Source organism: Lampetra fluviatilis, chromosome 37 (genome assembly GCF_964198595.1).
Source record: "Lampetra fluviatilis chromosome 37, kcLamFluv1.1, whole genome shotgun sequence".
NCBI classification, from domain to species: domain Eukaryota; kingdom Metazoa; phylum Chordata; class Hyperoartia; order Petromyzontiformes; family Petromyzontidae; genus Lampetra; species Lampetra fluviatilis.
The window spans coordinates 5,066,389-5,210,567 of record NC_136311.1 but is presented as its reverse complement, the minus strand read 5'-3'; the positions used below and the strand labels follow the sequence as shown (position 1 = coordinate 5,210,567).

The window sequence follows — 144,179 nt, the reverse complement described above, 5'->3', positions numbered from 1 at the left end:
CCCTGACAGCCATGCGAGAAGCGTCTGGGAACACGAGGACGACAGCTGTCTGCTGATGATGCTGCTGAAGATGATGATGCCGCTGCTGAGTGCTCTACTCCAGAGTTCTTCACTCAATTTTTAGAGGGGGGTAGGGGGAGGGGGGCACTTTTGCCAAGAAGACATCGTCGGTGTGAGGGCCGCCACACATTTGAAACCTCGATTTAAAGCTTCAGTGACTGCAGGGATTCATCTTCTTGGTTCTTTCGATAAAGTCTCGTAGAAGGGAAGTAATAAAATAATAAAAATTAAACATAATAAAATAATTCTCACGACGTTTCGGCCACAATGCAAGCAGCCGTCCTCAGGTGAAAACCAGGTCTGTCGAGGCGACAGCGTCTCTCATTCACGTGACTTTACCGAAAGAACCAAGAAGACATTTGAAACCATTGCTGGGTTTGACAGCAGCACGACGGCGACGATGATGATGGTGGTGGTGGTGGTGGGGCGGTGTTTTCACCATTCGTGGCCCGCGGGCCCTTGCGACGAAGAGACACTTCTCTACACACAACCCACGTGTGCGCACAGGTGCGAATGAGTTCTCTGCCCAGGTGCGTCGCGCCTAACGGCTCCGCTGGAGGTGCGTGCCACGTGCTGCCGCGATGCTCCGTGCCAGCGGAACATTGAAACAAAAACAAACAAACACAAAAAGAGAAAACAGACAATTTTGATTGCTCGCGAACCGAATTGGCTGTCCGAGTTTGAATACCCAGGCGCGTGAGTGATATCCGAGCCGGTCCTCTGTCACACTACCTTCACGGACCTGCAATAACCCTCGTGGGGAAGTATGGCCACACAACCCCCCACATTTAAAATTACGCTTGAAGGAGATGTGCGGGGGGAGGGCGGGGGTGGTACAGGGGAGCGGTGGCGCAGTGATTAACGCGCTGTACTACGCACCAAGTCGCACCTGTGACATGTCTACGTGGAGAGGCTATGGGTATCTAATGCTTGAATGCAATCGGCACGAACTTTCAAAGAGTCCACGTTAGTGACGTACCCAGAGTGCAAATCGTCGCTTTCTCTGTCTGTGTCTGTCTGTGTGCGCGTGCGGTCACCTGCGGCTGGGTTTGCCAGCCGTCGACTCGCACGAGGTCCGTTTGTGAAACGTTCAAGGTCGCGACACTCGCCTGCATCGACGACTCTTCACCTGTGACCGCGCGGCGCGTGTTGGCAGAGTGAGTGTCTGTTGCAGGTAATTGCTCATCGCTGGCTTTCATGCAGTGTAACCCTCCATGCAATGCAATCGTTCATGCAATGCAACACAGCATGCAATGCAACCCTTCATACAGTGAAACCCTTAATGCAGTGTGACCCTTGATGCAATGCAATCGGTCATGCAATGCAACACAGCATGCAATGCAACCCTTCATACAGTGAAACCCTCAATGCAATGCAACACAGCATGCAATGCAACCCTTCATACAGTGCAATCCTTCGTGTAGCGCAACCCTTTAAGCAATTTAACCCTACATGCAATGCAACATTTAATGCCATACAATCCTTAATGCAATGCAACCCCCATGCAACCCCCATGCAATGCAACCCTTCTTCCAATGCAACCCATCATGCAATCCAGCCCATCATGCAATGCCACCCTTCATGCAATGCAACTCCCATGCAACCCCCATGCAATGCAACCCTTCTTCCAATGCAAACCATCATGCAATGGAACCCCTCATGCAATTAAACCCTTCATGCAATGCAACCCCCATGCAATGCAACCCTTCATGCAATGCAACTCATCATGCAGTGCAATCCTTCGTGTAGCGCAACCCTTTAAGCAATTTAACCCTACATGTAATGCAACATTTAATGCCATACAACCCTTCATGCAATGCAACCCTCATGCAATTAAACACCCATGCAATGCAACCCCCATGCAATTAAACACCCATGCAATGCAACCCCCATGCAATTAAACCCCCATGAAATGCAACCCCTCATGCAATTAAACCCCCATGCAATGCAACCCCCATGCAATGCAACCCTTCTTCCAATGCAACCCTTCATGCAATGCAACCCCCATGCAATTAAACCCCCATGCAATGCAACCCCCATGCAATGCAACCCCCATGCAATGCAACCCTTCTTCCAATGCAACCCTTCATGCAATGCAACCCCTCATGCAATTAAACCCCCATGTAATGCAACCCCCATGCAATGCAACCCCCATGCAATGCAACCCTTCTTCCAATGCAACCCTTCATGCAAAGCAAACCCCATGCAATTAAACCCCTCATGCAATGCAACCTTTCTTCCAATGCAACCCTTCATGCAAAGCAAACCCCATGCAATTAAACCCCTCATGCAATGCAACCTTTCTTCCAATGCAACCCTTCATGCAATGCATCCCTTCATGCAACGCAACTCTTCATGCAGTGCAAACTTCAATTCCATGCAAACTCCACCGCGTGCATAGTCGCCGTTGTGTATACGCCTGGCGCCGACACCGCCTCCTCCACCTCCTCCTCCTCCTCCTCCACTTTCTCCTCCACCTCCTCCTGTGCCTCCTGCCAGAGGTGCAAATGGAGTGAGTGCCAGCAAGACGGAGGCGGCTGTGTGAGTGAGTGCGGTCACCGCGACTCGCTGCCAACACCACGAGTTCGGTTCCCGCTCACGGCTTAACACCACCGGTGACGATTATCCGAACCGATCCTGGGCAGCCTCCCCTAGGTCGACTCAGCCTCAAATGAGTACCCGGTGCGGTGGGTATAGATCGCCTCTGGGGAGACAAAGGCGGCCGGGCGTGGTGCCGACCACCCACCCCCTCGTGTGCCGCGCCGGCCTTCAAAGGTGCTCGCGAACAGCACTTGCCCCAACAGTCTGTTACGGGCTATACGGGGGATCTTTGTCTTTGCGTGCTCGCGAGCAGCACTTGCCTCAAAAGTATGTTAAGGCTATCGAGGGGATCTTTGTCTTTGGCTTTGTGTTCATCTCAACCCGGGAGATGGCGGTGAAGCACGCTGGCCCAACTGCACAGCGATCGGAGACGATGCAATTAACAAGGGAAACAACAACAACAACAACATGGGGCACAACAACAACAACAAGGACACAACAACAACACGTGACACAACAACAACAACAACACGGGACACAACAACAAGGACACAACAACAACACAGGACACAACACCAACAACAAGGACACAACAACAACAAGGACACAACAACAACACGTGACACAACAACAACAACACGGGACACAACAACAAGGACACAACAACAACAACACGGGACACAACCACAACAACAAGGGACACAACAACAAGGACACAACAACACGGGACACAACAACAACACGTGACACAACAACACTGGGCACAACAACAACACGTGACACAACAACAACACTGGGCACAACAACAACACTGGACACAACAACAACAACACGGGACACAACAACAACAACACTGGGCACAACAACAACACTGGACACAACAACAACAACACGGGACACAACAACAACAACAACAAGGGACACAACAACAATAACAACATCAACACGGGACACAACAACAACACGGGACACAACGACAACAAGGACACAACAACAACAACAACACGGGACACAACAACAACACTGGACACAACAACAACAACACAACAACAACACTGGACACAACAACAACAACACTGGACACAACAACAACAACACAACAACAACACTGGACACAACAACAACAACACTGGACACAACAACAACAACACAACAACAACACTGGACACAACAACAACAACAACACGAGACACAGCGCACAATCCTCGCATCGGCAGTGGAACTCAACTTCGTCCCCGCTGCGGTCGACCGTGGCGGGTGTTGCGTGTCGACTTGTGGACCTCATCGCTCTCGGATCAAGCCACCAAGACCGCCCCCCCCCCCCCAATTCGAGGGGCTTCACCGACAGGGGGACAAGAGGCGAGGATCACACAGAGAGGGGGTCCGATCCCCTTGACCCACCACTCCCCTCCCGAACCGGATTCTCATCACAATGGAGGGTGCAGCGGAACAGGTGGTACGCGGAGGATTAAAGGAAGCTGACCCCCACCCCCTGCACCCCCCCCATGCACCCCCCCCCTGCACCCCCCCCTGCACCCCCCCCTGCAATCCCCCCCCTGCACCCCCACCCCCTGCACCCCCACCCCCTGCACCCCCACCCCCTGCACCCCCACCCCCTGCACCCCCACCCCCTGCACCCCCCCCCCCTGCACCCCCTTCTGCACCCCCCCCCTGCACCCCCCTCCTGCACCCCCCCCCCGGAGACCCCCCCCGCACCTCCCATTTCCAGCCCCCCCCCCCCCCGCGACCCCACCGCGACCCCACGTCATCTGGGCCATAATAGCGTCAGTGACCCCAATACATCACAAAGTGGATTATGTAAAAAAAAACGAAAATGTGTAAATCAGGGCAAACAGAATTACGATTTGAGCAGCCGCCACCGCGGTTTATATATGGAGTGTTGTCTTAAACTCTTATCCGCTCGATATTCTCGGGTTTCTCTGCGTGCTGCGAAGGGGTCATTTGCCCGAAACGTCGCCAATTCTTTATCAGGCCTCCCATGGTCGCACAGTGCACGTGGATAGTGCGCTGTCTCGAACTCTCATCCACTCGTGCCATCTCTGGGCGCACTACGTGGTGCTCTGAAGAAGGAGCATTGCCCGAAACGTCGCCTTTTTGTTCTTCTCAAGGTCACACACAGTGTTGTTATTGACGATTTCTATTGGGCTGTTTGTGTACCCCCCCCCCGCCCGCCGCCCCTCCAACCTCCGGGTCTCGCGCGGCACACGTCCGAGTTACGGGCACGGGACATTTGTCCCTATCTTATTGGGGAGGAGGTGGGGGGGGGGGGTGTTGTTTAACGTGGCGATCGTAACAGCTACAAGTAGTAACACTCGCACGCCGCCGCCGCCGCCTCCGCCGTATAGAGCTCCCTCGCTCTCGTAGACAGAGAGAGATTCCAGGAGGAGGAATCACAGACGAGGGGAGAGAGAGGCAGCAGCAGCAGCAGCAACCACGCGCTGACAACAATTGCCCAAGCTCTGCCATCCTCTACATATGCTGAAGCGTCCTCGACTAATTCGTGAAGCGTTTACACGTGTCGGAGGAAACCGGAGCGCCAGGAGTAAACCCCACGCGTGCGAGGGGGAAACGCTCTATCCCATATAGGTGGAGTCCGCGTGTTTGCTGTACTGCGTTCTCCTGGCGAGCCAGGGAAGGGCTCCTTCTCGAATGCCCACCTGCGAGAAGGGAGTTTCACAGCCCATCTGTGTGGTGATCCACCAACCCTGGCTGCGGTCCTCCATAATGCTTGATGACAGCCCACGACCATAGCCGCTACCACCACCACCATTAACATCGTCTTCATCGACCGTGATCATTCCGCGGCTGGAGGAAGATCTCCCCAAGTCCTGTCTCACGCCTCGAGGCGGGGCGATGCACTCAGCAGCAGCACCTGGACGCGAGATGATTGGAAGCGAGCGCGTTCAATGAAAACTCCCACCCAATCGTCCTTGACGTCCCCACGTGTTATGCACGTGCTCGGGTGGAGCGGTGGCGGAGTGGTTAGCGCACCGCGCTACAAAGAACCCGGCAGCAGAAAACAAAAACGAACGAATTCGATTCTCGACCATGGCAAACGAACATCAGTGGCGAACGATGTATCAGAACCGGTACTGTGCCTCATCCCCCCCCCCCGTAATTCGACTTGGCCTTAAGTAGATTAGGGGCCGTCCATAAATGACGTCAGGCGATTTTGGACGATTTTTGACCCCCCCCCCCCTCGTCACATGGCGTCACAAAAAGTCAGAACCCCCCTCAAATATGACGTCACAAAGCTCTGCCCCCCCCCAACCATATTTACATTTTCAAAATAAAACATGCTTCAAATCGCTTTAAACTATTGTCATTGTAGTGCGTATTTAATGTGGCGCTGCACTCTGATGTTGTAGGAGAAAAACATTTATTAGAAAGTCTCTTTAATTAAGTAGAACGTGCTGTCTATATTTACTTAAAGTTGCGCATTTTGATGTGACGTCACATTTCTCAAACTCCCCCCCCCTCGTCACACATCGTCACAAATGCCTGACCCCCCCCGCCCCCTAGGTGCGTGACGTCATTTATGGACGGCCCCTTAGTGCACAGTCATGTACCTGGTGCGGAGTGTCGACATTGTTCGCTGGCGAGACGCACGGTGGCGGACGGACGCGCCGTACAGAGCCGTGCCGGCCTTCATAGGCGCTATACTCTTAGTTCTTTCGGTAAAGTCACGTAGGTAAAAAATGAAATTAAAATTAATAAAAAATAAAAACAATAAAATCACGACGTTTCGGAGGCAACACAAGCTTCCGTCTTCAGGTGAAACTGTCACAGGAAAAAATCTGTATCAAGTGGGTGACAGTTTCACCTGAAGACGGAAGCTTGTGTTGCCTCCGAAACGTCGTAATTTTATTGTTTTTATTTTTTCATTAATTTTAATTACATTTTTTACCTACGTGACTTTACCGAAAGAACTAAGAGTATGAATCCTTGCAGTCACGAAAGCTTCAAATCTAGAATTCATAGGCGCTCGCACACACAGCGCTTGCCGCAAGCAATGTGAAGAGTCTACACAGGAGTGGAGGGGGGGGCATATTTGGTCTTTGGCTTGATCTCCTGGTGTGGGGTAACGGGGAGTGTTGCTACGGTGTGTGTGCGGGCGATGACAGCCCCCATGGAAATCTTCTCTGTCCCCCTCCCACACACACTCGAGTCCGCCCCCCCCCCACTCCTCACCCTGCACCCCTCCCTTCACCACAAACAAATCCCTCGTTCCAGCATTTACACTTTAACTTCTGCAGCTACTGTTCGTCGTAACCGTCCGGGGAAATCCTCCCGCTCGCCACGCACGCGAACGGCTCCGGGGTTCCGCGAGCTTCTTCCTTGCGGAACAGATGAGATGCACCGGTAGCATCCCACGGCTGCAGCGGAGCGAAACGTTGCAATTAATTCGCAATGTGGTCGTCTCCCCCCCCCCCTCCCTCATCATCTATTCAATCCCTTGTTACAAGCAGCTCTTTTGCCTACTTCGGCAATTGTTTCTTGCTGTGGTTGTCCCCAACTGATGACGGACGCTTGTGTTGCTCCCGAAACGTCGTGATTTAATTTACTATTTTTTTTAACCTACGTGACTTTACCGAAATAACCAAAGCGTGTGGGCGTATTCGGGTTAAATCGCGTAAATGTGAATGCGTCGTTAAAAACCCGCCACCGACCGACACAGCCGATTGGCAAGGTTTGTCGCGCACACAGAATGTGCAAATTCGTTACCAGTACAGCAACACCGGTGTGTTGGAGGGCGAAAGCCAACGTGTTCAATTGCAATTCATCATTCCTGATGCTGCTGCCGCTGCAACCACAGCAGCAGCAGGAGTGGCATCAGCAGCAGCGTTAGCAGCGGCTGCGTTAACGCCAGGAGTAGCAGCAGCAGCAGCTGTAGCAGAAGCAGCAGCAGCAGCGGCCAAATAAATTGAGTTACTTCTCAAATGAGCGTTGATGCGTTGCTCATGTCCTGTTCATAAGCCCGAGCCGGTAGCGGAAATTCCACGTTCCTGTGATACGGGTGCGTCTCTCCACAGCACAACCACCGGTGATTGATGCATAATAAAGATGTTACGGGCTAGATCGTGTAAATATAAATGTGTCGTTAACCTGCCACTACCAGACACAGCCAATTAGTAAGGGTTGTCACGTAAACACAAAAACGCGTCCAATAGTTACTACTTCAGCACACCGGTGTGTCGGAGAGTAAACCCACAACATTTACAATTTGAGCACGACATTTCGCCGGTGATTACAATCAGCTTCACTGCTCGCTCGACTGCTAAAGCAGCAGCAGCTGTAGCAGCTGTAGCAGCAGCAGCTGTAGCAGTAGCAGCAGCTGTAGCAGCTGTAGCAGCAGCTGTAGCAGTAGCAGCAGCTGTAGCAGTAGCAGCAGCTGTAGCAGCTGTAGCAGCTGTAGCAGCAGCAGCTGTAGCAGTAGCAGCAGCTGTAGCAGTAGCAGCAGCTGTAGCAGCTGTAGCAGCAGCAGCTGTAGCAGTAGCAGCAGCTGTAGCAGTAGCAGCAGATGTAGCAGCAGCAGCTGTAGCAGTAGCAGCAGCTGTAGCAGTAGCAGCAGCTGTAGCAGCTGTAGCAGCTGTAGCAGCAGCAGCTGTAGCAGTAGCAGCAGCTGTAGCAGCAGCAGCAGCTGTAGCAGCAGCAGCAGCTGTAGCAGCAGCAGCTGTAGCAGCAGTAGCAGCAGCTGTAGCAGCAGCAGCAGCAGCTGTAGCAGCAGCTGTAGCATCAGTAGCAGCAGCTGAAGCAACAGCAGCAGCAGCTGTAGCAGCAGCAGCAGCTGTAGCAGCAGCAGCAGCAACAGCAGCAATATCAACAACGCATTGTGGTTTTAAAGGAACGTTGCAGAAGCATATGCCGTTTTACACGTCCCATATAACTTAACAAAATCTCAATCTTCAGGGTTCATAAATTTGCTGGGGCGTCTTTGCCCACTGACTTGTTTACTGCGCCCGTCTGCTGCCATTTCAGCCGGCTGATAAATTATGAATGAGTGGATTCCACTGATGGAACGTGGGGGCAAGGGAGGGGGGGTCGAGGGAGGAGGGGGGCTAAGGGGAGGGGGGAGAGGGGGAATCTCCCCACGGAGTCACAACTCGATGCGGCCCGAGGGCCAAAGATAATCAAACTTATTTTTTTTACATTTGTTACCCCTCCCCCCACCTCCACTAGCCCCTTAGCCCACCCCCCCTCCATTGGGTAAAGTGCACTTAACAATGCCGCCCCGCCCTCCTTTCACCCCTTAATGCACGATCTGAGCTTGCGAGGTGCAAAGTCTGATGTGACAGATTCAAAGAGGATATTCATCACTGTGATTCACATCCGACGGGATTGGTATTGCTACTTCCGAACGCCGTTACCGCGAGCAGTGGTTTCGTTGTTGTTGCTGCTGCTGCTTCGTTCTGGGAACAATCTCACGTTGAGTGACGCGTGCCCCGGCGCCGCTTGGTTATTCGAGAGGTTCGCGGTTCGAACTCGGCACGCCGACCTGGTTATAATCATGAAAACAAATCCTAAACAAATTCGTCAATAACACAGTAATCTGTAAGAAGAAAAAAATATATATATATAATCGGTGACGCTTTTGGCAAAGACCCTTCTACAAAGCTATGGCTTTCGATGTAAAGCTTTCGTGACTGCAGGGATTCATCTTTCTGGTTCTTTGGGTAAAGTCACGTAGAAGGGAAGTAATAAAATACGCATTTCACAAGTAGCACTAGTCGCATTCCTGCATTTCCCATAAATATGCTAAATTCCTCTTGATATGCAGATTCTTTTGTCAAGGCGCATTCCCCCCCCCCCCCCTTCCAAACCAGCTTAAATAGACGCTCCAAGCGTGGTGGTGTTTCATTTAGACGCTGTCGCCTCGACAGACCTGGTCTTCACCTGAGGACGGCTGCTTGTGTTGTGGCCGAAACGTCGTGAGAATTATTTTATTATGTTTTATTTTTATTATTTTATTACTTCCCTCCTACGTGACTTTACCGAAAGAACCAAGAAGAAAAAGGCTATGGCTCTTTGTGAGTGTATGGGCCTCTTTCTCTCTATGGTTCTTTCTGTGGAACTTTCTATGAGTCTATGGACCTCTCTGTATGTTGATCTCTGAGTGAGTATCTGGATCTCCGACTGAGACTATGGGTCTATGAGTGTGTCTTTGGGACTCTGAGTGAGTATCTGGATCTCTGAGTGAGTCTTTGGGTCTCTGACTCTCTGGGTCTGAATGAGTATTTGGATATCTGAGTGAGTCTCCGGGTCTCTGAGTGAGTCTCTGGATCTCTGAGTGAGTTTCTGGGTCTCTGGATTTCTGAGTGAGTTTCTGGGTCTCTGAGTGAGTCTCTGGGTCTCTGCGTGAGTCTTTGGGTCTCTGCGTGAGTCGTTGGGTCTCTGAGTGAGTCCCTGGGTCTCCGAGTGAGTATCTGGGTCTCTGCGTGAGTCTTTGGATCTCTGAGTGAGTCTCTGGATCTCTGAGTGAGTCTCTGGATCTCTGAGTGAGTATTCGGTTCTCTTGAGTCTCTGGGTTTCTGAGTGAGTCTTTGGATCTCTGAGTGAGTCCCTGGGTCTCCGAGTGAGTATCTGGGTCTCCAAGTGAGTCGAAGGCGAGCTGGTGGTGGAGACTGTCAGATCGCCACTTGCCTCCATGTGCAGCACCGCTTTTGTTGGCCAGATGTTCGGAATTTTCAATTAGATTTTCCAATATCGGGAGCATCTGTAATAATATGCATGTGGTTTTCATGTTGCATCGCGAGATTGTGAGATATGGAGACAGCTCAGGGAGGCCTCTATCATCCCACAGCGGATTGATCGTGGCTGTTGATGATGATAACGCAGCTTGAAAATGTGAAATTGCCAATTATCATGAAACTCATTATGGACCAAAAAAAAAAGGCCTCACCGAGTCTCGGGAGGATGCTGCTACTTTGGGATGTTAGGCCAATTACCTTAACGAGAGTTTGGCTGTGTACGAGGGGAGGAGACACCCACCACCACTGGCAAACATTCCCCGCGGCCACCACAACCTACAACATCTGGCATTGCCCCTGGTGGCGGCGGTGTTCTTCTTACTATCCAAGTGCTTACCAGGCTCACGCCTGATTAGCTGCTGATTGGCTAGTCCCCCGTCATCCAGCAGTGGATTGACAGAGAGGGCCGCACACGTCAAGCGCTTTACTCATCCTTGCTAACCCATCACTAATGCTGGTTACAAGCTGAACATGAAACCGCGATCGCTAATTTTCGCAGCATTATATTATCCATAAGAGGGTTTTTTGTTGTTGTTGTTGATGTTTTGGGTTAGAGCACGTAAATATAAATGCGTCGTTTAACCCGCCACCACTCGACCCAGATAATTAGTCGCATTTTGTCACGTAAACAAAACATGCCAATAAGTTTACTATTTCAGCACACCGGTGTGTTGGAAAGTAAACCCACAACGTTTACAATTCGAGTACGGACGTTTCTCCAGTAGTTACTCCAGCCTCACGAGGCACGTTTTGTTTGCGTCTCGAGCCTTTCTAATAGGCTGTGTCGGGTGGTGGCGGGTTTAACGACATATTTATATAGACGCGATCTAACCCCCAAAGAAACCCCTTTGTTATGGATGATATTGGTCGCGAAAGCCCACGTGTTAAACAGCATTATAATAATAACAATAATCATCATCATCACGTCAACTTGCAAGGCGTCGCCACCGCACTGGATCCGCTCACTCTTCAAAGAAAGAGCGAGAGAAAGGGGGAGGTGAAGACTCAGAGCAGCAGCCACGCATTGAACCAGCGGCCAAATCGAGCCCCCCCTCCCGCAAGCTCTGCGGTCCTCTATATATCAAGGGTGTTATCGGCCGATGAATGAGTGTCAACGTGTGGTCGGAAGCCGGAGCATCACTCGGTTAACCCACGCGTGCGGAGGGGCAACGGGTTTGTCCCGTACACACGGAGCACGTTGAGTCCACATGTTTTTGTTGTTGTTGTTGTTGCGCCGTTATCCACCAAGCCTCTCTGTTGCGTTGCGCAGTGCTGGCCTACGGGCAGCCGCGTGCAACATCGCCATGCACCACCGCGCGGCGTTAGCGTGGCCGTGACCTCCGCTGGCGACGATCATGATGATGATGATGTCGTATATATATGTCCCAAGTTAACACACGAATGCTAAAAATATAATTTTCATTTTTTTTTTAAAGCGACGAAAAAAAAAACCCTATCACAGCAGCATGTTCACACTCCGCCTACAAGGCGAGTTATTTCATTCAATTCGCACGCACGTGGTGGTGATGGTGGTTGTACAACGCAGCCTCGGCAGCTAGCGAGGTGCTAATTGCCAGCGCATCCTCGCACTGGCAGTCCGCGCGACCTCTCGGTGTGCGTAGAGGGGGTTGGGTGGGAGGGGGGACGATGGGACCGAGTAGTAGGGGGGGGGCAGCTCTGGCAGATGGGGAAATCCCTCCTCCTCTTTCACCTCCCCCTCTCTCACCCCACCCCCCACCCACCCCCCTATACCTTCCTCCATGCCTTGGGCAGCGCGTTAATTGGACGCAGCTCCTGCAGAGGCAGACGTCCCTGCAGGGACCGAGGTCCTCCACCAGCTGGGGCTGCGTTCCGGGGAGCTATACGCACACGGGCCTTGGCATTGCACCGTCACCACGAGTGGTTGGAGCAGGGAAACGGGCCCGTGAGCCGAACTCTCAGCTGGGATACGGCCCGCGACTTCATTTCGCATGGCCCGTGACTTCCATTTCACGCGCGCGCTCAAACCTTTCTTTAAATCCTTTATATTAAGTTCACTTGCTTGCTTGCTTGCGCGCTTACGACCGTGCAAATCTTTCGGTCGTGTTTAACCCACTTCCCGTGATCCAATCGAGCTGACATTTTGCACACAGACTCGTTGTGCGTGACAATTAATTTTCGTGAAAACCTTTTTCCAAAATTTTCCACTTTTTAGGAAAAAAAAAATTCATATTTAATTTAAAATACCAATGTGATAAAAATGAAACTCTTACTCAAGAAAAACAGAAATGAATAATAAAATAAAACCGATGCCACGCATATAAAGGATTAATAGTGAAAAACTTTGTTTTTGCGGGTTAATTTTTTTCTTCTGGCGCCACGGTGGCACAGACGAAATGCGCCTTCTTGCTTGTCACATCGGTTCGATTCCAGACTCCTCCCCCCCCCCTGTTCTCCACGTGTTCTCTGTGGGTTCTTTGGTGTGTCTTTTCCACGGATAAAACTCAAACCAAGTGACGTACAGTGAAATTTTTTTTTTTGCCCAAAACATCCCAATTGCAGGACCCTTGTGAAAATGAGTCGGACTCGGTGTGGCTTTCATTTCTCGCGGCCCACGACTTCGTTCCACACGAACCGTGCTCGCACGAGGCTCCATCCGCTTCATAATGGGCCGCAGTACGATACGGCATCCGCCGCTGCCAGCATCTTAGCCGCACTAATCGGGTCCTAGAGGGGGGAGGAGAGGAGGAGGATATTTCATGACCCCGACTAAGCTCCGATGCGTTCGTCCGCTGCCTTCGGCATGCACCTATGCTAAACTTCTTTCGCACCGTACGTAGCTTAGCGTGGTTGGCGACCTGCGCGGCGTGGAGAGGGCCTCATCCAACAGTGGATTAAACACACGGGTTGTATGCCTGTTATAGTTTGAATGAACACAGCAGCAACAACAAAATCAGTGCATTAGCAAACAATTAATTAGGGATATTTAGTCCCGGTGGGGATTGGGGGGGGGGGAGTGGGGGTAGGGGGCTAGAGGTGCAAAGGTTCAAAACAGGGTCCCACAACGCAACTGTTGATGTTCGTCGCTAATTAATGAGGTGATGATAAAAATAATAACGATGATATTCAAGGCGGTACACGTCAACATTGGCCGGAAAAGGACCGAGAGTGTCCTGCAACATCTCACACCTGGAGGTAGCAAGGGTGGCTTCTCTCTAGGGGAGCGAGTGAGGCGGGGGTGGAGGGATAACATCTCACCATGGTGGCGAGATGTTAACTACCTCGCCTGGTATACAGGAGGTCGTTGGTTCGATCCCGACCCTGACGCCTGCTGTATATTTGGAGAGTTGCATGTCTCACAATCTCGTTCCCCATGGTGGTGTGGATTTTTTTCTGGGCCCTCTGGTTTTCCCCTCCACATTTAGAAACATACGCTTCGAGTATTTGACCGCGATTAATTTGCACGCGTGATAAGCCACTTCGCTGAGCTATCACTTGTGGCCAGGTCGCCTCTGAAAAAGCGTTATACTGAATAGCTCAGTGGGCCTTACCTGCCAAAATAAAAACATAGTTTAGTTATAGTTGAGTACGAAAGTAGCATACTCTACACGGCAGTAATTCCCAGCACTACCACCATCGCTTCCCGCGTCTCCCTCGAGTGGATCCCATTCTTCCGTGACATTTAACCGACGACAGCTCAGTCGCACCAATACCAACTTTGACGTGTCTTTTATTTTTTTATAAACAGTCATCGGTAACCAGGCTGGGACCATCAGCTCATTACTGCACTTGAGAACCCTGGTTTAACCACTCTGGTGGAGCTGCTAACAACACTCGGATTCGAAACCAGGCCCTCGGTGGCCGCTGGCTCAGTCGCTGTGACCTCTGAGCCACCCTGCCACGTCGATCTCATTTCAGACAATTTCTCTAATTCCCATCATTTGTGAGAATATCATCCGGCCAACAATTCGACTTAAGCTCGGTTTATACGTTGAGAGATTTCGAGGCGTGCTTGGTACATCTGGCCTCGGACATCCGCGACAGCACGGATCAGCTGACTGTGCAATAAACCCGGCGACCCGAGTTTGATTATAATCAATATAATCAATATAATCAATATAATCGATAATTATCGGCCAAAGTTGCCGTCAGTGGTGAGCGATTTCTGAGCCGCGGTGGCGAAGATGTAAACTGCCTCGCCTGGTATGTAGGAGGTTTTCGGTCAGACTACGACACTGACACCAGCTGTATATTTGAAGCGTGCGCGTTCTCTCCGTGGTCGCGTGGATTATTTTTTTCTGGGTCCTCCGGGTTTTTCCTCCTACACAGTTAGAATCAACATCGCGCGTTTAGAGTATTTGGCTGCTATACATTTCCACGTGATAAGCCGCTTTCTTTGAGCTATCATTTGTGGCCAGGTCGCTTCTGAAACAGAGGTTTATAGCTCAGTGGGCCTTAACTGGTAAAGTAAAAAATATAGTTTTTGATCTCGTCCTGGGTCCATTTCTCCATTTCTTTCACCATTCTGCACTGACCAGAGTGGTGAAGTATGGTCAAATAAACCGGAAAGAAGGCCTACATTCAGCAGTGGTAAAGGGGGCACATGACTGGTTCAGATCTCACTCGCCACTGATGTTAACAGTGGCGAGGAATCGAACCCGAAACTTGCCGGGTTCATCGTGCAGTGCGTTAACCACTGCGCCACGGCTCCAACCCCACAGTCACAGAACGGTTAGTCGGGTGTAGGGTGGGGTAAAGTGTGTGTGCTCAAACCTTTTTCAAGACGTGCGCGACCCGCGTGGAAGGGTAGGCCAAAAACACCCTCGAGAGCTTCCTCCTCTCGTGTCGGCCCTTCCGCCAGCAGTGGTCCGAGCAGGCAATTGCAGGGCTGCGCTTTGTGAAATTCCGGGGACGAAGACAGGGCTGGATATCCCGGACGATTTCTTGGATTCAGAGAGGAAAAAAATCCAGATCGGTGAACCCCCATGAATTATTACGGCACTCCACTAAATCCATCTCGCCTTATTTTGTCCTCATATTCTCAAATATATATAATAGTATTGTAGTAGTATACAGTGGTGTATACTATAGCATTATTATTATTCTAAACGGATAGGAGGTACATTGTCCGACGTTTCGCTGGAGATCACCATCAGCATCGCCAGGTTACGAATAGGAGCTCAGCTTTTCTTATGCAGGTCCTTAATAAGGTGCCGTGACATAATCGCGACAAGACGTGCATGCGATGCCGGTTTAACAATGATAGCTAATTGCTGATCGATGGGTCGTGATTGTCAAGGTCTGATTAGTGTAGCAACAACAACAACACAAACGTGCATCTACTGCCGTGCCTGGAGAGGGAATCGAACCTGCGATAGATATGGATTCTATTTCCTGTGCGCTTACCATGACACCGCCACTGTGGCAGCAGTTGTTGTTGTTGTTGTATCGTGTAGTCATGATACATCTTCATTTCGCTTTTGGTACACTCCCACTGGCCATCAATCCAATTCCAGAGCTTTCAGGTTTCAACTCCGTATCCATCCTGAGCTCATAAATTACCACCTGGTAAAATATAGATAAGGCGAAACAAAAATTCGAACTCCGGATGGGAGATTTGTTTTGGTTTGGGGTACAGCGCACGAGGTTATCTCTGCCTTGGTGATTTGTTCAAATGTTTGACACTTCCCAGTCTGGTTTGGAAATGTTTTGAAACACACACACATATTTAATTTTACACGTATAGGGCATTGCAAGACCAATATTTACGATTCATAATTCGTTTTCTCTGGGTTAGATCACTGTGTAGGCAAAATGTAATCAAACAAACAAATCATTTCCCTCCACCACCCGATCGAGCCAATCAATTTGAGTTGCCACTCATTTCTCTCGAGCCGCTTTTTGTGTTTAGTTTGTTGTCCTTTACCCACACCTCCGATGAGCGAGGTTGGCTTCGTACGTTGCGAAATACGTCCAATATATACACATACATACATACGTGGGCAAATGTGGCCCAATTGATTTAGATTTTAAGCAACATTGTAGAAGGAGGAGTGTGGAAAAGGCCACGTAAAACTTTGGGCAATTTTCTGGGACGTTCCGCTGGACGTTACACTCGGCCCAATCAGGAGTTAACAAATGAAGTAATATTACGTTGGTGATGCTGCTGCTACTGCCTTGGCAGCTGTGCACGAGCACAAATAGCAAGAACAATAACCCTCAACATATTCGTCAATAACACAACCGTCTTAAAAGGGGGATAAATATTTACGAGGCAACGTTTCAGGCAATGGTCCCTCTTCAAATAACGTCAATGGAGAAGCCACAAGAGAAACAGAGTGGACGATACGAGTTGGAGACTGCACTTGCCCACATCATGGATAATTACATTTAGTAAAGAATGACATTTTATAGATAGTTACATTTTATTACATTTTCTAATATTCTTTAATGATGGCCAGTTTCTTTTTGTAATAAGCATGCGAATAGTTATACTCATGGCGATTTCGTCAATCAAAAACGTATTTAATTCAGTGCTCGCGACAAAAAGGCACGTGCTAATTGGTGATTTTACAAAGCTATTCATTTGTTTTTGTAGTTCTTCTTCTGAATGTATACACTCATGGCAATATTTAGAGAACAGCATAAACCCAGTGAGAATATTTGCCGTCCATAGCCCTCTCGTCATTAAACGGGCAGAGATTCATTTATCTCCAAAGCACAGCGTTGTTTTTTTTTACGTCTGCTCCGGACATTTTTACATGAAAAGCTGAAATAAAAAGAAAACCCGATCAATACATCGGGAGAAAAAACTCCACCGTTTGATCTGAAAAAAAATGCAAACCACGTATAGCTTAAAACAGGATATATTTCTGTTCATGATGTACATTTCTCTATTTTATGTGTGTGTGTGTATATCTGTGTGTGTTCAATTGTCAACAAAGGCAACTCAATCAGCTCTTCGCCTGCGGATGTTTGGAGTGTTGCCGCCTGCTGTTGTGGTTGTTGTTGTTTGGCACCATGTCCGACGTTTCGCTACACGTGCTAGGAGCTTCTTCGGGAACTGCTCGTTATTTTTTAAAGCGCCGTGGAAACGAGGCGCTATTTAAGATAACATTTAAGATTACGTGGAAATATGTATATATATTTATTTATTTCCAGGAGAGACACGCCGAGCCGCAGGAATGATTTTCAGTCGGGTCTTGCCGCTGCTACATTGAGTTTTGTGCTTGTTCATTTGTAGGATGCTTTCAGCCAATCAATGATGAGTTGTGTGTATGTTGAACTTCTTTTGCACCGCTCGAAACCGGAGCATCCGGAGAAAACCCATGCGCTCTGTGCCCGTACAGATGGAAACGGATGGCGATTGGTCCGTCCTTTCCCGCACCGCTGGCGAGCCAGGGGTATGGCATCTCCTCGGAAAGCTCCGCGGTGGGGAGGGGAGTATCCCAACACCCGTGCAGTGATTCACCAACACTCGCCGCTGCCTCCACAACGCTGGATTATGTGCAGACACGGGCAGCAGCAGTAAGCAACGTAGCCACCACCACCACCAGCGACAGCGAGAGAGGAGAGAGAGAGGAAGAGGGAACGTTTGCAAATGTGTTCCTTAACGTGGCGAATTTAAAACCACAAACAACGCAGACGCACAGCCGCTGTGCCCCTGAGTTGCACAAATCATTCCTTTTCACACGGCAAGAAAAAATCCCTACCCCCCTTCTCTCTCTTGTGCAGTAACAATACAGAGGGGCTGTGAAAAATACATTAAATATACATTAGCCGAGCTGCGCGGTAGGATGTTTTGTGTTGAATTATTTATCAGTTTCGGCCAAGCACGATCCAAGTTCACACACGCGCACACGTGCCCGTTTGAGCTGGCCGTGTGTGTTTTTGAGGAGCGGTGGTGTAACGGTTAGCGCGCTGCGCTCCGAACCCGGCGACACGAGTTCGATTCCCGCTCACGGCCAACACCAATACCAGCGACGATTATCTGAGCCTGTCCTGTGCCTCCTCTAGGTCGATTCAGCCTCAAATGAGTTCCTTGCACGGTGTGTAAACATCGCCACCGGGGACACGAAGGCGGTCGGGCGTGGTGCTGCCAGCTTTTATAGGTGCTCGCAAACAGCGCTTGCGCACAAAAATACGTTAAGGCTATACGGGGGATATTTGTCTTTGGAGAGACGGGAGGGGTTGGGGTTGGGGTGGAGGGGTGAGGAGCGCGGGGGACGAGAGGGGTGGAGCGGATGGATCGGTTGTTGGGACAACGAACAACTGTGCTACCCATGGCCACACCACCGCGGCAAGGCGAGTCGAGGCAAGGATGTAAACTGCGCCGCAGTGGCGAGATGTTAACTACCTCGCTCGGCATACAGGAGCGCGTGGGTTCGATCCCGACCCCGAAGCCTGCTGTATATTTGGTCGCGTGTGTTTATCTCTGGGTCCTCCTGTTTGTCCCTGCATGTTTTGGAAAATTGTCAGCAATACATTTGCACGTGAGAAGCCACTCCGTTGAGATATTATTTGTGGGCAGGTGCGTCTTCTGAAAAAAATAGCTACGTAGCTTAGTGGGCCTTACCTGGTAAAATAAAATAACAATAAAAAAATAGTTTCGTTCATTAATGCACGGGGAAAGCGAAAGGAACTGGAGAGGGACGAGAGAAGAAGACGATTGGGAAATGAGAGAAAAAAGATGGAAAAGCAGAGGGTCAGGAGCAGAGGTCGCAAACGGGTTTTGATTCCTTACCCGTACCCGTACCCAGGCGCACCAGGGTTGCAAACGGGTACGGGTATCGGGTACCTGATTGCGACCTCTGGGATGAAGCCATGTTGCAGGCGCGGGTGGGTTGATTCTAGGAACTTGAATTGTGAGAAGAGACAAGACGTTGGGAAATGAGTGACAAACGGTGACTCACCAGTGACTCACGGCCTACCCGTACCCGTACCCGGCCGCACCAGGGTCGCAAACGGGTACCCCTACCCGATACCCGGCTACTCGTACCCGGCCGGGTACGGGTAGGGTAGGGGTATCGGGTACCCGGTTGCGACCTCTGGTCAGGAGGGATGGAGATAGGGCTGAAGGGGCAACACGTGGGCCTCGACGCTGCTCCTCGGAGGAGGAGGAGCGGCGTCTGTTTCCACAGAGGGCGGGGAAAGGGCGGGGAAGGGGCGGAGCCAACGGATGATTCATATTGGGCGTGGCCTCGCGCAGAAGCCACGCGATTCGCTGGGACGCTTGAGCTGAGTTAAGAACGGCATGGAGAGCTGCGAGACAGCTGAATGGGACTCTGCACGGGGGAGGCTGAAGATCGCGATAGGTGGAAGACATGGACCGCACGAGGAGCATCGACCGACTGCCTCGAGCAGTGGTTCTTCACCCGGGGTGCACGCTGCACCCCCTGGGAGCGCGAGATGCCCCTTCTGGGGGTGCGAGACATGGTCAGATTTTTTCCAAACGTAAATAATCGAAAACACATATTAAGCACGGGCACTTAAGCGCAGCTACTTTGTTTCTTCAAAGCTACGTTTTTTTACGATAGAGACCCAAATGGGTGCAAGGCTGCAGTCAATGTTAATAACAACTGACCTAGAGTCTTAGACAGATCGAGTGAATGGGGTGGGGTGAAGGGGGGCTGGGGGAGATGACGGGTTTGCGGATCGAGTGACCGCTCAGGTTTTGCGATCGTCTATCCGCTTGTGAAGTGAAACAATGCAGCCCCTGCAGAGTACACGGTCTGCTTCGCCGAGCGGGTCACGGGGATGAGGCTTTACTGGGAGAGGCGTAACAACACAGCAAACACAACACATACACAACATACATACACACACCGAATACATAACATACACACAATATACACATTTACATAGCATACACACAACGCACATAAACCACACACAGCACATACAACACACAGCATACACACGTACACAAAACACACACATACAACACACGCACAACAAACACACGCACAACACGGACACGCACAACACATACACGCACACCATACACACAACACAACACATACATACACACAACACACACACAACACACACACAGCACAGACAAAACACAAATACAACACACGCACAACACGCACACGCACAACATACACACAACATACACACACACAACACACACAAATGGAATAGCACCTTGACGCATGCCGTGCTGTGAGATGTGACGGTGGTGGCTGCTTGGCACTGCGCGTGTGCGATGCGGTAGTGGAGTGGTTAGCGCACCGCGTTACGAACTCCCCGACTCGAGTTCGATTCGCGATCACGGCCACCAACACCACCGACGATTATCTGAACCGGTCCTGGGACCTCCCCGAGGTCTAAATGTTACTGTCTAATAACAAAAAATGCCCGATGGCAAAAGCGGCGGTTTCAAACAAGACACAAAGGCAAAGATTCCCCTATAGCATTAATATATTGTAGGGGCAAGTGCTGTTAGCGAGCACCTATGAAGGCCGGAACGGTACACGAGGGGGAGGGTGGCCAGCACCACGCCCGGCCGCCTTTGTCTCCCCAGTGGCGATGTTTACACACCGCACCAGGTACTCATTTGAGGCTGAGTCGACCTAGGGGGGGGGGCAGAACCGGTTCAGATAATCGTCACTGGTATTGGCCGTGAGCGGAAATCGAACCCGGGGTCGCCAGGGTCGTAGCGTAGCGCTAACTGCTACACTACCGCTCCCCTAGACACAACAACAACAACAACAACAACCGCCATTCGCCACTAAGTGGCGGTGACGTCACCACGACGCTTGTGCCAGGCCAAGTGCACCTTGAGGCCACGTGAAGTGTCGAACGCCCGCTGGCAGGTCACGGGGCAGACCCAGCAGGTGCCACGGGTCGACTGACCGAGATGACCGAGATGACTGGCTGATGCACCACCTGTGCCCCCTACTGTACCAACTTGCTGTGCTTTAGCCACCCGGCTCTCCGCTCGTTGTTGTGAGCGTCGCTCCTTCGCCCTCCGTTGTTGTTGGAGGGCGACTACCTCCAACTGCCCAGTAGCGTCCTTCACGAGCCTCAAGACACACTCACTCACACACGTGCAAAAAACCACCAGCAACTCCTGCAGAATTGCATTGCGCTCCTCCTTGTTTTCAATCGCCATCAAAATAAATGTTGACCACATGTGACCAATGGCTGACAGCGGCGGTGATGGACAAACTGGTGTCGTCGTGAGCAGGACTCATCGGCACGACGTCGATCACCGCTGCCAGTCTCCCTCGTGGCTAAGTCTTCCTGCACCGTGAGCTCGGCGATTGCAGATTTGATCGTGGGTCCCCGACAAGCAGAATAAGCCGCGAGACGGACGCACCATCGTCAAAAAAAAAAGAAACAACCCCACAGCATATACAAGGACGGTTTTCTTGGAATTTCTCTTACTTGATAGAGCAATCGTGCTGTGACGGGTCCACCTGAAGACGGAAGCTTGTGTTGCCTCCGAAACGTCGTGATTTTTATTTTATTTTTATTTTACTTTTAATAATTTTAATTTTTTACCTACGTGACTTTACCGAAAACACCTAAGAATATGAATCCTTGCAGTCACGAAAGCTTCAAATCTAGAAAGAATAATGAGCCAAGAATGTCTGTGTGTAACGCATGTGACGTCACTCCACATGCCACACCCTCCCCCTCCCCCATCATTAATATTCATGAGCCGGTTCATTTTTACACTCACGGAGAAAATTAAGAGCGGAAATAATTTTATTTTCGCAAATTCGCTTTAAGTTTGACCTTTCTTTATTGAAAGGGAATCTAATAAATACGTTTATTTAGTTATTTAATTCTTCAGCACTTGAGACAAAAGGAAAGTCTAATTTATGCTTCTACATTATGGTAAAATAAACATTTCTCGGTGATTTTCCAGATATTGTATAGAATTCCAATTTATTTAAACCCCAGCGACCGAAAGCAGAAGAGAATAAAGTATCAAAGCAGTGAATTTGAACAAGTTGAAGGTCAGTTATATACAGTGCTACAGTGACATGAAGTTACGTGTTTTATGACTTCGTTTTATGCCAGATGCACTGCCATTAATACAGTGCTACAGTGAAATGCAGTGAAGTGTTTGATGACATACTTTCGTGCAAGATTCACTGCCATTAAATTTCCACAAGGTACAATTATACTCTGCTCAATTTCTTTCGTAAATATTACGGCTTCCGTCCTCGGGCGGGCAAACAAACGAGTGAAAGAGACCGTGAGTTTGCAGTTGATGATCACAGCGACTAGCGCCAAGTCGGTAACCATCAGTACCACGCCAGGATAAATAACGCGAGCCCCCCCCCCAACCCCCCTTGTTAGGGCTGTGTCGGTCCAGCAATTGAGAGCTCGTCTCTGTAACACACGAGATAAAAGATTCGCCCGGATAGCCTCAATAAACTTTTGGACGAGTTCTGGAAGCGAGTAGCAGCTACGAAGGCCGGCGCGGCGCGCGAGAGGGGGGTGGGTGCCCAGCACCACGCCCGGCCGCCTTTGTCTCCCGAGTGGCAACGTTTACACGTCGCACAAGGTTACGCATTTGTGGCCGAGTCGACGTAGGGGGTGGCCCGGGAGAGGTTCAAATAAACGCCACTGCTGTTGATCGTGAGCGGGAATCGAACTCGGGCCGCCGGGTTCGTTTCGCAGCGTGGCTAACCACTGCGCCACCGCTCCCCACACGTGCTTCCAAACAAACAACACACAAAGACAATGATCCCCCGTATAGCCTGTAACAGACTGTAGGGGCAAGTGCTGTTAGCGAGCACCTTTGAAGGCCTGCACGGCACACGAGGGGGTTGGTGGCCAACACCACGCACGGCCGCCTCTGTCTCCCTAATGGCGATGTTTACACATCGCACCAGGTACCCATTTGAGGCTGAGCGACCTAGGGGAGGCCCAGGACCGGTTCAGATTATCGTCACCGGTGTTGGCCGTGAGCGGCAATGGAACTCGGGTCGCCAGGTTCGTAGCGCAGCGCAGCGTTAACCACTGCGCCACCGCTCCCCACACGTGCTTCCAAACAACACACACAGGCGCACACGCACACACGCTCGCATTACGCGATGCCTGCGACAACTGCACGGGTGCTATAATGAGGCGTGCACGCCGAGTGACTGAGCACTCCACTGTTGTGGTTCGGCTGTTCGTCTCGCTCCAATTTCATGGAGCCGTTTAGGAACATCCCTCTAACGTTCTGTCGACGTCGCGAGGCGACGCCGCGGTGTACACACACACACAAAATGGTTCGTTAGCAGACTGCGCTTGCGGTCCAGAGATCGCCGGCATCGTATTCGATCTTCAGGCGCGGCAGTTGCACCCGAACCACCGCCGCCGCCTCTACCCACACAGCAGTATAAATGGGTCACACCACATTTTAAACGATTAAACTTTTAAAACGTTTAAAATGTTTACAAGGTCAGGCCCACTGAGCTATACAGCTCTTTTTTCAGGAGCGAAATGGCCACAAATGGTCGCCCGACGAAGTGGCTTATCACGTGGAAATGGCATTAGCGGCCAAAAATGCTCGAAGCGCACGTTTCTAAATGCGGAAGGAAAACTCCGAGGATCCGGATAAAAATCCACGCGATCACCACGGGGGCGAGAGACACGCACACAACTCATCGAATCCCTGGCCTCCTGTATACCAGGCGAGGTAGTTCACATCTCGCCACCACCGCCTTTGCCTCCCCAGTGGCACGGTGGGGTCAAGTGTGGGTAACTTTCGCCTCTTCCACGTGGCCCTGCTCGTGGTGACCGTGTGCTCCCTCGTCGTTTGACATCGATCGTCCAAATCAATGACGTTCAATGGCACGGGCTTTCCCATGATCGCAATGAATGCGACGACGACGACGATGATGATGATGCCGAATGAATGATCTTTTAAAGATATTTTCTTTTTTCTCTAACCACTCTGCAAAGAATTCTGAATGGCGAGCTCGGCATTGCATGACGTCATTGCAATATAAGTTTGGAAGAAGCAAACAACGCATTTTTGCGCGTGTGAGCTGTGCGGTCGCACCTTAGCAGGGAGCTGTTATTTATTCTCATCCCTCTTACAATGCACACGTAGATTTATTTTATTTTCCCTTGCAAGCCTGAATTCTTAACATCGCAAGCATTGCTTTGAATATGTAATCAGCGTCTCTCGTGGAGATGCGACGACGAGAGGACGACGACCCACCATCACCCGGGCGCTTGACATCAGTGCTGAAGTGGGTTGCGTGGGTCTGTTGCTGCAGCAGCAGCAGCGCGTCTCACGGCTGTCTGAAGAATGTCTTTGCCACGTCTCAGTGCTGGCTCAGGAATGTCTTTGTAACGTTTCAGGAATGTCTTTGTCAACGTCTCAGGAATGTCCCATTAATGTCTCAAACATCTGAAAATCCACGTCCCCCTCTTTAAAAAAATTATAATTAATCGCGTTTCATTTGTCCGCTCCTGTGTGACTGCACGGACCTCGCGTGACGTGTCAAGAGTCTTTGCCACGTGTGTTCATTTGCGCAGTGGACAGTTTCTCTCCTCGCAAATCCCCGCCGGCTGAACTTCTTGAGCTGCCCGCAAACAAACGCGGCCTCGGCGCGATGCGGAGCTTTGAACGGGGGGGACCCACGCGTGCGTTGAAATCGCGCAGTCACTGCCCGCGCGATTTCCCTGTCGTGCAGTGACACCTTGGGGTCATGGTTGAACATTGCACGTTGTACTGCCGCGCTCGCATCGTCCGTTGCGGAATAAAGGTTTGCGTCGCCGTGGGAATGATACCTCACGGGATAATTTCAGATTGAGAATCTTTGTTTATACCGGAGGATTCCGATGAGCTATGAAGCTTTTTTTTTTCTACGGATGTCCAGTAGGGGCACGGGGTCAGAACGTTACAACAATACAGAAAAAAAGACCACGATAGGAGTGCAATGTATATGAAAAGTAAACAAATCACTTAAGAAATGTAGAGATTAAACAATTTTTGGTTTCAATCTTACCAGGTAAAGTCCACTGAGCTATTAACTTATTTTGCAGGAGCGACCAGGCCACAAATGATGGCTCAACGAAGTGTCTTATCACCGTGTGGACATTTGTAGCAGCAAAATAATCCCAATATTCTAGATTTGAAGTTTTTGTAACTGCAGGGATCCATACTCTTTGGTTCTTTCGGTAAAGTCACGTAGGTGTAATAACAGCCATAGAGGGTTCACGTGGGGATTGGCTTGCCGGTCCTGAGATAGGGACCATGGCCCAGGCGTGATCACGACAGGTCATCAGGGGTGATTGGCCTAGCCATTCGGGGCCCCAGCTAATGGGGAGCCGGATGAGGGGCGTGGTCCCGGGATTGACAGGGAACCATCGAGAATGGTCGAAGCTGTCCATGAACGATTGGCTGGGGGAACCACGTGACGAAGGTATTAAGAGCGAGTGAGAGAGAACGATCGAGAGCAGACTGAAACTGACAAGAGCAGGGTCACGCGCGGACGAGGGCTCTGGGTGCCACGTGCGCGGTGGGGACTGAGTGCGAAGTCTGTCCTCTCTCCGTTGTCTGCCAGTAACGGAGAGTGAGTGAGCAAAGTGTATTGTGGAGTGGAAATAAAAGGACTGATTCCGAAGCCGTCTCCCGAAGGATTATTACACTGGTGTCAGAAGTAATTCTGCGACTGTTTGGACGATCATCAAGATGTCTAAGCACCCCAGAAAAAAGAACCTGCCCGTGCCTCTATCGGAGGAAGAGGTCGAGACGGATGAAGATGAGCTGTTGGGAGCTACAGCCCTTGTGCCGCCGGCTGATGACACTCGCCTCGACGCCTCTCAGCGTCGACCGAGGGAGGATGCGACCACCGCAGGACCGAGAGACGAATGGCGGCTGATGGCGGAGCAGATTGAGTCGTTGCGCGCCATTCTGCTAAGCCTGGTGACCGCGGTGGCGTCCTCACCAGCCGTGGGTCGCCAGATCGCCGATCAGCTGGACGCCGCGGGAAGGGGTCCTGCTATGGAAGCGGGACCCGCCATTGCTCCTGCCACGCGGGAGGACGCCGTCGTCTTGGGTGGGGCGGCTGCGCCGGAGTCGTCGGCCGCCATTTTGGGCGCGCCTACCACCACGCGGCCGCCGGACGCCATTTTGTCTGCACCGAGCGGAGAGCGGGAACGGCAGCCGGAGATGCCCGCGGCACGCGCCTGCCACCGCGGACATCGCCTTCCACAAATAAAAGAATTTATCGCCGGCGGCGATTGGAGTGCTTTTACGTGGCGCTTCGAGTCAGCTTTTAGATCTGTCAACTGGACGGAGGAAGAAGCGCTGGGAGCGCTACCTATGCTGCTCGATGATGTGTCTCTGGGAGTCTTCCGCTCCATCCCGGCGTCCAAGAAGAAGACACTGCGGGATGCGTTCACAGAGATGGCGGAATTTTACGACCCGCCGACATCGGCCACCAGAAAATTTATGTCGCGTCGCCGAGCACCGGAGGAATCGCCGTTGGCCTATCGGGGGGCGTTGATGGCGATGGCCATGGCCGCCTACCCCGACGCAACGGCCGAGCATTTGGATCCGCTCATCCTTTCCCGCATGCTGGAGTTGTCTCAGGAGCTCAACATCTCTCTACCAGTGTGCGGCCACGAACCGCTTTCATCGCGGTGGGTGGCACGCTGCCTGAACGCTAAGTTTAATATCAAGCGTTGGGACCAGATGGCGGCGTGGACAGGGAAACCCGAGATCGACGGGCCGCCTCTGGGGTGGTCTCCGCGACTGGTTGTCCACTGCTCCGACGACTTGGGCGACGACGACATGCTGGCTGCTGCTGTCCCGCATAGGATTCCGGGACGGCGGCTGCGCGACCAGCGGAGCGACTACACGGGCCGTCCGCGGGCGAGGGCCGGGTCGTCCGACCACCGGCCGACGTCGGCCGTGTGTTTCAAGTGCGGCAGACGGGGCCACTTCGCCCGTGACTGCCGCTGCCGACCTCTGCTGTCGCCTCCTCTGCCAAGGGGACCTCCATCTCCTCTACCTGCTGCGGAGCTGCAACAACCTCGGGCGAGTCGGCACAAATCGGACACCCGGCAGGTCGTGTCACATCACTCATCCACTCGCACTCATTCTTACACTCCTAAGGATAATTTTACTTCTCCTGCTCCATTGACACGCTCTGCTACACAGTGGAAGAAATTGGCTCGCAGGATTGTGGCTGCGGCGTCGGGCTCGTCGACGGTACGAGGTACCATCGACGGCGTTGACGTCCGTATCTTGGTGGACACTGGCGCATCGGCCACCATCATTTCGGATGTTATTTTTCATTTGTTGTCCATTCCTGCGTCGCGGATACGCAAGGTTAATGATGCGTGTGTTGCCGCCAATGGGGGGAGCATGGGTATCTGCGGACAGGTGGATGTGAGCATCGCTATCGGAAATATTACCGCCGCAGGACCTGTGTTAATTTCTCGCTCGCTAGCTGTTCCATGCTTGTTGGGTACGGAATTCCTGCGCCGGATGCCGTTGAGAATACGGGTCGACCAGGACTGTTTGGAAATGCCGGGGGGTCGTAGGATGGCGTTCCTGCCTTCCCTGCTGGCCAAGGCGCCTACAGGTAACGCAGTTACTGCTGTAGTTGCGGCTACGGTGGAAGTTCCATCGGGAGCGCAAATGTTTATCCCGCTGCGTTACCGAAAACCACTTCAAATGGGAAGGGGTGCGAAAGGCGTGCTATTATCCCCATCGAATTCCGTATCAAAATCTTTTTCTTTGGCGGCGGCACAAACGATCGTGCGCCCAGGTCAGGCACCTTTCATACAGGTCTTGAATGGGGGACCTGACCGCGTTGTTGTTCCGGAGGGATCGGTGCTGGCTCACGCCACTACCGATTTCGCCTCTTGTGACAAACCGCCGCGCGCTCGGATGCCCGCGGATGGGCCTCCGCATGATCGTTCACAAGAACGTTGGATCGCAGATTTATGCGGAGAGAATTCTTCCTTGTCAAATGAACATAGGAACGCCTTGCGTTCGCTGTTGCTGCAGTACGCTGATGTGTTCAGCAGAAATGATTTGGACCTCGGCCGCACGTCGCTTTTGTCGCACCATATTGAAACCGGTGCGGTGCCTCCTGTCTGTATGCACCCTCACCGCATGAGCCCGGTGGAAAGGGAACACGTGCGTGAGGCAGTAGATGAATTGCTGGCGGCGGATATTATTTCGCCATCCAACAGCCCTTTGGGCGCGCCCGTCGTTCTGGTTAAGAAGAAAGATGGTGGTACGAGGTTTTGCGTTGATTTCCGCCGGTTGAACAAAATTTCGGTAGCGGACGCGTACCCCTTACCGAGGATGGATGACTCATTGGATGCTTTATCGGGTGCTAAATTCTTTTCCACCCTTGACCTGTCCTCGGGCTTCTGGCAGCTTCCCCTCGATGACGAGTCAAAAGCCAAAACGGCATTCCACACGCCACAAGGCCTCTTTGAATTTAATCGGTTGCCGATGGGCCTGAACGCGGCTCCGGCCACGTTTCAGCGGCTCATGGAATTGGTGTTGGCGGGACTGCAGTGGAAAACGTGCCTCATATATCTAGACGATATAATTGTCTTTAGCCGCACGTTCGAGGAACATCTCCAGCGCCTTGAGACAGTTTTTCAAAGAATGCGTGCGGCTGACCTTGAGTTTAAACCGAGGAAATGCCACCTTCTGCAACATTCCGTCCGTTACCTGGGTCATATTGTCAGTTCGGACGGTGTATCCACTGACCCTCTGAAAACGAAGTGTGTACGTGAGTGGCCCACACCCACCTCAGTGGGTGATGTTCGGCAGTTTATTGGATTCGCTTCCTATTATCGCCGCTTCTTTAAGAACTTTGCGACGTTGGCAAAACCATTACACGTTCTGACTGGCAAAAATCAAAGGTTTAAATGGGGGGCGGAGGAAGAAAGTTCCTTTATGGCACTTCGGGACCACCTCGCCACGGCGCCTACGTTAGATTACCCAGATTTTTCGCAGCCGTTCATCCTTGATACAGATGCTAGTGATATCGGCATTGGGGCCGTTTTGTCGCAATGTAAGGACTGGGTTGAGAGGGTGGTGGCGTACGGCAGCAGGGTTCTGTCCCCTGCGGAAACGCGATATTGCGTGACAAGGCGGGAACTTTTGGCAATTGTCCATTTTGTTCGATTGTACCGGCCGTACCTGTATGGACGGAAATTCCTGGTCCGCACTGATCATGCGGCTTTGCAATATTCCCTCAAATTGGATCAGCCGTCAGGCCAATTGGCCCAGTGGTTGGAATCGTTACAGGAATTTTCCTTCGATATAACATACCGAAAGGGGGCCCGTCACGCGAACGCTGATGCGCTCTCAAGGCTGCCGCCCGTTCCTCCGTGCACTTGCCTGACGGGCACGCACCGCTGCGCCGCACCGCCCACGTCGCCCTGCCTGGTTATGGGGGCGATAGCGAATGAGGACGACGCAGGGGCGAAAGCGAAGGAGGAGGACCAGCAGGTGTCGGTGGACACCGATGATACCTTACGGCTGCCGCACGCGGCCTGGTTGCGCGAGCAGGGGGCCGATGCCTCGCTGTCTCCGCTACGTAAATTGGTTGGGAAACAGAAATCGCAATTGGCGGGCTGGAAGTGGCAGATGTTCCGGGGTAAGTCGGGATTGTTAATGTGTACCGACGGGGTGTCTGACCGACCACGCTTGGTGGTGCCTACTTCGCTTCGCTACGACCTGCTCCGTGCTCTGCACGCTGATAAGTGTATGCACCTCGGCGTCCAAAAGACTGTGGCCGCGATGCAAAAGGATTTTTTCTGGGCCGGTATGATGGCAGACATCAATGATTTTGTCCGCTCGTGCCATGATTGTGCGAAGAGGAAGCCGCCTCGGAACCACCGTTGCGTTCCATTGAAGTGTCCCGTATCAACGAATTAGTGGCTCTCGACATTCTGGGGCTGTTTCCCCCGTCGGCTAGGGGCAATAAATACCTTCTGGTCGGGGTGGAATATTTTTCTCGATGGCCAATGGCCTGGCCTCTGCCCGACCAAACGGCAGCGTCCATCACTGACGCTTTCTTGAACGGGTATGTCATGGACAAGGGGGCACCTGAAAGGCTGCTCACAGATCAAGGCCGGAATTTCTCCTCTAAATTGCTTAGGGAAGTTTGTGACGCGCTAGGTACAAAGAAAGTTCGCACCTCCCCATACCATCCACAAACAGATGGTATGGTGGAACGATTCAACCGTACCCTTTCGGCTATGCTTTGTCACACGGTCAGTGAAAAGCAAACCGATTGGGACCTGCACATACCAGGCGTCTTAGCGGCATACCGCATGGTTCCGCACACGTCCATGGGATACTCACCATTTTTTTTTATGTATGGTCGTGAAAATGTTCCACCCATCGATGTGTAACTGGGTACGCCGAGCCGTCCCGCTCCCTGCCTGACCACGTGCGTGACTCGCTTGAACGAGTAACGGAGGCGCGAGAGGCTGCCCGGTGTACGACGGCCCGTGCTCAGGCAAGGAACAAACGGTACGCGCGTCGATCGCATACTCGCATGCCTTGGTCAGTTGGAGACCTGGCGTGGCTCCACTGCCCCCAGGTACCGGAGGGCACATCCCCTAAACTGCACAGGCCATGGCGGGGGCCTGTGACGCTCGTAGATGTTCGGAACTCGCAAAGTATCCGCGTTCAATACGGAAAACATCGGTGGTATGTTCATTCCTCGCGACTTAAACCCTATGTTGACGCGCGTGTCGGTCCTTCATCCCCAATAGCTGACCTGCCGGGTTCTGCTGGGCCGACTACGCCGCTTGACACGCCCGTTGATCCCAGGGGGGACTGTGTTGTGCCTCCTGCAGATGAACAGGTTCTGAGGGCTGAGGAAGCCCCCGCTGCCCCCCCTCCAACGGGGACCGCCCTGGACGTGACCAAGCACCAACAACCGACTTCTTCTTCGAGCCTGCCACCTCCTGTCCATCCGGAAGCAAAGCGACCTTGCGCTGGGAGCGGAGAGGGTCCCGCGTCGCGTACGCTGTCGAAATCTCTTCTGTTTCGTTAACGTTTGATCGTTTCGCTGATTTCCCTGTCGTTACTGCGCTGCAGGGGCGCCCTAATGTATGTTGTGATTTTTTTTATTATGGGTGACTGTTTTAAATGTTGTTAGGCGCGGGAACGCCGGTTCACCCTCGATTTGTTAAACGCACCTTGGTGCCCTAATAAGATGTTGCGGAATTGGTTCTTCACCCTTTTCCCAGCCGAGACGGCTAAATTTTTTCACCGGGGGGGGGGGGTGATGTAATAACAGCCATAGAGGGTTCACGTGGGGATTGGCTTGCCGGTCCTGCTTGTAGCCAATAAGGGTTGAGATAGGGACCATGGCCCAGGCGTGATCACGACAGGTCATCAGGAGTGATTGGCCTAGCCATTCGGGGCCCCAGCTAATGGGGAGCCGGATGAGGGGCGTGGTCCCGGGATTGACAGGGAACCATCGAGAATGGTCGAAGCTGTCCATGAACGATTGGCTGGGGGAACCACGTGACGAAGGTATTAAGAGCGAGTGAGAGAGAACGATCGAGAGCAGACTGAAACTGACAAGAGCAGGGTCACGCGCGGACGGGGGCTCTGGGTGCCACGTGCGCTGTGGGGACTGAGTGTGAAGTCTGTCCTCTCTCCGTTGTCTGCCAGCAACGGAGAGTGAGTGAGCAAAGTGTATTGTGGAGTGGAAATAAAAGGACTGATTCCGAAGCCGTCTCCCGAAGGATTATTACATAGGTATAAAATATGAATTAAATCACGACGTTTCGATTGCAACACAACCAATCATCATCAGGTATGAAAACTACAGCAAGAACATTTTTTGACAAAAATTACAGCAATAATTTTTTTTAGCTCAAAAAATGTAGCTATAGTTTTCACACCTGATGATGATTGCTTGTGTTGCAATCGAAATGTCGTGATTTAATTTAATTTATATTTTATACCTACGTGACTTTACCGAAAGAATCAAAGAGTATCAATCCCAATATTCTCAATGCAATTTCTCGGTAAATGCCTCTCGCCCAAACCTTGGCTGTGACTCTTCTTGACCATCGGTGACGTCAGCCCTTCCCGCCAGTGACGTGTTCTGCCCGGGCCCACCTCGCAGTTGGAATCGTGTGTGTCACGTGTGAGTTCTTCCAGCCACGTGTTTCCTTCTCCCACTTTGTTGTATGCATGCATGTATGTATGTTGAACTTATTTCGCACCGTGTTATGTAGCCAAAAACCGTGCAAATAAGAAAATCCCAATGCCATTAAACTATCCAGCAGGAAAGCCTTTCTGAGTCTCAAAAATATGTTTCAGGAAGGGTCCTGCGACATTGGGATGTTTGACCAATTTCCAGTTATTAAATTTAGTTTAATTTCTTAATCAGGGCACGGTTATTTTGCCAAAACATGTATTCATTCTGATTTAAGCTTCCGTGACTGCAGGGATTCATATTCTTGGTTCTTTCGGTAAAGTCACGTAGAAGGGAAACAATAAAATAATTAAGAATATAAAACAATACAATTCTCACGACGTTTCGATTGCAACACAAGTAATCATCATCATGTGTGAAAACCACAGCAAGAAAATTTGAAAAAAGTGGCGTTTTTTTTTAAATTAGCGTTTTTTTATTTTCTTGCTGTGGGTTTCATTGATTGTTTGTGTTGCAATCGAAACGTCGTGATAATTTTATTGTTTTATATTTTTATTATTTTATTGTTTCCCTTCTACGTGACTTTAACGAAAAAACCAAGAATATGTATTAATTCATTCATCCAGTGCGTAAAATATATATTTGTTGGCCACGTGTAGCTCTTGTAGCTCTCCGCCGAACTTAATGGACAGTCTTGAAAAATATTCAACATGTAATTACGAAGACACTTTACGAGTTGAAAGGGAACGCAATATGTCCCATGCAGTAATATCTTTGTAAAAGAGCCGGGACAGATATAATTCGCCACTGGTGTAGCCGTGGCTGAGATACCAAACTCATTATTCCGTCTGATTCGTAGTGCAGGGCGATAACCACTGAAAATAACTGCAGCATCCATCCCATACCACTCAAATTCACATTGCTCCCTATTTCGTACACTTAGTAATTGTTCAATTTATGCCGCTTGCAGTTTCTGCGCCCGTGCCAAAAACTAGCTGTTAAAACCGTATAACAAGTGAATAAATAATTTATTCAAATCCTCGGCCAAAAACTTTTTTGCAAACATATTTTGGTAAGACATTTTTTTTCGTGACCCACATTTCCATCAACGTGACGCGTCGCTTTCGGCTTCAGTCTGGAGGCATCTGCCCTTTGCTTTATTCACAAAACGAATGCAGCGGTGCAAAGCCAAAGTGCTGTGTCCATTAAGCCAATTAGAGAGTCGATGAAGAAGTCTTCTCATTAGCAGTAGGTTGACAGTGTCGCGAAATTACCAGCAATGCGCGGAGCGAAGCAGTAATTCGTCAATTTAAGTCAATTCCCATGCGTCCATGATGCTTGCATCGGGTTGTGTGTGTGTGTGGTGGGGGTTTATCGTGGAGCGATTTGCGCGTTGCATTACGAACCCGGCTATCCGAGTCCGGTTCCCGCTCACAACTAACATCAGTGACGATGTATCTGAACCGGTCCTGGGCCTCCTTTAGGTCGACTCAGCCTCAAATGAGTACCTGGTGTGGTGTGTAAATTTCACCACTGGGGAGACAAAGGCGACCAGGCGTGGTGCTGGCCACCCACCCCCTCGTGTGCCGTTCCGGCCTTCACAGGTGCTCGCTAACAGCAATTGCCCCAACGGTCTGTTCAGGCTATAGGGGGGATATTTGTGTTTGTATGATAATCGTTTTTTTATAAATATCAGCATCATAATTATCATCAACTGTGCCATTTAGCTCGTGAACATATCGCCATACGCAAGAATAGAATTCGCCATGTTCAATCCACTGCTGGATGAAGGCACGTGGGGCATACAAACTGGTGTGAACTCCCACAATTATGCGCCACAGTTAATCTTATTTTTTTACTAATGTTACATTTAGGTAATTCCGGTGAACAAAAGTGTACAAATGAGATAATGTTAGTGTTAACTATGCACATGGAAATTTTAATACTGGTCGTTTGGATGTTTTGTTTTAGTATCATTCTCATCAGACCCATGGCGTTAAGTGCAGTCTCCAACTCGTATCACTCACTCTCTCCTGGCCTGTGTATGTGCTACGAAGAAGGCAAGGGGCATTGCCCGAAACGTCGCCAATTATTGTTTTTCCTTTTAAGGCCACGCACAGTGCTATTGATGAACGTGATGATTTTGTGTTGCGCTTTAGTTGTGATTGTGCGCCGCTGTATGTATGTATGTATGCTGAACTTCTTTCGCAGCGTACGTAGCCAACCGTGTTAATCGGAGGTGCTGTGGGGGACGGACAACCAAACCAAACACATAAAAGCAGTTCTAAATAAATTCGTTTGCACTGTCTATGCAAGCAGCATCACCACCACTGCAAAATCTGTACAAATGAGAGGGAGTGGGGGCGGGGGGTTGGGGCAAAAACGAGACTCAGAAAATGTCAATTCCCTAATTCTTGAATCGTATTCTTCTGTCGTATGGCAGGAGGGGAAAGGGACAGTTTTTTTTTCTCTACCAATTCAAGTCGGCCAGTCGCGGCCTACTTGGACCTGTCACACAAAAAACAATGAAACTCTCTTTTCCCGCGCTATCAGATTTTTAATCCGTAAATGAATACCATATTATTATGTTCTTTGGGTCTTTCGGAAAAGCCACGTAGATACAAAAATTAAAAAATTAATAAAACAATAACAACATCACGACGTTTCGATCGCAACACAAGCAATCGTCATCAGGTGAAAAATACAGCGGGAGAGCTGCTGAGGCAGGATAAATATATGGCGGGAGCGCTGCTAAGGCAGGGTGTTATTAAGGTTTGAGAGGTTCGTATAAAGGTTCGTATTATTATGCTTTTCATGTTCATAGGCCCAACAGTGTGGTCCGCGGGAGGTGCATTTGAGTCTAAACGGGCACCACTGTCCGATTGAGTTTGACGACCTCTGAAGCAAGTGGTGGCAGCAGCAGAATCATCAGCAGCAGGATCATCATCAGCAGGATCATCAGCAGCAGAATCATCAGCAGCAGGATCATCATCAGCAGGATCATCAGCAGCAGGATCATCATCAGCAGGATCATCAGCAGCAGAATCATCAGCAGCAGGATCGTCAGCAGCAGGATCATCAGCAGCAGAATCAGCAGCAGGATCATCATCAGCAAGATCATCATCAGCAGCCTCTGTGTGGATCACGCCGCGACACGGCCAGGACGTTACACGGATGACGCGTCCGTTGGCGGCGGCTGCGGTGGTGGCGGCGATGGCGTTTTGATGATGGCTTGGAATTCACAACCGCAGTCGCATCTCGCGCGATTCTTTGATATTCCATTCGTGCAAAGTGTGCGCACGCGTCCTCCCACGCAGCGTTGGAGTAGCGAGGATGTCCGTTGGTGGTCGTGGTCAGAGAGAAGCCCCGTGCCTCCATCAGTCGGGTGCCCAATGAGATGTTTCTTTGCCTCGTCCGTAGCCGCCTACGGACGTCTGTTGTGCTTTATTTAAATTTGTTTTGCTTTTTTAATCCTTTATATTAAGTTCGCTTGCTTGCTTGCGTGCTTGCTTGCTTACGACCGTGCAAATCTTTCGGTCGTTTTTTAACCCACTTCCCGTGATCCAATCGAGCTGACATTTTGCACACAGACTCGTTGTGCGAGACAATAAATGTTCGTGAAAATTTTTTTCAAAAATTTTACACTGTTTAGGGAAAACAAATTAAATCTTTAATTACCAATTGCTTAATACTCGCAGACAATCATCTGACCCATAGGTGGCAGCCATCTCAAGCCAGAGGACGAGAAGACTCTAGCCGCCACGCATATAAAGGATTTATAGTGAAAAACTTTGTTTTTACGGGTTATACTTATTGTAAATTTGGTGACCCAGGTCACTGACGCAAATGAGATGTATCACGGCATCTTGGCTTCTAACCTGGTTAAACAAAAATGAATTTGACTCAACGTCTCAACCATGACGTTTTTACTTGGGTAGGCGCAACGGCGCAGCGGTTAGCGCATTGTACTACGGTGACCTGAGTTCAATTCCCAGCCACGATCAACGTCGAAGGCGAGTGATATCCGAAACAACCCGTGCAACAGACACGGCATGGGGGAAGGCTTCATCCAGCAGTGGCTTAACAATGGACTGTAAATGTCTCTTATTATTATGACCGTTTAATACATTCACTGTGCATTAAAAATCCCATTCTAATCTCCATTTGTAGTCAGTTTGGCTGAAGCCAGGGCACACGCACAAAGATAAGCCGTCTCTAATCTTTCCCGTTGGCTGCAGAGACATTGGCACGTGTGCGTGGGCGCACCACCACATCGTTAGATATGATGTCAAACAGGGACATCATAGCGATCTGAGGTATTTCGCACCCGACGATGGCACTAGCCACCAGCGAGGAGATAATGAGGGACGTGTTCTTGTGTGTTCCTCTCCGCCTTTATACGACACACACACACCACGTTGGACTCTGTACAATGAATGCTGATACAAGTTCAACTAAACGCGTACGCGTGGAATGTGCGCAGCGCTTTCCAACATGCGTCTTGTCTCCCAAAGTATTTAATTAGCTGCTCGTAGCTGTCGTGGGGGGTTAGAGGGACGTTTTTTTTATTTGCAAGCGTTAAAAAAAATCTTCCCTCTCTCGGTTATTTTTTTGGTCTCCAGGTTTTTTCGGGAAAGAACCCTTTGATTAATTCAGCCGGTGTGTCTGGTAAGTCCCTAATACCAAGTGCAACTTTTGACTAAAGTTTCGCTCGTATTAGAACATCGTTATTTATCGTGATCCAGAGCTGATGCACCAACCCGTTTCTAACCTTATGGGTTGAAACCGTTAGAAAAGGGACGAAATATGGCATAATTTATTCGCCATTTCTGTAAAACGTATTAACAGCGGCGATCGCTCGAGCGTAAACAAATATATGGCTCACAAAAAATGCTGAGATGAAAATTCACCACCAATGACATGCAGGCTAGGTGGATTCTTCAAGTGCGTTGCTCATGATAACTTGCTGATCTCATCAAGGAGCATAAACCATCATGCGCACTCCGGTCATTCTTACAGCAGCAGGCTTTTGGCTAGCCATCGAACAAAGATGGTCACCTCATCGCGAGCACTTTCAGATGCGCTTCTGCGGCCGTCTGGAATGCTCTTCCGTTCGAAATAAGGAAGCCGCTGGAACTATGCAATTTTGAATCTAGATTGAAAACGAATTTCCTCAGAACAGTTTCTTGTGCTTAATTTGTTGTCATTCACTCACGCCTCCAATTGGCACGGTTGTCTACGTATGGTGCGAAAGAAGTTCAACATACATGAGATCTGCCCAAAGGGATGACTTAGACAAGGGGTGATGGAGGTGGCGGGGTGAGGGGTGGGAGAGTAATAATTGAGTTGGCTCTCTTGTCCATCCTTTCAGTCCAACCCAGAGGCCCAGCAACGTTACAAGCCATATTATGATGCATGTCATCATCACCAACGGGCCATGGTCAATCCACTGCTGGACGAAGCAATCTCCAAGCCTCGCAATCATTACACATATTCTTGGTTCTTTCGGTAAAGTCACGTAGAAGGGAAATAATAAAATAAAATAAATATAAAACAATGAAATTCTCACGACGTTTCGACTGTAACACAAGCAATCATCATCAGGTGTGAAATCCACCGCAATAATTTTTTCTACGTGACTTTACCGAAATAACCAAGAATATGAATCCCTGCAGTCACGAAAGCTTTAAATCAAAACATTACACAGTTGTTATATGTGGAACGTAATGACTTCAGACACGGACTGTAGAGGGCTTCTCATTTATTTCTCGTCGGCATACAGCTACGACTTTAATGCCGCAGTCACTGTTACTCATCCCTGACTGACTATACAGCTGGCTGACTATACAGCTGGCTGACTATACAGCTGGTTGACTATATAACGATGACGATGTTAACTATGTAGTGAGATGGCTACATAGCGACGACGATGATGAGGACCTCGAACTCCTCGTGCGCCCTGAACCCCGTTCCACTCCCCCTTTATATGCCCCGAGCGCGGCCATGCTCCTCTTCACGAAGTCTCTCCATGGGGTCTGGGAGCTTCCAGATAGACCCCCCCCCCCCCTTTGACCCTTGGATTCGTTTTCACCCTGTTCTATGGTTATTTCGGTAAAGTTACGTAGATAGAAAAAAATATATATAAAAAATAAAACCTCACGACGTTTTGATCGCAACACAAGCGGTCGTCATCAGGCGGAGAGACGACCGCTTGTGTTGCGATCGAAACGTCATGCTTTTGTTGGGTTTTTTTTGTCATCTATGTGACTTTAGCGAAAGAACCAATGAATATGTATTCCTGCAGTCACGAAATTTTTAAGTCAAAATTTAGTTTCCTCCGTCTAGTGGTCGCTCACATATAACTTGGCTCAAAAGAAAGCTGTCTCTGGTGTGGACCAATCAGTTTCAAAGACAATGCATAGATTATCAGAGTATGTTTTTTTTGTTTGCAATTCTGACCACAAGCATTGTGGTTAATGCAGACATGCTTCCTTGTAAAAGGTTTCAGTTTGGTGTTTTAACATCTTAACACAACTGTTTCGTTGCCAGAAAAAAGGGGAAAACCTATTCTCATAGGCTGTATGCTGTTGTCCCACCCGTGATTAGGCCTCACGGCCGCCAGTCGCCGCACTGACACTACACATGCATTCAGATAAATTACAACCGGTGGTGTGGGATTTCTGTTTGTATCATACCTGTCAACACACACGGTTTTCCCGTACTCTTGAACAGGGAAATTGAGTTTTCAGGTTCATAAGCCGTTTCAATACGGGCAACACTATTTTTTCTATTTGTTTTTTTAGATCCCTTGTGATGGGACTTTGTAGGATAAACGTTGTGATTTATAACGGGACGGGATGAGCAATAAGGTCTGGATTGGTCTGTAATAAGGTAGGCACTCATAAGGGGTTGACAGGTATGTATTATTGATTATATTTAGGTCGTATGTGTGTATGAATGTTAAACTTCTTTCGCACCGTACGTAGCCAACCGTGCTAATCGGAGGACAACAAACTAAACACACACAAATTCAGTTCTAAATAAATTCGTTTTCAATCTAGTTGACTTAAAAGTGCATAGCATCCAGCGGCTTCCGAATATCGGAAGAGCGTTCCAGACGGAGGTGCCAATTATGGCTGTCGCCTGATGAAGCTGGTTGTAATTACTGGCGAAACGTCGTACTCAGATTGTAAATGTTGTGGCTTGGCTCTCCAACACACCGGTGTGGCTGTACTAGTACACTACACTATACACTACACCAGGGGTCGGCAACCAAAATAACAAGAAGAGCCATTTCTTTCCAATTCGGTACAAAATTCAGTATTTCAAGAGCCGCAATGCATCTGAGTACATACTGTACATACGTACATATCGTCAAGAAGCAGCCCGTAAAGAGCCGCATGTGGCTCCGGAGCCGTAGGTTGCCGACCCCTGCACTACACTATACACTACACACTAATGCTGTACTAGTGACGAATTGGCACGTTCTGTTTACGTGACAACCATTTCTAGTTGGCTGTGTTCGGGTGGTGGTGGGTTTAACGACACATTTATATATTTACGCGACCTAACCCCCCCAAAAAACCCCTCTATTAGGGGTGCCGATTATGATTAACCTCAATCGAGCATCAGTTCGTATCGTTGATTTTCCTCCTAAAGACAAAAAAACACACAAAGATAAAGATCCCCCGAAAAGCCTCAACAGACTGTAGGGGCAAATAACTCCCACTACAGTTATTTTGCTGTGCCTTTTTACACCTGATGAAGGAAGCTTGTGTTGCCTCCGAAACGTCGTGATTTATTATTTAATTTCTATAATTATTTTAATGCTTATTAGTTATTTAAATAATATTATATATTTGTTATTTCTTTATTTTCCCCTACGTGACTTTACCGAAAAAACCTAAGAGTATGGGGCAAGTCTTGTCGGTTCTTTCGGTAAAGTCACGTAGAAGGGAAATAATAAAATAATAAAAATAAAACATTCTAAAATAATATAATAATTGAATAATATTATTATCACGTAGAAGGGAAATAATAAAATGGTAAACATAATAAAATAATATAATAATTAAATATTATATTATTGTATTATGTAAATGTTTTATTATTTTATTATTTCCCTTCTACGTGACTTTACCGAAAGAACCAAGAAGATGAATCCCTGCAGTCACGAAAGCTTTAAATCGAAATGTATGGGGCAAGTCCTGTTAGCGAGCACCTGTGAAGGCCGGTACACACACACACAACACACGTGCGCGTGTGTGTTGTGTGTTTATGCCGTACTTAATTTAAAAAAAACCACAACAACATTCAACTTAAAATCCGTGGCCGGCAGTGATCTCACACGCGAGAGAGGAGAGTGAGAGAAGAGCCGGTTCCGAGTAGAAGCCGCGAGACCCGGGTACCCGGCCCACGTCGCCCGCCCACCTTCGCAACACGAGAGAAGGGAAGGAACGTGGTGGTGGTAGTGGGGTGGTGTGTGGAGAGAGAGAGATACGCCGTCAAACCCCATAACACACATACACCGCCAAACCCCATAACACCCACACCGCCCTTCCCTTCCCTTCCTTTACCCCCGGACGCAATCCCGGGGTATTCTTGTTCGCCTTGAAATAAATCGCCAGACGACCGGGTGAGTCGCGTTTCTTGATGATAGCGAACGGGGCTCGTTGTTTGTGTCGATTTGCGTTTTTTGGTACAAAGTTGGCGAAATTGCGCGCCGATTTGTGTTGACACCGGCTGCGGCCTACGCGAGTCGGGCTCGGGGGTGGGGCACCGAGGCTCGGATAGAAGCTGGGCCGGGCTGGGCGCTGCCTTTGCCGGCAGGCCGAAGCACGTCGACCCCGTAACCGCCCCCGATGCTGTTAAAACGTCATAACGCCGTATTAAAATCTTACGATAGTTTAATGTGTCAACGTCAGCGGCGTAGAAGGTGTTTATGACTATATTCTGTTAGAAATGTTAAAAAAGAAGTATGTACGGTATAGTATAGTCGTGTGACATACGTGTCCTATAACGCGCGCACCGTACGCGCTGTAGTCGCATTGATCGTCATCCAGCATCTATCCACTGCTGGATGAAGGCGATCTTCCCTCCAAGCCGTCGCCCTTTATCGCACGATGATGCTACGATGTACAAACCCGCCTATAGCAACTTGCACGCGAGCGAGATTCCGTGGCTCCATCTCCTCACTTTGACGTCCTCTCGTAACGCGTCTATCAATTCCTTGGCTGGCACTGGCAGCATTATTTTAACAATAAGTGAAGCCCGTGATCGATAAACAAACACAAACGCGCATTTAAATAGCCACGTTTTCCATATTACAGTCGACAGCCAGTTTGAGAAAAGTTACAGACTCGAAACGTGCGTTATTTAACGTTTATATTGACAGCCGCGTATTCAAATTGACGGCTCATTCAATATAGTGAACAAGCTTGGCCATACTTCACCACCGGGGAGGGGACTTGATCGGTTTTCTCTTGCCACTGTTATTAGCCGTGGCCAGGAATCGATCTCATCTTATTCGTATTGCATGGGTTCACTGTTATTCTGCGCTAACCACTGCGCCACCGTTTCACCCCCAGTCCAAAGTTAGATTTCAAAGTCACGGCTGGTGTTAAGTTACACTTACACACATTTGGGAGAGGTGAATGCTATTAAGCATATATGTTGTATGACTTAAACGCAACGCCCATTGGGTATCATTAAATATGTCACGCGTCGAAGGGTGTCACTCCCCCCACCACCACCACCCCTTGTCGACTAGTTTTCTTGCGGGATTAGATGCGACTTTGACGGCACACGTTGACAGGCCGCAGGGGGGTGGACCGCGGTAGTCTATTTAAATTACAGTAAAACCTTGGATTGCGAGTAACTTGGTCTGCGAGTGTTTTGCAATACGAGCAAAAATTGTAAATAAATATGAATTTGATAAACGAGCGAGGTCTTGCAATACGAGTAGTACGTATACGCTTTGTCTGCCGAGCGTCACGTGATCACAACTGATATACGAGTGCTTTGATATACGAGTGCTTTGGATTACAAACACGTTTCCGGAACGAATTATGCTCGCAATCCAAGGTTTTACTGGTACGAATAAACATCGTTTTGCCTTTCACAAAGTGGCCCATTGGCGTATGCTGGTTAACGTCTAAACGTGTAGTTTATTAGCTTGCCGGTGACGTTCACGTAAAATAATGGTCATTTAAATATTCTACACCAGGAATTCGCCACGAGGTGACGGTGAAGTCACCACGGCGCCTGTGCCAGGCTGTGTGCACTCTGAGACCGCCACGTGAAGTGTCGAAGGCTCGCTGCTGACAGGAGGTCTCTGGACCAGACTCAGCAGGTGCCATGGGTTGTCTGACTGAGATGATCGGTAGATGCACCACCAGCTATAACCCTCCCCACCCACCCCTTCTGTGCCAACTGGTTTTACTTTAGCCACTCGGGGCTCCGCTCGTTGTTGTGAGCGTCGCTTCTCTGTTGTTGGAGGGCGATTGGCTCCAAACTGCCCAGTAGCGTCTGTCACGAGCCTCCTCAAAAATGTAAATATGCCACACACACGCGTGCCTTCAAACTGCGTTGTTTTAACTGTGTAAACGTGTATGAAACCGTCCATCATCATCATCTTCTCATTATTGATTGAATTGCCGCATCAATGTTTTAAGTACGTGCTCTATCAAGGATACGCCCGCTGGTAACAAGATATCGTATCTCAGCTGTGCATTTGCTCGCCTCAATGCGGTAGCTGATGTCATTATCGGAGTCACTGGTCGCTAAAGATCTATTTTTGCGCAACTACCAACGTCACTCGTGCCACTTCTTCTGTAAGCGTCTCAAAATCGCCCACCGCTCCGTAAATTTGTTCGTAAATAGCCCCAGATTTGTTGTCGTTCAGCACGTGTCAATATGTATTCTCTGAGGGGGCTTTAAAATATTTCCAAAGGGGCGTTGTGGTGGTGTGGAGTGAACAGCGCCGCAGGAGGAGGGGTGGGAGGGCAACCGAGCATCTTTTTTTCTGGTCAGACGAGATCTGCCACGGTGTGTGCGGTGGAGGCGATTTTTTCGTTTAAGGATACACTTTCAATCATTTCAAATGGCACCACCCAACTTAATGCCATCATCCACGAGCATTGGCAGTGGTCGGGTCGGTGGTGTTGAAACGACCGCGTGGTGGTATATCGTGACTTGGCAACTCCCTTTTCATGGCAGACGCGTTTAAAATAACGCTCAAATAAATAAACGTCGTCACGAAGCAGACGCAGCTGCTGTGAGGTGTTGTGCATCGTGAGTGTGTCACCCTTATTTAGGCGCGCACTCTTGTGCAGAAATATACAAGTGAACGTGCACGCATAAACACGGCGGTGTCAACAAAGTGATGATATGACAGCATCGCGAGGGTGGGTGGCAGACTTAATCCATCAGTGGCTTAACCGTAACTCACGACGATGATACAATAAACGGTTGCCACGTGTTAGCACTTTATGAACAACATTATAAAAAAAAAGATTTATTGTAAGGCTTCCTCCCTCCAAGATCACATTTTTGAAAACGTGAAGTTAATCGTTTTGTCACTTTCACATTGAAGTAAACACTTGGTCCAAAATCCGTGTATGACAAAGGGCAGCATGATTTTGAGAGAAAATAAGTACAACATTAGCTCCGGCTTAATTAAATATCGCTGTCGTCATTAGGTGTTTTTGGCTGCTGCTTGTGCGACACATGCCTAAGCTGTCCCTTGAGTTTTTATCAGAAATGACAGTGAACACTGGGAGAACGTGATACGGGCTCATGTTTTTTTTTCTATCTTAGAAGACTGTAAGCCTGTACAAAGCCGATTACTGATATTTAATCTCATACATTTTCATACGCTGAATGTTTGTTGTGTGCCGCAAAACTTTTCCCAAACTGAGCGCCTGTCAACATATCGGGCCAAGAAAAGCCCGCAGCGTGTGGAGATTTAATCATGCCGATTACCTCACTTCAATATATTTGTTACAAAGAATTAAGGCTTAATTAATGTGTGGCTGATTTACTGTGATTAGCACGTTGCAGACCAGGTTTTCCAGCTGTGAAATGTAATTGTTGCAAAATGCCTCCCATAAATTACAGCAGCCCTTCCCATAACCCAACCCCCATGCCCTGGGCCAGATTTTGGTATGTATTCTTTGTAAGAATTACATTCTTTTTTTTACTTAAGCTACCAGTGTACTGGATTTCCTTAGGGCCAGATTTAGGTATGTCGCCTTTGTAAGAATTACATTCTTTTTTTTAATGCTTAACTACCAGCAGTGTGCTGGATTTTCTGTACAGTATGAGAATTCCCCAAACTCCCAAAACCAAACCTGTAATGTTTAGCTCGTAACCGATTATAGTTGCATTAACAACATTACTTTGGCATTACACTGCTGAATACCATGTTGATTTTGAGAGTTATTTAACTATACTTCCCCACCCTGGTCCACCTGGTTTGGTGAAGGGAGGGGCCCAGGACCATTTGCAATATCACTCGCCAATGATGTAAGCCGTGGCTTAGAGTCCAAAGAGCAGCGTTATAACCACTGAGCCACCACTCTTATACTCTATTATCATTCATAAACTTGTTATTCAACTTAAAAAAATGCGTGTTCTTGAAAAACTGCAGACAATAAATTAGGCTTTTACACAATAGTAGCCCTGTATTGATACACTGATACATGCGTCACATTGCGCACATGATAATTTAACGTCGTTTCATTTGGATCTGTCATGTGTGATCGGCTCACATCCTCTCAGCCAACAGCTACTGCATTCACCACGATGCCAAAAACAAATAGAATCTTTATTTAAATCCTGTTCACGGTTCATGAAATCGAATAATTACATGCCTGCTCACTGTTCGAAATGTTGGGATGCTAACTGCTGGGAATTACTTTTCTTTGTATAATCCAGGTCCCTGTTGGATGGTGGTCAAATCGAGCAGAGCCTGCCAGCTGGACATTTGGCCACATTGAAGCCTGCATAGTGTCACTCGTGCGTGGATGCGCTGCTCGTCGGAGGGCGGACATGAGCTCGTTGAAGCCCAGCGGGCTAAAGGCCCCCAGCAAGATTGCCAAACCGGCCAGTGCGATCGCCAGGCCCTGCAGAGATGGTGAGTGACAATTATAATTAGCCCCTTACCCACGTTTGTCATCGGAACGGAATCGATTCCGAAGGGAATCGAAAGTAAAAGGCCGTGCGGGAGGGCACGTGGCACAGTTTGGCGCCAGCTTCTCTATCGTACGGTTGTGTTGGTAGAGTTTTCTGCGGTGAGTACTGCAAAATGTCTTGTAAAAACGGCAACGCTATGCCTCTCTAAATAAAATTAACGTGAACCGCTTGTGCGTACTGAGATTCGGCGGGGAACGGGACCCACCCTGCAACTTGCAGACGTCTCGGAAAGGGTAAAAGTCCAAAGTCAAAGTGGTTTTCTTCTAAAATGAACATTGAGGCGGTGCTCATTTGGACCCTCGAATGACACCCACTAAATGAGCCTAACAGGTCATGGGCCCTTCCTCCTAAAGTAAAATCTAATCTGTTTACAGCCCTGAGCCATTTGGTGGACATTCCTCAATCTTATGGTTGGGGAAAGTGTCTCCATAGGATAACCACTATTGACTTGCCCACAAAGTGATAATAATTGTTGTCGATTCCAGAGGGATGATGGGCTGAGGTTAACACCCGACCAAGATTTGAACTCGCAACCTTCTAGCGCTGAGCCACCTGGCTGCTTACAAATACTCATGCCCTTAAACCTCTTACCGCCATACAACTGGGTTGTGCCGAGCCAGACTTCCACATTTCAGGTTTGCACCAGGTCGTCTTTCCACTGCAGAAGCCGAGCCGTGCTGCTGACGTCACGCGCAGTCGGTGAATCAAGACGCACGTAGATGACACGTGCGTCTTGAGGTGCCGCGGTGACGAGATGTTAAGTACCTCACCTGGTATGCAGGAGGTCGTGGATTAGATCCCTACACTGACTCGTGTTGTATATTTGGACTGGTTCTCCCCGAGTCGCGTGGGTTTTTCTACAGGCCTTCTGGTTTTTACCCTCCACATTTTAGGATCAACGTGCATTTAAGAGTATTTGGCTGCCATAAATGTCCACATGACGAGAAGCCACTTTGTTGAGCTATCATTTGTGACCAGGTCGCTTCTGAAAAAGAGCTATACAGCTCAGTGTGCCTTACCTTGCAACTTAAAAAAACAGCTTATGAATTGTTTAGACTCGACGACGCAGTTTCCTTCTGGGGTTACGGACTGACTTCACAAGCAGTGAACGAGCCAGTAAACCCGGCCCTGTCCCTGCTTGACCCCGAGCCAGATTTGAGATGTCGTCTTGTGAGGCCAGTGTATACGTGCACGTGCATTAGATTCTGTCTTGGCACCGCAAATAACCAGTGGAAAATGACTGCGAGGGCTTTGCGTTGTCTCGACGCAGATGTGCCAGTGGAAGAGGGGTATTACTTGCCCAGGAAAACCTCGCTGAGCCTCAAAACTGTTTTTTACGACAGTTTCACCACTTTGGAATGTTTGGCTAATTACATTTGGGAGTGTGTGGTTTCCATTCTGCCATCTTCGGGCGAGCTCGCAGCTCATTGTCGTGCATCTTCATTGGGATTACATTGGCATTTACATTTCTCCTTACTCTGTAATTATTGGCGACACTGTCCCGTGTTTCAGTCACTATGCCAGGGCTTCTCAAGTTTCATCAATGATGTCACTAGAGTGTAGCGACAGTACCGAGCGAGTGGTACTGTATGTGCGGAACCTCTCCCTAGCACCTGAGGTGAGTATACCATGGGAGAGGTTGAGTGAGGGCACAACAGTCTGGGTGAACCCGAGGGGGCACGTGACCGGATGAGGTGGTAACGAGGACCAGAGAGGAGGTGAGAGGGACACGTGATGTGGGCCCCGAATCGTCGAGAAGGATCTGGAAAAGGGGCGTGGCGAAGGGCGGGGGCAGGCCACGCCGCAGCGGATAAAATCTTGAGTCCCGGGCGGTGATCGTGGTTGTTCATCTCTGGGAATAAATCCTCCGTCTTCGTGGGTCCTCGGTCTCGGGTCTTCGCGCACGTGGACCAGGCAGCGTGTTGGCTGTCCTGGTCCCATTTACTAGTTATCCCATCCAGTGTGTAGATAGTCACCTGTGGTGTTCACCCCTCCAAGTGTATATAGTTACTCGTGGTGGTCACCACCCTGAGTCGTTATCCGGTTAAGTAGAGAGTTACCTGTTGGGATAATGAACAAACGTGTTGCCTCCAATATCAAGTGTGCGCCTCAATTGAAGCTTCTGACCCAACTCAGATTGTATTTCCATGCTTACACATTTCCTTAGCTCAAATACAAATTAAGTGGCCATACGCTGCATGCATCTTAAAAGCATGTTGATCTGTACCATACTGCATGTATCTGATTGGCGATTGGGTTTCGCGTACCACGTGATCTAGAGAACGCCACTTTATATTTAGATTCAGACTTTAGGTGTGTGTGTGTTTGTGTGTTTCAAGCTGGTGACCTCTCCTTTGCAAGCCCATTGTGCAAACCGTTCCCACCACTGCGGAACATTTTCAAGATCTTGTGCGTGGAGCGGTCGTGTTGTGGTTAGAGCACCCCGCTGTGAACCCGGCAACCCGAGTTCAATTCCCACTCGCAGTTAGTTAACATCAGTCACGAATATATAGGGCCTCCCCTAGGTCAACTCGGCCTTAAATGAATAGCTGCTGCAATGTCTACAACATCAGCATTTGGGAGACAAAGGTGGCCAGGCGTGGTGCTAGCCACCCATCCACCCGTGTGCCGTGCCAGCCATAATAACAGCGCATGAACAGCACTTGCTCCAACAGTCTGTCAAATGCCACATGGGGGATTTTTATCTTTGTTTGTCAATATGTAGTGGGTTCAACCGAGTAGCAGACGCACTTCTTCGAGACAACACATATTTTAATACCAACACACGGGGTAACTGCCCCTTAACCAGAAAACAACCTATGGTGGTAGACCACCAGGCTAACTGCACTAGTTACACTGGGAGTAGCTACAACGGACCAGACCACAGCTTGGGTCCAGGTCCACGTGTTGGTGACTTCGTGTTGGACGTAGAACGTAGATTCTACAGGATGAACAACAGCAGCCGGTCCTTCTCAGGGACCCGGCTTCTATCCTCTGTGGTGTGTCCGGCTCCGCCCTTAGCCACGCCCACCTTCTAGAATCCTCGAGCAGGATCTCGACCCTGACACGTGACCACCCCTAGCCCCCACCTGGGGGCCCTGTGTAGACTTAACCGGTCACGTGCCCATCGGGGTCAACCAGAGTGCCATGGCCCTTATTAACCCCATTTCCATGGCCGGCACTCTCACACCCTATCCTGTAGGGGTCAGCACTGCACGCAGAGCGTGGCGCCATCTAGCACTGTCTAGGGCCGGTACTGCACCCACATACACGTGGTGTCCGCAATGTCACTACATTGTACGCCGTGCCTCTCTCGGGCCAGCATTACACAGCGACATCCGCGATGTCACTACAAATAGATATGGAGACGTGTTTACCAAACATCGGGCACATGCAGCAGTATTTCTGATTGTGTTAGGTGATGAGGAACGCGGAAACTATACAATAGCTTGCACACACTACAGGGACTCCACTTGCGAACAACTTAGGTTCCAGAGGTCTGTTCGTAAGTCAATTTGTTCCTAAGTCCAACTTTACTCTTGTCGATTCCAAACATGTTGTACGGCGTGTACACTAAACACATGGAATGGGTTTAAAAAGTTGTATAATCTCCTTAGATGTAGATACCATTGGTTCTTCATGTTCTACAGATCTAGATGCCACCATCGCCATCTATTGCGCGGCGGTTAAACTTACGACTCTTGGTCTGAACAGGCAACTGGACATACGGACAGGTTTGTTCGTATCTCATAAGTAGAGGAGTCCCTGCACTGCCTGTGGAAGAGCCTCCATTAGAGGGAGTTCTAGAGAGCCAGTCAAGAGGGTATTTGGCCTACCCTCTCATGCTGATCAGACGTCTTGGAAGCGGTGGGTGTACCCACACTTTACCCCAATACACGTGACCTGCCAATGGACTGACTGTGGTTGTACCAATTTATATTGCTGGGTGAGCAGAGGCGATGTGGGGGAGGTGGGGGGGCGGTGGTGGGATTTTAGAAACTTGCATTATTGTTTATACATGCGGCGCCAGAACATCAAATCAAATTGGAGAATTCTACGTTGCAAGTTATGCTTAGCCATGCACCTTTCACCACCGCAGAATATTGTCAAGATCATGCACAACGTCAACCGTAGTGCAGTCAACATCGAATAACTTTTGTTTTCTAAGCAATATTCATATATGTAAGCCAATATCGCTGCCACATTTTACCGTTGACTGCCGCTCCTAAATGTTCCATGAGAGAATACTAATTTCGCTTCTCGAGCCAAACACTGGGTGGCCTGTGTTATGAATTTTAATTTGCCAATGGAATTTTGCAAGATTTTTTTGTACATTATTTTCTATTCGGATTATTATTCCACCGGCTTTGTGCTTCCATTAACAGCGTGGCTTAGAGCTCGGGTTAACATTTAAAATCCTATGTACTGTGGGATTAAAATACATTTTAACCTTGATCTCCCGAGAAAAATTCACCTTGGCGGCAGGCACTGGAAGTTGCTGTTGGCTTCGCGGCTCGCAGTGCACCATGGCGTAGCATCGTTTGCCAGCTCGCGTTGCACCGTGGTGCTGGATAAGGTGGCTCCTAAGGGACGAGCAGATAGAGCTGAGGCCACACGCGGTACGTCGCAACCTCTCCTCGTTTTGTACCCCCTACGTGACGCAGATAACCGGGGCTATTAATAGGACGAAATACCGATGACGGCTACCGCGAGGACTCATTCAGCGTGACGAATTATTTTTAATTGCCGCTTTCGTGCGAGGGTCCGCCTAAAACGAGGCACGGTGTGGAAAATTGTACGTCCGACACCCGTGTAATTTTTTTATTTCCGTAAATATATGTTTGGTATATGCTAGGCGCGGATGCTGCCACTTTGGTTGTTAGTGGTTGGCAGTGCGCTGGACTTGCAAATCCAGAGGGTCGCCGGTTCAATCCCCACGCATCTCCCGGCGCGGCAATAGACTTTGCTGCCCTCTGCTGGCCACCCTGTGAGCCCACCATGTGCCATGGACAGCCTTCTCCTTAAATTGTACCGTAGTAGATGCTCTCCAAAATAATGACGCACAAAGTTAAACCACTCGAGACACCTGCCTAACATACGCATACATGGTTTACATTCGCGTGCCGTTTGGAATTAACGTAGAGGTTTATTTTACGCAACAATAACGCACAAAGTTAAACCACATGTACAGGTAGTCCCCGAATTACGATATTTTTAAATCCTTTCTATTAAGTTTGCTTGCTTGCTTAGGACCGTGAAAATCTTTCGGTCGTTTTTTAACCCACTTCCCGTGATCCAATCGAGCTGACATTTTGCACACAGACTCGTTGTGCGTGACAATGCATTTTCGTGAAAAAAAAAATTCCTAAATTTTACACTGTTTAGGGAAATTTTTTAAAATATTTAATTACCAATTGTTTAATGCTGCCAGACAATCATCTGACCCAAAGGTGGCAGCCATCTCAAGCCAGAGGACGACAGGACTCTAGCCGCCCTGATGCCACGCATATAAAGGATTTATAGTGAAAAACTTTGTTTTTACGGGTTTACTTGTTCGATCTTACGATGGCGATAGCGATATGACAAAATTGCTATCAACAATCTAACATCGTTCAAGTATGCAGACGACAGACAGAATCTTGGTGAGTACAGTAAAATATGATACATTACGATACGTTAAATGCATGTATGTTACGTAGTTTTAGCGATTTAATTTTAAGGTTACCATGATACGATACGTTCAATGCATGTTAAAAGTTTTTATAGCAGATAGGATTGTTTCCTGAAAAAACTTTCTATTAAATTGCAGTTTATATGGGTAGGCTAAGAATTTACCTTGTTTTTTTACTTTACATTTTACTGTGCAATACAGTATTGTAATTAATAAATACATACAGTATATAGTTTATACAGTACGGTACTGTTAATTGCTCTGTTTTGCTAAATTATCACCATTCTTTAAGACTCTTGGGTAGGCTAGGCCATCTTCGACTTACGATATTTTCGACTTACGATGAGGTCCTCGTAACGCATCTCCATCGTAAGTCGAGGACTATCTGTATAACCTCTTGATGTAACAGCTCTCTCGCTGGTTCAGCAGTTCCACTGCTGGATTATTTTTTCCATCTGAGAACGACCGCTTGCGTTACGATAGAAACGTCGTGCTAGATTATTTTTTTTATTTTATTTTATTTTTCTACCTACGTGACTTTACCGAAAGAACCAAAGAGTAATGACAAGGTGAGACGTTGATCTAATTTGTGTTTTCCCCAACTCCCAAACGCCAACAATCCAAATTGCATTATATGTTGCTTTTGTTTCAACGATTGCATGCGACTACTTTTCCCATTTGCCTCAATTTCACACGAGCTGTTTACATTTGGAATTTTTGATTAAGTCTGTTTATTTTTATTCATGGATCTTGTATCATTTAATTTGTTTTTGGCTTCCATTTGATTTGTTTTCTTTACTTTGTTACGTATTTATTTTTCAATCAGTCTCCTTTGGAAAAAGGGGTGTTTGTCCCAAATTTGATATTTACTCTTGGGACATTACATAACAATACTAATTAGGTGTACCTTAAACTGCAAGGTATTACCCAGAAACCACATAGGAGCCCTGAAAATTCCCACCAGTTGAGCTGGTTTAATTTCACGCTTAAACCTTTTTACAGTTTAAGATGTACTTCAATACTATTGTTATTATGTTACGTTCCAAGAGTAAACACCACATTTGATATCATTGGCTCATTTTTCAAGGAACGCTGATTAAACATAGATAAAAAAAATGAAAACGCAATAAAAATCTACCGAGACTCAAAAGAGCGCTATGCCACGTGCGCAATTCGACACCCGTCCGATGCACTCTGAGAGTTTCGATTTAAAGCTTTCGTGACTGCAGGGATTCTTATTCTTGGTTCTTTCGGTAATAATAATAATAATAAAATAATTCTCACGACGTTTCGGCCACAACGTAAGTATCCGTCCTCAGGTGAAGAACAGGTCTGTCGGAAAGACAGCGTCTGAAGACGTTGTGGCCGAAACGTCGTGAGAATTATTTTTTTTATGTTTTTGTTATATTATTATTTTATTATTTCCCTTCTACGTGACTATAACCGAAACAACCAAGAAGAGCACTCTGAGAGGTTAAGAATCGGGCCTTGACGTTTAAGGTAATCGTGACCTGCCTAGCATTCTTCTGTTTAACATCTCGCCGTGGTGGTGAGATGTTGACTACCTTGCCTGGTATGCAAGAGGTCATTGATTCGATCCCGGCCCTGACGCCTGCTGTATATTTGCAGTTTGGGTGTCTCTCCCCCCACGGTCGTGTGGATTTTTCCCCGTGTTCTCCAGTTTTTCCCTCCGTATTTGGAATCAACATGTGTTTAGAGTATTTGGCTGCTATAAATTTCCACTCGTTAAGCCACTTCGTTGAGTTATCATATGTGGCCAGGTCATTTCTAAAAAAAAGAGCTCTATATTTTATTGGGCCTTACCTGATGAAAAAAAAAAAAAAATGCTTGAATAGCACTCTCCCAATGTGTGTGCGACAGTTAAAGGTGGAGCGACGCCGTCCCCATCGGCGCCATCGTCCCCTCCCGAGTCGGAATGCGGCAGCGTGGCCGCGGGCAGCGGCGGCGGCGACGAGTCGGCCTTCGCGGTGGGCGAGCGCGTCTTTGTCAACGGCGCCAAGGCCGGCACGCTGCGCTTCCTGGGCCCGACGCAGTTCGCCCCGGGCCGCTGGGCCGGCATCGAGCTCGAAGAACCCGTCGGCAAGAACGACGGCTCGGTGGCGGGCGTGCGCTACTTCCAGTGCCGCCCCCTGCACGGCGTCTTCACGCGGCCCTCCAAGCTGGCATCGACGGCTGACGAGGGCGAGGCCGCCGAGACCGACGCGTCCCCTAACGCCGCGACATTCGCTACGGCGACGCGAGCGTCTTCCAGCGGCGCCACCCCTCCGTCCTCCTCCTCCGAGGCCGCCACCGTCTCGTCCCCGCAGGTCATGACCCCGGCAAGCTCGGCGACCCCCAAAAGTATTCCCGTGACGACGACAACGCCGCCCTCGTTGCCGCCGCCGACAGCCAGGCCGCCCTCGTCCACACCCGCGTCGATGAGCAAGATGACGAGCGGGTCGGTGTCGAACCTGTCGGAAGCCGGGTCGATGAAGAAGGGCGAGCGGGAACTGAAGATTGGCGACCGCGTACTGGTAAGGACACATCATCGATAATAATAGTGCTGATGGTAATGTTTCAGCAGCCATCAACTCCTCCTAGAGCTCCCGACCGCACGTCTAACCTTCTGACACGAAATAAGCATTGGCCTCATTGTGGAGAATGCAAAAAAAAAGTATGCAAACGATACATCTCCACCTAAAAAAATTAAAGAATGGTAATGACACAACTGACCAGCCGCATGGCCTTCTGGAAGTGCGTCGTTTTCAGAAGCATTGTTTCAAGACGAGCAAAACTCTCGAACGGTTTCGACATTGCAGTGTCTCATCAGTACATTCAATGCGATCCTGATAGCGTTCTTATCACGCAAGGATATGAAGAAGGCGCTGCTTTTGCCAGTAGGGGGCAATGTTGGCTCGTTGGGAATGCACTTTAGGATTCTTTCATCAATCTCACCGTTCATCCGTCTTGTCGGCAAAATCGTTTTTCTTGTCTCTAGCTGTCACAAAACCTCCAAGGATGCTTCAACACCGTTTCACGTGTGCCTGGCCGTGGTCCTTCCCGGGGTGAAGTTTACGCTGTTTTCCATTTTTCCTCCTTTGAGATTATCGCGATCACGTCGTGTTTCATGCACACGCATTCTCATTCCGTCGTCGCCGTGCGACCGCTGAAAATAGGCCGCACGGCAGTCTAATTTCACGCTCATGTAAATGACTGCATTTTACGTCTTTGTTTACAATAAATCTCAACTTAAAGTGTCTCCAACATCTGCAGCATCGTACCTTTGCACAACGACGACCAATGTCACTTTCCCCCTTGTTGCCCAATAAATATGTAAATGTTTGTCGGATGGTTTCCGTGGCAGGTGACTCTTTTTAACAGCCTTGAAACTGGCTTGAAATAATAGGAGCTCGTAATGGGCATTAAATAATACGTACCACGTAACGGTATTCTCACTGCATTTAATTTGCTAAATATACGTGCACAAAAGTTTTCGAGCACATTTTATATGCACAATATACGACGTAACAGTATTTGAGTGCATTTAATATGGATTTGATACAGTGTAATGGTATTCTAGTTCATTTAGTAATACATTATAGGCTACGTAATGCTACTCTCGTGCAACTAAATGTTATAATGTCATATTGTTATCCAGCAGTATAAATGCGTATGCCGCGCTTAGTCGGTCTGCAGATCGCTTGCGGTGGAGTGAAGTGTGAGTATCAACAACCTCTTCCAATATGCCTGGCCAAGGTGGATGAGAAGACTAAATTACCTCTAGAGGGCATATGGTGGCTCTTCCACCAGCAGTGGTGTGAGCTAGAAATTGCAGTGCTGAACATATACCTTCTACTCATATCTACGATTTTATTTGTTTCCCCCCCAGAGCGTATTATTGCCGGTGTGTCGCACTGTCCATTCTGTTCTTGCGCATAATGCCAGCGCATACCGATTCCCTCTTTTTCTTAGGTTTTGTCGGTAAAGTCAGGTAGGTAAAACATTAAAATTAATGAAAGTAAAATAAAATAAAAAATCACGACGTTTCGGAGGCAACACAAGTCTCCGTCATCAGGTGGGACCGTCACAGCCAGATTTGCTGCATCAAGTGAGGCAATGATTCAAGATGTAATCCCTTAAAAGCAACTTGCTTTTAAGGGATTACATCTTGAATCTTGAATCATTGCCTCACTTGATGCAGCAAATCTGGCTGTGACGGTCCCACCTGATGACGGAGACTTGTGTTGCCTCCGAAACGTCGTGATTTTTATTTTTTATTTTATTTTACTTTCATTAATTTTAATGTTTTACCTACCTGACTTTACCGACAAAACCTAAGAATATGAATCCTTGCAGTCACGAAAGCTTCAAATCTAGGATTCCCTCTTTAACCACCGCTTGGTGTGACCTTTCCCCTCGCCCCTCCCAAGGTGAGTGGCACGAAGGCGGGCGTGGTGAGGTTTCTTGGCGAGGCGGACTTTGCCAAGGGCGAGTGGTGCGGCGTGGAACTGGATGAACCCCTGGGCAAGAACGACGGCTCTGTGGCTGGCACCAGGTACCAGATAATTCGAGCCCCCTCCTCTGTAGACCAATGAGAAGCCGACGCCACGTGTGCGGTCTATTGGGCAAGGTGGGCCCGTCGAGCATATCTTCTCTGAAGCTTCAGCCACGCTCTACTGCGGTTGAACTGACGAATCTCACCTGCCCTTCTCCATCGTTGTGCTATCTGCCTTCGTCCCCACTATCCTGTTGGCCCCTTAGGCCTCCTGCAATTGGATCGCGACTCTTCATGGTTACCACTACCAATTGTGACCGCGATTGCATTGCGAGTGGCTGTGAAAACAGAGCCTAACGATAGCAGTATTAACAACAACAACAAATTGGTTTTACCTTTTCCACCCCATTCCCCCCCCCCCCCCGCTGCATGAAGATATTTCCAATGCCAGCCCAAGTACGGCCTCTTCGCCCCGACGCACAAGGTGACGCGAATCGGCTTCCCGTCGACGACGCCGGCTAAGGCGAAGGCCGGCGGTGCCGTGCCGGGCACGCGGCGCACCGTCAGCTCGGGCATCGCCGCGCTCAAGCGCAGCCCCAGCGCCTCCTCCATCAGCACGCTCAGCTCCGTGGCCTCGTCCGTGAGCGCCAAGCCGAGCCGCACCGGCCTGGTACGTTTTTTTTAATTACATTTTTTTTAATTAAAATTTTTTTTATTCCATTTTATTATTAATTTTTATATTTACCCAGGAAAGGAGGTCCACTGAGCTACGTAGCTCTTTTTCAGAAGCGACCTGGCCATCACAAATGATAGCTCAACGAAGTGGCTTATCACCCACACCAAACCCACCCAAACCCACCCAAACCCACCCCACGTGTGTGTGTGTGTCCGCAGCTGGCGGAGACGTCCGCCCGCTACTCGCGCAAGATCGCGGGGAACACGGCGCTCCAGGAGGCGCTCAAGGAGAAGCAGCAGCACATCGAGCAGCTGATGGCCGAGCGGGACATGGAGCGCGCCGAGGTGGCACGAGCCACCAGCCAGGTCGGAGAGGTGGAGCAGGAGCTGTCTCTCGTAAGACACGCGCACTCGCAGGTGAGGCTCCCAATGATCATATTCCACTTCGGTCCATTCTTGATCTTCGCGATCACTGTGATGGGGCGGGTGGGGAGGGGAGGCAGAGTCTGCTTCGGTTCGGTTCGTGACGCATCGATGCGTCACTGCGTCTCTTCTCCGCTGCTGCTTCTTCGCTGATCTCTTTACATTCATCTTTGGTCCGTTATTCTTGTTGTTGTTGTTGTCCTTTATTTAACCAGAAGGTGAAATAAATAAAGCCATTGAGACGCACGAAACAACATTGTGCCTCTTGCAAGCGTGACCTTTCATGGTGCTAGATCGCTGCCCTCATTCCGACTGCCGATGCATGCCATTGTCATTATCGTCATATGCATAAGTTCTATTGAAAATTTCATCCTCATCATGCATATGTAATTTGTATAAAATTTGCAGCATCGCATGTTTCATCACTTAGCATCCCCATCTTTATTGATTTTCCACTGCTGTATGTAGGCCTCCCAACCTCGTCACCATCCCCCACAGTCCATTTCCCTCCTGCGGATGAGCCGATCTCTTTGCGCCGTCTGCACGGCGGTTATCTTCACGGTCATCTACTCTCCGTTTGGCTGCCATTTTCTCGCGAGTCTCATTCGTCCGTGCTTTCCGTGCGATCTTCCTCGTGTTCCGTAAACAGTTTGTGGTTGAAGCGGAGGAGAAGATGGACAGCCTGCGGACTCTGGTGGAGGCAGCCGATCGCGAGAAGGTGGAGCTGCTCAATCAGCTGGAGGAGGAGAGACGGTGAGTGAGAGAGGTGGGGTCACACCATTGATTCCCATAGTAATAACAATCATCGGTAATTATTTGACAGCCATTTTTATCGATCAACTGCAATGAGTCCTCGTCACGTGTCGGTCAAACCAACGTTTAAATTAAATAAAGTGGAATAAGCCGAAAAGAATTGAAGATCTCTTTTACCAGTGGCAAAATATGATAGTAGGTTTTTACCCTTTTAACTGGTACAAAACTGACACCTTTATTCAAGGCATCATGTTTGCAATGACCACAACACAAGTAGTCAAAAAAGCAAACAAAAAGAAGCAACTCTGATAAGGATGATAATATGCACTGTCCTTGAAGTTGATTGGCCCACACCCGAGACGGCTTTCTTTAGAGCCTAGTCCCCATTGGTGTAGGGCCAGATGACACCAGAAGGCGTACAACTCAAACACAGTGCAATATCAGAGTATTGAGAGCTCGGGGTAAGCATTTACACTATGAGATCTCTTTTACCAGTGGCAAAATATGATAGTAGGTTTTTACCCTTTTAACTGGTACAAAACTGACACCTTTATTCAAGGCATCATGTTTGCAATGACCACAACACAAGTAGTCAAAAAAGCAAACAAAAAGAAGCAACTCTGATAAGGATGATAATATGCACTGTCCTTGAAGTTGATTGGCCCACACCCGAGACGGCTTTCTTTAGAGCCTAGTCCCCATTGGTGTAGGGCCAGATGACACCAGAAGGCGTACAACTCAAACACAGTGCAATATCAGAGTATTGAGAGCTCGGGGTAAGCATTTACACTATGAGATCTCTTTTACCAGTGGCAAAATATGATAGTAGGTTTTTACCCTTTTAACTGGTACAAAACTGACACCTTTATTCAAGGCATCATGTTTGCAATGACCACAACACAAGTAGTCAAAAAAGCAAACAAAAAGAAGCAACTCTGATAAGGATGATAATATGCACTGTCCTTGAAGTTGATTGGCCCACACCCGAGACGGCTTTCTTTAGAGCCTAGTCCCCATTGGTGTAGGGCCAGATGACACCAGAAGGCGTACAACTCAAACACAGTGCAATATCAGAGTATTGAGAGCTCGGGGTAAGCATTTACACTATGAGATCTCTTTTACCAGTGGCAAAATATGATAGTAGGTTTTTACCCTTTTAACTGGTACAAAACTGACACCTTTATTCAAGGCATCATGTTTGCAATGACCACAACACAAGTAGTCAAAAAAGCAAACAAAAAGAAGCAACTCTGATAAGGATGATAATATGCACTGTCCTTGAAGTTGATTGGCCCACACCCGAGACGGCTTTCTTTAGAGCCTAGTCCCCATTGGTGTAGGGCCAGATGACACCAGAAGGCGTACAACTCAAACATCATCCTTATCAGAGTTGCTTCTTTTTGTTTGCTTTTTTGACTACTTGTGTTGTGGTCATTGCAAACATGATGCCTTGAATAAAGGTGTCAGTTTTGTACCAGTTAAAAGGGTAAAAACCTACTATCATATTTTGCCACTGGTAAAAGAGATCTCATAGTGTAAATGCTTACCCCGAGCTCTCAATACTCTGATATTGCACTGTGTTTGAGTTGTACGCCTTCTGGTGTCATCTGGCCCTACACCAATGGGGACTAGGCTCTAAAGAAAGCCGTCTCGGGTGTGGGCCAATCAACTTCAAGGACAGTGCATATTATCATCCTTATCAGAGTTGCTTCTTTTTGTTTGCTTTTTTGACTACTTGTGTTGTGGTCATTGCAAACATGATGCCTTGAATAAAGGTGTCAGTTTTGTACCAGTTAAAAGGGTAAAAACCTACTATCATATTTTGCCACTGGTAAAAGAGATCTCATAGTGTAAATGCTTACCCCGAGCTCTCAATACTCTGATATTGCACTGTGTTTGAGTTGTACGCCTTCTGGTGTCATCTGGCCCTACACCAATGGGGACTAGGCTCTAAAGAAAGCCGTCTCGGGTGTGGGCCAATCAACTTCAAGGACAGTGCATATTATCATCCTTATCAGAGTTGCTTCTTTTTGTTTGCTTTTTTGACTACTTGTGTTGTGGTCATTGCAAACATGATGCCTTGAATAAAGGTGTCAGTTTTGTACCAGTTAAAAGGGTAAAAACCTACTATCATATTTTGCCACTGGTAAAAGAGATCTCATAGTGTAAATGCTTACCCCGAGCTCTCAATACTCTGATATTGCACTGTGTTTGAGTTGTACGCCTTCTGGTGTCATCTGGCCCTACACCAATGGGGACTAGGCTCTAAAGAAAGCCGTCTCGGGTGTGGGCCAATCAACTTCAAGGACAGTGCATATTATCATCCTTATCAGAGTTGCTTCTTTTTGTTTGCTTTTTTGACTACTTGTGTTGTGGTCATTGCAAACATGATGCCTTGAATAAAGGTGTCAGTTTTGTACCAGTTAAAAGGGTAAAAACCTACTATCATATTTTGCCACTGGTAAAAGAGATCTCATAGTGTAAATGCTTACCCCGAGCTCTCAATACTCTGATATTGCACTGTGTTTGAGTTGTACGCCTTCTGGTGTCATCTGGCCCTACACCAATGGGGACTAGGCTCTAAAGAAAGCCGTCTCGGGTGTGGGCCAATCAACTTCAAGGACAGTGCATATTATCATCCTTATCAGAGTTGCTTCTTTTTGTTTGCTTTTTTGACTACTTGTGTTGTGGTCATTGCAAACATGATGCCTTGAATAAAGGTGTCAGTTTTGTACCAGTTAAAAGGGTAAAAACCTACTATCATATTTTGCCACTGGTAAAAGAGATCTCATAGTGTAAATGCTTACCCCGAGCTCTCAATACTCTGATATTGCACTGTGTTTGAGTTGTACGCCTTCTGGTGTCATCTGGCCCTACACCAATGGGGACTAGGCTCTAAAGAAAGCCGTCTCGGGTGTGGGCCAATCAACTTCAAGGACAGTGCATATTATCATCCTTATCAGAGTTGCTTCTTTTTGTTTGCTTTTTTGACTACTTGTGTTGTGGTCATTGCAAACATGATGCCTTGAATAAAGGTGTCAGTTTTGTACCAGTTAAAAGGGTAAAAACCTACTATCATATTTTGCCACTGGTAAAAGAGATCTCATAGTGTAAATGCTTACCCCGAGCTCTCAATACTCTGATATTGCACTGTGTTTGAGTTGTACGCCTTCTGGTGTCATCTGGCCCTACACCAATGGGGACTAGGCTCTAAAGAAAGCCGTCTCGGGTGTGGGCCAATCAACTTCAAGGACAGTGCATATTATCATCCTTATCAGAGTTGCTTCTTTTTGTTTGCTTTTTTGACTACTTGTGTTGTGGTCATTGCAAACATGATGCCTTGAATAAAGGTGTCAGTTTTGTACCAGTTAAAAGGGTAAAAACCTACTATCATATTTTGCCACTGGTAAAAGAGATCTCATAGTGTAAATGCTTACCCCGAGCTCTCAATACTCTGATATTGCACTGTGTTTGAGTTGTACGCCTTCTGGTGTCATCTGGCTAAAGAAAGCCGTCTCGGGTGTGGGCCAATCAACTTCAAGGACAGTGCATATTATCATCCTTATCAGAGTTGCTTCTTTTTGTTTGCTTTTTTGACTACTTGTGTTGTGGTCATTGCAAACATGATGCCTTGAATAAAGGTGTCAGTTTTGTACCAGTTAAAAGGGTAAAAACCTACTATCATATTTTGCCACTGGTAAAAGAGATCTCATAGTGTAAATGCTTACCCCGAGCTCTCAATACTCTGATATTGCACTGTGTTTGAGTTGTACGCCTTCTGGTGTCATCTGGCCCTACACCAATGGGGACTAGGCTCTAAAGAAAGCCGTCTCGGGTGTGGGCCAATCAACTTCAAGGACAGTGCATATTATCATCCTTATCAGAGTTGCTTCTTTTTGTTTGCTTTTTTGACTACTTGTGTTGTGGTCATTGCAAACATGATGCCTTGAATAAAGGTGTCAGTTTTGTACCAGTTAAAAGGGTAAAAACCTACTATCATATTTTGCCACTGGTAAAAGAGATCTCATAGTGTAAATGCTTACCCCGAGCTCTCAATACTCTGATATTGCACTGTGTTTGAGTTGTACGCCTTCTGGTGTCATCTGGCCCTACACCAATGGGGACTAGGCTCTAAAGAAAGCCGTCTCGGGTGTGGGCCAATCAACTTCAAGGACAGTGCATATTATCATCCTTATCAGAGTTGCTTCTTTTTGTTTGCTTTTTTGACTACTTGTGTTGTGGTCATTGCAAACATGATGCCTTGAATAAAGGTGTCAGTTTTGTACCAGTTAAAAGGGTAAAAACCTACTATCATATTTTGCCACTGGTAAAAGAGATCTCATAGTGTAAATGCTTACCCCGAGCTCTCAATACTCTGATATTGCACTGTGTTTGAGTTGTACGCCTTCTGGTGTCATCTGGCCCTACACCAATGGGGACTAGGCTCTAAAGAAAGCCGTCTCGGGTGTGGGCCAATCAACTTCAAGGACAGTGCATATTATCATCCTTATCAGAGTTGCTTCTTTTTGTTTGCTTTTTTGACTACTTGTGTTGTGGTCATTGCAAACATGATGCCTTGAATAAAGGTGTCAGTTTTGTACCAGTTAAAAGGGTAAAAACCTACTATCATATTTTGCCACTGGTAAAAGAGATCTCATAGTGTAAATGCTTACCCCGAGCTCTCAATACTCTGATATTGCACTGTGTTTGAGTTGTACGCCTTCTGGTGTCATCTGGCCCTACACCAATGGGGACTAGGCTCTAAAGAAAGCCGTCTCGGGTGTGGGCCAATCAACTTCAAGGACAGTGCATATTATCATCCTTATCAGAGTTGCTTCTTTTTGTTTGCTTTTTTGACTACTTGTGTTGTGGTCATTGCAAACATGATGCCTTGAATAAAGGTGTCAGTTTTGTACCAGTTAAAAGGGTAAAAACCTACTATCATATTTTGCCACTGGTAAAAGAGATCTCATAGTGTAAATGCTTACCCCGAGCTCTCAATACTCTGATATTGCACTGTGTTTGAGTTGTACGCCTTCTGGTGTCATCTGGCCCTACACCAATGGGGACTAGGCTCTAAAGAAAGCCGTCTCGGGTGTGGGCCAATCAACTTCAAGGACAGTGCATATTATCATCCTTATCAGAGTTGCTTCTTTTTGTTTGCTTTTTTGACTACTTGTGTTGTGGTCATTGCAAACATGATGCCTTGAATAAAGGTGTCAGTTTTGTACCAGTTAAAAGGGTAAAAACCTACTATCATATTTTGCCACTGGTAAAAGAGATCTCATAGTGTAAATGCTTACCCCGAGCTCTCAATACTCTGATATTGCACTGTGTTTGAGTTGTACGCCTTCTGGTGTCATCTGGCCCTACACCAATGGGGACTAGGCTCTAAAGAAAGCCGTCTCGGGTGTGGGCCAATCAACTTCAAGGACAGTGCATATTATCATCCTTATCAGAGTTGCTTCTTTTTGTTTGCTTTTTTGACTACTTGTGTTGTGGTCATTGCAAACATGATGCCTTGAATAAAGGTGTCAGTTTTGTACCAGTTAAAAGGGTAAAAACCTACTATCATATTTTGCCACTGGTAAAAGAGATCTCATAGTGTAAATGCTTACCCCGAGCTCTCAATACTCTGATATTGCACTGTGTTTGAGTTGTACGCCTTCTGGTGTCATCTGGCCCTACACCAATGGGGACTAGGCTCTAAAGAAAGCCGTCTCGGGTGTGGGCCAATCAACTTCAAGGACAGTGCATATTATCATCCTTATCAGAGTTGCTTCTTTTTGTTTGCTTTTTTGACTACTTGTGTTGTGGTCATTGCAAACATGATGCCTTGAATAAAGGTGTCAGTTTTGTACCAGTTAAAAGGGTAAAAACCTACTATCATATTTTGCCACTGGTAAAAGAGATCTCATAGTGTAAATGCTTACCCCGAGCTCTCAATACTCTGATATTGCACTGTGTTTGAGTTGTACGCCTTCTGGTGTCATCTGGCCCTACACCAATGGGGACTAGGCTCTAAAGAAAGCCGTCTCGGGTGTGGGCCAATCAACTTCAAGGACAGTGCATATTATCATCCTTATCAGAGTTGCTTCTTTTTGTTTGCTTTTTTGACTACTTGTGTTGTGGTCATTGCAAACATGATGCCTTGAATAAAGGTGTCAGTTTTGTACCAGTTAAAAGGGTAAAAACCTACTATCATATTTTGCCACTGGTAAAAGAGATCTCATAGTGTAAATGCTTACCCCGAGCTCTCAATACTCTGATATTGCACTGTGTTTGAGTTGTACGCCTTCTGGTGTCATCTGGCCCTACACCAATGGGGACTAGGCTCTAAAGAAAGCCGTCTCGGGTGTGGGCCAATCAACTTCAAGGACAGTGCATATTATCATCCTTATCAGAGTTGCTTCTTTTTGTTTGCTTTTTTGACTACTTGTGTTGTGGTCATTGCAAACATGATGCCTTGAATAAAGGTGTCAGTTTTGTACCAGTTAAAAGGGTAAAAACCTACTATCATATTTTGCCACTGGTAAAAGAGATCTCATAGTGTAAATGCTTACCCCGAGCTCTCAATACTCTGATATTGCACTGTGTTTGAGTTGTACGCCTTCTGGTGTCATCTGGCCCTACACCAATGGGGACTAGGCTCTAAAGAAAGCCGTCTCGGGTGTGGGCCAATCAACTTCAAGGACAGTGCATATTATCATCCTTATCAGAGTTGCTTCTTTTTGTTTGCTTTTTTGACTACTTGTGTTGTGGTCATTGCAAACATGATGCCTTGAATAAAGGTGTCAGTTTTGTACCAGTTAAAAGGGTAAAAACCTACTATCATATTTTGCCACTGGTAAAAGAGATCTCATAGTGTAAATGCTTACCCCGAGCTCTCAATACTCTGATATTGCACTGTGTTTGAGTTGTACGCCTTCTGGTGTCATCTGGCCCTACACCAATGGGGACTAGGCTCTAAAGAAAGCCGTCTCGGGTGTGGGCCAATCAACTTCAAGGACAGTGCATATTATCATCCTTATCAGAGTTGCTTCTTTTTGTTTGCTTTTTTGACTACTTGTGTTGTGGTCATTGCAAACATGATGCCTTGAATAAAGGTGTCAGTTTTGTACCAGTTAAAAGGGTAAAAACCTACTATCATATTTTGCCACTGGTAAAAGAGATCTCATAGTGTAAATGCTTACCCCGAGCTCTCAATACTCTGATATTGCACTGTGTTTGAGTTGTACGCCTTCTGGTGTCATCTGGCCCTACACCAATGGGGACTAGGCTCTAAAGAAAGCCGTCTCGGGTGTGGGCCAATCAACTTCAAGGACAGTGCATATTATCATCCTTATCAGAGTTGCTTCTTTTTGTTTGCTTTTTTGACTACTTGTGTTGTGGTCATTGCAAACATGATGCCTTGAATAAAGGTGTCAGTTTTGTACCAGTTAAAAGGGTAAAAACCTACTATCAAGAATTGAAGAGTCAAATGTTCCCGCTTGTTCTGCTATAGATGCTCGTTGCATGGCATTTAAACCGATATTTTTGTTTTACTCTCAGAGACGGATGGTTTTGGACAAAAGTCAGTGAAAAAACTAAAATGTATGTGATGGGTTGTTGTGAGTTGCCCGTTTATCAATAAAATCAGCAGTTTGTAATTCCTGCAGACAGAATTGGAATTGGGTGGGAAAAAAACAAATGGAATATTAGTTTTTTTTACGCGTTCAATGGTGTTGAAAGAGCTGAAGCTATCACAAAGTCGCTCCGCTTGAGAAGCCAGTTTAATCACGGGCGGCGGAAACCCAGACTTGAACCCAGGATCTGTGTGGGGTGCCAGCGCGCACTTCCATCGTTTAATTAGCTTCATGAGCCACCCGGTCAACTCCCAAAGACTCTAAAATGGATTGCATTGGAGTGTGGGAGATGTCCTTACGTTTAAGTTGATTTTCTTTGTTACATGGACGATGGTCCTGTTTATTGATCGAGGAGGGCTAAAGACAGAACAGGACACGAGAGTACAAATAGTTCCACTGAATTAGAGTTTTAGTTTCCACTGAAATAGAGTTTCAGTGGAACTGAGCGGCTATTTAAAGTTTCTCCTTTTGAGTTAACGTTTTTAATCGAATGAAGTACCCTTTTAGATTAAATGTACCATCTAAAATAAAAGCCTGCGAGAGCGTGGTAATCTTGAGAGTTATTACACTAAACAGTTTTAGTAGAAATTCAACTTTCCTTCCAGTTGAGTTTCGTGTTTAACATTTGTTTTTACCTTCATTGGATGTGGCTGGGTGGCTCATGGTTCAGAGAGGGGGCAATAAACCAGCACCTTTAAGAGCCTGTGTTCGAATCCAGGTTTCACCTGCGAGTTTGATCGTCACAGCCCCAATGACCAAAGACACAATAATCGGCAATTCGTTTTTTTTTTCCACCAAAAATAAATCCAGCTCTGAGAATCTACAACAAAAATATCGGGTTGAGGGCCGTGCGGTGAACATTTTACTGTTGTAGGGCCCGTGTGAAAGTGCGTTCCCTCTAGCAAATGATGAGGCCGCTTGAAGCTTGAAGGCATCTCCAGAAGTCGCATGAAGGGATTCCCTCTGGCTTGTGATTTATGGGCGATATCGCCCTCCGTCGGAGGGCCGTACTTTAACAAAGTGCCGATGCACTGCGCTCGCGAGAGTTCTGGATGGACGCGTCATCTCTTGCCGCGACGCCGACAGAGAGACAACAAGAACAACAAAGATTTGAAGCTTTCGTGACTGCAGGAATCGATACTCTTTGTTTCTTTCGGTAAAGTCACGTAGGTATAAAATAAAATAAATCACGACGTTTTCCCACCGGATGATGATTGCTTGTGTTGCAATCGAAACGTCGTGATTTATTTTATTTTATACCTACGTGACTTTACCGAAAGAACCAAAGAGCATAAGAACAAAAAAGACAGTATTTTAATTGAAAAACGAAAAACTTTAGGGGAGAAATTCGTAAATGGTCACGTGCGCGCGCATGTATTTTTTATTGTAATCAGTTTCTCCCACTTAACATTGTCTTCAACAGAAGGGTGGAAGACCTGCAATTTCGGGTGGAGGAGGAATCCATTACGAAGGGCGACCTGGAGGTACACCGAGAGCATATAGTCTTTGTCAAGATGTTTAAAAATAATCCGCGTGTAAGAAATCACAAGCACGTTCCTCACAGGTGCATCAGGCACCATTGGATGGGGGGAGGCAATGATTGGCTATACTCAACTGATGATTCCTAACCGGCATGAAACTAGCCCACATTCTCGTTTGATCCCGCGGCGGTCACAGCCATGCAGACTCCCAACTGTTCCATTCGTACGGGATGAGAGTGTTGCCCCTTCGCATGCGTGCGTTTTCTCCGGGTGCTCCATTTTCCTTACATTAATTAATTGGTCAAAAACACCTTAATATGTAGAGGAGCGCAGAGCTTGGGGTGGGGGGCACAATTTGGTTGCTGGGTCACCGCCTGGCTGCCGCCTTCCCGCTGGACTTTAGTGAAAAACTGCTGGACATCTGTGAAAATGAGCTTTATAGCCTATTGGATTCCTCCGGTATAAACAAAGATTCTGATTGTCTGTGGCTCCTCCTCTCTCCTATGGAGTCTCCCTCTCTCTTAAAAATAGCGAGTGAATGCCATGCGGTGGCGAGGTACAAGTTGAAATCGTGCTTTTTTTAATTCAGCACGATGCTGGGACTCGTGTGCCACACCTATTTAACTAATTTCTTTACAAATTATTTTTGTGTTTAGCTTGTTGTCTTCCCCCCCCCCGCACACCTCCGATTAGCACGGTTGGCTATGTATGGCGTGAAAGAAGTTCAACGTACGTGCATACATACGTGTATGACGGCAGCTGGTGCAGCGTTGCCAATTGCCACGTTCTGTTGCCTGTTGCGGTGGCAACTTCTTGCAGCGGTGGCTCCTTCTTGCAGCAGTGGTCCCTTCTTGCATGTGCATGAGCTGTCACGCACTTCTCTGGATCTGTGTGTCTTTATGTGTGCACGTACACTTATTCCCGTCAGGCTCAATCGGTTTGTGCTGACAAGTCGGCTGTGTGTGTGTGTGCGCGCGTGTCTTTATTGTCAAGCGGCCAGCAACGAACAGCACTGTTAGCAAAGTTGTAATCGTTATCGATTACAACTGTAACACGTTTTTTTTAATTGAGCAAGGTTATTATTATTATAAGAGCTTGGGGAAAAGAGATGATGGGAGGGGATTCCAAAGTGGAGCAGTGCAGGGTAAAGAAGCTGAAAGACAGGTGTTGTGACTTGCATTGTGGTGATCAGGTGAATGAGCGAGTTGGTTCGTGAGCGAATGGGTGAGCGAGTTCGATGTTGTGACCTTCAAGTGTGGAGATTGAACGCAGTATGGATGGAGACGAAAGAGTCAGTGTCTGGTCGACCGAGTTCTCAACACGGGCGAAGGAATCGATGAGTGAAGTTCATGGGAACAGTAACAGCAACTATGGTGTTAGTAGTAGTAGTCGTAGCGACAATAACACTGGTCAACATACTTGCTCCGATTGCTCTCTCTTAACCCTCGGTGTCTGTGTGGCTGTTTGTGGTCTGACACTCCGCCCCCCTCCCCCCCATCAAATGTCGGTTCATTCATTGGTGTGCGGTCTATATCTTTGGCGTGGGTGTGAGTTTTGCATGCGTGTGGATTTTTTTCGACTAACAGACTCAAACCAAACTGGAGCATGCGCGCATTAAGGAGCTTGAGCAGAGCCTTCTGTTTGAGAAAACCAAAGCCGAGAAGCTGCAGAGAGAGTTAGAAGACTCGCGGGTAAACTGGGATGCAACGTTCACACTGTCCGTCCGTAGCGATCATGCGGAACAAACAAACAAAAACAAACATTTATTTACAGTACTGAACCTTCAATCCAGAATTTAAACATGCTACTGCACAACGTCGCATGTCCCGACTGTCGCATAGCCGCCCGCACCCAGCGCGACGTGTGGCGCATGGTGGAGCCGTTAATTTTTTTTCCACAGGTGTTCGCAAATCCGCCCTGGTTTCACGTACAATCTTGTATTCATTTTTGCGTGCATTCGTCAACTCCTAAAGTGGTGTAAAGCGGCTTCTCTTGCCTTGTTTAAAGCTGTTTGCTTAATTTGTTTGTACAGTTACAAAATTGGTGCGTCGCGTAAAGTGTAATTGTCTACACGCGCTCACGTATACAGCCCCCTTGCATATCCGCCTATACATCAGTCCCCAGCGAGTTGGATATGCGACGTTGTACTGTATATATTTTACTTATTTTGTGACTACAGGTTGTATTTAACGACCTGCTTAAAAAAAAAAAATCTAAAATATTTAATTATTGTAGCCAACTAAAGAGACGGTGGATTGAAAGTTTCTGTAAAATTGCCTGTCCAATTAACTATTTCTAATGCTTTGTGTTTGGCTGGGTTATAATAAGCATGGCGCCAAATAATAATTAATCATCTTACGGCAGACGCAATCCAACAACAAACGACCGTAGATTTATCGACCTGCGCTGTAGCTGTCCGACGTGTGTTTTTTGCGGGTTGTACCGCTACGTGTCGTTCGTAGTTTCTCGCCACGTGCCCGGGAGCTTCTTCCCAAAGCGGTCTCTAAACATCGGATATCGCGACGAACAGCCCGTAGCGGCACAACCGCGAAAAACCTCCGCACGGCTGTGCTGTGTTCCTGGCTCCCCGACCTGAGTTCGAAGCTTCGGTAATGGGTGGAGAAAAAACTAATTAAAAGTGGCTCAATAACTCGCCAATCAGTTTAAAAAATATATCCTCTTGGATAGTAGTGCTTGCGTGGGCGACCACCGTGCTCGTCAGGGTTGGCATTCGCCAACCCGCAGTGGCCAGCGTGGTGAAGTACAGTCAGGTAACGCCCATGACTCGATCAGCGTAGGGGGGGAGGCCCTCATCCAGCAGTGGATTGACCAATGGGCTGTAGGTATGCTGTATGTAATGTAGTCACGCGACTTCTGACCGAGGCGCTACGGTCGGCACAGTAGAAAGAAAGACACAAACGACGCCCGATGATAATTCAATCTTGAAATCAAACGGGCAAACCGCGACAATGTAGCGCCATCGCTGCAGTGCCGCCCTGAAAAGTACGGTGGTCACACCGGCAGTGACATCGCTCGAGAGTGACGGCCTCGTGGCTTGAGAGGCACTTCCAAGTCTTTTTTCTTATTAACGTTCGCTTGACTTTGGTTTCCAATAGTCTGGGTCGCACCTCCGAGGCAATGCCTTACACGGGTTTGTTCCTTGGGCTGCGTCTGCCTTTCAAACGCTTATGACTTTTAACCCACTGTGGGAGACATGCCACTTCACTTTGTGTATATCCTTCCCCTGGGGCCACAGCTTTGTGTGCGATGCTGCTCAATAACTGTGTGCCCAACCTCGGTAATCGTCAGCAAGCTGGGCTTAAATTTCGGCCGGGTCTTTGTCTGGCTTGGCGGGCCTAGAAAATATGTCTTCATCTAGTGTAACTCTCGCTGTGACTGTCGCTAATGACGCTGGGCACATCCCACTTACCCCAGTTAACTAGCAACCTGGAAAATATCCTGCGAGAAATAAATCACTTTGAACAACCGCATCCAGTATTCATCCCTCTGGGTGTGGCCACTGGTCACAAACCACCGACTCGGACCTAGCAGATAATCCTGGAGAATGTTGCCCTCCCGCTATGGCTGTGGCAACATTGCCACCTGCTCGGGGTTTACCAAGCGACTCGTAAAATATTTGGCGATGAATACGAACAAGTCTGGCCATCGGCGACTGCCTCGTCCGCGACGCGATGGATTTGCCGGCAAAAAAATTGGAACGGTAAAAAAAGTAACGGGGCGAACTAATGCGCGGCTGGTCAGGCCGCCACAGTCTCGGAGAAGTCTCGCATCCTGGAGCTGGAGGCGGAGCTGGAGGCCGTGAGGCAGGGCCCGCCCGGCAAGGCCCTCCCGGCGGACGCGGGCCCTGAAGCGGGCGCCGCGCACGCGGCCGCTGCCGCGGCGCTGATGGAGGCCCTGCAGGCCGAGATCAAGGCCCTCAAGGAGCAGCTCGCCGCCGCCAACAAGGACAAGGTAACTCCCGCTCTGCTGAATGTCGTTTGAGGCGGAAAACATGACTCGCGTGCGAGCCGCTTGGATTCTTCGATTTGTTGTAATTCTCTCCACGATAATTTTTGGTGTCTGATTTTCTCCTTGCGTCATTGCTCTAACTTTATTTTATTCAGTTTTGCTCGTTTGTTGTCGTGACTTCACCGAAAGAACCAAAGAGTTCATCTTCATTTGTAAGCTGCAGGTGGCCCTACGCGATTGCTTCAAGCAGCTTCTGTCTTGCGAGCCTGGGCAGCACGACAATTAAATTTCTGAGCACACACACACACACTCCGCGGCCGTTTCTCAATGCCACGGGCTATGTTGTGTCGGCGATGGAGCAGATGGAACGGCAGACTCGGTTTGCTCATCAATCATGTCAAAATTGACAACATGCACCACGGTATTACGGTGCTAATGAGGACGCACACAGCGGTGAACATTCATTTCCGATGGTAAGCGTTTGTTAATGACGATTGTATTTACCCTTAGTTTCAAGACTTTTCAAGAGGGATCTGCACTGGGATCGTTGGTACATTTCAATTTACGAGTTGTTTGGCTTGTGGTGGGGGGGGGCAAACTGGAGTACCCCGGGGAAGCCCCACCAGATATACAAAGGGATAACACTCGAGCTCCGCACGGATAGATTCAAGAATCCAGTGCTGTCTTGACATTTCTTGGCCAGCTTCCAGCCAAAACCTACAGCTCTTGGTATTTTCCAGGCAGTCTCTCATCAAAGTATGAACCAGGTTCAACCCTGCAGATGAGTTTGGGCGCATTCAGGAGGATTTGGAAGCAATGCCTTTGAATAGTCCAAGCGGGTGTCTCATCTCCTGTTTGCCGCAATGAACCGTTTGTGAAATTCCACATTCCTGTGGAGGAAACCAGTCATTCCATTGGAAAACCACTGATTCTAAAATGTGATATTTATTTTGTCAATTCTGATCGACGCCTGATAAAAGCTTATCGATGCACAGGGAGTCTGGGTGATGGACATTAGTTTGTGCTGGCGCATGTAAAAAAAAAAACAGGTGGTACCGCTTGACGCACTCCTTCCACCCGGATTCAAACTCGTAACCTACACATCGTAAGTCACGTGCTCTATCCACTGCGCGACACAGCAAGGTGGCAGCGCAGGTTACCCAGCGTGCGTTGGTGCCCTCTGGCTATGCAAGACGAATAGCAGGGCGCTGCTTCTTTCAACGCGTTGCGTCTGGTTGAATAATATTTTTTTTAAACAGGAATTTCATTAAAGCCAGCTTTTGACGGAGCACTTTCATTCTGCGCGTAATATTGTTAGCCACGTGTTTTCTGAATATAACTCTTTGGATGTAATGTACGTCGCGGCGATAATTGAGTTTTATGACGCGGCAGCATTCTCTTACCGCGGCATGAAGGCGACCGTATCGACGTGAACAGTTCACAGAATTTGACTTTCAAATAAAAGGAACAAAATGAAAATTATAAAAAACAAGAACACAAGTTGGCCATATTGAGAAACAGGTCAACACTGCCACGTTTATGACGACGACGATGATAATGGTGATGACGGCATTTTCTCTTGGGTATGTTACATTTATTGTGTATACATCTCACTCGAATAAGTGCTGTGTATTCCAATTGAATGTATTTGTTGAAATCGATATGATTGCTAAATTGTTCCAGAAGAAGCTTCGCTTCCTGAAGAAGCTTCCAAACAGGTAGGCAGTTCGAAACGTGGGGACATCATGCCAGACAACATGCGGCACAACCGGATGCGCGCGCACTCACGCACGTACGCATCTGCTGGCCCCTTTGCTCCAACTCCCCCCCCCCTCCCCCCCCGACCGCTGTTGTCTTCCCATTGAAAGGCGGAGGAGCGGCGAGCGGCGAAGGCCCTCCAGGAGAGTCTGGATGCGGCCCTGAGCGAGGCCGAAGCCCTCAAGAAGGCCCACGCCGAGGCCGAGTCTCTCCGCCGGGAGCTGGCCGCCACGACCAGCGAAGTGCAGCTGTGGAAGGAACGCCTCGAGGCGGTGGATGCCGCTCACCGCCAGGCCCTGGAGGACGCCGCCAGCCGCTCGGCCGCCCCGGGAGTCGAAGCGGCGGCGGCGCTGGAGGCGCTGAAGGGCGAGCGTGTCAAACTGGAGCGGGAGAGCGCCGCGCACCTCAAGGTGAGTGGGGCCTGACGCGTGGGATTTATCCGTGGAACTGCACGCGCGCTCGCTCGCATGACAGGGTGGCTGGTGGCGGTGGTACACGTGGTTGTTCCACTGCTTCACCGCACATTCGCCATCTCTTGTGGTCCCTCCAATGCAGGCGGTCAGCAACCAGCGGCTCCGGAGCAACCCTCTTTAACATCTTGCCCCGGTGGCGAGATGTTAACTACCTCGCCTGGTATGCAGGAGGTCGTGGGTTCGAAACCCGACCACTCTGCAAACCCACTGGCTATCAGCAAAGATTCGTTCATGAAGCCATCCAGATATGTAAACACAGACACAATTTAAACCGAGAAGATGGGTACAAAATGAGCAGTCATTTGAAGGACGTTATTAACCAGTTTAAGTCATAACTGGCTTTAATGTTTCCGTCCTATCTGCCAATGTTAGCAGTTATTTCCGACTCTCTGAGTTACATGACCAGGTTAAATGTCTTTACATTAACAGGCTAAATATCTCACTAACACAGCCACCGTTGCTTGTTTTCCTCGATGTGGCGGTGGTTTTTGTGTTTTTCTTACATTGACATGCTAATCTCTCACAATACAATGGCCACCTCCACAGCTGCGTCGTCGTGGAGGTAGCTCAGCTCTCCGATCTTACATTGACATGCAAATTTCATCTCCAGCCCCGCCCAATTCGCTTATGACCCTTGGGCTACACCCATCTCAAACCTTTATAACATCCTGCCTCAGCAGCTTTCCCGCTGTATTTTTTCACCTTATGACGATTGCTTGTGTTGCGATCGAAACGTCGTGATACTTTTATTATTTTTCTATCTACGTGGCTTTACCGAAAGACCCAACCGAATATGAATTCCTGCAGTCACGAAAGCTTTAATTACTTGATACAGCAAGCGTGCTGTGACGGTTCCACCTGAAGACGGAAGCTTGTGTTGCCTCCGAAACGTCGTGATTTTTATTTTATTTTTATTTTACTTTTATTAATTTTCTTTTTTTCTTTTTTACCTACGTGACTTTACCGAAAAAACCCAAGAATAAAATCGAAATAGTTTTAGCTTATCATCGCCGGTGCTGCGCTCTGGTGTTGCCCTGCGCAGGAGAAGGAGGAGTTGAAGGTGAAGCTCGGAGAATCGCTGAAGGGGCGCGAGAGCGAGGTGGAGCGCGTGAAGCAGCAGCTGGAATTGGCCGGCACCCAGCACATGCTGGAGCTCGAGGAGATGCTGACGAAGCTCTCGCAGGCCGAGGACAAGCTCAAGGAGGCCGAGAAGACGGACACGGAGAAGCAGGTTGACTACGTCACTTGCATGACACGGCCACACACACACACACGCGCGAGTGGGTCTGTGTGTGCGCGCGCGTGCACGTACGTGTGTGCGTGTGCATAGGCCTCGGCAAGGTAAGGTAATTGTACCCTTTAGACCGGGTAAAAGGGTAAAGGTAAAGGCTAAAGGTGTCGACATGCCAAGGGGTAAGGGTAAAGGGTAGGGTTAAAGGTAGGCTCGTTGCTTTTTACCTTTTACCTTACCTGCTAAAGGGTAAAAGGTAGGGGTAGAGTGATTGTATTGTGGTAAGGTAAAAGGTAGGGTAAAAGTAGGCTCGTTGTTTTTACACTTTTACCTTACCTTGCCGAGGCCTACGTGTGCAAGAGCGGCCAGGTGTGGTGTTGGCTACCCCATCTCCTTGTGTTTTCGCTAACAGCACAAGCCCCAACAAGTCTATTAAGGCTATTTCTAGGGGATCTTTGTCTGTGTACAACAGTGGGAGTGCAACGGGGTTAGCGCGCTGTCTGACTGCCGCGCGACGAATGTTTGCCTGGACCAGGCCACGTGGGAAAAGTGCAGCCGCCCACTGGAAGGGATCTCGGAGAGCGGTTCCATAGTTTTGCCTTCTTCACGCCAGATCTCGTGAGATGTGGTGATGCACTACTCGGCGAAGGGGTTTTGAATGGACGCTCCTTCCCGTGACATTCCTATGATCACTGTTTCATTGCTTTCATGGCTTTATTTTGGTGATTTCGAAAAGTGTATTGGTTTAGCCATGTTTGTTTGTTGTAGTACAGAGTTAGACTGATGGCCTTAATCTAAGTTGTCTTGTGGTTGTTGGTGGCTGTTTGACTTGCATCACACTGTATGGTGTTTTTTCTGCAATATTTTGCTGTCTTTTCTAGGATTTTCTGTTTGCACTCAGTCATATATTCACTTTAAGATGTATTTGTTCATGTTTTTGTTTTTTTGTTGCTGTTGCACCCGATTCAAGAGCCGAATGGCTCACAGGGCTATACCTAATAAATGAACTTGAACTTCTCGTGACATGAGACCGGAAGAGTAGTTGAAATAATTGACATTGGGTGGGGGTGGAAAAAAATTACAAAATTTAAAGCAATAAATTCATAGGGAGCACGCATGGCACCGCTTCGGTGGTAACAACGTAGCTGCGTGTTCCGTGCGCCCGCTTTGCCACAGGCGTTGCAGAGCCGCGTGTCAGAGCTCGAGGAGAAGTGTCGCGAGTGCGAGAGGCTGGCGGAGGAGACGGAGGCTTCCCGCAAGGAAAACGAGGCCCTGCGCGGGAAGCTGGCCGCGGCCCTGAGCACGTGCAGCGCCGTGGAGGCCGAGAGACTGTCTGCTGGCGACACGGTAACAGCCGTCTGTGCCACGCTCGCCTCTCGCTTGTTTTCATGCACGCAAATTGGGTGCCTGTGCGCACGTGTGCGCTCGTGTGAAACTGCGTGTTTGTATGTTTGTGTGTGTGTCAGCAGCGGTTGTGTAGCAGTTGGCGAGCTGTTCTACGAAACCAGTAATGCGAGTTCGATTCCCACTCACGGCCAACACCAGTGACAATTATCTGAACCGGTCCTGGGCCTCCCCTAGGTCGACTCAGCCTCAAATGAGTATCTGGTGCTGTGTGTAAATATCGCTACTGGGGAGGCAAAGGTGGCCGGGCGTGGTATTTGACACCCACCCCCTCGTGTGCCGTGCCAGCCTTCATAGTTACTCGCTTAACAGTACTTGCCCCAACAGTCTGTTAAGGCTCTACGGGTGATCTTCATCTTTGTGTCGAGCAGTGGTGCAGTGGTTAGCATGCTGCTCTTCGAACCCGAACACACGGGTTTAATTTCCCGCTCACGACCAACATCGGTAACGAAGATCTGATCCGGTTCCTGGGCCTCCCCGAGGCCTCCGTTGATTAGTTTAGTTTACACCTCCACTGCTGGATGAAGCCCTCCACACGGAATTGCAGTTGAAAAAAAGTTGAACTCAATGGGCCTTATCCAAAATGATGTGACTTCAAATGAGTACCAGGTTGCAGTGCATAACATCAGCACAGAGGAGAGACGAAGGCTGCTTGGAGTCGTGCAGGCCACACCAACCCCATCGTGCATCGCGTCGGCCTTAATTCGCGCTTTCTAACGGTACTTTACGCGGCAGTCAGTCAGGCGCTACAGGGGAAATGAAACAATCTTTATACTTCACAACGTTTATCCTGGGCTTGGAGCCAGGGCTCAGCGTGAGTAAAAAATATTTTTAAAATGAGGAATTATTTATCTGTGAATTGGCAGTGGCAGGTTCCCACCTGCTCACTCCATAAATATTGCAGTACACTCGGCTGCCTGGTTTAGCATTATTTCAGCGAAGGTACCTGAGAGAGTGGGGCTTAGCGGTATTTTTACTTTGCCCGTCCGCACAGGCCGGAGAGCTCGCTGAGAAGTTGCAAGTGAAGGAAGGAGAGATGGAGGGCCTGCGCCAGGAGGTTTCATCTCTCAATGACGATAGGGGCCAGCTGCAACAGAAACTGTCTGAGCGGGTAAGTGTGGCCCTCGCTTTTGACATTTCGTTCCGGATTTTAGCGTTGCCAGCGAAAGTGTTCTCACGTCACGTCCACTGCGATCTGGCCCAGCGGTAGCGTGCTCTTGCCGTGTTTTGCGTGGGTTCGCCGTTCGACCCCGGCGGATACCCTGGTATATGCTGCCAGGGTGTATTCAAGATAAATTACGGTGTCGCCTGCTCTGCAGTGAACTTTAAAGGTCCTGCGATGTGATTCGAGAGTTAGGGCCACGTGTGTTCGCCTCGTGTCCCAAAAGTTTGGCTAGTTTGATAAATATTTCAAAATATATGCACATACTGTATGTTGAACTTTCGCACCGTACGTAGCCAAGCCTGCGAATCGGAGGTGCGGTGGAAGGACACCAAACTAACCAAAAAAAACTGTTCTAAATAAAAAGCTTTCAATCTAGATTTAAATTGCTTCGTAATATCTGAAGGAAGACCATTTCAGATGACCGCAGAAGCACATTTGAAAATGCGGAATGCAGTGATTGTTTTCGAAAGTTACCTGATTAGGAAGCCGCGTAACAACGTCGCCCCCTACTGGCTCGTTTCACCCTGTAGCCACACAGGGGCAGCTGCCCCTGGGGGGGTCCCTTGCCGCAGGCCGCCTCGAGAGGTATTGCATGGGAGGCGTGGAATAAATGCTAAGCGACAACGATGATAATGATGGTGATTACAGTTATCGTTTAACACATATGATGTCTGCTTTTAGACGGAAGAAATGAAGTCTGTGACCGAAAAAGGAACCCGCCTGCAACAAACTATTGAAGGTGCAGTCAACAGAATTTTATTTAGAGTTGCACGTCATGTCTTAATTAGTTTTACACTGTGTAACAATCACTGTCCTGGTCACAAAAGTAAAGTTTGTGGGGAATAATATCAATTTTCTGTAATTTTGGGGCATAAGCAATTAGGAAACAACACTTACTACCCAGGAGCACAAATTATGTTAGTATTCTTAGGTTCTTTCGGTAAAGTCACGTAGATAGAAAAAATAAAAATAAAGTGAATAAAGATAAAGAAAAATAAAAAAAAACGAAAAAACACTAATGTAGACGGTAGCCTGGTTCTAAATCAGAGTGTACTGGCAGTCTATAATGTAGACTGTAGCCTGGTTATTATGTAACACTATTTGTTACATAGTGTTATTTTTCCAATTTCACTCGACATTTAGATCTGTACTTACATTTTTTTTTACTTTGGCATTTGTGTGACCCAGGCCACTCTTGTAAATGAGACTCATCCTCGTCTTGAATGTTTTTCAAATACAAATAAAACCATATTCTCCAGATTGTGAAATGCTCATGAAAGTAAAACACGCCAGAAACTTGCGTCTGGTGTCAACATAGTTCCACAAATCTGGTCTCGCACACAAAGACAAAGATCGCCCATATAGCCTAAACAGACTGTTGGGGCAAGTGCGGTTAGCGAGTCGTACCTAATGAAGGCTGGTATGACACACGAGCATCACGCCCGACCACCTTTCCCTCTCCAGAGAGGATGTTTAAACGCTGGACCAGGTACACAAACATCAACCAGATACATCTTCTTGGTTCTTTCGGTAAAGTCACGTAGAAGGGAAGTAATAAAATGATAAAAATAAAACATAATAAAATAATTCTCAGGACGTTTCGGCCACAACGCCGAAACATCGACAGACCTGGTCTTCACCTGAGGACGGCTGCTTGCGTTGTGGCCGAAACGTCGTGAGAATTATTTTATTATGTTTTATTTTTATTATTTTATTACTTCCCTTCTACGTGACTTTCCCGAAAGAACCAAAAAGATGAATCCCTGCAGTTACGAAAGCTTTAAATCGAAATATAACAACCAGATTATAATACATCTACTTTAAAATAAAAGGCGGGATAAAGAGCATCTTATAATTGGTGAGAATACGGTAATCTGGTGGGCCGTCACGGGCGATGGCCTTTGAGTTGTTATTTTTTTCCCCCGACAGAACTGGAAGAAAAGGTGAGCTCGCGGGAGGAGCAGAACTCAGGGCTGAGCACCGCGCTCCAGCAAGTGAAGACCGAGTTGTCCGGTAAGGTGGAGCAGTGGTTTCTCAACCTTTGTTTGGCTACTGGTTATCCTAGATTTGAAGCTTTCGTGACTGCAAGGATTCATATTCTTAGGTTTTTTCGGTAAAGTCACGTAGGTAAAAAATTTAAATTAATTAAAGTAAAATAAAAATTAACGGCACGATAGCTGTATCAATAGCTGTGTTGAGACGGTTCCACCTGAAGACGGAGGCTTGTGTTGCCTCCGAAACGTCGTGATTTTTATTTTATTTTTATTTTACTTTTATGAATTTAAATTTTTTACCTACTTGACTTTACCGAAAAAACCTAAGAATACTGGTTATCCCCTTGTTCAATTTTCTTTCAACCGAGTAGTATACCCACCCCCCCCCCCCCCGTGTGCCTGACCCTCCATGGTTTTGAGAAATACGAATAATGAACATCAATGTTTGAATCAATTGCCCGTTTTGTGAAGTATCTTAATTTGTTAGTAACTGCAAAAAAAAAAAAATTCAATAGACTCTCTACATGCATGACGTAATTTGTTCGCGCTCGCTGGTTACTCTTGGAAACCGCATTGTTTAGAAACGTATTTTATATCGTTCTAAGTGACCGTATCGATTTAAATAGTTTGTTTAGGCTATTCGGGGGAATCTGTCTTTGTTGTCCAGCGCTAGAGCGCAAGGTGCACACGGGGGAGGAGAAGGCGGAGCAGCTCGCGCGAGACAAGCAGAAGCTGGAGGAGGACATCGCCCAGATGATCCAGTCTTCCGGAGACAGCTCGGCACAGCTCACAAAGATGAACGATGACATCAGGAAGAGAGACAAGTGCGATTGCCCCTTTTTTTTTGCTGTTGGCTGCTCTCTGTCGAAATGATGGAGGCAGAGCAACTGGCAAGGTTTATTCTTCAGCTGCGTAGCGGCTCAGCAGTGGGCATTGTTAGCAAAACATTCCGTCGTTTGCACTGCGTAGTACTTCTGTGTGTCCACGTCGGCGTTCCCTGCCTTCAGAAACCCGCGCTGACCAGCGTGGACAAGAGGCCACTCGAAGGGATCTCGGAGACAGCCCGTGGTTTCCGCTGTTCCCGACGGGTCGTTCTTCATCACGAACGCTTGCCGCTGCTCCACTGGCGGATCCGAACGGGCACTTGATAGCACAGCAATGGGGATAGAAACGTGTTGCGTGATAGCACAGTCGGGATAAAAAAAAAAGTATAAATACACCTGTTGCGGTGTCACTGCAACATTGGCTGTGACCAAATCACGCCCGCAGAATGTGTCTGGAGCTCAACAGGTCTGATAAGTTAAGCAAGGGCTGAACCGAGTGGATACTGCTTCTGATTGGCAAACGCAAGAGGGCATCACCGCTTTGCGAGTGACACGAGCCGACAGGAGCAATGGGGATAGAAACGTGTTGCGTACATGTGACCAATGTAGCTTCCGCGTCCCCCACCCCCGCCCCCTCTTCGCGTGACGATGTGTGTCCTGCCAGGCAAGTGGAGGAGCTGCAGGCTGGCCTGGCGCTGGAGCGTGAGTTGGCGGCCAGTGTTTCCGAGAAGCTGCTCGAGTCGGAACGCAGGGCCGAGACGAGCGCGAAGGTAGACCTGGGTGATGGGTACACCTGGGTGATGGGTAGACCTGGTTGATGGGTAGGAGCTGGGTGATGGGTAGGAGCTGGGTGATGGGTAGACCTGTGTGATGGGTAGGAGCTGGGTGATGGGTAGACCTGGGTGATGGGTAGACCTGGGTGATGGGTAGGAGCTGGGTGATGGGTAGGAGCTGGGTGATGGGTAGGAGCTGGGTGATGGGTAAGAGCTGGGTGATGGGTAGACCTGGGTGATGGGTAGATCTGGGTGATGGGTAGGAGCTGGGTGATGGTTAGACCTGGGTGATGGGTAGGAGCTGGGTGATGGGTAGGAGCTGGGTGATGGGTAGGAGCTGGGTGATGGGTAGGAGCTGGGTGATGGGTAGGAGCTGGGTGATGGGTAGACCTGAGTGATGGGTAGGAGCTGGGTGATGGGTAGGAGCTGGGTGATGGGTAGGAGCTTGGTGATGGGTAGACCTGGGTGATGGGTAGACCTGGGTGATGGGTAGGAGCTAGGTGATGCGTAGGAGCTGGGTGATGGGTAGGAGCTGGGTGATGGGTAGACCTGGGTGATGGGTAGGAGCTGAGTGATGGGTAGGAGCTGGGTGATGGGTAGACCTGGGTGATGGGTAGGAGCTGGGTGATGGGTAGGAGCTGGGTGATGGGTAGAAGCTGGGTGATGGGTTGGAGCTGGGTGATGGGTAGGAGCTGGGTGATGGGTAGGAGCTGGGTGATGGGTAGGAGCTGGGTGATGGGTAGGAGCTGGGTGATGGGTAGACCTGGGTGATGGGTAGGAGCTAGGTGATGGGTAGGAGCTGGGTGATGGGTAGGAGCTGGGTGATGGGTAGACCTGGGTGATGGGTCGGAGCTGGTTGATGGGTATACGCTGGGTGATGGGTAGACATGGGTGATGGGTAGGAGCTGGGTGATGGGTAGACCTGGGTGATGGGTAGGAGCTGGGTGATGGGTAGGAGCTGGGTGATGGGTAGGAGCTGGGTGATGGGTAAGGAGCTGGGTGATGGGTAGACCTGGGTGTTGGGTAGACCTGGGTGATGGGTAGACCTGGGTGATGGGTAGGAGCTGGGTGATGGGTAGGAGCTGGGTGATGGGTTGGAGCTGGGTGATGGGTAGGAGCTGGGTGATAGGTAAGAGCTGGGTGATGGGTAGGAGCTGGGTGATGGGTAGACCTGGGTGATGGGTAGGAGTTGGGGGATGGGTATGAGCTGGGTGATGGGTAAGAGCTGGGTGATGGGTAGGAGCTGGGTGATGGGTAGGACCTGGGTAATGGGTAGACCTGGGTGATGGGTAGGAGCTGGGTGATGGGTAGGAGCTGGGTGATGGGTAGGAGCTGGGTGATGGGTAGGAGCTGGGTGATGGGTAGTGGCTGGGTGATGGGTAGGAGCTGGGTGATGGGTAGACCTGGGTGATGGGTAGGAGCTGGGTTTTGGGTAGAAGCTGGGTGATGGGTAGGAGCTGGGTGATGGGTAGGAGCTGGGTGATGGGTAGACCTGGGTGATGGGTAGGAGCTGGTTGATGGGTAGAAGCTGGGTGATGGGTAGACCTGGGTGATGGGTAGACCTGGGTGATGGGTAGGAGCTGGGTGATGGGTAGGACCTGGGTGATGGGTAGGAGCTGGGTGATGGGTAGGAGCTGGGTGATGGGTAGGAGCTGGGTGATGGGTAGGAGCTGGGTGATGGGTAGGAGCTGGGTGATGGGTAGACCTGGGTGATGGGTAGGAGCTGGGTGATGGGTAGGAGCTGGGTGATGGGTAGACCTGGGTGATGGGTAGGAGCTGGGTGATGGGTAGGAGCTGGGTGATGGGTAGGAGCTGGGTGATGGGTAAGGAGCTGGGTGATGGGTAGACCTGGGTGATGGGTAGACCTGGGTGATGGGTTGGAGTTGGGTGATGGGTAGGAGCTGGGTGATGGGTAGACCTGGGTGATGGGTTGGAGCTGGGTGATGGGTAGGAGCTGGGTGATAGGTAAGAGCTGGGTGATGGGTAGGAGCTGGGTGATGGGTAGGACCTGGGTGATGGGTAGGACCTGGGTAATGGGTAGACCTGGGTGATGGGTAGGAGCTGGGTGATGGGTAGGAGCTGGGTGATGGGTAGAAGCTGGGTGATGGGTTGGAGCTGGGTGATGGGTAGGAGCTTGGTGATGGGTAGACCTGGGTGATGGGTAGGAGCTGGGTGATGGGTAGGAGCTGGGTGATGGGTAGGAGCTTGGTGATGGGTAGACCTGGGTGATGGGTAGGAGCTGGGTGATGGGTAGGAGCTGGGTGATGGGTAGGAGCTGGGTGATGGGTAGACCTGGGTGATGGGTAGTAGCTGGGTGATGGGTAGGAGCTGGGTGATGGGTAGGAGCTGGGTGATGGGTAGACCTGGGTGATGGGTAGTAGCTGGGTGATGGGTAGGAGCTGGGTGATGGGTAGGAGCTGGGTGATGGGTAGACCTGGGTGATGGGTAGTAGCTGGGTGATGGGTAGGAGCTGGGTGATGGGTAGGAGCTGGGTGATGGGTAGGAGCTGGGTGATGGGTAGGAGCTGGGTGATGGGTAGTAGCTGGGTGATGGGTAGGAGCTGGGTGATGGGTAGACCTGGGTGATGGGTAGTAGCTGGGTGATGGGTAGGAGCTGGGTGATGGGTTGGAGCTGGGTGATGGGTAGGAGCTGGGTGATGGGTAGGAGCTGGGTGATGGGTAGACCTGGGTGATGGGTAGGAGCTGGGTGATGGGTAGGAGCTGGGTGATGGGTAGGAGCTGGGTGATGGGTAGGAGCTGGGTGATGGGTAGACCTGGGTGATGGGTAGGAGCTGGGTGATGGGTAGGAGCTGGGTGATGGGTAGACCTGGGTGATGGGTAGGAGCTGGGTGATGGGTAGGAGCTGGGTGATGGGTAGGAGCTGGGTGATGGGTAGGAGCTGGGTGATGGGTAGACCTGGGTGATGGGTAGGAGCTGGGTGATGGGTAGGAGCTGGGTGATGGGTAGGAGCTGGGTGATGGGTAGGAGCTGGGTGATGGGTAGACCTGGGTGATGGGTAGGAGCTGGGTGATGGGTAGGAGCTGGGTGATGGGTAGACCTGGGTGATGGGTAGGAGCTGGGTGATGGGTAGGAGCTGGGTGATGGGTAAGACCTGGGTGATGGGTAGACCTGGGTGATGGGTAGACCTGGGTGATGGGTAAGTGGTTTTAGAAATGCGTGTCACGTATACAGTGGAATGTTGGCCATGTTACAGGGACGGATTGTGAACCCATGCAACCGCACCTTTGCTTTTGGAGCCACAAAAGAAGGAAGAACAAGAAGTGAATTGTAAATGTGGAACGGGACCTTTGCAGAAGCCGCCATTCCTTTCATTCCTTGCCCATTATAATTGTTCTTGAACTTCATGAGGCTAATATCATTTCATAATGAAAAAGCGATTACACTTATTTTTTTTCCATTTAACGTTACACATATCTACTTGCTGCCCTCTGTCTTTCCGGTTGTCTGTATTTTTTTGCTTGTTTTTATTTTGCTGCTTTTTATTGTTTTGTTTACTTTGCCCCCCCTCCCCCCTCCCCCAACCCGCCGCACCCCCCACACACACAACACCTTCCACAGTCGCTAACCGTCGAGCTAGCCTCTGCGGAGGCCGAACGCGCGCGCCTGTCGCACGAGCTAGACGCCTTGCTCTCGAGCCACGGCGCGGCACTGGCCGAGCGAGACTCGCTCGCCTCCGAAAAGGAACTGGCGTCGAGCCAGCTCGCCGACCTGGAAGCGCGCTGCGTCTCGCTGGGCGGGGAGCTAGACGAGGCGCGGGCAGGGCACCGGGAGCTCTCGTTGGGCCGCGACGTCCTGCACGAAGAGAAGGAGGCTCTGATCGCCGAGGGTCGGAGGCTCGAGTCTGAGGCCGCGTCCCTGCGGCAGGACCGCGACGCCCTCGGGGAGCGAGTGGAGAAGAGCCGGCAGATCGGAGAATCGGTCGCGGCGGAGGCGGCCATTCTGGCGGAGGAGCGGGACGGGCTGAGCGAGGCTCTGCGGGAGGAGAAGGAGAGGCGTGGCGCCCTTGAAAATGAAGTGGAAGGCTTGAAGGCCGCGCTGGCAGAAATGAAGGGTCAAGTCGAAGCCGGAAGATCTGAAGCCGGCGGTCTGGCGGAGGAGAAGAAGAAGCTGTCGGAGGAGCTCGGCGACGCTCGATGCAAACAAACCGAGGCGGATGCCCTAACGCGGCAGTTGCAAAGCGTTGTTGAGCAGCAGGCGAACGACCTGACAACGGCGCGCACGAGCAACGCGCAGCTCAAGGGTGAGGCTGAAACGCTGGCGGCTGCCGTCGAGGAGTTGAAAAGCGGCAAATTGCGTGCGGAATCGGAACGGGATGAGCTGCTAGCGTCGTCCGAACGGCTTCGGAGCGAGCTCAGCTGCACCAAAGAAGACGTTGCCAAACTCGAGGCGGAGAAGGAACGTGGTGCGGCCCTTCTGCAGGACACCCGGGGTGGTCTAGAGGCCGCCGAGAAGGAGAGAGACTCATTGAAAGAGGCAGTGAAGGCAGGCAAAGCCGAAAACGAGTCGCTAAGGCTGGAGAGCGAGCGCGTGTCGGCAGAGAATGGGCGGCTCGCTCGCATGCTGGAGGAGCTGCGGAGCGACAGCAAGGTGACGGACTCGGAGCGCGCGGCCCTCCTGCAGGAGCGCGAGAGCCTCGTCTCTCGCCAGGAGGAGCTGCTGGCCACTCAGCGACGACAGGAGACGGAGAGCGCCACGCTACAGCGAGACGGGGAGGAGATGCGAGAGCAGGCGGCGTCTCTGCGCGCCGAGCTAGAAGCGATGGCTGGGAGAGAGCGGGAGGCGGCGCTGGAGAGAGAGGAGATGGCCGCCAAACAGAAGGGGGTCGAGTCGGAGTGCAACGCGTTGGTGAAACAACGGGACTTGCTGGCGGAAGAAAAGGTGACTCTCGAAGCGAACGTGTCTTGCCTGAGTAGGGATTTGGAAGACGCGGTCGCTAAGCATCAAAGCGATTCGGCCAGGGAGCAGGAGCTGATCTCTAAGCAGGAGGAAATGATACTGGCGCAGTCCGAGCTGGCGACTCGGCACGATGATCTGTCGAAGGAGAACGGGGAGCTTCAAGATCTGGTGTCGGCTCTGCGCAAAGACCTGGACGACGCAGCCTCGAAGCAACGGGAAATGGCGACGAGGCAGCAGGAGTCCGACGCCAAATGCGAGAAGCTCGACACGGAGCAGCAGCGGCTCACGAATGAGTTCAACGCTCTGCTGAGCCGCAGCGCTCAGTTGCAGGACGAGACGTCTGGCTTAAGGAAAGAGCTAGAGGAGGCCGGCAACTTGCAACGGGAGGCGGCTGCAAGAGAAGGGGAGCAGCTCGCAAAGTACGAAGCGCTCGCTGCTAAACTGGAGGAGGTGCGAGCGGAGTGTGAATCTGCGGGCAAAGAAAACTCTGAGCTGAAAGAGAAAGCCGTCGCGCTGGTGAGGGCGGCCGAGGAGGCGGACCTAACCCGACGGGAGATCGTCGCTGCGCAGCAGGAGGGGGCCGGCAAGCAACTCGAGCTGATCTCCAAGCAGCAGGAGCTGGAGGCTGAGCGCGAACGGCAGGCGGAGGGGATGGCGCGGCTGCGCGAGGAAGGGTCGTCACTTCGCGAGCAGCTGGAGGAGGCCGCCGCGGGCCGCGAGCGGGCGACCACCGAACAGACGCGGCTGGAGGAGGAGCGCGGGCGACTGGAGGGCCGGTGCTCGGAGCTTGGCGAGCTGGCCGCGGCTCTCCGCGTCGAAATCGCGGAGGCGGCCGCCAAGAGGGAGCAGGCAGAGTCGCTTCGGCGGGAGGTCGAGGCGAGGGAGGCGGCGCTGGGGGAGGAGCGGCGGAACGCGGAGGGGGAGCGCGACGCGTCGGCCGAGGAGTGCGCAGAGCTGCGCGCCCTCGTCGCTTCCCTGCGGAGCGAAACGGAGAGGGCGGCGGCAGAGAGGGAGCGACAGGAGGGCGACGCACGCGAGCGGGAGCGGGCGGCCGTCGCGAAGGCGCTGGATGAAGAGAGGGCATGCTGGCTGAAGAAGGAGGAGGACACGGCAGCGCAGTTGAAAGAACTCGAGTTGACGTGCTCTGCCAAATCGGCGCAGGCAGAGGAGGTATCTGGGATGCCGCAAAAATTAGATTACACGTCTAATGAGCTTGAATCGAGTCACAATCTGACTTGCCTAACCAGCATCCTCCTGTCCAATTACCTCATGCAAATGTCGTCTCGTCTGCTGACTCTACCTCTGCACGTGTTTTGCTTCTTTGGAAAAAAAAATAACATGACAGTGTGTGCTTTACACTGTTCACATTGTGTTCAATTGGTAATTTCAGTATTTTATTTAATTGAAGAAAGCATGTCCAGAGGGATGTCACATGTCCTCATTTCTTTATGCATTCCACTCGAAAAAAATTTAACACTCCGCGCGTAATCTTTGCTTTAATGAGATATTAACGACCATGCTTTGCTTGTGTGACACCGCTTAAGCACATTTACTGTTTACATGGTATTTGACACCTAGGATTTTCTCTAATCATATTCTCCGGATTGTCAGACGCTTTGGAAAAGTAAGAAACACCCCGATAAATTCGTGATAATCTGATGACACGCACGCATCTTCAAACGCGACGCTCTCTGTAGCATCATTGGAAACCGTCCCCCCCAGCACAACAAAGAGATTGCGAGCAGGCTGGAAACAAATAGGTTTAACAAAAATACGACTGGTGGGTCTGGAATAGGCTAAGGGCATTGTACATGCAATGTGGTGATCACATAATGATAGGTTTGCATGGCATGATGGGAGTTGGGCCTACCCTGCTGTTTGCACGCACCCATCTCCAAGATGATAAACACAAAATAACTCTACGCATTCGTCATTAACACACTGTGTGTGTGACCTTAAATAAACAATTATAAATATAATAGGCGACGTTTTGGGCACTGTCCCTTCTTCTTAGCACATTTGCTGCTCAGGTAGTGTTATTATTTTTAGTTTAATACTGGTTATATGATTCACGCATCCCCAAATTTTTGCTTCAAAATACAACGGTGGGGGGGCGGGGGGGGGGGGTGAAAATGTGCCTCTTGTAATCCGGAGGATGTGGTAATGAGGTGTTCTTGCCTACTCTTGTCTAGAAATTGAATCCTCTGAAATCTTTTTCTCACAAACCGTTCATTTCCATCAACTGCGAGGCGATTGAGAAGGCGGCGTGATTCTGCACGTCGTCGAAATGATTAACCCCTCCCCTCCCTCGCCCGACCTCCACGCTCCCCCCCCCCCCCCGACTCCCCGAACCGCACGTCGCGTCTCTAATAATTCATCGCGCACGAGCGTCGCCGCCCGGAGGGAGGGCGTCCGATAAGGAGCACGACCCCGTTGACTTGAAGGGCGCAATGTTTGGACTTGCATCAGCATGCGCCTTGTTTTTTTTCCGCGCTTGAACACGGCGACATGTTGGGTTGGGCTCGTGTATAATTCTACTGCTCGCACGGCCCCTGACCCTGTTGAATTCTCTCCGTCGCCAGATGAGAAAGGCACTTGGACTGACCCTCCAAAGTTTCAGTAATTGATTAAAGCATTTACCTGTTCAGATTGGCGTTTACAAATGGAGGTTGACGTCAAACTTTAAATCAACCTGATCATTAATATTATTGTTCTAACGGCATGATTTTAATTTTTTTAGCTGGATAATGATCATTTATGTACGGGCACCTTTTATTAAGGAAAAATCGCCTCATTAAAGGAATCAAGTCTTGATTAAATTCAATAGATAATGTGCTTTGGATATGATGCTTAGCAGTCACTGCATTTCAAACACGTCTTCCCTTTGGTGTGTTTTGTTGTTGTTTGTGTCGGTGGTGGCGGTGCTTTTAAACAGTCGCTTAAAGCCAACGAAGAGCTCCTGCAGAAGCTGAGCAAGCTGCAGGGTGAGAGAGAGGCCCTGGCAGAGACAAATGCCAGCATCTCCACGACCTTGCAGAAGACCAACGATGCCAACGACAGATTAACCCAGGAGGTGATCGCCGTTTTATTTCACTTGAAATGTCGTTTTTACAACACTATCACCATTACTATTGTTAAGCATACGGTACAACGTCGCTTATCCTACCGTCCGTCACATGTTTGGCCTGACCAATTAACTGCCTGCGACCCACGCGCTATTTGTGTGTGGTTGTAAAAATGGTGAATTTCGACCATATATTTGTTTATTGCTTATATTTATATTTCATTAAAATAAACCCAACCGATGGTAACTCATCTGCGCATCGTAGTCTACCCGCCTCGGTGGAACATCACATTTGCAATGGTGTCCAGGGTTATGGATGTTGTATTTTGGATGTTCCCTAATCAGGACCTCTTCACGTGCGTACTCTTAAATCTCTCGTATGTATATGCTCGCTTCTAAGGCCCAGTCAAGCACTTTCCCGTGAGATAGTATATTTATTGAACTTCTTTCGCACCGAACCTAGCCAACCGTGCTAATCGGAGGTGTACAGCAGCATACACTTTATTTGTATCCACCAACCTATTAGTGCGTGGTGTAGCCGTCGTTGGATAGACATTGACGTATCTAACCATTTCTCACATCTGCCTATACCTCTTGTCCCCACCGTGTTGAATATGCGACGTTGTACTGTACAATTTAAAATGAATAACGTGCAGCGCTCTTGTCAAGCCACTGTTGTACGAAGGCCTTTCCACATAGTGCCGATTATGGGGGTTGGCAGACTGCTTCACCACGCTGGTCTGTGCTGTGGGATGGCCAAGTGGGAGAATGGCTCAGGACCGGTTCGGATATCACTCACCACTCATGCTAGCCTTGGCCCAAAGTCAAAGTCTAGGCGGTGGTTTCTTTGGGCAGCAATCACTATGCCATCGCTCCTCACAGTTCGCAGATGTGCGTATGTTGAGCTTCTTTCGAAACTATACGTAGCCAACCGTGCTAATCGGGAGGTGAAATCCGCTAAAGTTTCCCGTAAACCACGTGACCCCCACGTGTGGCCACGCCCACTTTGAACCCCTCCCCTCACCGCGCCGCCGCCCACTGTGAAAACAAGACGCCGCTCCCCCGTGCAGCAGCAGCAGCGTCGAGGCCCTCGGGGTAGCCTCTTCCTCCCCATCCTCATCTCGCCTGACTCTTTGCTCCAGTTTTGCATTCCTTTTCCTGGACATATTTATTTATACGTATGTAGTGGGTTCCACGGAGGCACACACATCAGCCACCCGGCCCTTGATTAGCGGAGATGAAGGGATCCCGCCCGGCGGGGAAAAAACTTTACAGTCGCGACGGATACACAACAAACGGCGGCGGTCATACTGGATACGCACACACCCATCGACACAATATGGACTTCAGGGTCTCCTGCCACCGTGCAACCATCCCATCACTCAGGTGGTGATAGGGCGAAGTATGAACCATCCAGGTGCCCATCCACCTCTTAAGTACATTGTGGACGTCTTCCGACATTCCGGGTCAAAGAAGTCACGCTTCAAGGTCGACCCAGTATGCTGCACCCCAAGGTGCAGCAACCGTTAGTGTGCAGCCCTCTATACTTTGCCCCACAGAACGGCGCGTACCACAAAGTTATAGTGTTGCATTTCTCCATCCCACACATCAGCAGCCCTCCTTTGAGGATCACTAGGGACATTTATAGTCGCCCTTTACCACCCCCCCGCCTTTCCGACGCGGCGTCTCACTTTTACAGTCGCACGCGTCGGCCGTATCGGGGGAGAATTTTTAACAGCCTCTCTCAGCAGGGCTCGCATCGCAGCGCTAGCTGCACACAATCGAAACGGAGAGGACGGCCAGATGGCAGATCAACGCACCCTTGATCCACCAAGATGTTAAGGGGCATTCTCGCACCAAAAACAAAACAAAATCTGTGCAACACAGACAGGATACGGTCAGTGACCTTGAACAAGCACCGGACCGGTCGTTTGGATCTCCCAATAAATCGGTCCAACAACAGACAGGATGCAGCCAGTGACTTTGAACAACACTGGACCTGCCATTTGGATATCCCCATCATCAACAAAACACGGGATTTCCCCCAGGGCTCAGAGCACCTCAACTCTACGGCAACAACAACAACAACAACACAAAAAACGAAGTAACAACGCAGACAACTGAAACGGACGCCGCGGCCATCCGACACCCAAACACAACCCGATCCTCACGCTCCGCAACCCGGCGAGGAGTAACGGCAAACAAATCCGACCCGGCGCATGTAAACGCTGCATGATGTGTCTGCAAGGGCCGGGTGTGGGATGTGTCGCGACTCGACTGAGGGCCCACAGGAGCGGAGGACGGCAGGGTGGAAGACGACGGCGTCCCGCGGCATCCTCTTGACACGTGACCCGGCAGGCGGCACTCAAAGCAGACGACGGGGGAGCTCCGGGGGACGAGTGAAGGTCCCCCTCCGCAGGCGTCGGTTTTGGCGGGAGACGTTTTTCGGCGGGAACCCGGTCCCTCCCGGCTGACAAAATGGCGGCCGCTCGCGCGAGCCGCGTTTTTTGCGTTTCCCGCGCGCGGGAAACAGCAGCGGCGGAGTCGTCTCCCCGTGGTCCCGGCACACCGACTTCACTCCGCGGTCCCTCCAGTTCCAACACGGCGACCGACGCTACTGGTGCGGCCAAAAAAATCGGCAGGGCAGGCGCTGCGCTTCCGGCGTTCAATCCCCGACGGCAACGGCTCGGAGACGTCGGTTCCCTCCCACTGTAGAGCCGCCTTGCGGTCTTTAACTTGGCTGTCTGGGGAATCACCCCCTCGTCGTGCTCTTCATCCGTAGACGCCTTGGTGAGTCGTTTTTGTCGCGTAAACATCACACTACGCTAGTTCTATCACCGAGCTAGTGGGTTCCACGGAGGCACACACTTGAACTTGGAGGCAACACGTTTATTCTCACACCGTGACAGGGTAACTACATGACGTACAACAGATTAACTCGACCACAACTCGGTAACTAGACCACAACTCGGTAACCACATAACCGGGTCAGTCAGTAACACACTGTCTGACCCACGATGCCGAGCGTAAAGACCGAAGACCGAGGATCGAAGAGACGTAGCACCGACGGGTTGATTCCAGAAGACAGCCTCGATCGGCTCTTGGGGACCTCCCTTTTATGCCCCTGAGCATGGCCTGGCTCTGCCCTCGGCCATGCCCCCTTTCAGATCCTACTAGAAGGTTCTGGGCTATACACCACGTGTCCCTCTCGCCACCTTTTGGCCCCCCTCATTATCCCGTCCTGGTCACGTGCCCTCTCGGGTTCACCCAGACTGTCACGTCCTCAACTGCCCCCTCTGACAGTCACCATAACCATGCTCCCTAGGGCCCCCTTCTATGCCATACATTCGCTGGTGTCAGAGAGAGGCTCTAACACGCTCAGTTCCATTTTGTATGAGTAGTTGGCGCTAAACGCCGTAGTGACTCAATATACGTCACTACACGTATATACGTTTCTAGCATATATGTGTGTGTGTGCGTGTTTACACAGTGGTGCTTTTAACGTAGGACAGAAGAGCCACTATAACGCACGGCTTTTTAATTACCTTTTCATATTGCCCGTTAAAAAATATAAATATGATTTGAATATCGCAAGCAAAAATGCAAGATGGGCATATATATATACAAAATAATTGGCCATTTGAAGTGGTTTCACAAACCAACCTCACGTGAATTCATTTACGCACCGCATTTTAAAAAAAACGGTAAACTTCCGTACCTTCCGCCCCATTTATGCTGCCTTCCCGCGCATAACGGTGTATATATATTTTTTCTTTTTACGGCGATCACGGCGCGCTAATGAACGACGCGCGGCACCACGGCGCGCTCTCTCTGCCGGCTCCCGGAGACTCGAGCACAACTCCTGCGCCATAAAATGTTTAAATCCCATCCAGAAAGTAATTTCGTGCCTGGGGTAAATGGTGAGCGGGAGAAAAAATTGCTAGGCAATGGAGCAGCAAGCATTGGATTTCCCCCCCCCCCCCCTTGTTCCATGCTTCCACATCATCCTCCCTCCTGCCAGCAGAGAGCCAGGAGCATAAGCGTGCATGTTCACGCACTCTTGCACACACAGCCGAGTGCACTTTGGCGTTACATCCCGCTTAAAATTTTAATTTTATTTTTTATTTACGCTCTGCGGTAACAAAGCGATACGGAACCGGAGAAATACAGCAACAATGAATGTTTGTCAGCGAGTAAAACCTTTGTGTTTCCCAGGCGTGATCTAGCAAAGTAAAGTCGAAACCAGTGTTGAAACAATGCTGCTAAAAAGATATATAGGCACTCCCGGAAGGCCGTGCAACTGATGGATTATGTAAGAAAAACTTTCGATTATTTTTCTCTTTCACGTGGCGAGACGGATGTGTGAAAGAGACATTGCTTCTTTATTGAGTTGGGAAAATAACGAGGTAAATAAAGCAAATCTGGGGGAGAAGAGAGAAAAGGATCGGACACGATAGAGAGAGGAGGGGAAAGAAGGGGACGTGTCTGGCCAGGTACTCACGACGGAGAACAAGATCATGTTGACACTGAGTCAAGCGACGGCATCCTCACCCGCTTGTACACCGCCAGCGATCCCTGCAACAGATCCTCCACGTGTTCCCAAGTGTAAACATTCCGCATGAGGTTTCTCCAGTGATCGGATGTGGCAACTTAATGGGGTATCCGTATGCCTTGACTGGAGCAGTCTTGAGACCACCCTGGACGGTATGAGATACGGGGAGAGGCTGAACATGACTGGGACTGAGTGCCGCAGGCAGGCAGGCAGGGCAGGCAGGCGCTGAGCGTGCGACAGAGCTGCATATCCACCCTCCTTGCGTAACCGGGGGACACCTTGCAGGGAATACTCAGTGGGGTATGCGTGCTTGCAAGTGTGCTGCTAAGATTGTACGCAGGGGCAGAGGTAGGGCCCAGACGGTGATGGAAGAACATTTTTTAGACTGCAAAATTAATTCTACTGGAACACAAAGTTAATCAGTCGGTATCCATTATATAGTCGGGAAAACTTTATTTAACATAAACCCATTGAGGCACGTGAAACATTGCGAGGGTGACCGGGGGTAAATGACTTGGGTGAACTCATGTTTGGAAGCAAAATCGATTGCCTATAAATTAAGCTTTCGTGGTATGACATTAAATGCATCCGCAATGAAATATACATCAAGAATTGTTTATGAATTTTTTACCATGTTTACGTTAATGAAAAATATCTCCAACAAATGGTCCGTGACGTACAACACATATAAGCAGAAAACAAATAATCAGACAATTACACCACCTTCCCATATTCGTCTCGCCACGTGAAAAATAAATTAAAAGTGTCCCTTTTTTACGCGCATGCCGTCGGCCGCACGGCCTTTTGGGAGTGTGTATATATTTTCAGCAGCATTGGTTTAATACGCGCAAAATTTTGCAACCAGTTTCGGCATTCACTATCTCATCAACTTAGTCAAGCTCGCTTAAAGCAGTGTCGGTGAGAAATATTCTCTTCTCTATCTCCACATGTAATTGAATTTGTGATTTACTTATGTAAGTATGCATGTTGAACTTCTTTCGCACCGTACGTAGCCAACCGTGCTAATCGGAGGTACAACAGGCAAGCATCACAATTCGTGGGGAAGGGAGCGGGGGTGGGGGGGCAGAAATTTCCCCACTCTCTGCCCCCCCCTCCCTCAACTCCCCCCGTGGCGTGTCTACAAGCAGGCACAGCTGCGACGCATAGCCGCGTTGGCGCACACCTATAGACACGCGCTGGCTGGGTAATGGTCACAAAGGGTGGCGAGAGGCTCCCGTTGTTAGGAGCCGTATTAGAGAGGCGGTCGGGGGGGGGGTGCGGGGGAGGGTGGTTCCTGCCCTGAAGCATAACCCCTGCAGAGGGCAGCAGATGGCCGGCTTTGGCGACGGGAGAAGGAATTTTCACGGAAGGGACGCGCCAACGGTGCACCGTGCGACTTGGCGGCCCGTTGTCGTCGCCGCTGCAGCGTGCAACAGGAAGCGAGAACATCGATTAAATGCGAACGCCATTAGAAACAATTTCGTGCGAACAATTCGTCGGCTTTATCTTCTTTTGTCCTCCCGACAAGCAGACTCTAATCGGATTTCTGCCCGCCGTTACAAGCTGTGCGGCTCGTATCGGTTGCTTTTTGCATGACGCCTCCGTGCGGTACGCTCGTTCATTTATTTTTCCCCGCGTACGCAATTTCCCGCCCCCAACCTACTCCCCACCCCCCCCCGTAACATGCCGGCTAATGGAAATAGACGCCCTATTATAAATAAATAATGGAGGCGGCTATTTGCAGGAGCGGATTTAGAACCGCGTCGCCGAACGGGGGGAGAGAGGGGGATTCACAGGAGAATCTTCCGCAAGCAAGAATCGCCACCGTCGCTACTGCTACCGGTCTCCGGCGATTACCCCAACAAAGCCGACCGTGCAGAACGATTCCGCGTGCCGGTATCGCCGCTCGTTTCTCAAGAGCGTCGGTCAGCAGACTGTTGCAAAAGAAACGTTATGTTATGTACGCCCCATGCATGTGCTACTTCATACCTGCTTGTCTAATGACCGTCAAGGATTCATAACTGTGTTGCTCTCACCGGGGACGATTATTATAATGGGTTTCGTTTTTGCTGAAAATCCCCTTTCATTTTGTTAACTGTTTGGGCAAACGCAACGTAACCGTGCCGCTCTCGGCACGGCAAAAATTGGCCCTCCCCCGTTAGATGTCCCCGCAGGTGTTGACCTGTGGCCCCGATCCCCGTTGCGTTTTTGACGGCCTTAATCAAGCGGCGTCGCGTGTGTGCGTTTCAGCGGGCCAGTGACGCAAATCGCTGCTGACAGTACAGCTTTGGAACATCGCCGGGAGGGGGGGTTGGGGGTAGTTTGGGGGGGGGTAGGGGCGGGGTGCGGGGAGGATGTGGGAAGGAGGCCGGAGTTACAGCGGAGGGGGAACGGGAGGGGAGCGAACGAGCGGAGGGATGGATGCATTAACGACGCGGCGATGTCGTTCGTTTAGAGATAGAAGCCACGTGTTCATCGGCGTCTCGAAGCACTCCGCAGGGATTAAGGGGTTTGGGAAGCGCTTGATGTCACTTGCTTAGCTCGGAGAGTATTCTCCATCGCTCTGTTGCCGTGTTTGCTCTGCTCTCGGTATCAAACATTTAATTTTGACCTTGGAGCGCTTTGGCGAAGATTAAAAGTGCTTAATCCTGCAGACGATCGCCCTACTTTTAGGTCTCACTGTTTGCTACGCAGTTCAGAGAGGGTCTGGTTACGTAAAAAAAACCCAACGGTCAGAATGCAATTTATGTAACTCCTTGCACCGAGTGCTTACCATGTGCCGCTGAAAGGACACGCGCTCGGAATCGGTCGGACGACCCCGGTCTCCGTTAGGACCCGCGTGCAGGTGAGGCATTGTATTTGCACAATGTCACGGCGATCGGGTCGCCGCACGTGAACTGATTTTTTTTTTTAAGTGATTACGCTTGTATTTGAGCTCGCGCTGAAATGCCAGCGTGTGCTGCATTATTGGACCCTCAGCTTGCGTCCTGTGGTGGCCCCGGCTTTTTGTCTCCACCGGCACCCAGGCCGTGGAAATTCCCTGCCCCTTGGAGGTTTAAACTTGGGAGTCGACTTCACTGGGGGACCCACTCTTGTCTCTTTCTTTAGCCTCTCTCTCCCCCGCTTACTCCTTACTTATTATTCATTCCCATCCCTCACATGCTCGGCGCTCCGAGAACTATGATAAAGGACACCGTATAAATCCCAAGTATTATTACTTTACGTTCATTATTACTATTAAATGTTACGGCCTATAGCCAGACCGTGAACGGTTTTGATCGCATGCAATTTTCGCTGAAGGCGGATGGGAGTTCGGGAAGATTTGTGTCCATAGAGGCTAAGCCAATTACACTAAATGGCGCATGCATTTGTGTATGTGTACGTGCACGATTTGAGCGTTGGCAAATGTTGGGCTGGCCTGGCTTGGCTCAGAGGGTCCCCACTTGGAATATGGAACTAAACTATTTTTATTTTAGCAGGTAAGGCCCACTGAACTGTGTAGCTTTTTTTCAGAAGCGACCTGGCCACAAATGATAGCTGAACGAAATAAATGGCTTATCACTCTAAACGCATGTTGATTCTAAATGTGGAGAAAAAAACCAGACGACCTGGAAAAAAAATCCACGCGTCCATGGGGAGAAAATTCAAACTCCAAATATATAGGCGCAGGGTCTGGATCGAACCTATGACCTCCTGTATACCAAGGAAAAGTAAGTAAACATCTCGTCACCATGTCTCCCGACTAAACCAGGTTGCTGCCAAGCATAGCAAGTTGATGTTTCCAGCCCCCACCACCAATGATTTCTCCAGAAAAAAAAACTTCGACTGAATTAGATTGTGGTCATTATTTGGTCAAAATCAACCTGCTGAGAATTGAAAATATCGGTTTGATGCGTCACGAGATTAACGTTGCTCTCTGCGGCAGGCCGGGTTAGATGAGTGCTGGCACCCACCAACTGGACCGCAGGTCACTTGAAGAGGTTCTCAGAAGTCGTTCTGTGATATCTTCTTCCACGAGCCGTTTTCTTTACACGGAGGGGTCACTGCTTTGTGAGAGATCTTAATGAATGCTTCCTCGCTTGACATGACACCCGTAGCACAGTTGGAATAAAATTGCAAGAAAAGACAACTGATTTTTTTTTAAACCAGTTGCAAAACATTTTGCCGCAACACTTAATGCGTCAGATCTCGTCCAATCTCGGAAGCCAAACTGGTTTAAGGCTTCTTCTTCTTGGTTATTTCGGTAAAGTCTGTTCTTCACCTGAGGACGGCTGCTTGCGTTGTGGCCGAAACGTCGTGAGAATTGTATTTTATTATGTTTTATTTTTATTATTTTATTATTTCCCTTCTACGTGACTTTACCGAAAGAACCAAGAAGATTAATCCCTGCAGTCACGAAAGCTTTAAATCGAAATTTGGTTTAAGGCTGCATAATGCTTGGGTGGGCGACCACTTTACATGAGAGGCGTTCCGACTAACGACAGCAGGGCTGCATGGCGGACAGCAGAGGGCAGTACAACAGTTGTAATATACTTCTACGTCCCCTAATCCATGCTCCCTGCCTCATTCACCAACCCGAGCTAAGCTGCCATCCTGCACGGCATTGCGGAGGCCCTCATCCAGCAGTAGATTGACAGGAGGGGGGGTGGGTGGGAACATACATGCGCGTGTTACTGCAGCGTGCCTCTGCTCTTCGCGTGCATGTGTTTATCCGCAGCTGGAGAGACTGAAGCAGCTGAGTCAGCAGGAGAGAGAGACGGGGAGAGAGCGCGACGATGGCAGCAACCAGAGGATTGTGGGGCTCACCGCTCAGCTGTGAGTTTTTCACTGTCGCTGGTCCGAGCACTCGCGAATTACTTGGTCTGGGGAAGGTGCATAGCAACGTCGCCGCCGACTTACTGGCAGACTTAATGCCCGCTTGCTAGACAGTGCTGCACAAGGATAGCTGCATGACGAGTTGCAAGAAGAGTTCCTCATGCGGACGTCTTTGCAGCCAGTTGCGAGCAGTTACGCAACCGCTTCCTCGCTGCAGAAGAAGCAGATTCGCACGTCTAATCGCTTGGGCTAGCATGGACCCCGGCCTAAGAGATTCCTTTTTTTCGCAAAGGGAAATCTTTCTTGAGCGCGTGGCTATCACTTATTTATCGCCGCCTTCTCTCCGCGCAGCGAAGAATTGAGGGCAAGCGTGTCCCAGAAGGAAGCGCTGCTGTCTGGACTGGAGCAAGAGAAAGAGAGGCTGGTGTCAGAGCTGGCACAGGTGAAACAGGGCGAGCTGCTCGGCCACAAGGTAAGACACGGGGCCTGTCTGTCACATGGTAACGATCGCACCTTGCAGGCGCACCCAGCCGTGCTCGCCTGTTTCCCGTGCCATTGCTTTTTTGCCGTTGGTATCGGGGGCACGACCGTGTTGGGTGTTCGCGGTCGGTGCCGCGCGTCTGTCCCGACGTGTCGCTCTCTCCCGTGTTGTGCCGCACGTTGATGTTGATCTCTCGTACTCTTAGGTTTTTTCGGTAAAGTCGCGTAGGTAAAAATAAATAATAAAAATAAATAATAGAAATAATAATAGAAATAAAATAATAAATCGCGACGATTCGGAGGCAACACGAGTCTCCGTCATCAGGTGGAACCGTCACAGCTAAAATTTACTGTATCAAGTGAGGCAAAATTCCAAGAGACAAGCTCTTAAATACAAGTTAAGGGGGGAGGGGGGGGCTTATCTGAATGTGGTAGCCAGTGAATGGGACGTGTTGGGGGGGGGTGTGGGCGGGGCTAAAAGAGAACAATCAGTGTACCTCGACTTCGGGTTGTAACCGGTGTTGTCTGACAATCGAAATATAAAAAAGCCAGTGCTGTTAAACGCTTATTTATTTTAATTTAATGTTTTTACCTACGTGACATTACCGAAAAAACCTAAGAGTATGAATCCTTGCAGTCACGAAAGCTTCACATCTAGAATTGATCTGTCGTGTTCGCTGCACGCGCCGGTATCAGAAAACCGGAGAAGCTTCCGGCACGCAGAGCGACACGTTGGACTAATTCTAGATTTGAAGCTTTCGTGACTACAAGGATTCATACTCTCAGTTCTTTCGGCAAAGTCACGTAGGTAAAACATTTAATTAAAATGAATAAAAATAAAACAATAATTTTATTTTTATTAATTTTGATTTCATTTTTTACTTATGTGACTTTGCCGAAAGAACTGAGACACGTTGGACGTTGCGCCAAACAACACGCGGCACGAGCTGAACACGCGTCGGAGTTGCGGAGGAGCAGGAATGTCGGAAAAAAAAAATTCCTTTTTAAATTTCATAATTGGCACTGCGAAAATTCCGAGAATGCTCTTGTCTAAATCGTTGGGCAACCTCGCAATGTTTAGTGCAATTTTTAAGTTTATTTTATGTTACCTGTGTGAGAAGCCAGAGACCAGGGGCATGAGTCTGCCAATAGGGTTCAAATATCGCTGCTGTTGTGTGTGTGTGTAGAATCCCAATTGAGTAATTAGCGGTGCAATTTTCGAAATTGGCAAATTTGGACCCTGACGCTGATGGAACACATTAGCCTGCTCTTTCGAATGACATCATGGGGATATTTGAAGTCCACTGTGAGTGAAGCAGATGGCACGGAGTGTTATTTATGGTTATTATAACCGCGGTAATGATCAGGGGCTGCCACTGAATTGGAACCGTGAGCCTCTGCAACAGGCGACGAACGCACCACCGATGGGCCACGTCACCGCCCTAACCGGCCAATCTCTGCTGATAAGACTCGTGTCTGCTTAAACGAATGCTGCTGGAAAACATTGGTGCAGCAGCCTCATTGGCCGATGGACCACAAACGACACCGCGAAACAGGCCCTCGCCTATTCATTTAGTATTAAAACCAGTCAAAGTATTGCACGTTTCCGCTGCTCTAATACTGAACCCCGCAACCCCCTCCTCCACTTGCCGTGATGCTGAAACGTGCGAGGTCGAAAAAACAAATCGCAATTTTCTTACAACACCTTCCCATTAGCACGCGTGTGCCTGACCTTTTCTAAATCTTTGCACGTTTCTTAAAAGTCACGGTAATTATTTGAGCACGGACGTCCAGACCCTTCAGCTTTACAAAATGTCTGACAGCCTACGTTTTTTTTGTAATTCGAAACGGCGGCGGGCGCCGTGCATCGTTGTTGTTGTTTGGCATCCTCGCAGCCAAAACGACGTCGCTTTACCGCACGCGGCTCTTAAGCGCCGCTGCGGCAGAGTGATGATGGCGACAATAGTAACAGCTACGCCACTGGAATTATACGGCACCCGTATGCGCGACCGCATGTCCGAGATCCTTTGCAGAAACGGTGGCCGTAATTTGGTTTATGGAGAGGCAGGTAGGCAGTTAGAGGCATGCCAATCGGTCATTGGCAGAGGAAATCAAGGCAGAACAATCATGCATATGCATGGATTATGGAATAATTTTTAAACATGCTTCAGGAACTGTTAAATTGTTTAAATAGTTGTTTTAACTGGCAGGCAAGAAGATGGTGGGGGGGGGTAGCATATTTTTGAATACTCGAGTAGTGTCTTTTTTACTCTGGCTCATTTTTTTTAACCAATTTCACAGATTTTTCTGTTGGCCAAGTCTCAGATAGCAACGCAAATTTGGACTAAAGTTGGATAATTATAATTGCATTGTATGCATAACCCCAAATTATATTGCAAGCAGCCCCCCCCCCATCCCCATAAATAGCTCATTGTGTTTTTTATGGGAAAAAATATCTTACAGCGTATACTTCACAAGTAACAAAAACCCATAATCACACGTTACATCCCAAAGTCGTTTGCAGTTTGGCGTTTTTTAACCGAATTAATTGTTCCGCGGAATTTGCAGTGGATTGCAAAACGTGCGTACAATGTGCACTCATTAAATAGCTGGTTTTGCAATTAATGATGAGGAACAAAAAAAAATTAACGCGAAAGCCGCTGCCAGAATGTGATAAGTGTTGTGCTTCTCACAGTGCGGTGGGATGATGTGTGTACTGCCGCCACCGCCGCTATTGCTCCCCACACTTGCCTGTGGCTGCCTGCTGTGTGCCTGACCCACTGGGGAAACGAATATAAATATTTATAACCAGAAAATGTCCTTTATTTACCCAGGAAAGCCTCACCGAGTCTCCAAGACTTCTCTTCTCCCACTACATTGTTGACGTTTGGCCAGTTCTGTTTCGTGAGCGCGATGAGACCGGATGAACCCGGATAAAACCCACCACGCTCTTGCACAGATTGATATCGCAGTCCTTTTGCTTTTACTGCCATAACCAGGCGATCGTGCAAATCCCTCATCCAGCAGTGGAATGACAACAGGCCTGTCTGTGTAACTTAATTTGTCGCCACGTAATGAATCATTAGGTGGAGCGGTGCCGCAGGGGGTTAGCAAACTGCTCTCCTAACCTGACAACCTGAGCTCCATTCCCGACCATGGCTAACATCGGTGGCGGACATGTAGAACGCACCTTAACCGCTCGAGGGCACGCACCCCCAACCCTCCCACCCAAACCGTTCAGCAGCCAGCGCTGACCAGCGTGGTGAAATATGGACAATCATTCAAAAATTATCTGTGCGATGCGGCCCTTTTGTTGGCTTTGTGCGCGAGTGGACCGCGGGCGGTGCGGAGGGTTGACACGCGCGCAGGCTCACGGGCTGTAGCGCTCGTGTCCCTTCCCCCCCCCCACCCCCCCAACTCGCCACCGATCGCTCCTTCTCCCCTGTGGCTTCGACTGCTGGCGCCGATTCGCCGGTGGTGCCGATTCGCCGCTGGCGCCCGTTGGGATTTTCAGGCTCTCGTGCCGTGGGGGTGAGGGCGGCCGTCCGGACTCGTTGCCACTTGTCGCCACTCGTCGCCGCGCGGCCGCCACGCAGTCGGCTTCCTCGTGCTTAACGCAACTTTCCGTGATCTCGTGTCTTCCCAACAGCTTGACGAGGAGAAATCGACTCTCAATCAGCAGCTGCTCGACATGAAAAGAAGGTGGGATTTATTTTATGGACTGAGGGGGGTGGGGTGGAGTGGTGGGGGATGGAAGGCCGTTGTGGGGTGGGGTGGGAGGTATGGGCAGAATTTGCAATGGTTATTAATTAATGGCAATGAAAAGACTTGGGTTGGAATAATTTGTACCATTAATTAAGTCCATTTTTCCGCGTTAGAGCGTGCAAATTGCATTCATTTCCAATGATTATATTTAATTGCGTACAGGAGCTTTAGTTTTGAAGTGAGATTCTGCGCTTGACCTCGATACATCAGTATCAAACCACTTACGTGCGCGCACGCTTTCTGCCGACACGTACGCACCGCACCCCCAGCTGTTTGCGGTGCGCCAAATGTTGCCGTGCGTATCCTCACACACGCGTGGTTTTTTTTGGTGGTGCCGCGTTGGCGGTGGTGCTTAAATCAACATTTAAATCTCGAGGTGTTTCTCAAGAAAACTGCTACGAATCTAAAAATAAAAACCCTCCCCCGAGATCCTGATGGAACAACGTTCGGTCCGTTTTGCGAAATTTGCGCGCGTACATTTTTTTGTTTTGCCATGATGAACGGACAATGCATTTATAATAGTTAACGTTTCTGGCATTGGCTCTCTGCCATGCGTGCTTTTTCCAGTGTTATTGGCAAATTTGCTGTTTTCAAATATAAATATATGTCTTAATAGAGGCGCTTGCGATTTGGTGCTTGCTCTGTTCCAAGAAAGGCATCGTGGTTCTTGGAAGTAATTCGCTGTTTATAACTCCCGCATAATGTGATGATTTCCATGACCATTTCAGTGCTTTAATCACTGCACCTTGAGTTTGCATATGTAGTGAGTCCAACTGAGTCGCAGACGTTATTCTTTAGAGGCAACACATTTATAGTAACACGTATATACAAAGGGGTAACTGCCCCTTTACCAGATACAGCCTGGGTTGGTGACCACCCAGCTAACTACGCTATACGTAGGAGTTACAGCTACGAAGGGTCGGACCCTCACTTGGGTCCCCAGCCACGTGTTGATGCCTCGTAGGACGTAGAGCTTCCAGCTTGTAGACGTAGAGCTTCCAGCTTGTAGACGTGGAGCTTCCAGCTTGTAGGTGTTGAGCTTCCAGCTTGTAGACGTAGAGCTTCCAGCTTGTAGACGTAGAGCTTCCAGCTTGTAGACGTGGAGCTTCCAGCTTGTAGACGTGGAGCTTCCAGCTTGTAGACGTGGAGCTTCCAGCTTGTAGACGTGGAGCTCCAGCTTGTAGACGTAGAGCTTCCAGCTTGTAGACGTGCAGCTTCCAGCTTGTAGACGTAGAGCTCCAGCTTGTAGACGTGGAGCTCCAGCTTGTAGACGTAGAGCTTCCAGCTTGTAGACGTGGAGCTCCAGCTTGTAGACGTAGAGCTTCCAGCTTGTAGACGTAGAGCTTCCAGCTTGTAGACGTGCAGCTTCCAGCTTGTAGACGTGGAGCTCCAGCTTGTAGACGTGGAGCTCCAGCTTGTAGACGTAGAGCTTCCAGCTTGTAGACGTAGAGCTTCCAGCTTGTAGACGTGCAGCTTCCAGCTTGTAGACGTGGAGCTCCAGCTTGTAGACGTAGAGCTTCCAGCTTGTAGACGTAGAGCTTCCAGCTTGTAGACGTGCAGCTTCCAGCTTGTAGACGTGGAGCTCCAGCTTGTAGACGTGGAGCTTCCAGCTTGTAGACGTAGAGCTTCCAGCTTGTAGACGTGGAGCTCCAGCTTGTAGACGTGGAGCTTCCAGCTTGTAGACGTAGAGCTTCCAGCTTGTAGACGTAGAGCTTCCAGCTTGTAGACGTAGAGCTTCCAGCTTGTAGACGTGCAGCTTCCAGCTTGTAGACGTGGAGCTCCAGCTTGTAGACGTGGAGCTTCCAGCTTGTAGACGTAGAGCTTCCAGCTTGTAGACGTGGAGCTCCAGCTTGTAGACGTGGAGCTTCCAGCTTGTAGACGTAGAGCTTCCAGCTTGTAGACGTGGAGCTCCAGCTTGTAGACGTAGAGCTTCCAGCTTGTAGACGTAGAGCTTCCAGCTTGTAGACGTGGCGCTTCCAGCTTGTAGACGTAGAGCTTCCAGCTTGTAGACGTGGAGCTTCCAGCTTGTAGACGTGGAGCTTCCAGCTTGTAGACGTAGAGCTTCCAGCTTGTAGACGTGGAGCTTCCAGCTTGTAGACGTGGAGCTTCCAGCTTGTAGACGTGGAGCTCCAGCTTGTAGACGTAGAGCTTCCAGCTTGTAGACGTAGAGCTTCCAGCTTGTAGACGTGGAGCTTCCAGCTTGTAGACGTGGAGCTTCCAGCTTGTAGACGTGGAGCTTCCAGCTTGTAGACGTGGAGCTTCCAGCTTGTAGACGTGGAGCTCCAGCTTGTAGACGTGGAGCTTCCAGCTTGTAGACGTGGAGCTTCCAGCTTGTAGACGTGGAGCTTCCAGCTTGTAGACGTAGAGCTTCCAGCTTGTAGACGTAGAGCTTCCAGCTTGTAGACGTAGAGCTTCCAGCTTCCAGACGTGGAGCTTCCAGCTTCCAGACGTGGAGCTTCCAGCTTCCAGACGTGGAGCTTCCAGCTTGTAGACGTGGAGCTTCCAGCTTGTAGACGTGGAGCTTCCAGCTTGTAGACGTGGAGCTTCCAGCTTGTAGACGTGGAGCTTCCAGCTTGTAGACGTAGAGCTTCCAGCTTGTAGACGTAGAGCTTCCAGCTTGTAGACGTAGAGCTTCCAGCTTGTAGACGTAGAGCTTCCAGCTTGTAGACGTGGAGCTTCCAGCTTGTAGACGTTGAGCTTCCAGCTTGTAGACGTAGAGCTTCCAGCTTGTAGACGTAGAGCTTCCAGCTTGTAGACGTAGAGCTTCCAGCTTGTAGACGTTGAGCTTCCAGCTTGTAGACGTAGAGCTTCCAGCTTGTAGACGTGGAGCTTCCAGCTTGTAGACGTGGAGCTTCCAGCTTGTAGATGTGGAGCTTCCAGCTTGTAGACGTAGAGCTTCCAGCTTGTAGATGTAGAGCTTCCAGCTTGTAGATGTGGAGCTTCCAGCTTGTAGATGTGGAGCTTCCAGCTTGTAGACGTAGAGCTTCCAGCTTGTAGACGTAGAGCTTCCAGCTTGTAGATGTGGAGCTTCCAGCTTGTAGACGTAGAGCTTCCAGCTTGTAGATGTGGAGCTTCCAGCTTGTAGACGTGGAGCTTCCAGCTTGTAGATGTGGAGCTTCCAGCTTGTAGATGTGGAGCTTCCAGCTTGTAGATGTGGAGCTTCCAGCTTGTAGATGTGGAGCTTCCAGCTTGTAGACGTAGAGCTTCCAGCTTGTAGATGTGGAGCTTCCAGCTTGTAGACGTGGAGCTTCCAGCTTGTAGACGTGGAGCTTCCAGCTTGTAGACGTGGAGCTTCCAGCTTGTAGACGTGGAGCTTCCAGCTTGTAGACTTGGAGCTTCCAGCTTGTAGACGTGGAGCTTCCAGCTTGTAGACGTGGAGCTTCCAGCTTGTAGACGTAGAGCTTCCAGCTTGTAGACGTGGAGCTTCCAGCTTGTAGACGTGGAGCTTCCAGCTTGTAGACGTGGAGCTTCCAGCTTGTAGACGTAGAGCTTCCAGCTTGTAGACGTGGAGCTTCCAGCTTGTAGACGTGGAGCTTCCATCTTGTAGACGTAGAGCTTCCAGCTTGTAGACGTGGAGCTTCCAGCTTGTAGACGTGGAGCTTCCAGCTTGTTGACGTGGAGCTTCCAGCTTGTAGACGTAGAGCTTCCAGCTTGTAGACGTAGAGCTTCCAGCTTGTAGACGTGGAGCTTCCAGCTTGTAGACGTGGAGCTTCCAGCTTGTAGACGTAGAGCTTCCAGCTTGTAGACGTGGAGCTTCCAGCTTGTAGACGTAGAGCTTCCAGCTTGTAGACGTGGAGCTTCCAGCTTGTAGACGTGGAGCTTCCAGCTTGTAGACGTGGAGCTTCCAGCTTGTAGACGTGGAGCTTCCAGCTTGTAGACGTAGAGCTTCCAGCTTGTAGACGTAGAGCTTCCAGCTTGTAGACGTAGAGCTTCCAGCTTGTAGACGTGCAGCTTCCAGCTTGTAGACGTGGAGCTTCCAGCTTGTAGACGTAGAGCTTCCAGCTTGTAGACGTGGAGCTCCAGCTTGTAGACGTAGAGCTTCCAGCTTGTAGACGTAGAGCTTCCAGCTTGTAGACGTGGAGCTTCCAGCTTGTAGACGTAGAGCTTCCAGCTTGTAGACGTAGAGCTTCCAGCTTGTAGACGTGGAGCTTCCAGCTTGTAGACGTAGAGCTTCCAGCTTGTAGACGTGGAGCTCCAGCTTGTAGACGTAGAGCTTCCAGCTTGTAGACGTAGAGCTTCCAGCTTGTAGACGTGGAGCTTCCAGCTTGTAGACGTGGAGCTTCCAGCTTGTAGACGTAGAGCTTCCAGCTTGTAGACGTGGAGCTTCCAGCTTGTAGACGTGGAGCTTCCAGCTTGTAGACGTGGAGCTCCAGCTTGTAGACGTAGAGCTTCCAGCTTGTAGACGTAGAGCTTCCAGCTTGTAGACGTGGAGCTTCCAGCTTGTAGACGTGGAGCTTCCAGCTTGTAGACGTGGAGCTTCCAGCTTGTAGACGTAGAGCTTCCAGCTTGTAGACGTGGAGCTTCCAGCTTGTAGACGTGGAGCTTCCAGCTTGTAGACGTGGAGCTTCCAGCTTGTAGACGTGGAGCTCCAGCTTGTAGACGTGGAGCTTCCAGCTTGTAGACGTGGAGCTTCCAGCTTGTAGACGTAGAGCTTCCAGCTTGTAGACGTAGAGCTTCCAGCTTGTAGACGTAGAGCTTCCAGCTTGTAGATGTGGAGCTTCCAGCTTGTAGACGTAGAGCTTCCAGCTTGTAGACGTAGAGCTTCCAGCTTGTAGACGTAGAGCTTCCAGCTTCCAGACGTGGAGCTTCCAGCTTCCAGACGTGGAGCTTCCAGCTTGTAGACGTGGAGCTTCCAGCTTGTAGACGTAGAGCTTCCAGCTTGTAGACGTAGAGCTTCCAGCTTGTAGACGTAGAGCTTCCAGCTTGTAGACGTAGAGCTTCCAGCTTCCAGACGTGGAGCTTCCAGCTTCCAGACGTGGAGCTTCCAGCTTGTAGACGTAGAGCTTCCAGCTTGTAGACGTGGAGCTTCCAGCTTGTAGACGTGGAGCTTCCAGCTTGTAGACGTGGAGCTTCCAGCTTGTAGACGTGGAGCTTCCAGCTTGTAGACGTGGAGCTTCCAGCTTGTAGACGTAGAGCTTCCAGCTTGTAGACGTGGAGCTTCCAGCTTGTAGACGTAGAGCTTCCAGCTTGTAGACGTGCAGCTTCCAGCTTGTAGACGTGGAGCTTCCAGCTTGTAGACGTAGAGCTTCCAGCTTGTAGACGTGGAGCTCCAGCTTGTAGACGTAGAGCTTCCAGCTTGTAGACGTAGAGCTTCCAGCTTGTAGACGTGGAGCTTCCAGCTTGTAGACGTAGAGCTTCCAGCTTGTAGACGTGGAGCTTCCAGCTTGTAGACGTGGAGCTTCCAGCTTGTAGACGTAGAGCTTCCAGCTTGTAGACGTGGAGCTTCCAGCTTGTAGACGTGGAGCTTCCAGCTTGTAGACGTGGAGCTCCAGCTTGTAGACGTAGAGCTTCCAGCTTGTAGACGTAGAGCTTCCAGCTTGTAGACGTGGAGCTTCCAGCTTGTAGACGTGGAGCTTCCAGCTTGTAGACGTGGAGCTTCCAGCTTGTAGACGTAGAGCTTCCAGCTTGTAGACGTGGAGCTTCCAGCTTGTAGACGTGGAGCTTCCAGCTTGTAGACGTGGAGCTTCCAGCTTGTAGACGTGGAGCTCCAGCTTGTAGACGTGGAGCTTCCAGCTTGTAGACGTGGAGCTTCCAGCTTGTAGACGTAGAGCTTCCAGCTTGTAGACGTAGAGCTTCCAGCTTGTAGACGTAGAGCTTCCAGCTTGTAGACGTAGAGCTTCCAGCTTCCAGACGTGGAGCTTCCAGCTTCCAGACGTGGAGCTTCCAGCTTGTAGACGTGGAGCTTCCAGCTTGTAGACTTAGAGCTTCCAGCTTGTAGACGTAGAGCTTCCAGCTTGTAGACGTAGAGCTTCCAGCTTGTAGACGTAGAGCTTCCAGCTTCCAGACGTGGAGCTTCCAGCTTCCAGACGTGGAGCTTCCAGCTTGTAGATGTGGAGCTTCCAGCTTGTAGACGTAGAGCTTCCAGCTTGTAGACGTAGAGCTTCCAGCTTGTAGACGTAGAGCTTCCAGCTTGTAGACGTAGAGCTTCCAGCTTGTAGACGTGGAGCTTCCAGCTTGTAGACGTTGAGCTTACAGCTTGTAGACGTTGAGCTTCCAGCTTGTAGACGTAGAGCTTCCAGCTTGTAGACGTAGAGCTTCCAGCTTGTAGACGTTGAGCTTCCAGCTTGTAGACGTAGAGCTTCCAGCTTGTAGACGTGGAGCTTCCAGCTTGTAGACGTGGAGCTTCCAGCTTGTAGATGTGGAGCTTCCAGCTTGTAGACGTAGAGCTTCCAGCTTGTAGATGTAGAGCTTCCAGCTTGTAGATGTGGAGCTTCCAGCTTGTAGATGTGGAGCTTCCAGCTTGTAGACGTAGAGCTTCCAGCTTGTAGACGTAGAGCTTCCAGCTTGTAGATGTGGAGCTTCCAGCTTGTAGACGTAGAGCTTCCAGCTTGTAGATGTGGAGCTTCCAGCTTGTAGACGTGGAGCTTCCAGCTTGTAGACTTAGAGCTTCCAGCTTGTAGACGTGGAGCTTCCAGCTTGTAGACGTGGAGCTTCCAGCTTGTAGACGTGGAGCTTCCAGCTTGTAGACGTGGAGCTTCCAGCTTGTAGACGTAGAGCTTCCAGCTTGTAGACGTAGAGCTTCCAGCTTGTAGACGTGGAGCTTCCAGCTTGTAGACGTGGAGCTTCCAGCTTGTAGACGTAGAGCTTCCAGCTTGTAGACGTGGAGCTTCCAGCTTGTAGACGTAGAGCTTCCAGCTTGTAGACGTGGAGCTTCCAGCTTGTAGACGTGGAGCTTCCAGCTTGTAGACGTGGAGCTTCCAGCTTGTAGACGTGGAGCTTCCAGCTTGTAGACGTGGAGCTTCCAGCTTGTAGACGTAGAGCTTCCAGCTTGTAGACGTGGAGCTTCCAGCTTGTAGACGTAGAGCTTCCAGCTTGTAGACGTGCAGCTTCCAGCTTGTAGACGTGGAGCTTCCAGCTTGTAGACGTAGAGCTTCCAGCTTGTAGACGTGGAGCTTCCAGCTTGTAGACGTGGAGCTTCCAGCTTGTAGACGTAGAGCTTCCAGCTTGTAGGCTGGAGCTTCCAGCTTGTAGACGTAGAGCTTCCAGCTTGTAGACGTAGAGCTTCCAGCTTGTAGACGTGGAGCTTCCAGCTTGTAGACGTAGAGCTTCTAGCTTGTAGACGTGGAGCTTCCAGCTTGTAGACGTAGAGCTTCCAGCTTGTAGACGTAGAGCTTCCAGCTTGTAGACGTAGAGCTTCCAGCTTGTAGACGTGGAGCTTCCAGCTTATAGACGTAGAGCTTCCAGCTTGTAGACGTGGAGCTTCCAGCTTGTAGACGTAGAGCTTCCAGCTTGTAGACGTAGAGCTTCCAGCTTATAGACGTAGAGCTTCCAGCTTGTAGACGTAGAGCTTCCAGCTTGTAGACGTAGAGCTTCCAGCTTGTAGACGTGGTGCTTCCAGCTTATAGACGTAGAGCTTCCAGCTTGTAGACGTGGAGCTTCCATCTTGTAGACGTAGAGCTTCCAGCTTGTAGACGTGGAGCTTCCAGCTTATAGACGTAGAGCTTCCAGCTTGTAGACGTGGAGCTTCCAGCTTGTAGACGTAGAGCTTCCAGCTTGTAGACGTGGAGCTTCCAGCTTGTAGACGTAGAGCTTCCAGCTTGTAGACGTGGAGCTTCCAGCTTGTAGACGTAGAGCTTCCAGCTTGTAGACGTGGAGCTTCCAGCTTATAGACGTAGAGCTTCCAGCTTGTAGACGTGGAGCTTCCAGCTTGTAGACGTAGAGCTTCCAGCTTGTAGACGTGGAGCTTCCAGCTTATAGACGTAGAGCTTCCAGCTTGTAGACGTGGAGCTTCCAGCTTGTAGACGTAGAGCTTCCAGCTTGTAGACGTGGAGCTTCCAGCTTGTAGACGTAGAGCTTCCAGCTTGTAGACGTAGAGCTTCCAGCTTGTAGACGTAGAGCTTCCAGCTTGTAGACGTCGAGCTTCCAGCTTGTAGACGTCGAGCTTCCAGCTTGTAGACGTAGAGCTTCCAGCTTGTAGACGTAGAGCTTCCAGCTTGTAGACGTAGAGCTTCCAGCTTGTAGACGTCGAGCTTCCAGCTTGTTGACGTCGAGCTTCCAGCTTGTAGACGTAGAGCTTCCAGCTTGTAGAATGCAGCGACCCCGGTCCCTCTCGGGGACCCACCTTTTATCCTCGTGGGTGGGGGCCGGCTCCGCCCTCGGCCCCGCCCGCCTTCTCGACCGTTCTAGCTCCCTCCCGATCCCTTTCGAGAGCTCTCCCTGAACACGTGATCACCCCCTAGCCCCCCAACCTGGGGCCTTCTCTGTGGACACTCCGGATCACGTGTCTACGGGGTCAACCAGAGTGCCATGGCCCGGGGCAACCCTGTCCCTGGGCTGACACTCTCCCGCTCCCCCTTGTCGGAGTCCGCACTGCACGCCATTAGTGGTGCTCGCGCTATCCCAGCGCTCACCAAGCCCCGCTAGGGCTGGTACTACACCCACCCACGGGTTGTACGCGATGACGGTGCATCGCACGCCGTGTTGTGCTAGAGCCGGCCTCACACAGCAACCCACACGGTGCTGTCCGTGACGTAAGTACATCGCGCGCCACGGCCCTCATGGGCAGGCACCATACAGTGACATCCTCGATGTCACTACACATACATAGAGACAACAAAAGATCCCCCGTGTAGCCTTTAACAAGGCTGTTGGGGCAAGTGCCGTTCGCGAGCACCTATGAAGGCCGCACGGCACACGAGGGGGTGGGTGGCCAGCACCACGCCCACCCACCTTTGTCTTCCCACTGATGATATTTATGCACTGCAGCGGGGAAGCATTTGAGTCGATGGAGGGGAAGCCCAGGACCGGTTCAGATAGTCATCACTGGTTGTTGGTGACCGTAAGCGGGAATGGTACCCAGGTCACCTGGTTCATAGCGCAGCTCGCTAAACACTACACTACTGCTCCCCGCGAGCAAAACTAATTATCCGTAAAAAAATTGCACGGGCTGGAAACAAAATGATCATAATAATAATGTTGTTTTCGACTGCAAAATCAAGATATAAAACCCCAGCATTCTTTGCATGTCAAGATGAACATCACCATTCCTGCATACATTGTGCACACAGCCTGTAATAGCCACCGGTGAAAAATATCTATAAATTTGGCGCATACCGGGTTTTCGTGCTTATCAGGCCTCATCAGTATGGCATAGCCGTCTTTGCCCTGCTGCTGCCGCTGTTTGTGTCATTCCAAGCAGGCTTCCGCCCCAAAACTGGGGGGGGGGGGAACACGTGTGTGGCACAAACCTTGGGTCAATACGAACAGAATCCAGAACATGTGACACGTACATGGGTAGAGCGGTGGTTAGCACACCACGCCATCAACCCGGTTGCCTGGGTTTCATTCCCGGGCAGCGTGAGTGGCGAGCGGCGTTGACCTGCGCGGTAAAAGTATTGTCAGACAACCACCGTGCCGTGGAGAGAACTTCACCCAGCAGCAAAACGATAAAAACTTGTGAATAATTTATTTGTGAAATATATCTATTTATTATTACACATTCCAGGTGAGAGCTTATTCAAAATAAGTCTCTTGCAAGGGAGACTTGGGATACATTCCAAAGTACTGTACTGCACAAATATATTTGATATCTGTGCACAAAATGTATGGTATGAGACGATGGTTCAACAAAGCATTTTAATAATATACAAATATTATCTGCAGGAGCAGTTATTAAATATGAATCTTGCAGCTATGTGTTTCATACGAATTAATTGCAGATGCCTTGGTGTTTTAATATACTGAGACATGGAAGGGTGCATCGATATAAATATATTTCTTAGCTGGCGAGTGGTATGTGCATCAAATTGGGCACGTAAATAATTACGGTGTGTGCAAATAAAAGGAAGATTCGTGAGAGCAATTGGAGAAAGGCGGAATTTGATTTATTGGGCATGCAATTCGAAAGACAAGAGATTGACTGTAAATGCGATTCCGGATGGGGAAAATTCTAGGTACAACGGAGAGCCATGGAAGACAGCGAATTAAGTTATATAAGCAATTTGAACAATTGGATGCAAGTCGGAGGAGCGAATAACATGCAAATGACAGACGCACGTTCCATCTCGTCTAATCGAACAAACTAAACCGCATGGAAGAACCAATTGAATAATGACGGAACAATGCAAACGAGATGCTAAAAATGGGACGCGAGAAAAAATGTGTTTTTTTATTATTATTACTATTATCTAAATCATGAACACGAATTGTGGACCAACTCATCGAACTCATCGAATGATAATTGTTTTTTTACCCTTTTATCTACCAGATAAAAGGGTAAAAAAACAATTATCATATTTTGCTACTGGCAAAGGAGGTTCCAATGGTGAACTCATCGAATGTCTGCAATGAAGGTCACCGGTCACACAGCCAGATGTAAACAGTGGTCGTAGCATCACGTCGGCCATGAGTAACATCTGGGCTCGTCTGCTGCTGCTGTCGGGTGATCTGATTTAGCTGTGGGGCCTGTGTCCGTGATGCAAGATGTGTTCCGTGTGTGTGTGTCTCTCTCTTTGCCGTTCTTTGCCCCCCCCCCCCGTACGCGTTTTGTGTCTTTCTGTGGTAAGGCTGAAAAAAGTCAACCCCAAGCTGTACTCTCCTAATGGCTCCCTTCAATTATAACACACTCCCATAAAGTCCCCCTGTCCTACGCTCGTCCCCCCACCCCCCGCCCGCCGGCACCTGTCTCTCAGCATAATCATTAGACCTGCTGCCTGTTTGATGATCCCTCCGCCGACTGCTTTGATCACAACCAGGACAGAGAGAGATTTTAACCAAATTTATGTGTGGAGAGAGAGAGCGAGAGAAAAAAAATCTGTACATTACATTTTTTTGTTCGCCTTGCCACCACCATAAATATTTGACGTTTTATGTTTTATATCAAGTGACGAGCAGTTTGTTAATGCTGCTGCTGCTGCTGCTACGCCACCACGTTGCTCGACCCGGCGTGTGGTTTTGCCAGCGGATTAAATTAAGAGTCGGGGCGGGTGGGTGGGGGGGGCGCTAACTTCAAACGCGTTTTGGCGGGACGAGAAATTCCGCTGGGTAATTAATAACAACAACAACACAAATGTAAGGTGCAAATGTGGATGGGCAAGGGGGGGTTACGAGATGTTGAAGAGAGATGCTAGTCCGTGCTGGCGGATGTTGCGTACAGATTTTAAGCTCTTGATTATGATCAGTGTTATGAAGATATTTCTGGTTCTGATTGTGATCCAAGCCCAATGGAGCAGTGGTCGTCGGTGAGTGGGCATGGCCGTTGGCTGGTAATAGTAAGGGCTTTAAAAGGACACTGTATATCGGCACTTTGACTTCAGAATCGCCTTTTATACAACACGATTTGGATGTTATATGCGACCGCATCTCAAAGACGCTGATTGAAAATCGGTAGGAGGGCCTTTTTCAGAAAGCCGTAGGGACTGGCTTTTTTATATATATATATTTACATCTTTTAAATCAACACCCACGGTTAATATTACAGATGAAATTTTATGGCAGAAGACCGCAATGGAAAAACAAACCCGACGAAATCTATCCCTTAACGGTCTGACGTATTTCCTGTGAATTTTATATTCGTGCATAAACAACCGTCGCGTTGTTTACGAATTGTTTTCTAAAGGTTTACATATTTTTTGAACTGCACCGATTTGCAGGCTTTTTAAAGGGCGTCAGAAAAAAAATGGAAATCGAGAGATGAGCGCGTGTCGGGCGACGATCGCGAGCAGCCAAGAAGCCGCTACTTGCGCAAAGCCGTTACGCCAAAGCGCGATAATTACTTCTTTCTCTTGCGCAAATGAAGCAGGAATTGTTGCGCATTTTTAAGTAGGCGCCCTGGGGGGTGTGGGGCGAGTGGGTTGGGGGAGGGGCGGCGGGGAGTTGTGGGGAGGGTGAATATTCCTGCCGGTGAATTAGCATTCTTCTATTCACCCATCTCGGCCGCATTAGACACACACGTATAAGTATTATTTAATATCCGCGCGCCGCTTTCCGTGCCGACGTTTTCCTTCCAAACTATTAATTCTGCCGACGCTGTGGTTGTGCTTTGAAGATTACAAAGAGCTTTGTCCTGCGGGGTACACGGCAGCCTTACTCGGGAGCATCATTAGACCCTGAGGGGAGTCGGGGGGGTTGGGGGGCAAAGTGGGCAGATGATGGTGGGAGGGGGTTAGCAGACGATCCTGCCCAAGAATCATTTCATATACTGCGCTAGCTGGCAGAGTAAACAATCCAGCCCCGAGATTTTGCTCTGATTTCCGCCAGAAACTCAAAACTGTGCACCAATCCAACTTGAACCCATTGTCGACAGACCACCGCCACCCGTACACCATCCCTGCCTCTCACCTCCCCGCACTCTCAATCTGGCAAAGGCGACAACCTCCCGAGACCGACCGGTGTATCCCCGGGCCCTTTTTGGAAACATAATTTCAATTGGAAATTTCTCGCGCGCGCTTGTGTGTGCGTGTACAAATATAAAACTGCAAATATATTTGCGAAGCTTCACATTTGGTCGGCGAGAAAGCTGTCCGCCCCCCGCACCCTTCCGTGATGGACCTGGCTCACGGCGTGCTCACATACAGTGCCCCTTTCAGCCGGCGATACGAGACATCAGTTTGCGCTTAATCCCCATCGGCGGCGTTCGATAAGGCGCGATGTAGTCTTGCGCTGCGTGGCGCCAAGGTCTTTTGTTGATCCGCTTTGGCTTTACTTTGCACTGATGCGTCTGCATTAACCTTTCATTTACAACCCAAAGCCTCCCATGCAATGCTCCAAGGTACCGTATTGCTTGCCCCCTGGTAGCACTCTCGCTCGCTCGCTTTCTGATTGCTCACTTGGCTTGCTGATGCCTGACTGACGCCTTTCCCGTCTCCGTTACGTGCTCGAGTCGGGGCTACCCACCCGTTAGGGATGTAGCGTTTTAATGGTCCGTCGGCTCGGATCGACCATCGGCGCCCGCGATGCGTGCACCAAAAACCACCTGCCCGTGTGAAGACTCGAGAATCAATTGATTCCGATTCGTTATATTTATTTTTTTCGTTGCAGCCGTAAATTACAGCGGGCATAAATGGGTTGCGCCCAACATCTGTAGTCGATCGGCTCGTCACGCGCGGTGTGGTAAAGGGTTAGCGTTCCCTTCCCTCAATCATGTCCGGCCAGCGTGGAAGAGTAGGCAAAAAAATTCCCTCTTTAAGTAAAGAGGTCGCTTGTGTCGAACGTTCTCTCCTGGAGAGAGGCCCCTTCCGCCAGCACTTGTGTGGGCGAGCAATTGCAGGCGCTGCGCATTTTTACTGTAAACGCGACACGCGCGAAATAATGGTGGATACACGAATCTTGAATTGTAACCCTCCCCGCTCCCCGCCCACCCGCGGATTGTCAAAATCCACCACACTGGAAGTCAAATCGTTGCATCCCTAGTGCGTGGCTGCGTGCATGCATTTGCCATTGCGCGTTGCTGCGACAGACGTTGTGTTGTCGGCTGTGGATCTGCATAGCACGCCGATGTTATCCACGTGCTCGCGTCCATCCATGTGCAAGTACGTTTGCGCTGTGCGTCTGGCTTCACCCAATTAAGAGTCGAAGTGAAATTTATGTAACGTTTTTTCAAAACGTGTTTTACTCTTAACCTTCGGGCTTGCCTACCTTATACCCTAAGGCAGCAGAGTTACCCCAACCTCTCTAGACCCGCGAAACCGCCGTCAACCCTCAAATCATTTTCACGGGACCACCGTGTGCCAATAACATTTATTTCACAATGTTCAACACCGTAGCATCTGCAACAGTTCTGCGTTCACTAGCAGTCCACGGAGCACAACGTTGGGACCGGCTTGCTCTTAAGGCGGCACACCATGCCCTATAGAACTCGACGGCTCAGTGGTTAGTGGTTAGCACGTTCCAGTATGAGCCTTGGTGAAGAGAGTTCGATTCCCGGCCGTGGCTAACGGCGGTGGCGAGCGATAATCTGGAGCGGTCCTAACCCCTGACTCTTCACCAATCTGCGCTGATCAGCGCGATGAAGTATAGTTAAAACAATCCCCCCCCCGCCCCCCCACGATCGAGACGGCGTAGGAGACGTTTTTTCATCCAGCAGTGGATTGACAAAGGGCTGTACATCACCATAATTTATTTCCATTTTGCTTTTAATATGCAACATATCGAATCACAGTTGAGAGGAAGCTCAGCCAATCTGCTCTCTGGGGGTCAATTAAACTCGAGCTCCTATGTGGGAATAAAACGGCGATGTTCCGATGGATATCTCGCACCCATCATAGGAATGTGGAATATGTGCCACTAGCTTTAGGGCTGTTATCAATTGCGGATGGGTTGTCCTCGGTTGAACAGGAAACCCTTCCATATTAACAGCGCTTCCCCATTCACTGCTGTATGAGGGCCTCCCCATCCCCTGCGGAATTGCGGTGGTTGTTTGACCATACCTCACCCCTCTTTGCAGCGCGGGTTGATGAATGTGGATAGCATGGGCGTGGAAGCATGGAAGCACAGAACATCAATGCATTTTGATGCATGCCCGCGCACATCTTGTTTTCGGGAAATTAAAAATGCCGTGGCAACTATTGCCAGCGACGATTGCCCCTGCGGTTGCATCCGTGTACCGCCCGCAGTCTTTACGCGCTTCTGGTTTTGCTGTTGTCTCTGTCCCGTTCCTTTGCATCCTTCATCCCCCCCGCCACTGCCTACGTACGCTCGCTCTCACATGTGACTCCCTCCTCCTCCCCCCTCCCCATCCCTCCTCCTCCCTCCTCATCTTCAACCCCTCTCCCGGCCCCCTCGCTTAGAGAGTCGACCCTGGTGGCCGAGTTTGAGGAGGAGCGATCGTCGCTGCGCAAAACCCTGGACCTGACGTCGAGCAAGATCTCCGGGAGGGACCGCGAGCTCGACAAGTTGAATACCGAGGTGAGCGAGGCGCGGCCACCGCTTCCGGAGTCCGTCGTATCGTGGACGACATTTGTTTACCCAGCAAAAAGCCTTCGCCGATACTGCCTTTTTCCACTGCACATCCGAGCCGTAGCCGAGGCAAGTCCGACGCGGCTCAAGGGGCGACCGGGGGTTGCGTTTCGTCGACCGCAGAAGCCGGGAGCCGCTGACGTCACTCGCAACGTTAGCCCCACCCCTGGCTCTACTTTGCTGGGATCCAGATTCGGATGTCTTCTCGCGAGGCCAGTGGAGCACGGGTTGGCTCTGGCTCGGCACGACAGACAGCCAGTGGAAAAACCTCCCATTGTGCCGTGAGGGTGCGCCGTGCCAGCTTGGCTCGGGTGTGCTAGTGGAAAAGTGGTGCCAGTCGCGAGGACACCTTTACAGGAGCTTTACACGGGAGTACCCAGAGAAGACCGACCACGCCATACGAGGATGCAACATTCAAGCCTCCGCACGGATACGTTTAAGAATCAATTCCTCTACTGCTATCTCCTGACCACCGTGTAGCCCCAACCTACAACACGTGGTATTAACCAGGCTCAAATCCTACTTGGATACCAAGATCTGACAAGAACTTGGACGCACTGATTTGTTTGTTTTGGTCATCGTGCTATCAAGACGGGATGAAGAAAAACAACTCGGGAAACGACACCAAGAGATGATTTGACCAAAGAGAATGGATTCTTGAATTGAGTAATAACCCTGAATTGTAACTTCTTATCTAATCACTCCGTGGGAGGGTGGGGGTGGTGGGGTGAATGTTCTTACGCTTTACCGTTGCTTCCTTTTGTTTAAAAGTGCCCCGGCGGGTACAACTTAATATCCCCGGTATAAATCACTGTCTGGATACTGCCACTAAAACGCATTACCAGTGAAACCGAGTGGGATTTGCCAAAATGCTTTAATCTGGCTGCCTCTAAGTTGTTCGCTCTGCCTCAATCTGTTCTAGTATCTCTCGGTCTTCGTTGCCAGCGTCGTGCGTGCGTGCACGTGAATGGCTTCCTGCCGAGCAGCAGTAGTAGTACAGTGGTTCACCGTGCCGAACTACGAGTCCGGCGACCCGAGTTCGATTTCCGGCCACGGCCAACATCGGTGATGATTATCTGAACCGTTCATGCGCCTCCCCTAGGGTGACTGAGCCTTAAGTGAGTACCTGGTGTGCTGTATGCACATCGGCGCCTGGTAACCCACCCCGTCGTGTGCTGTGCCGGCCTTCATAGGTGCTGCTCGCTAACAGCACTTTCCCCAAGTGTGTGTTAAAAGGCTATACAGGGATCTTTGTCTTTGCGCGTGGCTTGAGGCATTTAACCAAGGAACTATTTGGCCCACGCCTGGAAATCAGAGACCCTGCATCAAAAGGAAGCTCGTATCGTTAGCCACATGGTCTCTGCATGCATGAGACATTGCACTTCAGCTTGCTTGTATCCGATGGAACCGTGCGGGTCCGCGTGGATCGGAGGGGGGATGGCGAGCGGCTCGCAGGAGGAAGGTTGCGAGTTCAACTCCCCGTTGGGGCCCGTTGACTCGGCCTCATCGTCCGTCCAGTGTCCACTCCTCAGGGTCGCGGTCACTTATGCCCGTGAAATATTGCACCCGTTGTGAATTAATTGCTTTATCATTTTTATTATTTTTAAGGTTGCCAGGCGGCGCAAGGGGGTGCATAATGTCCATGTCTGCACTTTAGCTGGCAACACTGAGACCCTGGGTTTAAAATTCAGATTTCACCAGCCTGTGATTAAACTGGCTTCTCAGGTTTATCAAAGTGATCTTGCTTAGCCTGGTAACCCAAAGACTGCACAAAAAAACGATTATTTGTCTTCATTTCTGATGCGTTAAAGCAGGTAACACCCATTTTCTATACTGTACATAGACTTTATTATAAATAAAAATACCTGCGAGCACAAACGCGTGTTGGAAAGCGTTCTGGAATGTTCCGGAATCCCGTGCGTGTGTATGTATATATCTATGTTGAACTTCTTTCGCACTGTACATAGCCAACCATGCTAATCGGAGGTGCAGGGGATAGAAAACAAAAGAAACACAAAAAGCTGTTTAAAAAAAAAAGAGTTTTCAATCTCGATTTAAACGTGCACATTTCAAGTGGCTTCCTAATATTGGAAGGAAGAGCGTTCCAGATGGCCACAGGAGCGCATATGAAAGCGCACGATGCAGTCACCATCTTTGTTCGATGGCTAAGCCATAAGCCACTACAAGGATGACCTGGGTTCGCATGATGATTTACGCTCCTTGACGAGATAAGCAAGGTATTGTGCTTCATTTGTGGCAAGCACTTTGTGTGTACAATGAGTGCGACCTCCTCATGTATTCGTTCAGCAACCGGAAGCCAATGCAGCGCGGCATGCACTGGACGGGGACACCCATCACGGCACGTGCGTGATTTTGTTGTACCCCTTTGTGTGCCTGCAGCTGTCAGCCCTGCGCAGTGCGGGCAACGCGGCGCGGGACCTGCAGAGCACGGTGCAGGCCCTGGAGACGGAGAAAACCAGACTGGAGCAGAAGGTGCAGAGCCTGGAGTCGGCGCTCGGCGAGACCAAGAGGAAGCTCGACACTCAGCCCATCGCTGCGTCCAGTGAGGAGGCGCACGCACGCACGCACGGACGAATAGCGATATTGAATTTTGATTTAAAGCTTTCATGACTGCAGGGATTCATCTTCTTGGTTCTTTCGGTAAAGTCACGTAGAAGGGAGAACCAAGATAGTGATACTGAATTTGAGGTTTCCGCAGCCTTGGTTAGAATTCACCTATCGACTTTCATACCTCCGAACAGCACGGTTGGCTACGTATGGTGCCAAAGAAGTTCAACATACGTACATGTGGGTCTGACTTTTGAGCGTGTGACTTCATCGTCAACGGTCCGCCGCTTAATTCGCCCTCCTCTGACGGCCGCAAATGTCAAACCGCGAATTAGGAGTGGGAACTTAACACGATCGTAAACGGTTCTGTGAGTACTAAAACAAATCTATTTTATTTATCAAGTAAAGCCCACTGAACAATTAGCAATTTTTTTCAGAATTGCTCTGGCAACAAATGATAGCTCAACGAAGTGGCTTATCACATAGAAATTTATAGTAGCAGCCAAATGCTCTAAACGCATGTTTCTGAATGTGTAGGGAAAAAAAAACCTCCAAATATACATGCGTCAGGGTAAGGATTAAACCCACGCACTCCTGCATATGAGGCAAGGGAGACATCATCTCACCACCACGGCACCCTACAGGTGTGACGCTCACAGATGTTGACTCTGTACCAACCGCTCGCTGTAGAACGGGTGGCCCGTGCAGCAGCAGCAGCAGCAGCAAACATGCAGCAGTGGCAGGCCAGCAGCAGCAGCAGCATGGACAGCAGGTGTTGCCAGTTTGCCGTCGTGCGTTGTCGATACCGAATGAAGTCAGAATGTGACTAATTATCTTATCGCACATGCACCCACGCGAGAATTTCAGTTCTGCCTCAGCGGTGCCAAAATTCAATGAGCGTTGATGAGGCCGCCCGGCTCGCAGGTCGGAGCGCCAAGCAGACTTCGCTCTGAGATTCTGGGTACAAATCCGGGTCCCGGACGCTTGTCATTGAACCGGGTTCTCGAGTGCAACCATTTGATGCCCTCGGCCAGGTCACCAATGCCCGAATTTTTAAAAGCCATCGTGTAAAATGTAGCTCTGCGCTTAATCAGGATACGTTTTAGCGCCATGAACCGAATGTCGGATTGACCGTCTTGCGACAAATGTTGCTGTCGTATGGCAGAGTGGGTGGGGACGCACTACCTTGGACTGTGCGTGGTCATGAGGTCATTTGAAAGAATGGATGCACCGCTGAGTGAGATTTCTGAACGGATTCTGCATCTCGTGACGGCACCATGATGATAGCACAATAGAAATAACGTTGGGGATTTTTTACGAATTAATTTTATTTAGATATTCACAATTAATTTCAATGCCTATTTTATCAGACTCTCCTTTGATTGCTAGGACCGGCGATATCTTGGGGGCGCCACAGTGGCGAGATGTTAACTCCCTCGCCTGGTATGCAGGAGGTCATGGGTTCGATCCCGATCCTGAAGCCTGTATGATTCGGAGTTTGCATGTCCCCTCTCTCCCCGTGGTCGCGTGGATTTTTTTTACGAACTTGCGTTGAGAGTATTTGGTTGATATAAATCTCCACTTGATAAGCCACTAAGTTGAGTTATCCATTTGTGGCCGGGTCGCTCCTGAAAAAGAGCTACATAGCTCGGTGGGTCTTAGCTGGTAAAAAAAAAGTATAGTTTTAGTTTGAGTTGATTATCTTTTGATTTACCATTTCTATATTGTCGATGCCTACTGTGGTGAGAATTTCTATTTTTACGTTACCCGTGCGTGGATTTTCAATGTCAGAACACGTCTAGCTGCGCAGGTGCGAGGCGCGAGAAAAATAATACATCATCGTAATTGTGATAAATGTAGCTCTTCACTCGGGAGCGCTCTGGGAAGAGTTTTTGAATTTCACACGTGCACTTCACGCTCGCACCTTGGCTTTGCGGTTACAACAGTTGCGGTGCAAATGTGTAAAGGCCGTGACACGTTCAAGGCAATTATTGTTGTCACTCATTAGAATTAAGAATCTTCATTGAGACTGGAGGTAGGAATCTGATGGGCTATGAAGCTCTATTTACACAAGCAATGCAAAACAACGATAGGAGCGCAAAGAATAGGGAAGGTAAGCAAATCACCCAAAAAAATACGAATAAGCTAAGCTATTTTTATTTTACCAGGTAAAGCGGACTGAGCTGTTCACTTCTTTTTCAGAAGCGACCTTGCCAACAAAAATGATCGCTCAACGAAGTGGCCTATGTGGAAATTTATAGCAGCCAAATAATAAAAAAATAATCTATACGCATGGTTTTTAAATGCGGTGGGAAAAACCAGAGGACCCGGAGAAAAAGTCCCACGTGACCACGGGGAGAGAGATTTGCAAACTCTAAATATACAGGCATCAGGGTCTGGATCGAACCCTCGCGCTCCATTCACCGCTGAGTCTCGGAACGCGCAAGCGGCTCGGCATTAATTTTATTTAGAAAGGCGTAGCGCCGTTGTTTTTAAAGACACAGTACTCGCTCGCAGAGAAGCCTAACAACACGACCGCACGCTCCGATAGCTGGCGCCAGACTTTGCCACACGCACCTCTCCCGCATGGCGTTGTGGGAGCCTCGGTACCAATAATGTTGTTTTATCATTCCTTCCGGTTTTGTTTTGATGACGTACACGTACGTCACCGGAACCGGAAAGGGTTAAGTGTTTTCTTTGAGCCGGCTTGTGTGAGCCAGAGGCAAGCCTGAGCTGATATGAGCCGTGACTAATAATGTCGGCCTTACTATAAGCATCTTGCCATGGCAGGGGCATAGAGTGATGAGAGTTCCGACTAACCAATAAAGCAGACTTCCTTGAAAAGTGATTAGTTCAGCATTTGTTAGTCTAAAGAGAATACACAACCCCGAGCAGTCATGTGACTTGTGTCTGCGATCTGATTGGAAGTTACCATCCCAGTTGCCCACTCCCGAGTGCAGTGATCAGATTTATCCAGAGTTTTTTCCAACAAAATGTACAATAGCAAATGGTGTGGCAGCTATACTACCGGTGACAATTGCAAGCGACCTTTGTCCTAAAATTGCCTTTGTTGTATTGCCTTTCATCGCCCCTTAATCGATTGTTTGGAAGGTCTTGTGTAGACCCATGCTTTAGCAGATATTTTAAATAAGGGTCGATTGGAAGGATTACCATAACAGGAGTTGCCATTTGATATGGGAGTCCATTGAAGACCATTGAAATTAATTTCTCTGATGATGTTTCAAATAATTATCATATTAAAGGCGGCCAGGCCTGACTTTTACAAAGAAGTAGAGATGACCCATTATTTGGCGGTTCGTTGATGTCGCAGTCCGTCAATGTCTCACAGTCCAGCTAATCGACCAGTGCACCTCCGATAGTCACGGCTGGCTACGTAAGATGCGAAAGAAGTTCAACATACGTACGTACATTTGTTCGACGTGAAGTCGCATTTGTGCGCCTGTTGCTCGACATCCAGGCTCTGTTTGACGCGAAACTCACAATTGAGTGAATGCGACCAGAGACCAATGCCGCCTCTTCCCTCCGCAGCGGCTGTCGTGGCCACCAAGGCGGCTCGGCAAGACGCGGACGACGAGGAGGAAGACGACGACATCAGCGGCCAGGTACACGCGGTAGCGGTCGACAAACACGCAAACACGCGCGCACGCAACGCCCCGTGGCGGCGGCGGCCACCGCTTTAATTTGTCTCCTTGTGCGCAGTGCCTTTTTTTGTTTGTTTTTGGCACGAGCGTTCGTTATCACAAGTCGTGCGATTGGTTCCAATGTATTCTCACCTTCTGGCTCTTGTTTCCACTTGGTTTCCCCGTGATTTATTTTCTCATTCTTTGTTTCTTTATTCCTTTCGTTGCTTCCCCTTCTGCACCCCCACCCTCTCTCTCCACCACCCCCCCCACCACCACCACCACCAAACCCACCCACACCGTCACCCACCTGAACCCTGATGCACAATTATCTTCTGGCTGCACTTTCACTGTCTCCACCTCCTCCTCCTTCACCACCACATCCTCCGTGGCTCCTTGGCTCGCCCAGCAAATGGTTGGTGCTGCGTGCGTGTGCGTGTGCGTGCGGTAACCCCCCACCACCTCCCTCCCGGCCTCCAGTAGTCAGCACCAACTGCCGTTGAATCGCGGCCAGAAAAACTGAAATCCATTAAGATTATATATTTGTATACGGAAAAAGAATAATAATATATAAATGTATCCTTTCTAATACAACAAATATTCCGTTTTCTTCGGATTATGAGATGCTCTGGAAAGTAAGATGCACCCCGAACTTTATTAGTACCCGATGCTAATAATAGTTAAATGTATGTGGTCGCTCACAAAAAGACAAAGGTCCCCCTCATAGCCTTAACACACTGGTGGGGAAAGTGCTGTTAGCAAGCACTTTTTGAAGGCCGGCTTAGCACACGAGGGGATGGGTGGCCAGCACCACGCCCGGCTGCTTTTGTCTCCCCAGTGGTGATTACACACCACACCAGATCCTCGTTTGAGTTTGAGTCGACCTAGGGAAGGTCCAGGACTGGTTCAGATAATCAATGGCCGTGAGCGTGAATCGAGATCAAGTCGTAGCGCAAGCGCACTAACCACAGCGCCACTGCTCCCTGCACACACAGACAACAACAGCGACAGCCGCCATTCGCCACTAAATGGCGGTGACATCACCACAGCGCTTGAGCCAGGCTAGGTGCATTTCTTTTTTATGCCACGCGAAGTGTCAAAGGCTCTCTGGCAGCAGGGCCAGACCCAGGCGTTGCCACAGGGTCACTGACTGTGATGACTGGCAGATGCAAAGGGGAGAAAAAACTGTGCCTTATAACCCAGAGCATACGATAATTTCTGCGGTAATCTGGACGTTAAGAAAATGTAAATGGACAATCATCTAAATTTAGTCGCATTTTAGGTACAAAAGGAGAGTGGTGAACGAAGCAGCCATATGGGAATGATTCTTTGAAGTCGGGGGGGGGGGGGGTGGGACCCAAGTGGGTAGCCATGAGGGTCATTATCGATGAGCCGAGTGCGCCCGTGAAGGCAGTTAATTGAGAGAGGGCACATCTACAGCGGTCACACGGCACTTACTGAGTAATTGAGTGCAGAGTGGAGCTATAGTGGGCCCCACCGTATGCGACCCCCCGTCACGGTCCACATTTGCCAATTTTGGAGAAAAAAAATTATCCGCACGTTGCTCGTCTTTTGGGTTACATCGCAATCGTCGCCCCCCTCCTGCGAAAACCGGTATCAGGGCCCTCCTGAAAAAAAAATGTAGTCCCAACAGAATAATCAGCAGGAGTGTGTCATGAACGGATCACCACGTGCGTGCTAATAACGCCACCGCTGTGTTCGGTGCACCGTTGCCCTGTTCATCCCCGCGTGCTCGCAGGTGGAGTTCCTCAACTCGGTGATCGTGGAGCTGCAGAGGAAGAACGAGGACCTCCAGTCGCAGCTGGAGAAGTTGGCCCAGGCAGCCGTGAATGGGAATGACGCCGCCGGACAGGGGGACAGCGCTGAAGAGTAAGGAGACGTCCGCCTCGCCCCGTCCGACGCGGGCGCCGCTTTTCCCGTTATTCCCCGTTCGCTCGCAAGCCCGTCAATTCGGCTGTCCGTCTGTTTGTTGTCTGTCTGTCAATCCATCCGACCGTTCGACCATCCGTCAGTCCCTCCGTCCGTCCATCAGTCCGTCCATCCATCCGTGCAGCGCACGTGTGTTGCTTCTGTGCGGTGGCGGTGGTGGTGGCGGCGCTGAATGCCAGCAAGCGTGCGGGCGTTCTCGCAATTGTTTTGACAGTAGAAAAGCACACAATGCTGCAGGCCTCTGGAGAGCTTCGTGAGAACGCTAATTCTGACGGTTTTCGTTATTGTTTCCATCCCTCCCTCCCTGCCTCCCTGCCTCCCCTTTGGATTTACAAGGGAAACATTTGTGTTTTAGCCCCCGCTGAGCTAAAGCGGAGGTTTGTCAGTGTTGGCCGTGTAACAAGGGACGACGTAATAACAGGGCTGCGTCGGTGACGGCGCGCCCAGATGTAATTATTTGTGTGTACTCCCCGGACTTGCCCGCTATTACCGGTTTAACAGTGGTGCTTTGTCTACATCTCTATCGCATTTCCCGAATTTTTCCATCTCGAGAGAACTGCTTTTGATCTTCCACTGGATCTCCGCGTCTCTCCTCCTTTGATTGAAGTGATTCGCCGCGTGCACTTCCCCTGGTCTTACCACCACCGCCACCGCCGCCGTGTCCTCTAACCCCTACTGCCGTCAAAGCCCCAAATTGCAGGGAAACAACATTTCTCTTTCAGCACCGTCCATCTGCCGCGTTGTCACGCGTGCTCTCTCGTCGCTTGCTTGGGGAAACTCTGGCGTCATCTTTTTTTCCCCAAGTTTTTGGAACCTTCGCTCGACTCGGGGAAACACCGCGGTAGCTCTAATCAGGCCCTGCTATCATCACCGTTGCCATCATCGTAACTCCCATCCGTTATCGGTGTTCCCAGCTCGCCTGCAAGTTTCGCGTGCTCATGGTGGTTCAGCGCATTAGGTCTCGCCTGCTTTGCCAACGTCGCCGCTCTCTGCAGCGGGCATTGGAACTCATCCCAATCCCCCTCTAACCTTGCTCAATGCAAGAAACCCATTACTTATCTCTTTACGCTATCGTCGGCACGCTCTCTTTCTCTCTCCCCCCTCCCTCTCTCTTCATCGCCGACCTCTTTACATCACACGGCCCTTTTAATCCCGCGCTCGGCAACCCGCGGCAATCGATAAATGCATTTAACCCACCGCCCCCCACCCCCCCATTTCTGCCGTGACCCCTTCCCCCCCGGCAGGCCGGAGGAGGGCCGCCGCCAGGTGGCGCCGCGTCTCTTCTGCGACATCTGCGACTGCTTCGACCTGCACGACACGGAGGACTGCCCCACGCAGGCCCAGCCCGAGGAGGAGCCGCCCCACTCGGCCCACCACGGAGAGCGCCACGCCACGCGGCCCTACTGCGGCATTTGCGAGTCGTTTGGCCACACCGCCGAGCAGTGCAATGACGACGAGACGTTCTAGAGACGGCCGACCGCCTTGCCCAGCTTGCCCCCCCTTCCCCCCCCCCCCGCCCTCTCCTACCACTCTCACCGTGGCCACCGACCCCACCCGCCTCCCACTTTCATGGCGGAACCGACAAACGCGTGTCTTCTCTCCAAGCGAACGACCTCATCGCTTCGTTAATAGCTTTTTCAGTCCTCCGCTCGTTACCCTTTCCTGCCCTCTCCTGCCCTTCCCTTCCCTCCGGCCTCCTCCGTGTATTCCCCCACCCCAAACTTCCCCCGCCCACCACCTCTCCTCCCTCCACTCCTTCCCTGCTTCATCCCCTGCTCCCTCCCCCCACAACCACAATCCTCTCTCAGTTTCCAAACTCACCACCGCCACTCTCAACCACCAACTCAATTCTCACTTCCACTCACCAACACCACCTCCACTCTCACCACCTCCACTCTCACCACCACGAATTTTCAATACCCCCCCCGCCCCTCCTTCCCCTCCTCCCTCTCCTCCTTGGATAGGGAGGTGTGAGAGAACGGTTTTATGCTCATAGGTAACCGTGGCAACTTCAGGGCAACCGCCACCTACGATTGCCACCGGCAACGCATGAAACTATGAGCGCCGTGGTCATGCCAGAGTGGCGTAGATTGAGAAGAAGAGTTCAGCTAATCCGGACAAAGGTTGCCGAGCGCTGTGTGGGGCGTTCGATGAGCAGTGACTGATGCACAGAGCTCGCGTTCGCGCAACGACGCAGCCTCGGGCCAGTCACGTGACCTCTGTCCGCATTTTGGCAACTGGATGACGGCAAAGCGAAAGTTGCTGGTGACAATTTGCCGGTGACGGTTATCCGAACATGTGTCCTGACCTTGCAGGGGTTACTGCCATAAAAAGGAAATAAATATATGAAGGCGACGTTTCAGGCAACGGCCCTTTTTGATAGCACGCAACATCATTTGTGTAACCATTGCCGAAAATGTGTCCGGTTTTATATATTTCAATTTCCTTTTGAAGGCAACGTTATTGACGGAATGTGTTGATCTGTTTGTTGTTTGTTTAATTGCTCTTGTGCACCGCTGCCAAAGCAGTATCACCAAATAACGTTTCGTTTTATCGGGGTCACTGTATATATGCTGCATTCACCCACGTGGGTTGTGTCACATTTCTTCAACTTGTCTCCGCAGCAAGCTCCACGCGCGCGCGTGTTGGGCGTTCGTTGCCACGCGTGCCGGTCTATGCACACTCAGCGCAACCTTCCTCGCGTTGTGGGACACTGGGGAGGCATCCACCCGCCCTGCGCACACGCACGCCCGACAGGACTCGGCACCAAAGGGGAGAGGGAGGCTCGCGCGTGCGTGTTTTTGTGCGTCGGTGGTTCTCTCTGCAACTGTTTGGTGTGCCTGTGCGCGACCGTTTTCCTACTTGCACGTGCGCTCGAATGACCACCTGCGGCACTTTTGTTTTCATTTAATTTTCTACACCCATTTTATTTTTTACCTAAGCAGGGGTGTCCTGAATTTCAATCAGCTGCTCTGTTCATGAAGCCTTAAATTCTGCTGGAAAAAAAAAACATTCTACAGCTTACGTCTTGAAACCCGTAATCAAATTTTAGAAATATATATATACTTGAGGAGTGGTTAAACATCAAACTGTAGCTCCTGCACCAATGATTGTAGTCATTTTTCCGTTGTAAATCTGTCCAGCGCCGGAAAGAAACTGTTAATCTCATCCGAAGGAGCGGGGCCGTTGTCGTAAATCAACCGCAGCTCAATTTTCACGCGACACCACCTCAGTTGCGTGGAATCCATGGCGGGGGGGGGGGGGTGGCGGAGGCCGGGGAGGAACGGACCTCTAGAGCGCAAGTTTCGCTCGCGGTTGCTGCTGCTGCTGCTGTTGTTGTTACCTTGAATTGAGATGATGAGCGAGCGAGCAAAACCACAGGTGCCCACGGCGAAGCGTCGGGCCGTAAACTACCCGACGCACTTGGAGCACCGCCCGCACCGCACTTGTCGCGAACCCGCACGCCAAATTGTGTCGTCAACGCACTCCTCCGCTCGCCTCTGCAACAACAATCTTTTTCTCCTTATTTATTCGCTGCCTTCCTCAGCCCGTCGAGTTTATCGGAGCGGTCATCATTGGGGGGGGGCGACGTCTTTCCGCGTGAAAACGAAGGGGGCGCGGGTTTTTTTTGTTGTGTTTTATGTTTTTAAACCAAACTTGGCAATGGCGAAGGTGCAACGCTGGAATTGCTTTTGCTTGCGCTCGCTGCTGGCGGGAGCGGACTCCACTCGCGGGAAACTTGAGCGAAAGTTACCCCTCTTCCTTTCCGGAGGGGTAACTTTGGCCGACTCACGCACGCTTTGGTGGCCCCCCCTGCCTTTTGCGCATCTCCGATGATCACGTGTCGGTCACGTGCGGCGCGACAGAAGTTCAGCATTGCGTGCTCGCCAGAATACTCTCATGGTTTGGTTTTCTTACGAACGGGGACACCGCTTTGGCCTATTCTGCCGCCACTTTCCCGTGCGATGAAGACGTCAATGCTCGGGCCGCATACCAGAGGGTGTGCGGTGTAATGTAACAACAATTTCCGCAGGGGACGGCTGCTGAAGTTGACGTCGTAAGAAACCAATTTCCCCAGTTCCCTTCGGTCGCCTCTCAATTCACGCCAGGGTGGCGATGAGACGCCCTCGGTGTGGACCGACGCACGGCAGTCGAACAAAACACAAAAAACACGACAAGTTTGCCGAACTCAAAAGAGCTGGAATTATTTGAAGCGACAAACCAAACTTCGCACACGCACGCGCGCGCACACCGTGGGTTGTTTCGTTCTGTGTGTAGCGTGTGTAGTATGTGTGTCAGTGAGTGCCGTGCAATCATTCGGTGCCACGCGGTCGAATCCATCCGTTCAACTCCGCCCCACACTTTCGAACGTCGGAATCGAGCGCCGAGCGATGCGACGAACGAAAGGAACCCGGTCCAATGGGATCGTTCATTCGCATTGTCCGCACCGCGGGGGTCGCCTGCGCAGTGTAGCGTGAAGGTATCCCCCACCCCCCCCCCCCCGTGCTTTTTTGACGTATGCTGTATATTTTACACGGATGGGGGGCGGGGAGGGGGGTGCTGGGGAGGGAGGTTGCTGCTAAGAGTGGCTTACGACTGCGTGCGCGAGCGAGTAAGCGAGTGTACGCCAGAGAGCTTGAACGGTTCGTCGGGGCCTTTCATCGGCGGCTGTTTGAAATGGGCAGCCGGCTTAAGGAACGCGTCGGGTGTGCAAGGCCGGCTGGTGGGGCTTTGGTGGGGGGTCCACATCCGAGTGGTGGTCGGTCGCGCAACTTGAATCGCCTGCGGCTGCTTCGTCCACGTGTGCGAGCGAGCAGTTGCGGCAGTGGCGTCATTCGTGAAGGCAGCAACCAAAAATCGCGCGCGAGTTATTGTTTTGTTTTGTGAGCGTTGCACGCGATTTGAAAATCGTCGAGCGAGCCGATTGCCGCTTTGGAAGTCGACTTGGGTCCTTCGTTCTGTGAGCCCTCCCACCGGTTGCCGCAACCGGTTGCGGAGACGTCCGCATACGGATGCGCGATTCGAGTTGCATGCGACCCTTCAATCACGCCGCGTGTGGAAACCGAGTATTAATGTGCAGGGAGTTTGAACCGCTCGTTACCAGCGTGTGTAGCGGACACGTCCTAAGCTGGGGGGACGTGGATACGAGGTGGAACGCAGGGCGGCGGGTTCGTTTATTTTGTGTTGTTGTGTACACATTGTACATTGTTATATTATACGATAATATATTGTAGCTGTAATTAAACGACGGATGGTTTAAACCAACAAATCTACAATACCACATGCACGCACTTGTGTGCTTGTGAGCATCTTATCAAATTTGGGCACGAACAAAAAGGCTGCCTTTCTTTGTTTAATATGAAGGGAGTTGACTCCCAGTTTGTGACACCTGAGGGGGCAAAAATTTGATTGTTACAATGGTCTGGAGCGAGCGGAAGGGCGTTTTAAATGCATTGTCTAGACTGGAGTCAGGATTCAGTTTGATGTAGAGGGAAAGGCGTAGCCCTGCAATTGCCTGCTCACGCCAATGCTGCCGGAAGGGCCTCCACCGTGAGTTCTAGAGAGGGAGAGAGAGAGACCCTTGACAAAGTATATTTGGCCGACTCTTCCAATATGGCCATACAATTGTTTATATAGTGATACATATTGATAATCGTAATTTCGCAGCCCTTCCTGGATGAAGGCTTCATCGCTTTACTTAAGTGGCATGGCTTGTTTGCCCATACTTTACCACTCTTGTCAGCGCTGGTTAATTAATGTCTGGCGGCGGTGGAGGGAGGTGGGGGAGAGACGCGTCATGAGCTGTTCCGATGTTTCTCGCCACGGACGACATGAGCTGTGGCCAGGAATCGAACTCGGGTTTCCAGGCGCATAGCGACACGACCTCCTCCCACCTCCCCCCCCAAAGACATATATCCCCTCTAAGCCCTAAACAGACTGTTAGGACAAGTGCTGTTCCCATGCACCAATGAAGGCCGCAACGTAACACGAGTGGGTGTTGTGGCTCGTACCACGCTCGACCGCCTTTGTCTCCCCAGTGGCAATGTTTCCGACACATCGCACAAGAATTTGAGACCTAGTCGATCTGGGTAGGGCCCATGCACCGGTCCAGATAAAGAATCGTCGCTGGGGTTGTGTGGTGGACGTGAGCCGGGAATCGAGCTCGTGTCGCTGGGAGTGTAGCGCAGCGCGCTAACCGCTACACCACCGCTACCCCCCAACCAGCACCGCTGCTCTTCTATTTAAAGCTTTCGTGACTGCAGGGATTCATCTTCTTGGTTCTTTCGGTAAAGTCACGTAGAAGGGAAGTAATAAAAAATAAAAAACATAATAAAATAATTCTCACGACGTTTCGGCCACAGGTGAGGACGGCTGCTTGCGTTGTGGCCGAAACGTCGTGAGAATTATTTTATTATGTTTTGTTTTTATTATTTTTTATTACTTCCCTTCTACGTGACTTTACCGAAAGAACCAAGAAGACAGCACCGCTGCTGTTTCTATTCTCAACTGGAGATGAATCCCTGGTTTTGTGCGTCTGATCCGGGTGCAGTATTGTGCGAGGCAGCCTTGCTTTAAGCTACAAGTCACGTTTGCACACGTCTGCCCCCGAATCGTAAACGCAGAAATTTACACACCCGCCTTCCGAACAAGTGGTGGGGGGAAAATGTTAAAGGGCACTTAAGTCGCGAGTTTCGCAATGAAGTGTTATGTACGGCGGGCGTTGTTTTTATATAAGAGACTGTTTGATGGGATTATGGAGCAAAACAAAATAAGAGGAAATTGTCACTTTAATGCTAAATTTGTACGGTTTTTTTCCCATGGATATTATTAGCGCTCCCGACCCGGCCTGGTGAGGTGATCAATCGTGTTTTTGATAGACTCCACTGGCCGAACATAGTGTTGATGCAGGTGGGCGGGAGGCGGAGATGGCCGGGGGTCAAGGGAGGACATGGGGGGTGGAATCGTAAGAATTTTAAATACAGTGCTGTATCCACTCAATAAAAAAACCTAGATTGCTGCATGCCACAATGATTTCGACGTTCTTGTATATTGCTATAGTATATGTGCCGAGAGAGAGAGATAACCCATAACGTGTATATTTTCAAATCTATAGAAATAAACGATGTATCCTTGAGGTCACTTGAATTCGCATGGCTCGCAATAGGGTATGTTAAGTCCTCCTAGGCGTACAAGGTTCACGTTGTTATTTGTAACACGGCAACAACAATAATAATGCAGTGGCTTCGCGGAGAATGCTGAGAAAAGAATAAATAACGCGTCCTCTTCCCATACGTGTCTCCGCGCAAAACATCAACGTATTTGTTTTCTATTTTACTTTTAAGACGTCCACATCATCGCGACCTTGTGGCAGCACAGCTTGCTACGAGCAGCAGTTGCTTGAACGCATGCCGGCAAAGGCCGTGAATCGTTTTCTTTATTCAGTGTCTCGTCAAATGTAGCGTACAGTCAGAATAATAAGTCTTTACCGAGTAAAGCTTTCATTGAGCTAATACGCGCGTTTGCAATGGCGACTCGGCTGGCAGGCAACATCAAAGCATTGCACCGTAATAATTGCACCATAATAATCATTAGCAGAGTCGGGCGCTCTTTAATAGATGCTGGTAAACTGCCCGGATCGGGCTTTTCCCGAATCAATATTTATTACATTGATGATTAATTTTATATTCTGTGTTAGTTCACTGTGGAGGTGTAATGTCGACACTTTTAATTGTAGCTCTCCAACCTCTCGACTGAGCCAGTCAATTCGAGTTGGCGCGTCGCGTGGGCACGTATCCCGATCGATTTGATTTTTCAGCAACATGCGGAGGAGGAGGAGTGTTGGAACAGCCCGAGCAAGATGTTGACGTTCGACGTTTCAGCAGACACTCAAACCCAAAATCAACATCACGCCCCGGAGGTTCACAGGCGAGGGCCACTTTCTGCAAAGTACATTGGTTTCCAGCTCAATATACAGGATGGCCCAAACGTCAGGACACACAGGGTTACGATATTTATTTCAACAAATGTTCAAGCGGACTGCCGTTAACATAAATGCGTGCATGAATTGTCTTTTGGAATTAATGTACGATTTTGGTTTAATACAGCTGCCTTTTCTTTAGCGTACATGAAAGTGAGTTGAACTCCTTCGCCTTTAGGCAATTTTCTTTACATTTTTAAATGTCATCTCAAAAGGAGGAAGGAAAAAAATAACCGTGGATATCAATAATTATAATAGCTCAAATATTAACTTACAGAATAAATTAAACGTTTTAACGCCAATGTAAAATTTAATTCAATAACCCTCACGTGTCCCCACGTTGGGGCCACTCTGCATAACAATGACCATCACGTGGTCTGACTCTTGGGCCCCTCTGTATAACAATGACCATCACGTGGTCTGACTCTTGGGCCCCTCTGTATAACAATGACCATCACGTGGTCTGACTCTTGGGCCACCCTGTATAACAATGACCATCACGTGGTCTGACTCTTGGGCCCCTCTGTATAACAATGACCATCACGTGGTCTGACTCTTGGGCCACCCTGTATAACAATGACCATCACGTGGTCTGACTCTTGGGCCACCCTTTATAACAATGCCCATCACGTGGTCTGACTCTTGGGCCACGCTGTATAACAATGACCATCACGTGGTCTGGCTCTTGGGCCACACTGTATAACAATGAACCTCACGTGGTCTGACTCTTGGGCCACACTGTATAACAATGAACCTCACGTGGTCTGACTCTTGGGCCACGCTGTATAACAATAACCATCACGTGACCTGTCTCTTGGACCACTGTATAACAATGAACCTCACGTGGTCTGACTCTTGCGGCAGAGGGAGAACGTCAATCGGCCACCAAACAAACACTCGCCGCCGCGCTTACACCGCGCGCGACGCGCGGCCGATAGAAACCACAACGCGTTCCAATAATTCAACAACAAACGGATTAAATTAGTGGGGGGGAGGGGGGGGTAATGTCACCGTGCGGTAGACTTGAGTTATTCTTTATCCATATGGGAGGAGGAGGAGGGGGGGGGATGGTGGTGGGGGTGGTGGGGGTGGCTGGGTGGGTTGGTGGGTGGGGGCATTAGCTCGTTCGTGCCTTTGCAACACAGCAGCCGAGCCAGATTGCCGGTTCCAATTAAGCGGTGGATGCGTCTGGGTGCTCGTAAATTGCCGCGCGCGCGCGCTCCGCAACGCGTGCGCTGTGTTCGCGATGACATCGGTGGTGCTCTGCTCGCGACCCACGAAAGAAAACAAAATACACATTGGGGGGAGGGGGGAGCGGGGGGCGGGTACGTCAGCCGCTCACGTAGCAACGTTCTGAGACTGTTTTAAATACATTCTACATTTTAAGCTTTCGTGACTGCAAGGATTCATACGCTTAGTTTTTTTTGGTTTTCGGTAAAGTCACGTAGGTAAAAAAATGAAATTAAAATTAATAACAATAAAATAATAAAAATCACGACGTTTCGGAGGCAACACAAGTCTCCGTCATCAGGTGGGACCGTCACAGCCAGATTTGCTGCATCAAGTGAGGCAGGGATTCCAAGATGCAAGTTCTTAAATGCAAGTTAAGGGGAAGGAGAGGGGGTGGGGAGCTTATCAGAATGTGGTAGCCAATGAATGGAACGTATTGGGAGGGGGGGGGCGGTGCTAAAAGAGAGCACGAGGTGTACTGTTGGTGCACATGATAAAGTAAAAACTAAGAGTATGTTTTAAATACAATGTAAACATGTATTATTTACGAGATGAAGCCATCCCAACATTGAGCCCGTTCGCTCTTGTTCAGAGGCGAGCCGCTGGCCACAACGTGATCGTATGCCAGCATCATCAGAGTGGCTTCATCATCATTATTACACGTGGGGTGGGGAAATAGAATCTCAGCCAAATATTGTTTACGCGTGTCTCGTTTATGAATGTGGAGGGAGAGGCGGGGGGGGGTGGCATCTACGTACGTGGCTGCCTTTAATCCGGCACGAAGACATTTCTTGACTCACCGCTCAAACAAACAATTACGTACATTTAAGAATGCACACTAAAATAACAAAAAATATATATAGAAATACAATGTTTACAAAAATAAACAAACAAGAAGATTACTTCAGATCACGTTATTTTCTTGTTAAATTTAAATCTTCCCGTGGGCTTTGAGGAGGTGCCGTGCCAATTGGCTTTCCAGCAAAGTGTGGACACATTTGCGTCTGTAAGAGGTGTTTTGGATTAGATCGCGTAAAAATGAGTGTGTCGTTAAACTCGCCACCACCCGACACAGCCAATGTGTTGGAGAGTAAACCCACAACATTTACAACACACCAGTGTGCTGTACTAATAACGAATTCACACGTTTTGTTTAGGGGCCGTCCATAAATGACGTCACGCACCTAGGGGGGGGGGGGGGTCAGACATTTATGACGATGTGTGAAGAGAGAGGGGGGTGGTTTGGGAAATGTGACGTCACATCAAAATGTGCAACTTTGAATTAATATAGACAACACGTTCTACTTAATTAAATAGGCTGTTTAATAGTACCGTTGAGGACGCGTGGACACCCGAGTAGAGGCACACGTATTTATTTCACAACAGTCACTGGGGACATACAGTACTGGAGGGGGTATCGGCCCCCTCACCCGGATAGCTGGGAACACACGGCTAGCTACCCCTAGCCTGCCTCCTAATCCTCCAAATACTGGGCTAGGGGAGGCTGTCTGGCCCGACACTGGTCAGTCGGGCTACGGTACCCGGAGTCCCAGAGTCCTGGCTCTGGTTCACGGGACCACGCCGCTGGCTCGGTCCTGCGCGGCCCTGACAAGGGCGGCGTCCCAGGGGAGTCCAGGGCTCTAGCTAGGCAGTCTTCGGTCTTCAAGAGTTTACTTAAACATTCTGCCCCGAGCCCTCTGACACATCCCCCTTTATACTCCACCCCGCTGAGGGGTGGGGCCCCGGGCTGCCTGGTGCGGACGTCGTTGAGAGCACCCCCCCCGTGCACTCACGTAGCCCCGCCCACTGTGTTTGTTTCCCATAAGCTGCCATGCATAACGGCTCTCTCTCTAACACCCCTACACATACAGCTCCTCCGTAACACCCCTACACATGTTTTCTCCTACAACATCAGAGTGCAGCGCCACATTAAATACGCACTACAATGACAATAGTTTGAAGCGATTTGAAGCATTTTTTATGTTTTTTTTTTTTGGGGGGGGGGCAGAGCTTTGTGACGTCATATTTGAGGGGGGGGGTCTGATTTTTGTGACGTCGTGTGACGAAGGGGGAGGGGGTAAAAAATAGTCCAAAATCGCGTGACATCATTTATGGACGGCCCCTTATGCGACAAACCTTACTAATTGGCCGTGTCGGGTGGTGGCGGATTTAACGAAACGTAATTTATTTACGCGATCTAACCCAAAACACCTCGATTATGGAGAGTATTGGTCGCGAAATCCTACGTGTTAAACTAATCTTCATCCGTCCTATCAGTTTGGGATAGATGTGTTTTTTCTCCGGGTGCTCCGGATTCCTCCCCATGGAAAACACTCGTTGCCTGAAAACATCTTAAAATATAGAGGCTCAGCTGACTGCCACCAACACCAATTACAATGGTCAACAAAAAAAAAACGTTTTTTTCTGGCCTGGACTTTTGCAGCTGTTTTAGGCTAATTTCTGGGTGCTGATTCCAAATCTGATCTCAGATTTGCTCTATCACATCTCATTTTTATGCTATCGGCATACCCCATTTTCATTGATTTTACCCGAAATTAACTCTGTCACTTATGATTGCAAGTTGTTGCGAGTCAGTGACTGCTTTAGTGTTAAAATATGGTGCTGTATTTTTAGGATAGTGTGTTTATAATATCATTTTATGTAGATATCCACATTTCTTTAATATTTTTCTTCTGCAGTTTTTATTGAAAATGCAATATTTGATATCTCAAAAACCTGATGTGATAGACAAAAACTGATGCCAGATTTGGAATCAGCACCCCAAAATTACCTTAAAACCGTTGGAATACCTTATGCCAGAAAAAGTGTGTTGACCAGTGTTATCTGTGGTTCCTCATCATCCCCCCCACCCAACCTCCCCTCCGGCTCCCGGCCATGGTAATGATGAATTGGTAGAATGTTCCACAACTTTGTCCCCAGGGCTCTAAACAGGAGATCAGCACCAATACCTCAACGCCCATCGAGCCAGGAGATCACTGTGGCTGTGAGTTGAGGCGGGGCAACCGCTTCTCGTTTTCCTTCCAAATCTCAACACTCGTTCGACTGAGACCATCGCCCCGACCATTGCCATCGATGTTGTTTCTTCGTCTTCGCGGACGGACAACCCCGCGCGCAATTACGTGGGCAGGACAACCGCGTGAATTGTGATTTCCGCCGCGACTCTTTGGAAGTCTCCGTTTGCAGAACGAGTATCATCGGCAATATATTCTTAGTTTTTTCGGTAAAGTCACGTAGGTAAAAAATGAAATTAAAAATAATAAAAATAAAATAATACAAATCACGACGTTTCGGAGGCAACACAAGTCTCCGTCATCAGGTGGGACCGTCACAGCCAGATTTGCTGTATCAAGTGAGGCAAAATTCCAAGATGCAAGTTCTTAGACTCCCTGCCTCACTTGATACAGCAAATCTGGCTGTGACGGTCTCACCTGATGACGGAGACTTGTGTTGCCTCCGAAACGTCGTGATTTTTATTATTTTATTTTTATTAATTTTAATTTCATTTTTTACCTACGTGACTTTACCGAAAAAACTAAGAGTATGAATCCTTGCAGTCACGAAAGCTTTAAATCTAGAATCATCGGCGATGTCCGCGCCGCGCGTCTGTTTTGGTGGGGAGCTGTAGCGCAGCGGGCGAAGCGCCCCGCTCACTACGAACTCTGCGAACCCGACGTTCGATTGATCCCCCGCGACCACCCACAGCAGTCAACGATTATCCGGTACCGGTCCTGTGCCTACCGGCTGAGTCGACTCAGCCTCAAATGTGTACTCGGTGCTGCGTGTACAGACATCGCCACGGGTGGAGGAAGAGACTAACAGCACTTGCCACCCAAGAAAAAATATGTTGAGGATGAAATGGGAAGTCTTTTGTATTTAACGAGCACCTGGCACCGAGGCGAGGCCGAGTCGACCTAGGTGAAGCCCAGGACCGGTTCAGTTTTTCGGCATCGTTGTTTGAACTGAGCGGGAATCGAGCGGGGTTGGGCTCGCCGGGATGGATAGCGGAGTGCAGCACCTGCACCACCGCTTGCCCCACCGCCTGCACCACCGCCTACACCACCGCCTACACCACTGCCTGCACCACCGCCTACACCACCGCCTACACCACCACCGCCCGCACCACCGCCTGCACCACCTCCTGCACCACTGCCTGCACCACCGCCTGCACCACCGCCTACACCACCACCGTCCGCACCACCGCTTGCACCACCGCCTGCACCACTGCCTGCACCACCGCCTGCACCACTGCCTGCACCACCGCCTGCACCACCGCCTACACCACCACCGTCCGCACCACCGCTTGCACCACCGCTTGCACCACTGCCTGCACCACCGCCTACACCACCGCCTACACCACCGCCTACACCACCACCGCCCGCACCACCGCCTGCACCACCGCCTGCACCACTGCCTGCACCACCGCCTACACCACCGCCTGCACCACCGCCTACACCACCACCGCCCGCACCACCGCCTGCACCACCGCCTGCACCACTGCCTGCACCACCGCCTGCACCACCGCCTGCACCACCGCCTACACTACCGCTTGCACCACCGCTTGCCCCACCGCTTGCACCACCGGTGCTCCCTAACAGCACTTGTCCCCAGCAGTGTGCTAACGGCTGCAGGAGTGGTGGTAGTGGTGGGTGGGGTGGGTGGGGGGAGGAGGAGGAGGAGGACTTTGTCTTGTGTGTGTGTGTTTGCCGGCTGGCCACCTTGGATGGACCTTCGCAACCCTCCACTGCGCGCCAATTTACGATTAATCTTCTGTGACTCTTTACATCACAGATATTAAGGGACGGCTCCATTGCGCCCAGCAAGGTTGATGGGACGGGGGGCGACGAACGGCGTTCTTCTTCTGAACGCCGTCAAATCTTCGAGCGAAGGGCGTCCGAGCGCGGTGGCGTATGTCTCCCGAGGCGGGTCAGCGGTCTCGGTAGGCGAGGGTTGGTGGATCACGACGAGATTTGTAGTGGTGAGACTCCCAACAACCGTGGCCAATGGAAATATCAACTTCGATTGATGAACGGCCCTGAACATCCCGTGGAAGTATAACTCTCTTTGACATAAAAAGGGGGAGAGGGGGTGGCCTTAACATTAAATTTGCTCGAGGCCTTTCGACTGCGAGATTGACCAGGAGATGATAGTACACAGCGAGCGGAATTGTATGTATGTTGAACTTCTTTCGCACCGTACGTGGCCAACCGTGCTAATGGGTTGGCTGCGTTTATTATGTCAACCCGGTCTGTGCTCAGCTTCGTGTGTTTACCCCTCGCCCCCCCCCCCCTTCGCCCCCCACCCCACCTACCCCCACCCCCCCCCCCATCACTCCACAACCTCCGACCCACACGCATATGCGTGGTGAGTCTTAACCGGATTCTCTGTTTTCCTCCAACATTTAAGCCAACAATCAATCACCTCGGGCGATCGCTTTTGACATCCCCGCAAAGTGCTGGTAATTGTATCGACCCGGGAGGTGATGATGGGCTGAGACAGCCTCCCCCAAGGGGGAGTTGAACCCGCAACCCTCCCGACTGCGAGCTGCCGGGTCTTCGCAATATGCAAATGGTCGTTTTCGTGGTTGGTGGATAACAAGCAAATGTTGTTAAACTCCCTTCCCGTGGGCTTCGATGAGGAGCTTTATCTCCCCCCCCGCCCCGGCTCAGCAGGATAAGTCGGTGCAGCTAAAAAAAAGTGAACTCCACCTTATTCTTGGTTCTTTCGGTAAAGTCACGTAGAAGGGAAATAATAAAATAATACAAATTAAACATAATAAGATTCAATTCTCACGACGTTTGGGCCACAAAGACAGCGTCCTAATGTCTTTCCGACAGCCCTGTTCTTCACATGAGGACGGCTGCTTGCGTTGTGGCCGAAACGTCGTGAGAATTTTATCTTATTATGTTTTATTTTTTATTATTTTATTATCTCCCTTCTACGTGACTTTACCGAAAGAACCAAGAATATGAATCCATGCAGTCACGAAAGCTTTAAATCGAATTTGAACTCCACCTGTTCCGTCTCGATGGGAATAGAGTGATGCCTTGCCCCTGGCACGCGTGTCGATCTGTGTGGGGATAGCGTGTTGCTCCCTCGCGCCCGTGGCTTTTCTCCAGGTGCTCCGGTTTTCCTCGCACATCGAAATCAGAATGTGTATTTATACTGGAGGAATCCCCTGAGCTATTAAGCCCTTTTTCGCAGATGTCCAGTAGGGGCGGATCAGAACGTACACAAGAACAAACAATACTAAAACACAATGGGAGGGCAGGGTATAAGAAAGGTAATAACATCATAAACAAAAATAAAAGTACAAATGAACGAAATATTTTTTTTATATTTTTCCAGGTAAAGCCCACTGAGCTATTAGCTTATTTTTTCAGAAGCGACCTGGCCACAAATGATAGCTCAACAAAGTGACGTTTGTGGACATTTATAGCAGCGAAATAATCGAAACGTATTTTTGTTTTTAACGTCGGAGGGGAAAACCGGAGGACCCGGAGAAAAACACCCACGTGACCACGGCTAGAGAGACACGCAAACTCCACATTTACAACAGATGCAAGGGTCGGGATCGAACCCCCGTCCTCCTGCATATCAGGTGAGGAAAATGACACCTTCACACACAAATATATATATAGGACAGCAGAGCTTGGGAGAGGGAATCTGGCCACTGGCTTACCACCATTTGGCTCCTGCCTCTCTCGCGTGTTGCTCTCTCGTTCCTCTCTCTCTCTCTTTGTCCCTCACCCTCTCCCCTCTCTCTCTCTCTCAATCTTCGACAGCGCGCGGAACGCCACATTTCAAGTTGAGCTGCAGTATTATGATTAGTGGCAGTAGTTTGGGCTGCAGTGTGTGCGGCGACGTGAGTTGAGTTCACGGCCTATTATTTCCGCAATTCGCCCGTCCCCGCCGCTCTCTGCGCCAACCTCCTCGCCTGTGGTCCATGACTCGTCGCTCGCTTCGTGACCACAGTCCTTGGGCTGTGGTCAGGAACGCAAATTGGCAGCAGCTGAAGTGGCAAAAAAAAATCAAATTCGTGGCGATGCCAATTTCTTTATACGGCCAATAAAATTGAATAACGCGCCGATCTCTCCACACGAGCGTGTTATCAGTCGTGTTTTTAAATTTACTTTTTTTCTTTCCCCCTTACCTTTACTTTACAACATAAAATAGCTCAAGTTTTGCCACCTCGGGCAATGCTGGTAACGACAATGTCATTTTTTATATATATATCGCTGTGAAGCATCGCTGAGTATGAAGGCAATTATTTTTGTTAGGAGGATTCTGTGTTGTGGAAGTTGGGTGGGGGGGCGTGTCGGGAGGGATGTTGCCACGGTGGTGTAATAGTCAGCAGCACACAACGCTGGCCGGACTTGCAATCTAGAAGCCATCGGTTCGACTCCATCCTCCCGGCACGGGCAATTGAAACAACAATGGTGCAAGTTTTCCGACATTACACCTCCCCTCCCGCCGCCGCTTCCTCTACCCATGCAGCAGTATGAATTGAATACAGGGCAAGGCAGTCGATGGGGAGGTCGCGTGTGGTGTGATGGGGTAAAGTGTCGGGGTACTCCCAGCTCTCTCCAAGACGACGTTCGGCTAGCGCGTAGAAGGACAGGCCGATGTACCATCTCAGAGGTGGCTCTCGATGCCTCCTTCTCGTGGAGGCTCTTGCGCCAGCAGTGATGTGGGCACGCACTTGCAGGGCCGCGCCTCTGCCTTTCTGTACCCACGCATTAAAAGCCTCACCGAGTGTCGAGATTCTTTTTTTTTTATCAAGAATACAAAGACTCTCACCCAGACTCTCACCCAGACTCTGACTCAGACTCAACTCACCCAGACTCTCACCCAAACTCTCACCCAGTCTCTCACCCAAACTCTCATCCAGACTCTCACCCAAACTCTTATCCAAACCCTAACCCTGATTATCCTCACCCAGACCCTAACACAGACTCTCACCCAGACTCTCACCCAGACTCTGACTCAGACTCAACTCACCCACACTCTCACCCAAACTCTCACCCAGTCTCTCACCCAAACGCTCACCCAGACTCTCACCCAAACTCTCACCCAGTCTCTCACCCAAACGCTCACCCAGACTCTCACCCAAACTCTCACCCAGTCTCTCACCCAAACGCTCACCCAGACTCTCACCCAAACTCTCATCCAAACCCTAACCCTGATTATCCTCACCCAGACCCTCACACAGACTCTCACTCAGGACGCTCACTCACTGCCAAGTGACATCTACAGCGTATCGAGGTGACGTCACGAGACGGAGAGTGTCCGTTTCGGACACTCTCCGTTTCGGACACTCTACGAGCGAGCGGCGCGTCACCTCCCCCCCCCTCCACGTGTTGTAGAGAGTGGCCTGCGGGAGTAGGTGTCACAAAGCTACTACTGAGATGCCTGTTTTATGGAGATTACTCTTTAAAGCAAAAGTTGAGTCTGCGCGTCTTATAATCCGGTAGGTGTGTGTGTGTATATGGCCAGAATGTATGTGACTTGAGCCATTGCTGTTGGTCAAACATCCCTTTGTGCGAGACCCACCTGGTAAATTATATTATAATAATAACCTTTATTTTTATAAAGCACTTTTTTTATACATCGAAGTATCTCAAAGTGTGACTTTCCGGGCTCAATAATGATTGATATATTTTTTTTTACATCGGGGCACAAGTTATGATTTTTGTTTTGGAGTTGGCAGGCGTGTAATTTTTCGGAGCGTCTGATAAATCAACCAAATACGGGACATGCTTTGAAGTCTTTATTTTGTTTGTTTACGATTTCTGTGCAGTCATCGGCGACCCACCTGAGCCGAGATCATTATCAACTCGCTACACTTGAGAATACTGCTTACATTTTCGGCCAGCGGAAAACCGCGGCGGTGGTGATGGCGACGAAGTTTCGCGGTGATGCGATGACTCGAGACGTCGCCACTTGGGGAGACAAAGGCGGGTGGGGCCTCCATAGGCTGCCGCTCGCTCTCAGCACTTGCACCGTTTTAGGCTGTACGGGGTGGGGGGTCTTCTTGTCTTCGCGGATGGGATGATTTCGAAACAGGGATGAATTCTGTTGCTCGGCTTTTCCCCGACGAAGCAGTTTCCCAAACAAAGCGTGACGCAGATGCAACGGGACATTTACGGCTGCCCGTGTAATGCGCGCAAGAGCAAAGGAGACAGTCACTGTTTAGTGTTTATCGACGGCGGAGCGGACGTACCCAACGCCTGCCACGCCGAGCGTCTCCGCCGATACATCACTATGAAGACTTCCGTAATAAAGACAAATGGGGCGCCGAGGTAGAGGGGGGGGGGGGTCTCCAGCACTATTTAGCTGGCTCTATTGTGAGTAAAGATCTTCTGCTATTGCTACGACTCCTCCTCCTCCAACAATAATCCCGGTTTCCGTCGGGCATGCGTTCCTCAAGAGGTGCGCCGACGGATATCGAAACGACGTAAAGCAAAGCGATTTACAGGGTAGTGGTGGGTGGTGTTGGTCGTGGTGGTGGTGTTGTTGTTGTTGGTGGTGGTGGTGGTGATGGTGTTGTTGGTGGTGGGGGTGTTGTTGGTGGTGGTGTTGTTGGTGGTGGTGGTGGTGGTGGTGGTGTTGTTGGTGTTGTTGGTGGTGGTGGTGGTGGTGGTGTTGGTCGTGGTGGTGGTGGAGGCGAAGGCTGAGAGGCAACGGATAACAAGAAAGGACGG

The 144,179-nt window shown here is 49.7% G+C and overlaps 1 protein-coding gene across 3 annotated transcripts; it reads left to right on the top strand.

Annotated features, from left to right (window-relative positions):
- Positions 1-40,943: 40,943 nt before the first annotated feature.
- Positions 40,944-132,598, top strand: LOC144945280 (uncharacterized). Of its 3 annotated transcripts, XM_078873670.1 has the most exons (29): positions 40,946-41,111; positions 42,702-42,827; positions 45,413-45,611; positions 53,223-53,875; positions 55,772-55,896; positions 56,272-56,506; positions 56,731-56,928; positions 57,584-57,687; positions 66,736-66,796; positions 68,380-68,484; positions 70,556-70,765; positions 72,631-72,930; positions 74,036-74,224; positions 75,401-75,571; positions 76,623-76,739; positions 77,475-77,532; positions 78,723-78,806; positions 79,455-79,611; positions 80,276-80,381; positions 83,963-86,470; positions 88,236-88,373; positions 97,634-97,731; positions 98,083-98,203; positions 101,861-101,913; positions 116,922-117,039; positions 119,491-119,653; positions 123,208-123,281; positions 125,059-125,189; positions 126,494-132,598. In XM_078873670.1, exons 3-29 carry the CDS (start codon positions 45,527-45,529, stop codon positions 126,714-126,716), a joined length of 6,585 nt encoding a protein of 2,194 aa, XP_078729796.1. In that variant the 5' UTR covers positions 40,946-41,111; positions 42,702-42,827; positions 45,413-45,526; the 3' UTR covers positions 126,717-132,598. The 3 variants fall into 3 exon arrangements, with proteins under 3 accessions (XP_078729797.1, XP_078729796.1, XP_078729795.1); XM_078873669.1 differs by lacking the exon at positions 42,702-42,827; XM_078873671.1 differs by lacking the exons at positions 42,702-42,827; positions 116,922-117,039; positions 119,491-119,653; ... (1 more) ...; positions 125,059-125,189; positions 126,494-132,598 and adding an exon at positions 112,701-113,017 and having other exon boundaries at positions 40,944-41,111.
- The last annotated feature ends 11,581 nt before the right edge of the window (positions 132,599-144,179 follow it).

Bases quoted from the DNA above. Each gene is read 5' to 3' on its own strand.
- LOC144945280 (XM_078873669.1), top strand. From the start codon at position 45,527: ATGAGCTCGTTGAAGCCCAGCGGGCTAAAGGCCCCCAGCAAGATTGCC. The intron at 45,612-53,222 runs GTGAGTGACAAT...TGTGTGCGACAG, and splicing joins CGCCAGGCCCTGCAGAGATG to TTAAAGGTGGAGCGACGCCG. The intron at 56,507-56,730 runs GTACGTTTTTTT...GTGTGTCCGCAG, and splicing joins AGCCGAGCCGCACCGGCCTG to CTGGCGGAGACGTCCGCCCG.